The sequence below is a fragment of the Adiantum capillus-veneris genome, chromosome 2, assembly GCF_014529385.1.
Source record: "Adiantum capillus-veneris isolate H3 chromosome 2, ASM1452938v2, whole genome shotgun sequence".
Classification (NCBI taxonomy): Eukaryota; Viridiplantae; Streptophyta; class Polypodiopsida; order Polypodiales; family Pteridaceae; genus Adiantum; species Adiantum capillus-veneris.
The window spans coordinates 122,210,263-122,354,441 of NC_140932.1; the positions used below are offsets into that span (position 1 = coordinate 122,210,263).

The following is a 144,179-nucleotide window of genomic DNA, read 5'->3' on the forward strand; positions in this document are numbered from 1 at the left end:
TTTTGGAGCACACAGGTGGAGCTTCTTTCACAGGTTTTCACAGGATACTTTGGCAGCGATTTTGTGCTTGGATTCATGGTCTTTGCAGATGGTTTGCATATGGTGATGGCACATGGTTGATGCCCATTGTATATACATTTTGGCAAGCACTTTCAAGTGCCAGTGAGCTCTCTTGATAGCATTGTTTTTGCATTGATCAAGTTTCTGGATTGCAACTCTTTTGGTGCTTGCTTTTGTGCGGTCACTTCGTTGATGAGTGCGGATTGCCATTGTGTGTGAAAATGTGGAGCCATTTTGGCATTTCTACTCATTGGAATTGAGAAGTGTTATGGTTTATGGTAAAGATTGTACTTGAGTTTTTGCTCAATTTTCAAGGGAAACTCTGCCAGATTTTTCCCAGATTGTTGCCATGGTTTATGCGTATTTGTAGTTTACTCTCTGATGGTTTGGTGGTCGAGTTGACTCCCACTCTGGCAATTATCTGCAATTTCTTGTCTTGCGGTTTGCGTTGAGTTTTGGCTCATTTTGCAAAGAAAGCTTTGTCCGTTTTCTTACCGTTTTCTTGCCACAAAAGTTTGCAGTGCTATGCCATCAGTGGTTGATATATTCCCACTTTGATAGTGATCGAGTGTTTACTCTCATGTTTACTCTCACTTTTGACAGGTTTTGTCAGTTTGGACACGGTCTGGTGTTCTTGTACGTACTCTTGCAAGAGTGAGGATTACGTATGCTTGTGTGGCTACAGACTTTTCTAGTCACACGTTTCACAGGTTTTTGTAGTTTTTTACAGGCAGTTTCTCTTATGGGATGCGTTTTGAGCTATTTTTCTCTCTACTTGCATATATAGTTATGCGCTTTACGCTCGATCGAGCAATTTTTCCCAGGTTGTGCGCTTGCAGAGTTTGCAGATTGTGGAGCTATTTTATGCATATGTGACTATCAATTTGATACGTTTGTTCGTGCTTTTGAGCATTTTGTAGTGGTCGATTTACCTCCCACTTTTGTTGCCATTTTGGCATTCACTTATGGCAGCAGATATGTGTGACAGTAAGAGACGGCGCTCTAGTTCTTGCCAATATGTACGATGTTGGCATTGTGGTCACACAGGGCACATTAGGCGCCATTGTTTCAGACATATGAGACAATAGCGGAGATGTATGAGAGACGCAGATACGGCTTTGACACATGTTAGAGAGGTAGTTCTAGTGGCAATCTATGCCAGTGACGGTGATGTCATGCTTGCCTCCAGTGTAGCTCTTGTAGATTTTTCTATGGATATCACACTTTCTCCACGGTGGTTACTAGATAGTGATGTTGCTTCCATGTCACACCGCATCGTGACTGCTGTAGCACTTTTTCTAGTGGGAGACTTGGTCGTGTGCACTTAGCCAATGGCTTGGCATTTGACATAAAGGGTGCAGGTTTGTTTGTCTTTGCCTAGTGGTACATCATACACGCTACGGCATGTGCGCTTCATTCCTCAGCTGAGATAGAGCTTGATCTCAGTGAGACAGTTGGCATCTTTTGGTTGTTAGATAATGCTTAGAGAGCAGTTCTTCCATATGCATTGCAGTTCACTCGTGATTGCCAAAGGGGCCTACAACGGCCTGGTATATCCTATGTTTGTGTCTGACGTACGAGACAACGTAGTCTTGATTTTGTTGTTGGCATGCTTTGAGCGAGAGATGAGACGTGTCTCTTTTGCCAATGATCTCCATCATGCTCAGGAGACAGAGAATTTAGATGTGCAGAACGTGCCAGTAGACTTTGTAGAGACAGAGATAGAGCGGCAGTGCTCTAGTGAGACACAGCAGGTGTTGTCAAAGTTTGTGCAGGTAGAGGTATAGCAGGTTTTTTCCCTAGAGACACAGATAGAGCTGAGAGATATTAAGTTCTTTGATATGCTCATGTTAGAGGCTGATGAGTTGGTGCCAGGATGCACAATTTTGCCTATGGGTGAGAGGGACGTAGCTTCCCCAGTGTCGGTGTTGACACGTCCATATGTGATGGGTAGTCCTGATGATGCAGTGATTGTAGATAGCACAAAGGAGGTGAGTACAGCGAGGTTTGCTCAAATTTTTTCAGCGTTTGGGAGTCTCATGTTCGACCTATTAGTGTCGAGGCCCGATCTAGCAGGTGCAATGGGAGCATTTGCAGCATGGATAGTCAGTCGTACGGTGTTTGACACTACCATGATGCTTCATGGAGCTTTGTAGACCATACAGAGTTGTCTGCGAGATTTACATGCAGGCTCTAGCGTGGGTACACACACTAGTCTACCACCAGAGCCGATACGACTGCGTGTAGATCGACAGAGTGAGCCAATGGGCGTAGGTTGAGAGAGTCTCTCACCTGTTTTCCTATACATACTAGTAGTTTAGCTAGTAGGTCTCACTTTTATCGGCGCATCACCTTTAAGTGGGATATTGTTGAGGTAAAGGCGCTCCACCTTTTGCCCGTCCAGATGTCTAGTGTCCTCAACGGCCCACCCACGTGTGTACATACCCTTATTCTTCATTACTTATGAGAATAAGGAGCTCCTCATCATTACTTCCTGAGGTTGCTCCACTCGCATCATGTGTTCTCTCTCTCTCTCTCTCTCTCTCTCTCTCTCTCTCTCTCTCTCTCTCTCTCTCTCTCTCTCCCCCTTCTCTGTCTCCGCACACGCACCGCATACATGCACTCACAAAAACATGCACTATGTGTGCCAACCTATCCTTGTCAGCAACCTCAGTGCCATATGCATTCTCATCAAGAACCACCTGACTATGCATCACGATGTCAGCATCGTCTGGCAAAGGCATATTTGCTAAGAATGACTGGAAAATCAAAGCAAAAGAGACACGCATCGTCTCTCGCTCCAAACATGGATACGAATACACAAAGACTATACCGCCTCGTGTGTCAAAATATGCAAAGGGTATACTAGACCACTCCTAGAACCTCTAGATATCCAGTGATCCCCTATGCATATGAAATGATCGCTCTCCAAGCAGTACACAATGTCCTCTACTCTGCAATGGATCCACTGAAATGAGACTCTAGCTAAGTCCTGGTACATAACGTACATCTCTTAGCTTAAGGAATGCACCACTAGGTAAAGACATGCATACGTCTCCAGCACCCTCTATGTCATATGCTGAATCAGCAGCAGTAAACTACACACAACCAAGTCTTCCACTAGAGAAAGAGCAAAACAAATCACGATGTGGTGTCACGTGAAAAACTACATGCTCGTCTAGTAGAAAATGCATATACAATGTGCTATCCCAAGGCACAAAGTAGTCTGAAAGTAAGCTAGACTCAAAAGTGACATGCCCATCACACGCATACTCTCTAGCATCTATCCTCATAGTAGCACCATGCATCTACCTCTTCCGTTGCCTCATACGCTTGAAGCAACGGTGTCTAATATGCCCATCGTGGCCGCAGTGCCAACATGTCAGTCGCAATCGTGAGCGAGAACCTTCTCTAACCTGAAGTATCTCCATATCCATGCCAAAACTATGGCAAACAATGCTCAAGATCACAAGACTCTCCCACCCGAGAGCAAACCATTGTCTCAAGCAAAGAAAGTGAGCAAACAAACAAGCTTACTAGCCTCTCCAATAGGCATACATATCTGAAAAAATCTTGGTAAGTATCCTCTGTAACTGGAGCAAAAAACTCAACAGTAAATCGCGATGGACACAACAACAAATGCCCAAATGGCCAATCCGAGAATGTACTCGTTTAGAATCACCTCACAAAGTCATACATAGAGCCAAACCTCTCTAGCCGGAGTATCACTCAACAATGCCACAAATTACATACATATGTGAGTGAAAAACTATTGCCAAAATGTGTCAATGAATGAACAATGCGCCAGAAAACCGTCACATACACAACCATTGTAAAAGTGGGAGTCAAAACTCAATCACTATCAAGAGTAACAAGAAATATGCTTGTAGAGTAACACAAGTTCTTGTATGGCTGAAAAATATGGTTGCAAATCAGTCCCAATTTAGCTCTCAAATAGCTGAAGAAACAGGTCACAACTATGCTGCAAATTGGCTTACAATTGAGCCATACATAGGCACCTGCAAAGAGGGAACAATGGCTGAAAAATTCAGCTCACAAATGACCCTCCAACCTTCTTGTAAACCTGTCAATGTGAGAGCTAAGCTCGATCACAAACTATGGCGAGTAAACTCCAGTTATTATCCCACAAAATCATACACAAAGCAAAAGCTCAAGACACTCTCTGTGTCGAAATCGGTATGCAAGCCAAAACACTGCAGAAGATGTCCTCGATTGCAAATGGCAACACCTGTGGAAGTACTAGAGTCAACCTGTAATTGGGAGTCAAAACTGGAAGCTCCAAATGATCGAGCACTCATAGCTCAAGACCAAAAATGCAGAGCGAAACACGCTCGCGATGCACCACCCATAAGGAAAAACACTACACGCAAATCATGAGAGCTACAAGCAATCGCAATCTCGATCGCACCAACGATGTGCATGAAACTGTTGGGAAAATGTCGCTAGAGTTCCATCAGCAAAAGGGATACAAAACTAGTAACCAAATTGATTGCACGCTCAAAATCATGAGCAACCAAAGCGCATCAAACCGCACTCCAAATACATGCACCAATCTTCACACTTTGCATACATCATTGCAAGCACCTGCAAATCTAGTACACAAATACCTGCTCTACTTGTGACTGCCAAAAAACATGCTCGATGCATACATTTCCAAGCTCAAACTACAGTCACATGAATCTCTCTGAGCATCTGACCACATAGATCATACATCATATCCACCCACCTGTGAGCAAACTTGCAGCCAATACCACTCTCATATCCGAGAGCAAACCATGTGTGGAATAATCGGCACACAATAAATAGCTGCTGTTGCAAAACTTTTAGAGGTCAAAATCAGTCCAGACATCACCATTGCATCCGGAGCATGCCAAACCCTAGGTTATACCCTAACCTTGCATAAATCGCATTCCGTATGCAACAGTTACGCAAGAAACACTATTTTGGAATCCGAAAAATGACCTGCGAAAATGAAAATCTGCATTCTTCCTGCAAGTATGGCTGCAAAAAAGCATACACACTTGCAATACATCCTCCTCTCAAGCTTGGGAATGTCCCTCAAGCTTCCATGAGCGCAGATTTGGTGGTTCCTCACCAATCTCAAGCTTCCACCAAAAATGAACTCACCATAGCCAAAAGCTCATTTATCTGTAGCACTCCATCTGTCGCAAAGCCAAAGCTCTAATACCAACTGTGAAGGAATGAAAGACGTACGTGTGTAGTGAAGATGGAGAGAGAAGAGAGGGACAGAGAGAGAGCACGACACATGGATGTGGGGTGGAGCTCCCAAATCTCATTGTATGAGCACGGTGTGAGAGTGAGTGAGAGCTCCTTATTCTTTGTATGTATAAAGAATAAGGAGATAAAATGTGGGCGGCCTGACACTAGCCGGTGGACACGGACAAAGCACAGTGAGGCACACCACCTTTACCTAACAATGCTGACATGGGAAAATAAATTCACGATGATATTGTTGGTCAAGGGCTGTTGAAAAAGGACGCATTGTGGTGCTTAAAGGAGCTTTCTGTCTGGAATGTCTTCTCTTGGATATGCCTAGGAGGACTAATTTTAGCAAATGTGAATCGAGGACATCCATATAGACGCAATTACTTACACTTGAGGATCTTTGTATTGATTGTTGAGATATGCCCAAGAGCCATAGGGTGAGGAAGTTGTGGGTTATTCTCAGCATTAAAAATCCAGGGCATCTCTCCATATGCAATCACCTGGAAAGTTGTCTATTGGAATGCGCTAATTGCAGAATATGTCAACAAGGGCACTGCCACGAAGATCTAGGTTGTTTGTAGTAGATGCAAAGCGAGCGCATCTCTCCTTATGCAATCACCTACGCTTGGATCTTGGAGACATGTGGCACTGATGTGGGCAAAATAATTCAAATCATATTGTTCATCAAGGCGTATTGAAAAAAGAGGCGGTGCTTGGGAGTGTCAGGATCAACATGTATGTCAAGTGTGTTGACCTTCAAAAAGCAAAGAAATTGCTTGAGGAGCTTTCTATCTGGGAGGCCATTTCTTGGGAAATTGTGGCATTTGCCCGGCTGAGGCAGATACCATCACATATGCTTGAGGAAATCCATGTTCGGAACATCATCCCTTCAAACACATTGAATGTGGCATATGCAGAGAAGGGGCAGGGGCAAGAAGCTAGGGGTTGTTTTCAGCGGATGCAAAGTGAGTTTATTTCTCCAGATGCAAACATCTATGCTTGCAGATTCAAGGCATGGGGGACTATGCAAGATGCTGACATGGGAAAAAGAATTTACGATGATATTGTTGGTCAGGAGCTGTTGAAAAAGGACATCCTACTTGGGAATGCCTTTGTCGATATGTACCCAAAATGTGGTGCTTAAAGGAGTTTCCTATCTGGAATGTCTTCTCTTGGAGTGCATTCATTGTGGCATATGCCTAGGAGGGGTAGGGTGAGGAATCTATTGCTAATTTCAGCGAATGTGAAGCGAGGACATCCCTACAGATGCATTTACATGCACTTGAGGATCTTTTGCATTGATTGCTAAGATATGCCCAAGAGCCATAGGGTGAGTAAGTTGCAAAGCAAGGGTATATCTCCATATGCAATCATCTATGCTTCGATTTTTGAAGACATGTGGCGCTGATCTGGGTGCAAAGCGAGGGTGTCTCACTAGATGCAATCATGATCACTTGCATCTCCCAGGGTATGTGGGCAAAACGGATATTAGAAATAGCCATCCGGCTTTGGAATTCCTTTGTCGACATGTGCACAAAATGTGGTGTAATCAAGGAGATTCCTATCCAGATTGTTCTCTCTTGAAGTGCATTTATTACAAACTATGCCTCCAAGGAGCAAGGGAAGGAAGCTATGGGATGCGAAGCGAGGGCATGCCTCCAAATGCAATCACCTATGCTTAAGGAGCTCCTTGTCAAGAACGTGTCTTTGAATGCATTGATTGTGGGGTATGCCCAAGAGGGGTAAGCCTAGGAAGCTCTCGGATGTTTTGGGCATCTCTCCATATGCAATAATCTAAGCTTCCATCTTCAGGGGCTATTGAAAAAGATGTCGTGTTTGAGGATTACTCGGTATTAATTGGTTGATTGCATGCCTCATCCCCCCACCACATGTCAACAAATAATAATTCCGACCAAAGTCTCGACAGTGCTCAAAGAACACATGTTTAGGCACAGCGACAGTGTGTGTGTGTGTGTGTGGTGTGTGTGTGTGTGTGTGTGTGTGTGTGTGTGTGTGTGTGTGTGTGTGTGTGTGTGTGTGTGTGTGTGTGAGAGAGAGAGAGAGAGAGAGAGAGAGAGAGAGAGGAGAGAGAGAGCATAATGGTTTGTGTAGGGTGCAAGAGCATCAAGGGTAAGTGTAGAGCATGCAACCACTGATGGAAATGGTGAGGGCATCACAAAAGCCCGCAAAGTTAGCAACCGTGGCAAATTGACTGTAGGGAAAAGGAAAATCGAGGAGTCTTGGGGGGGTCTTGGGGGGGGGGTGGGGGGGGGGGGGGCTACAAAGTGGTCAGCCTGGCACCTATGCCCAGGCAGCCCAACCAGTGAAGTATAGCACATACCCCGCTACAAGGGAGAGAAGGTGAGAGTGGCAAGAGAGAGAGAGAGAGACTACTTCAACAGGCCCTTCGTCATATGTGCTAACTATGAAAACAATTAATCACGGTCATACAAACACAACTTAATTAAGAAAGTTTTTTTCACACCTTATGAATACCATGTGTGTCATGGGGGTAAGAGCGAGCGAGACCCGCCGCAGCTAGTAATACTAAAATACAAACCTACTATTGTTGTGAGCTTGAGCAAGGAGGTGGGGGTGGGGCGGGGAAAGGCCCCCATTACACGGGTGCTCTCGGAGAGGGGGGGAGCCCTGGCTGGACAACCCCGACCCTCTCTGCTCACTTCCCTCAGTTGGAAGCATAGCGCCAAGGGGCCCTCCAACGTTTAAGTGGGGAAGTGTTCTGCATTGTTGATTATGGTGTAGATGACGAGTTTTGGACGAAGCTCCTCTTAGAGGTTGTAGTCAAGCGGCATGGATCAAGAAAAGTCGAGAAAGTACGCAAGCTACTGTCTTTGGTTAGACCTCTACTGTCAGGGCATCGTCAAGCCTATCATGCAGGGCCTGTTACATTTGGAAGAAGGATTGCAGTGCTTGTGGAGGATCTAGCAGGTCGTGGATTCTTCTAGTCAGCAAGGTGGTGTAAGTCCTGGTTTGGCTTGGTGGTGTTGTTTTCTCTCCGGTTGTAGATGGCCTCCTAGTTGCAGGAGGGGCTCTCTAGTGGCACCGGTTTGGTTAGTGAAGGTTCTGTCAAATCTAGTTTAGTGGCTCTTGAGTCTGCTGATGATTGATTATGGAGGTCTTTACTATGCTGGTTTGCTCCATTTTGTTCCTAACCTCTTAAGGTATGGCGTGCTCTAGTGACAGAAGAGCTCTCGTGGTGACACTCTGGAGTCCCAGGTGGGTGATGGGGACTATGGCCACAACCCCTCTTCAACATGTAAGTTTTTTTCTATATTGAGGGTAGCACCCTATTCAACCATGGACTTTAGTGATGGATCGGTCAATTGGGGTGGCTCCCCTTCTTTAGCCGATGTACTTGGTCTCATTTTGGCGTGGCTGATGCTGTGGTATGGTTGTCTAGCAAGTTGACGTGTGGACACCCTAGCTCGGTTGTGAGTAGAGTCGTACCAGTAAATTTATTTTTATTTTTTTTAATACAATATTGCTCACATATTGTGAGTTTTGAAAAACAAAATATATAAATATATATATATATATATATATATATAATATATATATATATATACATACACATGATTTATAGATATGAAGATCTCCACTTAAATAATAAGATGAAAGGTATATGTCACACATTAGCATTTAAAAATTAAAAAAATAAATCTAATAAACATAAATTTAAAAAAAAATTAATGACGTGAATCTTTATGAAGTCTTCCAAATGAAAGGACTCTTTATAAATTAATATAACTTTAAAAATCATTGATTCAATACTACATGTCATGGGATGAAACTCCCTATGAATGTACTCTTTAAAGCCTCTTGGTTTCTAAAGCCTCTTTTAACGTGCCAAAAAAAAAAAACGTGAATGTAGCATTAGAAAATAGCATTCAAAAGGACATGATTTTTTTAGGTTCCAAGATGTTTAGGCGGCAGGCCCTTTCAAAGGCACATGTTCATCAATTAAAATTGAACCACCTTGACCAAACAAGGTCTTTAGCAGGCCAAAAAAACAAAAAACAATTGATCAACGATAAAATTTCAATACTTTTGGGCCTGTAAAGGCCTTAGTATTTAGTGTCCACATGGATGAAGGTCTTTCAAGTCTTGTTGTTTGACATGTGTCCTCAAAAGAGCCTTAAAAAGTCCGGAAGAAAATTGAAAAGAAAGAAATCATATCCTTTCAAATGATCTTTCCAAAAAGCAACATTTAGTTTTTAAATTTTTGTTGGAGAGGGACAAATGATTTGAAGTTAGAATATGATAATTATTTTAAAATTTTTAATTTTTTTATGTATCGTTAACCATTTTAAAATTAACTAAATTAAGCATGGCACATTGCATATAGGCAACTTACAAGGTCACCCCTTTATATAAAATATATTTTTCCAATTTCCCTAGCAAGAATCTTTTCATTCTCTACATCCTTCACTTTGCATTTTAGATGGAGTTTTTATTTTTTCCAAATTGTGGAGACCTAATCATGTTGAAATTAAGGCGTTTCGTGAAGGGTTTTGTTGGCCAAGAAGGCCATAGGAAAGCGATAGGAAAAACGTGCAATTCCTCTTTGCGCCTCTCACACTCTCATCATCCAATGGTCACCACATTCATTATGAAATTGAGTGTGTGTGTGTGTGTGTGTGTGTGTGTGTGTGTGTGTGTGCACATGCATCTCTCTCTCTCTCTCTCTCTCTCTCTCTCCATCTCTCCATTAAAGTGTTGTGGAAAAATCATTTTTTCAAACATACAAATTTCCTTTTCTTGAATTTGCCAAGGGAAAATTTTAGAGAATTAGATTTATTTTTCAGGTTTTTCCACTATGTTTCTCTATTTTAGGATGGAATTTCTCATTTTCCCCTTACTCTCAACTTGCATTTTTGAAATTGAAAATGGTATGATACTATGCTAAGACACATTTCTCAAGACACATTTCTCCCGAACAGAGACCGTTAACATGTCAAATGTATCCTAATAATCACTCAATTTATTACATCAAAAAATGTTGCCTTCTTTAGGCCACATGAAGTCTTCACCTTGTTTCTAATGTATATAGAACACTTGTCACATTTGTGCACTCAAGAGAACATAAGGTGCTTAGACATACTACACAATATCATTAAAGACAGGCATATAAGGGGAAGTGGTGCTATTCTCCTCATTTAAAATAAACATCAGAAGATACGCCGTATTACCACAGGGACTCTACTTGTTGAAAGAGAAAGTCCTAGAAAGTCCCAAGAAAAGAAACTTAGACTCATTTCTTAACGATGTAGGTCAATGTTTGATGTTTTTATTTTTTCACTCGGTCTCTCTCTCTCTCCCTTTGATCAAATTTTTTAAAAAAACTCTATAATTTTTATTTTTATTTTCTCTTGTTTTTTTTTACTTTCATATGGTTTTTATCCTCTCTCTCTCTCTCTCTCTCTCTCTCACACACACACACACACACACACACACATATTTGAATTAAACAAAATGATTGAATGGCATTAAAACAAAAATATAACAGTTTTTTAATGAAAAAAATTACCTGGTGGTCGTGTTGTTGCACCTGTCAGCTCAGACGCCTACTGTTGTTGCAATTGTCGTTCGCCTTGTGTACACACACAACCAAATTGACCACTACAATCAAAGAAGCATGCACAATTGTGGCTCCCGTTGCTGTTGATGCACGTAGTCCCTCTCTTGTTCATGTTCCAGTTCCCTTTGTTGTTGATGCTCGACCAGCTGCATTGTCTGCTCTTGGCCGTCACCATCGCTGGTGTAGATATTGAAACAACTGCAAGTGCAAGCGACACATTCTCTCTACATTTCAAATACGCATCCACAAGGATGCCTAGAGAGAACGCCAATTGTGTGTGTGTGTGTGTGTGTGTGTGTGTGTGTGTAGCTGTTTTAATATAAATACATATACACCAAAGAACATGACATTCAAAAAACAACTGGCTTTAGATGACTAGGGAACGATTTGTACAGAAACAGCTCAGTCTTTGAATTATAATTGTACAACATAATAAGAATGAGGTATCATTCCAAATGATTTTATACAAAAGTATCAAAACTATCCCAGTTGAATCATCAAGGATCTTCAAAGTCGGACTGTAGCATGCTAAACCTTTTTAAGTCAAGATAGAATTCTCACCTGCATCCATATAGTCAAGACAATAGATGTGCTAGACTCGGCTACGTATGGAAGGCTTCAAAGAACCTATCGGTTGTTATTCATGTCAAACTTAAAATTATTAGACTAGGTATTGTCCTACATATTAAAGTAATCACCAAATCTCAAGTATTTTCCATATTTTAAGTAATCCTACCAAAATTGTACCAAAGGGTTACAACCTGTTAAACCATCCTTGAGTTAAACCAAAATATGTAAGTACAACTTCAAAGTGTTTAGAGAAGCTTTGCAATGTAACTATAATCCTATTGTATGGATCAAAGTTGAGCCCCTCAACTAGTGGAACCAAATCCTACTCTATAAGTGAGAGTATTCCAAAGTCAGTTACCAGTAGTATTATAACCTTGAAACAAGAAGTAGAGACCAAAATAATTTAGGGTCAGCTAATGCAACTCCAGCAAGCTCGAAAATCAGTTTTCAAGAACCACTAAAATCCGTATTTCCAAAAAACCATAATGGAATTTCTCCAAGGCTCAGCATGCCTGATCAAAACAGTAGTATAACTTCAGCTAGATAGAGCTAAAGAAAAATGCTAGAACTACACTAGAAGGGTAACAAATCAAAAGATCAAGCCAAAAAGCTTGTAGTGGTCTAAAAAACAGGCCAGCATAACAAAATCCAGCAAAGTCAGCACACTAAAAGTGAAAGATCTTGCCAAGTCAGCATGACAGTGAACAAAGCCAAAATCATCTAGGATTATCACTCAAAATAAGCACATCCATATAGTAGATCTTGCCATACTTTCCAATAAAGAAATAAATATATCGAGTCAAAAACCAACTTATCTCCCTTATCTGGGTATATCGTCTTCCCATTTATACCCTTGTATGGATGATCACAATCACCAAAAGACCGAAAAGTGTAACCCAATCCGCTTTGTGACAAACCAAGACATAACAACTAGTAAACCAGAAACATAGCCGATGCCAGATTTTTCCTAAGTCAATTATGAAATAGGATTGGAGCCCTTAATAGCTTTCAATCCTACCGGAATATGTATGTATGCATAAGGTTACCAACAATTTAAGGCAGCTCCTCAACCAAGAAATAGATATATTATAATATGTATGTAAGAATATGGTAACCAACAGTTAAAAAGACCAGATTTAGGCCAAAAGTCAATTAGTAACCAGTAATCAGCAACAAGCATGTACACTCATCAACACCACACCAAGAATTATAAAGAATTTCCCTTGGAATCAAAGTAACAGCTGAACTATCCACCCAGAGAAGTATCAGCCAGAGCCAAAAAAAAGTCCAAGTAACATCCCTAGTCAGAATTCTATCTATTCCTTACCCACATGATTAGCAGCCCCACAATTATCAGGTGATTTAGCACCGAGCCATGTTTATAAGACCAGTATTTGGCCAATTTGAAAAAACTAAACCTATAAAGAGTCAAAGGAATATGCAATGGAGACCTTATGAGTTATATGACATCACCAAGTATTAGAGCTTTTTTTTTCAAGCCATATTTTCTATTTTAAAAAATGGTAAACCTCTTAGACAAAGGTAGTGAGCATGATTTCTCCTTAATTCATTTTTCAGTAAAAATTACACCCCAAGTACTGCAGCAGCACTCCACTCATGTGCGAATACAAGTCAGAGAAAAAAATCCCATTTTATGCCCAAGTGATCCAACAATAAGGTATTACAGAGATATCATAGTTTAGATTAGTAAACCCCCAAGCTCAGTGAGCAGGCCAGGAGTCCAACAATCCAAATACTAGCTATATTAGCCAGAGGACCAATAGTAATCAGAGATAAAAATGTCCATCTTATTTTGTGCCCAAGCCATCTTAATCATAGTTAATTAATATTTTACTCAACTAAACAATAGAGACCATGTGAGCAAAGCTCCCCCTCCTTTTTCAGACCAACATTTCCAACATATGAAAAATAAATTTAGAAATTTTCAGTAAAACCACAATCCCCTAAGTGTTGAAGATAATTGAATGCCATCAATATGAGATGTCACCATATAGTCCAATGCCTAACACAACCATAATTAGCAGTCCGATGGGCAACGCATATGTCCAAAAAAGTTGAAAATAGTGTGCCTGGAGTGACCTAAGAAGATTTCTAAAACTGAGTTTGGAGTGAAATATAAAACCTGTGGAGCAGAAGCATTCCAAATAATCACCAAAGTGCCCGAGGAAATTCATAGCCAAGCACATTTCTATTCACTCTCTCACTCTCTCTCTCTCTCTCTCCAAAAAAAAACACCAAGTCTAACCAAGGGAACACACATCCCTCACCTGTATATGTAGGGCTTGAGGGAACCCATGCAGAGTTATAGCCCAGTGCCCTGCCAGTCTATAAAGCAAGGGGCTAGATGCTGACAATGATTGATTGAAGGGCGTATTGAGGTCACATGTCCACGACAAGGCAAATCATAACCTGCAAAGAGGATCCACTTGAAGGGGCAATCAGTTCAAGTATCCACTTGCTATGTACACCCAGTAGATGGGGAAAGGGTTTTGTAGAGGAATCAAGGGAGATAGCTAGGCAGTTGATCATCGTAACGAGGGTAGGGAACCATATCTTAGGTATCCCGACCAAATCGAAAGCCCTGATTCTCGCCAAGGAATGAAGCAAAATGTGGTTAAAAAACCCTGGTGAGAGTCATATTAAGGGGTTCATCTCATTGGGTAAGCATGGTAACCAATGGGTGAGGGATTCACCAAATACAATCTTATGGTAGACAACAATAATCATCCACCATTTTATGCATAGCAAAAGTTAGGAATTATCATTAAGGGAGGTGCTAAGTAAAGACTAAGGTAATCTCCCACAAGGCACTAGTTAAATCAACAACTCAAGTTAAAACGATTGTATATATTTGGATGTAACTATACCAGCCAAATAAAGTGATCTAGAACACAATCAAAATCACCTTCAGATGAAGTGCTAAAGCAAACACAGCCCGATGAAGTTCCAGATCAAGAGTTTTTTGGGGAGCCAAAGACAAAATGCACAGCTAGAAGGTATGTTTGTGTGTGTGTGTGTGTAGTTGGATGAAGCAGTTAATGTTAGATGAAGTGACCAAGTGTGTGTGTGTGTGTGTGTGTGTGTGTGTGTGTGTGTGTGTGTGACACAGAGAGGGGGGAAGAGGGGGGGAGGCAGGAACCGGCTCTTGGACACACTGGCACACTCACACACGTAAGCGCAACCTTACACACGCACAACCACATCGTGAAGTACAGAGCGCTCTCTCTTAACCCATTGCACATTCCCTCTCTCTCTCTCTCTCTCTCTCTCTCTCTCTCGTTAATGGTGAGTAAATCACAGAAATTCACCTTCTCTCTTTGGGGTCTCTCTGTGTCTCTCTCTTTGGGATTCCCCTCCCTCCCCACAGTTCAGAGGAAAACTTATACAAAACATGGACAAACAACCGTTTTCATGGACTAAAATGTAGATTATCTTTTTTTGTAAAGCCAATGTTGGTGTATCCAACAATAACAAGAAATAGCAAGAATTTTTAGCACAATACTATCTCTTCTAAAATAATATGTCCCATGTACATTGAAGACCATGAAGCAATGAAAGCGCTTACCCATCATGAAGATTTTATGCTACACATGCAATTAAGAATGGCATTAGTCTCTCTCTCTCTCTCTCTCTCTCTCTCTCTCTCTCTCTCTCTCTCTCTCTCTCTCTCTCAAGACATCCACAATTGACCATGAAGAGAAAAAAATGATGAGTAAAAGAAAAATTTCATTACAATCAAAATCATGTATACATTTGCCTCAATGGAGAGGTAGACAGGATTAAGGCTATTGTGGAAACATCTATGATGGAATGTCATATGGTCACTACTATGGGACAAAGCCTCTTTATCCATGCAAGAATGGAAGGGGAGAAACACCCATCGATGGAGGCATGAGAAAATGTCCAGCCATATGGTGCTAAGATGCAAGTGCAAGCTCCAATGGAATGTTGGGTGGCACGGTGAATGTGGAGTGGATGGGACTGGTGGCAAGATTTCTAGTAGGAAACATGAGTGGATGGGCGTATAAGGGTAGAACCCAATGGTGGTTGTTGTGATGCAGAGCATGAAACCTCATCAATATGAGATTGCTCCCCCAAAATAGGTCAATGCATGATGTTAGCAATGCATTTCTAGAAGTATCTCTCTTCCACCTCTTCGCTAAAGTAATTATACTTAAGAGTTTGCACGCCCTCCCTATAGTGCTTGTCCCATTGAAATAATCAAGCACTATGTCTCCGTCTTGTGTGAAAGTGTCAAGCATCCACCTGCATATTTATCCACAAAATACGTGTCACAAACAAAGCATAGAGAAAATGTAACATTTTTTGTGGTCGTCCCTGTTGAGGTATCCCTTGTCCTGGTCCCCTCATAGGTGCTTTTTGCATATTATTCATCGTGTCATTCATCCTTTTGAGCATGTCTTCTATGGCTGAAAGTGGTGCTGCAACAACTATTTCCACTTGTGTTGGTTTGGTGGATGTTGTTTTCTCGCTTTGGTTATTCTTAGGAACACCTTCTTCGTTGAAAATATCACAATTTTCTCCTAAGTCCATGACATCTGACACACACTCTTCTAGGGTTGTATGCTTCTTGCTATATAGTATAGCATGAAGTTATTTGTTTAGCAGTCCCTTTAGAAACAAGCGAGTAGTTGTGTTAGCCAAAAATACTTCACAAAAAAACTCACTTTACTTGGCCACTAAATGGATCGGATTCCGTGTGTTGTCTCTGTTGTATGGTTGTGTCCTAAAAAAAAGGTGTTAACTCCTTCAGTATGCCCTCCTCTACTTCAGAACTCTATTCATTTGCAGCAATATTGTCAACTTCTTGATTGCAGTGAGGATGCACATAGCTATCACTATTGGCTCAAGTAAACATGGCCACGGTGAGATAGGACATTTGCAATAATCAATGAAATCTTTGCTTACTCAAATACATACATAGCATACAAAATAACAATTTAAAGTACAAACATAAATTTAAAATACTTGCTCTCTTGTCCATCTTGTGCATCAAAAAATAAGGATGCAACAACCACGCACATTGTGCCACAAAACTTGAACCCACATTGATTTGCATCTACTTCAGCCATGTCTAGATGCTCTTACAAAGAGTTGTACAGTGATGTATGGTAGAAGATACTCTGTGGCTAGAGTAAAGGCGGAATCTGGTAGAACCCTATATTAAACTTTCCATTTAGGGACTACCAAATGTAGTGAAAATTGTGTACAATGAGCTGGAAAATCTACCCACACCAATCACACCCCCCCAATGCAAGTACTAGGATCCATTTGTCCAGTGAAAATCAAGGAACTCAAAAATTGTTGTATAGCACTCTTTTGTTTGCAGCGTGCTATTAAAATATAAAATCTGCAACATTTGTGATGTGTTTATGTTGCTCAGATTCAAAGGTGGAATTTACCTAGCGTGTGACCTCCTAGCTCAAGTCTAATTGCATGTAGTTGATGTTGCAACATCATCCACCAAGGTGTAGTGGATCAACAATATAAAACAACCATGAAACTCTCTGCCAATCAAATTTACTAATTTGTGTAAAATGAAAAATAGACTAATCAAAAGAGATTACTAATTTGTGTAAAATGAAAAATAGAGTAATCAAAAGAGATTATACAATTTACCTATCTCAAACATCTCATCAATGTTATCATCTAACAGTGGAGTACGAATGTGTTGACCATTGTGCTCGGACTGATAGTGATTGATATGCTCTAAACGTGAGGCATGTGATTGAGATCTCTCTCGAGCACTAGCATGTGATGTCATATGGGTACCACCCTTCTCACCATGTGCCTCTACTCTCCCATCATCGTCGATGTCCTTATCTGAACATGTGTTGTGGTGGAAACTCTCTTCCTTGCCTCCTCCATGGCCCACCATTGAATCCTTTGTGACATCGGTGGCATGCATCTAAATTTTTCTCTCATTGAAGGACTTCTTGAAATGGCCACTGTGTGATAGGCTCTCAAGATCAATGCTAGACTATTCCCTAATTTCTATGCAACTTGTCTATGTGCTTTTTCCACTATAAGGGAAGAGCTCTCAAGATTTGCAACAAGTTCAAGAGTAAATTCTTGTAGTTGCCACCAATATGTATAATATTGTTGCCATAAGAAGAAATTATTGTTTGTTGGAGTGTTTCTAGCCTTCTTAAGCACTTCCTCACCTTCAGACAAGATATCTAGCAATCTACACTTTTTGCATTTCGATATTTCAATTATTAGACAAATAAAAGTCACATAATTCATACAATGTTGTGAGTTGTGAACACTTACTCCTTGTTGGATATCCATGCTCGGGCAATCTCTGCAAGCTCTGCAAGCTTTGGTAGGGTGAACCTATTCCCCTTTTCATTTCAACCCATGTAAGAAATTGCTTTGCAAAATAATTTTGCTGCATTTTCGGATTGGAAATATGTACGAGCTTGTAACCCCACTTTACAAAGAGGGCTTTGGTATCCTTGAGCTAATCTTTGGCGTGGTCAACTAGGGCCAATAGATAGTCAAATGAATCTTTCTTTGGCAAACAATCTAACCATTGCATGGTGTTTCCATTTATGTGGTAGTGATGTATGTGAACGCAATTAGAACAATTGGGGTATTTTTTCCCTAAGTAGGAGATTTTTTCCTTGTGCATTCTATACACATCCATTACTCTAGGGCTAACTTATGTCAAAAAATCTAATATCTAACTTTTATGTTACCATATACATGTGGTAGTGATGTGTGTGAACACACTTAGGACCGTCGGGGTATTTTTTCCCTCACTAAGAGGTTTTTTCCCCCGTGCATGATATATACACCCATTCATTCTAGGGCTATCTATATTTCCATTGCACACTACGTAGTATACTCTCTGTTGTGTGCCTTGAGCTTCCTTCATCTTTTTTGAGATGTGTGTGTTTTCTTGCAACCCTAATTTCAACAATTGGTATTAGAGCAGGTTGCGTCCTCCTGGGCTTAGTCGCCAGCAGCTCCAGCACACACCTGCTCACTTTCTTCGATTTTAGTGAGCTTTGGCAAGCATTTGCAGGTCGACAAAAATTTTAGGTAAGCTCGTAGAGCTTAGGCTACTTAGATTTCTAATTCGGGCTCATTTCGACCTCCGTTTCCACTATAGGCGACTAGTCCTGCACAGGCTATTTTGTCATTTTGTGCAAACTTTCTGTCAGTGCCGTTTTTTGCATAACAGGTCCCTTACAGTTTTCTACGGTTTTGTGCTATATAGAATGTGTTGTTCCCACTTCGTTCCTCCCCTTTTGGACAGTTTTCACATCAGGTGCAGCATTTACCATGGCTGACAACAACACAGACGTGTTCAAGATGTTTGTTGTTGAGGAAAGATTGGATGGGGACAATTACCCTATGTGGGCTTACATGATGCAACATGTTCTTGTGTCAAAGGGCATCTTGAATATTGTGCAGCGCATTGATGTACGTCCTGGTTCTGAGGATGTAGGCGTGTTGAGGATCTTGCAGGTCTTGCTGCAAGGATTGCTGCTATTAGAGTTGTTTTGCCTACAGCAGAACAAGCTCATTGGGATGTAAAGGATGCGTACACTCATGTGTTGATTGTGTTTTCTATAAAGCTCACCATTACTTCTCACATTCATTCAACAAAATCTGCAAAACAGGCTTGGGATATTTTGGCTAGTCTTTATGTCTTTATGCAAGCCGCAATGAGGCAAAATTTTCATTGATGCGTAAAGAGCTAGAGTCAAAAATTATGCATGAGGAAGATTAAATGGACACTTTCTTTGCTAGTGTCAAGGATATCAAAATGAGCAACTTATTTCTACAGGTGAAGTCATTTCAGACAGTTCCATTGTGGAGATTGTTCTTGATGCCTTGCCAGACTCTTACCAAACTTTTGCTAGTACTTGGAGACTTATGACCCAAGGAAATCCTGAAGTTGTCAAGTTTGATGCTTTGTGCACATTGTTGTTGCAAGAGTCACTTTCCAAAAAAAACAGGACTAGGTTGGTTCCACTGCAAATGCTAGTTCCACTACAAATGCAGCTATTGTTGAGTCTTTTGTGAAAGGAGACTGTGATGCTGATGTTGATGCAGAATGGGCTTTTGGCATAGAGTGTACCTATAATCTTTTTGTCCATGATGCATGCACGTCAGTTGCTGCAGATTAACATGTATGGTATTTTGATACTGGTGCTACAAAGCACATCACCTCACATCGAGATTTTTTCACCTCTCTTGAGTCTGTCCCTCATGGAAATTCAGTTACTTATGCCAACACTCCTCTTATCCGGTTCAAGGAGTTAGAAAGGTTGTGCTTACTGCTGCAAATGAAAGTTCTTTCACAGTTGTTGATGCACTTTAGGTACCTAGATCAAGAAGAATCTTTTGTCTTTATCTGCACTTTTTAGACTTGGTCTTGTAGTAAAATTTGTGGATGATAGATGTACAGTACATGATCTCAATTTCGGTGATGAAATTGTTGCATCTGGCATTTTATGCCGTGGGCTGTATAAGCTCACTTTGTATGACAAGTGTGGGCAGAATTTTGCAAATGCAGTTGTGAATTCAAAGACTATTTCAGATGCAAAACATTGGCATGCACGTTTTGGTCATTTGAATTTTGCTAGTTTGTTGCGTTTGCAAAAATCTGATATGGTTGCTTCTTTGCCGCCTCTTGAAGCACCTGTCAAACATGTTTGTGAAGGCTGTATTTTGGGTAAGATGCAGCGTTCTAAGTTTCCAAAGGATGTTCAGTTAGGGCCACATGCAGGTTGCAGCTTGTGCATAGTGATGTTTGTGGGCCCATGCAAACTCCGTCCTTGGGAAATTACCTTTACTTCATGACGTTGATTAATGATTACTCCAGGCATGCATGGATATTTTCGCTTAAAGTGAAGTTTGAAGTATTTATGTGCTTCAAACAATTTTTGGCTATGGCTGAAAATGTCTCAAAATGTATTATGGACACCCTCCGTTCCGATCGAGGGGGGAGAGTATATGTCTCATGAATTTAATGCATTTCTTGCTAGTTTGGGATAAAACACCAATTGTACAGTGTCTTATACGCCTCAGTAAAATGGTTTTGTTGAGAGGAAAAACATGTCACTTACGAAAATGGCACAATGTATGGTCAAAAGTCAAGCTTTACCGCATTCTTTTTGGCTTGAGGCCATCATGTGTGCCACGTATGTACTAAACAGGTGTCCTACGAAAGCTTTGCAGTCTATTACTCCATATGAAGCATGGCATGATAGAAAGCCTTCTATTGATCACATGCGTATTTTTAGATGTTTGGCATATGCTTTGGTGCTATAAACACAGCGCAGAAAATTCGATGATAAGGCCGTCAAATGTATTTTGGTTGGTTATAGTGTTGAAAGCAAAGGTTACAGGTTGTATCATCCACAAACAGTGTATTCGGGTTTCATGGGATGTTGTGTTTGTGGAAGATTCTGTTCAGTCCTTGCTGTCATATACTAGAGACAATAATGTAAGCTCACAGGACATTTATGACACTTTGTTGCTTCTTTTCAATGGTGGAAGTACGAATGTAAATTTCAATGAGGCAAATGTACAGCCTATGGGGGTTTTTGAAAATGTTACAGATCAGTCTATTATTGATGTAGATGTACATGATGTACTTGATGAGGAAAGGGATGAAAATGAGCAGGCTAGAGGTATGCCAAAATGGCTGGTGTATACATTGTGTGACAGTAAATTGGATGCACCTTGTCTAGTTGCATTCGTTCATGCTCTCGCCATGCATCTTATGCATCAGATTGTTATGCTTTGGCTGTGTCTAGCTTACATGATGTTGAGGAACCTCTATCTTATGATGAAGCATAGAATTTAGAAAATTGGATGGCTGCCATGCACTCAGAATATGATGCACTTATAGAAAATGACACATGGACTTCATGTGATTTGCCTCCTAGCAAAAAGTCCATTGGTACAAAGTGGGTTTACAAGTTGAAACGCAAGTCAGACGGTGAGATTGATCGCTATAAGGCTCGACTTGTTGCATTCGTTCGGGACGTCAGGGAAACGGGACCGCGCCGGCTCACCTGCGTTGCAAACGGGACCTGCAAGCAAGCAAACGCATACACAAAAACGCAACTTGAAAATGGGACGCAAGAGGGACACGAGAATGAGGGACGCAAACGAATGATCAATATTGCAAGAAAGTGCCAAATACAAGGGACGCGAAGAATCGCATGAAAACGGGGCTCGCAAGTTAAGGGAAGTATAAGGGTTATGCACAGCAAAAAGGCATAGATTATGAAGATACTTTGCTCCCACTTGTTGTATGACTACTGTGCATTTTCTATGTGCATTGGCAGCTCATTTTGGTGGGATGTACATCAATCAGACATTGTTACTGCTTTCTTGAATGGTGACATATTTGAGGAATTTTATGTAATGCAGCCTCGCGGTTTTGTCAAGAAAGGACAAGAGGATAAGGTGTGCAAATTTAACAAAGTTTTGTATGTGTTGAAGCAATCTCCTCGTGCTTGGTATGAGAAGGTTAATGCTCATTTTGTTAAACAAGGCTTTCGTAACAGTCCAACACAAAGCACATTGTATGTAAAATGTGAGGGTGATGTACTTCTCATTGTGGTTCTATATGTGGATGATTTGCTGATCACTAGACCAAATTAGAGACATATTGCTGAATTTAAGGCTAATTTGAATGCTACTTCAAGATGAAAGATTTGAGGATGCTGCATCATTGCTTGGGTATACAATTTAAGCAGTGTGATGGTGGTATTGCCTTGTGTCAGAAAAGTTACATAGAGACATTGCTATGTAAGTTTGGACTTGAGGATTGCAAACCTATTGCCACTCCCATAAAAACAGGTTTGAAATTGAGTCTTCGTGATGCTGGTGATCCTGTAGATGTCACTCTTTACCAAACTGTTGTTGAATGACTCATTTATGTATGCAACACGAGGCCAGATATTCAGTTTGCAGTCTCACAGGTCAACAGATTTATGCATAGCCCAAGGTCTAAGCATTGGCAAGTTTTCAAGAGGATTTTTCTCTACTTGAGTGGCACTCTCCACCTTGGCTTGTTTTATCGCAAGGGGGGATCATTGCTGCCAGACTTATATGCTTTTTTGGACTCATATTGGGCTGGTTTTTTTGACACACGAGTGTCCACAAGTGGTTTTTGTTTCATGCTTGGTAGTTCATGTATATCATGGTTGAGCAAGAAGCAACCTAATGTGGCCACTTCTAGTTGTGAAGCTGAGTACAGGGCAGTCTTCACAACTACGATTGAGCGTGTATGGTTGAGACGCCTTATGGCTGATTTGGGTGTTGGACAGGACACTGCCAACACTATCTACACTGACAGTCAAAGCGCATTGGCAGTTGCAAGGAACCCAGTTTTTCATGCTCGCACAAAGCACATTGAGATGCATTACCACTATGTCAAGGAGAGGCTCTCAGCAAGAGAGATCAGCTTGGCTTATGTGCCAACACAGGACAACCTTGCACATCTTTTCACAAAGGCATTGTCTCGTGAGAAGTTCAAAGCTTTCCGCAAAGCTTTGGGCTTACTCCCCTTTATGGACTGATCATGCCATCAGAGCATGGCACTTCCCTTTACTCATGTGCCTCACCGCATCACTCCAGGGGGGATTTGATACTATATACATGTAGTAGTGATGTGTGTGGACACAGTTAGGACCGTCGGGGCATTTTTTCCCTCACTAGGAGGTTTTTTCCCCGTGCATGATATATACGCGCATTCATTCTAGGGCTATCTATCTTTCCATTGGTGTTCAAGTCAAACATGATGACTATAAAGAAGGGGCGAGCCCTAAAGGTAGGGGATGAAAGATAACACACTCCCACACTCTCAAGAGCCACCCTTTCCACAAGAGTCATAAAGAACACATGTCAAGCCCCTAGCCATGTTTCCCTCATAGTGTGCCTGAATCCTATTGGTGGATGGCCATTAGGGAGGTCCAATGAGAATTTAGATTCAATTAACTAGTTAATTGAGCTCTCTCTCTCTCTCTCTCTCTCTCTCTCAAAAGGGAAAAGGAGGACGCTTGTCCAAATGCTACCTCTATTGCTAGTTGTGACCAAAGCTTATGATTGGCTAGGCAAAAATTCCAAAGGATCGTAATGATGATTAAGAAATACTAATCCTCTAATGAAAATGCTAAATACTAACACACAAATGCATAAGAAGAAACCTAGCTAGCACATCATGGCTCTTAAATCACTTGATGGGAATGAGATCATGCTAGCTAAGGTGGGTGATAGACAAACATTGTGCACACAAGTAAGTGTGTGTAGGCTAAATTGCTACTCAAGCGAATTAGGTTCCAACATAAATTAACTTGAACTCATAAACACGATCTTGAGTAGTTGGCTAACCCATCACAAGCTCACCATAAACAAGAGACATGTAATGTAAACTTGGAATGATTGTTCATTCATGAAAGAAGCTTTAATAGCTCTACAGCCTCACACATTCACATGTCGGATAATTCCACTCGCACTCTAGTGACTCTAGGACAAAGCCCATACCTTACACACCTCACAAGCAAAAGTAATGTGGCAGGTAAAGTAGAGCAAGATGCTATAATCCAAGCATTAGACAATGTGTCTAATACCAAGATAGTAGACTCTGGGGCTTCATTCCATGGGACACCTCACAAGCAGCATTTTCAAGATTACACCAAAGATAATTATGGATGTGTATACTTGGGAGACGATGAAAATTGTGAAATTATCGACAAAGATATAATTTGTGTCAAAACTACAAATGGAAATGAATGGAAGCTTCAAGATGTTAAGCATGCTCTCTCTCTTTGCAAAAAATTGATCCCTGTAGGACAATTGGACGATGAAGGTCACAACATTACATTCGAAAACAAACAATGGAAGATCTCGAAAGGATTTTTGGTGGTTGCCAAAGGATAAAAGGTTGGTACACTTTACTTGTGTATTGTCAGTGCGCATTCTTCAACTTATGCAACAGTTACAAAAGTTGACGGTGTGGTGTGGCACTATCGGCTCGGGCATATGAGTGCTAAAAAAATATAAATCCTTCAATCGAAGAAGCTGCTACCACGTTTGAAAGAAGTGAACTTAGAGTTTCGTGAAGATTGTGTTTACGATAAATAAAAGAGGATAAAATTCTTAAAACTAGAAAATGAAAGAAAAAATAAAAAATTGGTTCATTCTGATGTTTGGGGCCCTGCAAGTACACGATCTCTTAGTGGCTCGATGTACTATGTAACATTCATAGACGATACAAGTAGAAAAACATGGGTTTATGAAGTGAAGAATAAATCCAATGTGTTTTTCATATTTCAAAAGCGAAAAGTTTTTGTGGAGAATGAAGCAAGCGCCAAGCTTAAATGTCTCAGATCCAACAATGGAGGCAAATATTGGAGCCAAGCAATTTGAAAGTTTTTGTGCTAGCAATGGAATCTGGAGGCAAAAGACAACCTCAAGGACACCTCAACAAAATGGCATTTCAGAAAGAATAAACAGAACAATAATGGAGCGAGCACAAAGCATGTGGCTATATACAGGCCTGCCGCTAGGCGAAAGCAGTAAGTACGTATGTGTACTTGATCAACCGGTCACCCTCAACGGCACCGGATAGAGGAGTTCTAGAAGAGACATGGACAGGTAAACCAATGAATTATGTATTTCTCAAAGTGTTGAATGTGAAACTTTTATGTACATAGATAGAAGCTTAAGGTCAAAGCTAGATGCAAAGTCCAAAAAGTGTTTCTTTATTGGCTATGGAGAATTTGACTTTGGAGAGTAAAGATGTAATTTTCAACGAACAAAATAGGTACAAAGATTACTTGGAAAGAAAACAAAAGAAAGGTACGGATGATGAGTACACGAAGCTTGAGGACGGCGAAGAATCAAGGAGTGCAAGTGTGACAACTTGCAACAACATCCACGAGATGAGGAGTCTCAACCTATATCCGAATATCTACGAGAGCAAGTAGACCTCCAAAAAGGTTCGTTTCTTACTTCAACCATCTCTTGGTCTCAGAGTTTGGAGAGTTGAAATCATACAAAGAAGTTATGCAACATGAATCAAGAAGAGTCGATGAAGAGCATACAAATAGAGATGGACTCATTACATCGCAACCAAAAATGAAAATTGGTTGAATCGCCTAAAAGTAAGCGGGCACTGCAAAACAAATGAGTGTACAAGCTGAAGGAGGAAGAAGGCGGAAAGAAAACATATAAGTACAAGCTTGTGATAAAGGGTTCACTCATAAGAAAGGTATTGATTTCAATGAAATATTTTCTCCTATTTTTAAAATTTTATCAATTAGACTTGTCTTAAGCGTTTGGTTGCTCATGACTTAAGTCTTGAGCAAATGAAAGTAAACACGACATTCCCTCATTGTGACAGGAGGAGATTTACATGCTTCAGCCGAAGGGGTATAAAGAGAAGGGTAACGAGAAAATGGTTAGCAAATTAAAGAAAAGCTTGTATGGTTTAAAGCAAGCATAAAGACAATGGCACTTAAAGTTCGATCCATGGATAATGGATCACGAATTCAGAAGATGCAACTCAAACCACTGCATCTACACAAAGAATTTGAAAGATGGAAAGTTCATCATCCTAATATTATATGTTAATGACATACTGATTGCAAGTGCTAACATGCAGGATATCAAAGACCTAAAAGAATCATCGTCTAATATTTTTCAATGAAAAATTTAGCTGTTACAAAACGGATACGTGGTATGAAGATATCAAGGGACGGGATGAAGAAGACACGAAAGTTATCTCAGCAGGATTACATTAAAAAGGTACTAAAAAGGTTTGCAATGCAAGATACAAAACCGGTTTCTACACCTTTGGCTAGCCACTTCAAACTAACCAAGGATATGTGTCCAAAGACGCAAGAGGAGATATGCTATATGTCTAAAGTTCCATATGATGTAATGGTAGGTCTTCTAATATATACTATGGTTTGGACAAGACAAGATATTGCACATGCAGTGGGAGTTGTGAGTAGGTTCATGAATAATCTAGGCAAAGAGCATTGGCAAGTTGTGAAGTGGATAGTAATGTATCTAAAGGCGACAACCACAAATGCTTTGAATTTTCAAAGCACTGACATTTTCTTACAAGGGTATGCTCATGCAGATATGGCAAGTGACAAAGATACTCGAACGAGCACTACTTGCTATGTCTTCGGTTAGAGGCACAGTAGTGAGTTGAGCTTCAAAGCTACAGAAAGTGGTCTCACTTTCTACCACGGAAGCGGAATATGTAACTCTCACAGAGGCAAGCAAAGAGATTCTCTGGCTTCACAGATTCTTGGAGGAACTTAGATACAAACGGAATATGTAACTCTCACAGAGGCAAGCAAAGAGATTCTCTGGCTTCACAGATTCTTGGAGGAACTTAGATACAAACAAAACAATTATGTTTTGTACAGCGACAATCAAAGCACCTAAAGAATTCAGTTTTTCACTCACGAAAAAAACACATTAACGTGAAATATCACTTCATACGTACTCTTTTGGAAGAGGGACAGCTAAAGTTAAAAAATGTGCACACAAGCAAGAATCCTGAGGAAGGTGGTTAATAAGGAGAAGTTAAACTTTTGCTCATCTTCAATCGGCATACAAAGATAAGAAGCCAAGATGGAAGCAGTCACAAGTTTGTGGTGGAGGTCAGTCTCCAAGTGAGTTATTGTTAAGTATAGAGAATAATTCACCCTTTGTAATTTTTAGTTTCAAAAATGCACATTTCTAAGGCCTCCGCTATGAAGAGAAGCCATCGTGCATAAGAAAAATCACTCGTCAAAAAAAATAAAAATTCACACATAGTCGAGAGCTTTGCTCGAGATTGGATTCGCCGGAATATTATGATCAAACGACGGTCGAAAAGGTGATCAAAAAATGGTCGTTCGGTTAGCCGATGGCCGATAACCAATGGCCGGTGGCCGAATTCAATGGACGATAGTAGAGTTTCAGGCGAACTTGGCTAGGCTACACATGGACGCATGGACAAATTTCAAGTGGACTCGTCTACATAAGAATGGCCACACATGGACGCATAGGAGAGTTAGAGATGAACTTGTCTACACGAGGACAACTACACACAAAGGTACCTCTCATGAGAGAGGACAACACTTTTGGCCTATAAAAAGAAGCCTCTTTTATACACAAAATGGATAGTGGTGGTGCATTGTAAAGGGTGTGTGAGTTAGTGAAGTGTGAAGTAGTGGTGAGAGTGAAGCAAGATAGGAGTTCCATAAAAGGTTGATAATCCTTTTGTAGTCTACTTCAAGATTGAAGTGCAAAGCCATTAAGTGGTTGCTTTCTCATAGACATAGCCCACATTGGTTGAACCACGTACATCTCTCTCTCTCTCTCTCTCTCTCTCTCTCTCTCACAAAGATTATTTCTCTCCATTAAATAAAGCACTCTAATCTCTAGCTAGCTATGTCTCCAATTCCTAACAAGATTAACATCATGCCACATATTTCCTAATGAAGTGTAAAATGTTTTTGCCTCAAATGAGCATGGTTATAAGAAAGAAATTAACACTTAGTGAAAGTGAGATTGACCGCAAGATTAGTGAATCATGCATGAATGACACCTCTCTCTCTCTCTCTCTCTCTCTCTCTCTCTCTCTCTCTCACACACACACACACACACACACACACACACACGCACGCACGCACACATGCTTACAAAGCACTAATACAATTCTATGGAATACCCCAAGAAAGGAAGCACATCACCGTGAGGAAAAAGTACCCAACTACCCAAAGTACAACAAGGCAAAAGTTTGATACAAGCAAGCATAAAGCTTAACGTTGGAAAGGTGGATACAAGTGAATGGCAATGCCAAAAAGGACAATAATAGCAAAACAATGAAAAATGAACTCTCTTAAAGAGAGCAAAATGTACATTGGGACCCCAAAAACCAAACAGAGCAAGAGCTATATATAGCCTCTAAACGACGGGCACCAAGAACCACCTTGGATGACAACACAACCTCCACAAGCAAATCTAGAGTAGACAACAATAGAATGTGCATCTCTTTCACCGCCAAGGAGGGACAATTTCTAATAGACGACAACAAGATGCACGTAGAGAAGACACCAAAGTTCCCAAACCTTGAGTAGCCCCTAGGGATAAGGACGAAGTAGACAATGTTGACAAGCGTGTCAGAACACATAGAAGAAGTGTGCTGAAATAGATTAGCTCATATATATGCGAAAAGGAGAGACTACCAACCTTACATGAAGAAATTACTTTCCCAAATCTGGATGAGGAATAATTAAATCTCTCAAGTTTTACCCAATAATGTTATAAATTTCATATTTGGATAGATACTCCCGCCTCAAATGTTCCATTTTCCTTCTCAAGTTCATCCTTCTCATTGGGAGGAGTTGTTGCTATCTATATTGACAAAAGGCATGTTGTGGGTCTGTTGGAGAGGATGTGCCTCAGAGTATATTTGATGGAAATTCATCGACTTAAGAGCCTTCTTAGGGGCAAGGGACCAGCACACAAAGCTGTAGCACCCGTCATGTGACCGGTTTCATTTCCTCTTGTGAAAATTGGCAATCAACATGGGTTTCATCTTGGCTCTAAATTACGACAAGATCATTGTACATGCCCTACATATGACAATGTGACCAAGATATATTGCCAGGGAAAATGTGGGACGCTTCATTCTTTACAATGGAGGAGATTGATGGTATACTACACACCCACTCCATCCTTCAGTGCGGACAAGATTGTTGCAATACTAAAGAGACCTGTGCAAAAATTCATTGGATGACCTCCCCCAAGGCCCGTTTAGTTCACTCTCCTCCCACTATCATATCACTTGTTTTAGTCTCTTTTGTGTTCTCAGACAGTTGTATCTTTCATGTCATGATTGTCACTATTGATCTCATAAGTCATTCTGGTCTTTTGTAGATGGTAAAAGACCAATTTCTTTCATTTCATCTCTCTCTCTCTCTCTCTCTCTCTCTCTCTCTCTCTCTCTCTCTCTCCTCGTCGGATATCCCCACAACATTAAAATCTCTTCTCTCTTCTTCTCTCTCTACAACCTTACCCACAAAAACAAAACGAAGCAATTTGGCTGCCACATAAGTGGCCAAAAGACCTGTTCTACTCATGATATGTAGAATCAATGACATCTTTACAACCAATGCATGTCCTGAAATGAACTACCAATGATTGAAGAATCAATCTGTCACAAAAAAAAAATTCTCTTCTTCAGCCTTCTGAAATAAAATCCAACAAAAAATGTGAATTACTGTTGATGTTTCGTCACACCTTCTGGCGAGACGGTATGCATAGGTACTGTGTTGCAATCGATAGCAGGACAAACTTCTTTTTCGGGATCTGGAAATGTCAAAAGGACCTGTTAACAAGAACCACGAAAAAAAACGTCAAAAGCAGTGCTAACTCTTTCTCAAAACGCAGTTTTAAGACTTCCTATGTTCCTCATAATGAAGGCAAAAAAACAGTTTCATTGCCATCCAAGAAGGTGAAGGTTAAGCTTACATGTCAGCCAACATTCATCCAAAACACATGCTGACTCATACACCTAGTGCCTAGAAATGGGCATTTATTGGAAGAGACCACGAATGGTGCTACTTGAAATCAAATAGCATAGGTTAGCTGATTTGGCAGACTGCTTGGCATAACGTATTTGAGTAGGTAAGAGCTACAGATGAATTTTATAGAGAGCCTACTTAAATGTGTTAGGGCTCCACTGTAGATGCTCCTAGTCTAAAATAAAACCAAAAAACGGAAATCAAAATTGTACGCTCTCTCTCTCTCTCTCTCTCTCTCTCTCTCTCTCTCTCTCTCTCTCTCAGGATGAGGACTGGGAGAGCATATGATCATGATGGCTTAGTGGCTGAGCATTTTATACATGCCAAGGATCTGTTCGCAGAGCTTCTAGCAGTGATGTTCAACCATGCCATGTGTGAAGGCCTGCCTGATACTTGGAGTTTATCTACTATTGTACCTATCTTCAAGTCAGGAGACCCTATGGAGCTTGGGAATTATCGCACTATCATGATTGTTTTTTGTTTTGTTTTGTTTTGTTTTAGGAGTCGGGTTGGGCACTCCCAGCCATCCCCCTCATACACCAAAAAAGTGCACACGAAGAACGACCAGGACTATGCACCCAGGCTCCTAGGGCAGACGCTTTTGTCACTAGTTTCCTTTGGACTACGTGAGGCTTTGCTTCCCTAGCGAGGTAGACCCCCCCACGGGGGCAAGACACTTGGGCGCTCTTGTAGCTCATTTGGCTTTGCTTGGGGAGAATGACGCCATTTCCCTCGGAAGGGGTCGGACTATAGAATAAAAGCATAGGAAGGAGGGCATTATCCCTCCATCCGCCTATGCAGAGCACCCAAGTACCGGGGTACAACGTCACCGACTGGACACTCATTGGCACGGTTGTACGCATCCATTCTGGAGCAGCAGCTGTGTAGATGGGCACAAAGGGAGGGTATACGCGCAGGTGGGCAAGTAGGGTTCAAGAGAGGTTTTCTGACACTCAGACCACATTCTGACACTCAGAGCCATTATTGAGGAGGGCAAATCACATGGGAGACAGATCTATTGTAGCTTTGTGGACTTCCACAAAGTGTTTGCACAGTGCCCAGAGCTAGATTGCTGCGCAAACTACAGGAGATGGGAGTACCCGCAGAGCTGATTTGGGAAATCATGGCATTATACAAGTCAGTAGTGGGGCATGTACACACTCCAGAGGGGTTATCTACATTAGTTCACTCCACTATCAAGGTGAGGCAGGGCTGCCCACCCTCTCCTACTCTATTTGGTATGTATGTAGATGGGGTTTCTAACTATATTGAGAGAGATGGTGATAGAGGTGCACAGCTAGCAGGGACATGGATTCCACTAATGTTATATGCTGATGATATTGTGTTGATTTGCGACTCTCCAAAGGGGATGCAGCATCACTTGGATGCTTTGAAAAGGTTTGCCCACGACAATGGTTTGTCTGTCAACCTTGGTAAAACCAAGGTTATGGTGTTTAACACCACCCACGAGTGGATCAGGAGATCAGCACCCGCATTCACATGTGGCCATGAGACATGGACTATATAGATGCTTACACCTACCTTGGGGTGGTCTTTAGTGGACCAGCATTTTCATTGAGGAGAGTAGCAGAGACTAGACTAACCAGAGCCTATGCAGCATTGGGTGGATTGGAGAGGATGTGTTCATACATTCAGTTTCAGAAGCCTCGGACAAAGCTCTGACTTTTTGACATTCTACTAGCTTCTGCATTGCTCTATGGAGTTTAGATATGGGGGCCTTCGTTGGACCATCATAGGAGGTCGGACCGCACTGATGGATGGGGAGGCATGGAGAAGCCTATGGTCTCTATGATCTCGCGGCTTATTGGAGCCAAGGCTTCAATACGTCACATGACATTATTGGAGCAAAGCTAGCTGCCCCCCCACTAGTGGTTGAGGCGCTCACTAGATCAGTCTCCTTTATACACTGCTTATGGGACCTCCCTAGAGATAGATATGCCCACCTAGCACTTGAGTCCTCTCGACAGTTAGCTATGCAGGGAGATCCAGCATGCTGGTATGGTGAGATGACATCATGGTTTCAGGTACATGGGTTCAGCATGGACAGATTACCCCCCTTCCACCAGTACTCATTGGATGCACCCTCCTTGACTCTTACACAGTCCGAGATGACCAGGCTCATCCACCAGGACCTTACTCAGCTAGATACCACAAGGACTTGGATACAGCCGGCACAGGAGCTAGGCACAAAGATGGCTTTCTATAGAGGGCATCTTCTCCAACTTACTAAGGATGGTTTTGTGACCAAGCCCAGATACATGGACACCCACTTATCTTATGGGATACGATGTGCTATTGGCCAGATACGCACAGCTTCACACCTGCTTTCGGTCAAGATTGGTAGATACAGCGGAGTACTAGTAGAGGCCAGGACATGTCCCCTATGTCACAAGGAGCCTGAGACAGACTTGCACTACACATGCCACTACCTAGTTTACTATGAGATACGAGGCCCCTTTCACTGCCTATTCAGAGAGGGCTTTGGACCACCCTCTATACAGTCATGGGGTATGAAGACCAAAGATGTCTAGGACTGTTTTTGCTCGAGCTGCACAGACACAAAGAGAGCAAGATGAGGGGAGAGGCTAGCCACTCTCAGAGACGGATCACAGACTTCTTTAGAGCAGACATTGTTGCTAAATTAGCTTTACCTGACAGAAAAATAATTCTAAATGAATTATTGGATTTATAAGTGAGAGGGTTTTCTCACTTGGAACACCAAGAAAATCATTTTAAATGAATTATTGGAATTCTAAGTGAGAGGGTTTTTCTCACTAGAGACATCCAAGTACAGCTATTTCTAGTGCATCATTCAGAGTAATGACGGGAGCACTGTGAACGGAAATATCTGTAAGGCCACCAGGGACGGGTATTTCTGATGCGTCACATCGGATGGGTGACAGGGAGCATTGGGAAGAAGTATTCGACCATCTGGGAACGGACATCTCTGATGCGTCATAGGATGGGTGACATAGAGCATCGCGAAGGAGATTGTACCGTAAGTTCGGTAGGAGAGGACTAGGTGAGGGTATTCCTGATGCATCACAAGGTGGATGACCGGGGCGTCAGGAAGGGAATATTCCATAGTCGAGAGGAAATTCCGAACTGTGTTAGATTTGTGCACAAGGATGAGCAAGCACTTGAATGAAGATGGGTTCAAAGGAAACTTTGAGAAAATACAGTTGGTTTCTGAGAAAGCAGGTTGCTTTTTCGCGAAAGGAGATGCTTTCCCGCGAGGAAGTCTATGTCTGCATTGCGTCTATGCATGTGGTTGCATCCAGGGCGTCACAAGCTTGGGCACCCCAAGCAGATAATCAAACACAACACACGAGAGAATCATTCAAATACTTCAAAACTTTATCACAGTTTCACAAATTGAGTCGACACGGCCCGACGTAGTTCCGTACCACTAGAGGTATTGGCCCCAAAGACTAGCACCCCTTTCGGTATTTATTTTTATATTAATGCTCCATCAAAGTTACAATTGCCCGCAGGTCCTCCACTCTCAGACTCTGCGTCCAGATACCCTGAATAGTGAGGCCCTTGGGGCTTATTTATTGATAAAAGGGATGCCAAAATCAAAGCCCCAAAAGCAGTAAACTCAAAATCAAGGAGTCAATTGGCTCCAAAATATTCCCCAAAAAGGCATCAGCGCAGTTTTCGAAGTTCCGTACAGTTCTCCCATGTCAACAGACTGTCAACGTAATTTACGGACGTCCATACTGCCACGTCAGCAGTCAGCACAAAAACCAAATTTTTGCCGCGTCAGTTGTCCGTACGCTCTGCCCTGTCCGTGGGTGGTCATGCCGCTCATCATTTTGTGACATACCCCCCTCTTGAAAGAACTGTAATCGCCCTCGATTACGCCTGCAAAACAAACAGAGGCCATAAACCAATTCAGTAGACACTGGCTCTTAAGTACCGACGTACTAGACAACACAAATCCAACACTTGTACAAAGACGACAGTCACATTACATCAGATCACATTTAGATAACATTCACATTCACATCACATAGGATCTAGGACCGTGATTCTTGGCGAGGTATTTAGCAATCGCATCTAGATCCGCACTGAACCTCACTGATGTCGTTTAAACTAATCCCATATCATGCTCACGTCCATAGATTCTAAGACCAACATGCTGCATTCATTTGGTCAATCGTTCCACTCAAGCACTGCCGTGTGCAAGTAATCATTTTCGGGGATCCCATGTCGAAGTACTTCTCTCATAAAGCCATTCAGCAGAATACTGTAAGCACATCAGTATCCTTGAAACCCAAAGGGAAATCAGTAACTCTATTCCGTCCAAGAAATCTGTGACAAAGGAGCGGAGTGACTGCCCTCTTGTGCAGTCCCGCCTGCACCAGATTCAACCCGCTCATCTGTGAGAACTCTTGGAATAGGCACAGCTAGACCAAAAGCGTCGAGGTAAAGTTCCAAATCTGAGAAGTATCTGCTAGGTCCTCCTCCTCCATCCATTTCGTATGCTGGTTCTTAACTAAGAACCACCTTTCACTTTACCTTTCTCTTTCTTGTCTTGGAAAGCCAGTATCTGTTTCCAGAAAGAATATCTTCTCGCTCTCTTTCATTTCAGGAGCTATCACTGCTCCAAAGCATCATCATCATCTGATTCATAATCGTGTTATATGCTTACAAATAAAAGGTTCTTCCATACAACTTTGGTTTCATCCAAAATCTTCTTCCAAAAAGTTTATTTCATAAATTCATACAGCAAAACAATGCTAATTCATCCATAACGTTCTATCTAAAATCTGTTCTGGAACGAGTATCTCCTCGTCCCGTTGTATTCCTATTCTGTCAATCATCCTTATCCTTATGCCTTGTTGGGGCACCGTGCAACGATATATCCTTGTTGTCCACATTCAAAACACTTTCCTGCTTTGAAATATTCATCTTTCTGATCTTTTGCAGTCGAGATCGTGTATCTTTCTGTTCTTTTGTTAGTCGAGTTCATCTATCTATCTGTCGTTTGTTTCTGTTTTGACTTGTCAAAGGTTATCTGGTGGGTAAGTCAAGTTACGCAAATGCATAGCAAATTCCCGCTTAGCATGTCCCATTAATTGTTGAATGGACTCTGACTTCTTCTCAAGGTAGTAGTTTCGAATTTCTTTAGGGAGTCCACAAACAAAACCTCTCAATCTGCTCCTTAAAACTGATCTTCTTGAAAGAAGAGGTCGGAAGGAAATCTTTCACAATAATCATCCAAAGTTTCACCCCTGATCATCCGAAGGTGGTTCCAATCGGTTCTCACGTCTCGTTCGTACTCTTGAGTGAGCCATGAAGAAATACAAGTTTCTTGAATTTCAATCACTCTGACGGTGCTTCTTTTCTTAACAAACGAGTGGACCACCATGTCCGTGCATTGCCTTTCAAAAAGGATATTGCCCGTCTAATCTTTGAGTGCTCTGTAAAGCGGCCTCCGGAAAATGCTATATCAAACTGTTGGATAGAGGCTAGAGCCTTAGGAGCATCTCAAAACCCTGAAAGGTTTCAAACTTTACCGCTTGTTCACCCTCTTTAAATTCCTTGACCTTTTTGCCCTTGTCGTCGAGAAAATTATATTGATTAACTCTGTAAAAGTGCTCCTTTTTTTTAATAAAATGTACAGTCCGTTTGTCATTTCTTGCCCTTTATGTCCTCATCACTCGAGTCAGAAAAGGATGAGCTATCCGAGCTGTCAGAAGAAGATGAGGACAAACTGGAAAATGCTTCGAACATACACGCTTCTTCTGTTTTCTTGCTTTCTCAAAAGAGGATTTTCGGCCCAAGTAACCAGGGAAGTCAATTCCCTTGTTACGTTTGTTAAGTTGCTCCTCCTTTGACCCAAATAGTTTGTTGGCTCGTTTTTCGACAATGTCCTGGAGTTCATCTTTAGTAAACATCCGTGAGACAGGAGGTTTCTTGATTGTCAGTTTTATTGGTGACTCAATGGCTTTCTGCCGATGAGTATCCACTTCATCCATCGAGTGCCAGGTCAAAAATTTGGCTTATTGTGGATCCTTGGCAAACTGGAGCATCTGCTTTGCGCACTCATCAACCTGTTGTTGACGTTGCATCTCCATGAGTTGATACAGCGTAGGCCGAGGTGGCCCGTACTCGTTCTCTGCTAATCCACTTGAATTTTCTATACTGCCTCCCGTTTTCGAGGTGGCAAGAGGAGTCGTCTGATTCTTGCCTGAATCCATGTGTGTCGCGAGAAGATGGATCAGATTTCCCCGTAGAAGAGAAATCGGTCGTGCTCTGATACCACTGTCACAAGCTTGGGCACCCCAAGCAGATAATCAAACACGACACACGAGAGAATCACTTCAAATACTTCAAAACTTTATCACAGTTTCACAATTTGAGTCGACACGGTCCAGCGTAGTTCCATGCTCAGAAGTATTGACCCCAAAGACTAGCGCCTCTTTCGGTATTTATTTTTATATTAATGCTCGATCAAAGTTACAACTGCCTGCAGGTCCTCTACTCTCAGACTTTGCGTCCAGATGCCCTAAAGAGTGAGGCCCTTGGGCTTATTTATTGATACAAGGGATGACAAAAGCAAAGATGCCCTTAAGACCGAGGCCCTTGGGCTTATTTATTGATACAAGGGATGGCAAAAGGAGAGATGCCCTGAAGAGTGAGGCCCTTGGGCTTATTTATTGATACAAGGGATACCAAAAGTAGAGCCCCAAAAGCAGTAAACTCAAAAGCAAGGAGTCCTAAAACCAATTGGCTCCAAAATTTTCCCCCAAAAAGCATCAGCACAGTTTTTGGAATTCCGTACAGTTCTGCCAAGTCAACAGGATGTCAGTGCAATTTGCGGATGTTCGTACTACCACGTCAGCAAACAGTGTGAATCCGGATTTCTGCCATGTGAGCAAATCTGCCACATCATCTGTCTGTATGGTCTGCCTTGTCTGCAGGTGGTTATGCCACATCATCATTTTGTGACACAAGGACACCTAGGAAGTGCTCTGTATGCATGGTTTTCAACTTATAAAGTTTGATTGAGTTTTTGGGCAGGTTCATACCTTTTTTTAAAATAGGCCGGCTGCCCACTTATTACCACCCTTAAAATAAAAGAAGAGCAAATCAAAAGAAAAAAGAAATTTACGAGAAGGAACCCGAGAGCACACCTTTTCTGTGTGCAAGATTGGAAGAGAGGATTCTCTGCAGCGAGAACTTTTCCAGGATATTGCTTTACGAGAACCAAGCTGCGTTTCGAGTGTCGAGATTGTGAAGGTAATGATTGTCATGTTATGACCTCTAAGTATTTGATTGCAAGTATACGTCCTCTTCGTGAGTGAGTAGGAACAGAGGAAGGCACGAGCCTCTGAAGGAGAAAAGCGCTCTGATGAACTAGAGCCAGATCAGCCCAAGGGTTTCTTTCGTACCCAAGATTGGGAAGTAGATTCATGAATCTGACACTGATACACTCTTGAGTTGGGATCAAGAACTTGAGACTCCCAAGGAAGGTCTTCGTGTCCGAGAAAGCAGAGTTAATCTACAGAAAGAGGACTTTGGGAGCAAAGTCGGAAAAGGGTTGCAGGGATGCCATGCCCTCAGTCTGGAAGGTGAGATCCAAAGGTAAGAGCTTAGATTCTCGAGGATTTAGAATAAGGAACGGAAATTCCTAGGAATAGGACTTTTCCCTGAGGATGGAAGTTCCGGGAACCATCAAGTCTTATTCTAGAATGGACATGGTAATACGTTCGGTTCAAGTGCTTGTATAGACTTCTTCTCACTAATAAAGATACTATTATGGGGAGCCCCCCCCCCCCCCCCGACCAGCCCATCTTCTGGTCCCCAATACTGTGTCGATCTTCTCACTCTCTATTTCTCTCTATATCCTCTCGCTTCGGTATTAAGTGATAAATTCTATTTATCTAGGTATATTTTATATTGTTATGCGCTCTCGTTTGTGACAATGGTATCAGAGCATGATTTCTTCTCTTTACAATGTAATTGATAGCCAAGGTGGATTGTTAGCAGCACCAACACTTGGATTGATTGTTAAATAGGAGTTTAAGATCCCTTCACAGATTAACCGGGCCGTTAACGACACCGTGGTTTAATAAGATGAGATTGGTCTAAATAATCTTCTTACTTCCCTTCTTTAATGTTCCCAAATCAAGGTCAAGTGAGACCAAGTTTCTTCTTTCTTGCTTCAAGAGAAAGAGATAGACCATCCTTGCTTGAGAGAGAGAGAGAGAGAGAGAGTTGCTGCTTAGCACCTCTCCGACTCCTTGCTTCCTTCTTCTCAAGCTACCTCTCTTCCTCTCCTTTGTTTTCATGCTACAATCACACTTTTCCTCTTGCCCTCCCGCTGATGCCTCTTAAAGCTCTCCTCCTCTCTCTTCTATTTTAACCCTTCTTTGCTTGTCACGGCGACGTGACAAGCAGCTTGATGATGTGACAGGCTGAGGTTGCAGGTGACCATATCAAGCGGGACAAGGACCAAACTAGGGCACCTTGCCATGCTCATCAACTTTTTCTTCATTCGTGATCTCGTATGAGGCCCAAGCTGGCCGGCGGGAGTGTTTTTCTCTTCCTCTAAGCCTCCTCTCGCTGCCTGCCGCTATGTCTCCATTGTCTTCCCCCCCCCCCCCCCCCCCCCCCCCGCTTTTTACATGTATTGCCCCCTTTTAGCCTATTGGGTGGCCACACACCCTTGGACGGCCAACTCCCCCTTGGGGACATACGATTTGCACTTTGGGCTTATGGACGGCCTTGCCTTTGGGCGGGCTTATGAGCACACCATATTTGGAATATATGGTATCGCCCTCACACCACATTTTGTATGCACACATCGACCAAGGCACTACTCCGTAAAAGAAGGCATCACATTTGGCATTCACATCACCCAAAGCATGGCTAAGCATAGCATTTGGTATACATTCCGGCCAAAGCATTCAATGGCACAACATTTCTCGTTAAATGACAATATCATCGTGAATTCTACTGCCCATATCAGCATCTCGGATAATGCCACATTCTTTTAAGATGCATGTATAGGTGATTCTCTTTGGCCGAAGGTCTTCCCATTGCATTCGGTTAAAACTTTCCTGAGATTCTTGCCACAACCATATCGGCATCTCTTGCTATCAATATTTTCCAAATTGCACACTCACCGAGCAGACTAGACTGGTACGGAACCCAGACTACTGTCTGGGGAGCGTTTGGTTGTACATTCCTCTGAGCTCATGGCTCGGACCTTTTTAGGTTATTTGCAGGGGGGAGTGACGAGGTAGTCGTTGAGTAGCTTCATACCGCAGACCGTTTATCTCGGGGGAGTGCTTAGCTTAGCGGTGCTGTTTGTTGTGTCTTGTAACATGCATATGTAAGCATTTGTGTTGCATTGTGATGTGCCAACTACTGAAGATTCCTAACTGGATGAGATTGCCGGGGTATGTAATTTTAGTGCATCAAGACACCCGTGGAAGATTAGTGCGGTTTGGGTGTGATGGCTACGCCAGCATATCAAGAGTTCCGAACTGGACGAAAGGAGAAGCCAACTCCTTAACAAAAAAAAAAGAGCAAATTGATCATCCCTCGGAATGTCCCTCGGAAAATTTTTGAGCTAACTTTAGTTGTTTTGCTTGATATGCTGTAATCGCGGACGATTACTTTCTTTCAAGAAGGAGGGATGTCACAAACTGCTGACGTATCAAGTCAGCAAAGAACAGAGCAAAGCTTCAGATCCCGGCCGAGGGGCCTAAACCCTAAGAAGAACAAGTAACATAAGAAGTAGTCCTACCAACTTATGGGGACCCCGTCCAATGGGGCCCCAGTGAAAAAGGAATTAAAAATAAAGCAGGACCTACGTGCACACACACGCGCACCTGATGACGTGGCAACAGTATGGACGCTTCAAAAATCACGTTGATAGTGCTGACGGGACAGGCCGTACGGATTTCCACGTTTTGCGTTGACATGATGACGTGGCAAGCTGTACGAATTTCGTAAATTACCCTGGCAACTTTTGGGCATTGCTTTTGGACCAGAAGCTTTTGAATTTGAAGGCTTTTCATGTAAACTGCTTTTGGGGCCTAGGGCCTTTAAATATGAGGCCATGGGCCCATTCTCTGGCATGCTTCCTGGAGAAGGTGCAAAATCTGGAGTACCGGCTTGTACTGTGTTGATGCAATATAAAGAAATACCGAAAGGGGCGCCAAGGTTTGGGGCCAATACTCTCTGAGGTGGAATTCCGCCACTTCGTGTTGCATGTCGTCTCTCTCTCTTAGTTAGTTGTTATTGAAGTGCTAAAAGTTTGTTCAGTCTGTTCTTTTCTATTGGCACGTGGTACCCGTCTTGTGACAATAAGACTTGGGATTCTTTGAGAAGGCGACAAGAGCATGATGCTTAAGAACCTAGAGAATCTGTCACAAACTGCTGACGTGTCAAAGCCCTGAAGAATGGGGCCAACTTACAGATGCCGGCCAAGGGGCCTAAACCCTAAGAAGAACAAGTAACAGAAGAAGAAGTCCTACCGACTAATGGGGACCCCGTTCGATGGGGCCCCAAGTGACACAAAGGATTCAAATAAAGTTGGACCCTCACACACACACACACACAAAGACTTGCGCAAACTGATGACGTGGCAGATTTTCAAAAATTACACTGACAGTGCTGACGTGGCAGGCTGTATGGATTTTCGCGTTTTGCGTTGACCGCTGACGTAGCAGTTGTACGGAATTCCATGATTTACGTTGGCAGCTCTTTGGCATTGCTTTTGGACCAAAAGCTTTTGAGTTTGAAGGCTTTTCATGTAAACTGCTTTTCATAGGCCAATGGCCTTCAAATATGTGCTAAGGGCTCATTCTTTGGCATGCTTCCTGGAGAAGGTGTAGAGTCTAGAGTACCTGCTTGCAATGTGTTGATGCAATATAAAGAAATACCGAAAGGGGCGCCAAGGTTTGGGGCCAATACTCTTTGGGATGGAATTCTGCCACTCCGTGTCGCGTGTCGTCTCTTTCTCTCTCAGTTCAACTGTTATTAAAGTGCTAAAAGTCTGTTCAGTCTGCTCTTTTCTATTGGCACGTGGTGCCCGTCTTGTGACAGAATCCGAGGATCGGAATGCTCAAGATACTTTAGAACCCAGAAAACATCAATTCGAAACCATAGCCAAGAAATCCTGTCATTCAGGAAGGATATGAAGAAGGTCTCTAGACCTCATAACATTTCAAACAAGTTTGATACTTTTGACGGAAGGGAAGATGCCCCAAAAGTTAACACTTTCATTTGACAATTTGAAGTTGCTATTTTGAACCACAATTTGTCAAAAGTGTCAAAGGTGATGCATGAGATGAAGCATCCCAAGGGGACTGCGAGTGCTTGGTTTTATACCAAAGCTCTGCAAGGAATTCAAAACAAGACTTGGATTCAATTCAAGGCTGAATTTTTCGACAAATTTTTTTTTCCTCTACGCTTTTGAGGAAGGCATCAAAGAAGATTGGGATCAGTTTGCCCAATAGGATTACGAGTGAGTAATCCGTGTCCGATTACGTGAACAGGTATTGGTTCACTCTTTCAAAGGTGGCTCCACTCTTGAACCCTCTCAGAGGAAGAAAAGCAGAAGAAATTCAATGAAGGAGTTTTGCTCAAACTTCGTAGACACATCCGCAATATACTTTGCAGCGGATGGTAGAGTCAGCAATACAATCTAGAAGTGTACACCTCAGTGTACATAGAATCTAATCCCCATAGTGGGATGGAAACCCTTAAACACAGAAACGACGAGTTTTTGTTACCTCTTCTCGAAGGATACATTGTTATCCGGAGAAACATTTGGAGTGCAGGAATTCAATCTAACTCCTAAGATTTTGAACAGACAACCCTCAAACTTTAAGTGAGAGGGCAAATCTTTGATCTAAGTTAAATCTTTGAGGAAATTATAAAGTGCGATTTCTTTTTCGCACAAGGAATGCATATGTCTTACCAAGACTGATCACTCTCGAGGTTTACGAGAGTAGAGTTGAGTTGGAACATTGTTTTATGTGATGAACTGCTTTGCTTAACCATCCGGAAGGTCAATGATTGATCTGTTATCCAGTAATTCTCCAACAAATTACCTGCTACTGTGGGTAAGACATTACGACGAAACAATTTTGGGATTTCAAGCAAAGAAAGAACTTTCAGTAAGCTTGAATACCCTATGAGCTGACATCCTCTACGGTTAAGGGAAGATATGGTAGTGCTTTTCCCACAAGTAAATGAAGGCTCTCTTTATGAGGAAAGGAGTAAGAGCCAGCTACAGCCTATGCTCGTGGAATTCCAGATTCGAACTCCCAATTTATTTGATGAGCGGGTTTGCCTGGAACCAAGTCGACAAGTTGAAAAATCATCTGGTTGAGCGTGTTTGCTCTGAGAATCTTACGAAGTGAAGTAAATCTCCCGAGTTTACAAAAGCTCTGACATGGCATGAGTATTATTTACACTTTTGGGTACATGGATAACACATGAAGATGCAAACCTTGTTGTCAAGGTGAGTCGAAAAAAAAATTCTGCTAACCACAATGAGATGAATCAACTTTCTTTTCAGGAAGTGAATGGGCAATTGAGATACCTTTGATATTCCGACACAAGAATCTCTCTGTGAGATGTGTTCGGTCCCTCTATATTTCTCTATTGAGAAGGGATTTTTTGATGGCCATTAATCATCATGTACGCTACGTGGATTGGCCACTAAAGTAGCAAGTTATGATTGCAATATACGCTTCTCCATAAGCAAGTAAAGTAATGAACTTTTATGTTCCAAGACGGAAAGAACTACCTTCATCACATATAAGAGAACATCCTTGAGAATCCAATTGGGTTCGCTCTATTGTGAACCGAGTTTGAACATATTTTCTGATAATGCTATGGCTAGAACCTTATCTTCCTAAGATTTTGCAAGCCATTATTGATGCTTGCAAGGTGAACATTTTTTATAACCTTCACAAGGAGGCGACGCCAATGGGTGTCAGGAAAACACTGCCGGTGGTAATAACCTGCACGAAGAAAAGACGGAAAGAAGTGACGCCGTGCACAAGGGATCTTCGGATCAGAAGAGTCGGCCTACCTTGAGCAAAGGCCCAGAACAAGAACTTTCTATCAATGAACTGGTAGACTCTATTTGTGAAAGGAAGCCATCCTCACATGAGATTAATGCTCTATGATTTGGACATACCCTATGTGGGAGGATACAAGAGTTTTATATACGCACGACTAATAGCGTAGGATTACGTGCAAGGATAGATACCTAAATTGATTTCTAGGAGGATTATTCTTCTCGAGATTGAGAAGGTGGAATTGAGTTAACAGATTCTCGGATAAGGAAACTTCCGATCTATTGGAAAGACGTGAATGATGAGTTCCTACGTGACTCGTAAGATTGATGTGATTGGTGAAGGATATCCTCGAGGTACTAGAGGAAGGACATGAACCGGTAAGATGAGTACTGAAATATTGAATTTTTGTTTAATTTAACTTTTAAGTCCTCTTTTGAGGAAGGACCAGCTCAACTCACCATTGAGCACGATTTGGAATCTTTCCGGTTTCTCCCCGGCAGTTCAGTTGTACCTCTACAGTTGAGCACAACTGTTTATAAGTGAGAGGGATGTTGCTAAATTGACTTTACCTGACAAAAAAATAATTATAAATGAATTATTGGATTTATAAGTGAGAGGGTTTTCTCGCTTGGAACACAAGGAAAAATAATTCCAAATGAATTATTGGAATTTTAAGTGAGAGGATTTTTCTCACTGGAGACATCCAAGTACATATATTTCTAGTGCATCATTCAGAGTAATGACGGGAGCACTGTGAACTGTGAACAGGAATATCCGTAAGGCCACTAGAAACGGGTATTTCTGATGGGTCACACCGGATGGGTGACAGGGAGCATCAGGAAGAAGTATTCGACCATCCAGGAACGGACATCTCTGATGCGTCATAGGATGGGTCACATAGAGCATCGCGAAGGAGATGGTACCGTAAGTTCGGTAGGAAAGGACTAGGTGAGGGTATTCCTGATGCGTCACAAGTGTGGGTGACAGGGGCATCGAAAAGGGAAGATTCCATGGTCGAGAGAAACTTCCAAACTGCGTTAGATTTGTGCACAAGGATGAGCAAGCACTTGAATGAAAATGGGTTCAGAGGAAACTTTGAGAAAATATAGTTGCTTTTTGAGAAAGCACGTTGCTTTTCGCGAAAGGAGATGCTTTCCAGCAAGGAAGTCTATGTCGGCATTGCGTATGTGCATGTGGTTGCATCCAGAGACACCTGGGAAGTGTTGTGTATGCATTGTTTTCAAATTATAAGGTTTGATTGAGTTTTTGGGCAAGTTCATACCTTTTTTTTAAATATGCCGGCCGCCCACCTTAAAATAAAAGAAGAGCAAGTCAAAAGAAAAAAGAAATCCCAACGTTGCCTTCAAAAGAACGTACGATCTCTCCATCTCCCCTACTCGTTGATGGCGCAAGCGATCCCTCTCTATCCAGCTTTGGCGCCCCTCCTCCTCCCCTATTCCCACTGGCAAGACCGCCCTATTTTTTGTTTTGTTTTCGGAGTCGGGTAGGGCACGCCCAGCCGCTCCCCTCATACACCAAAAAAGTATACAAGAAGAACAACCAGGACTATGCACCCAAAAACCGAAGGCAGATGCTTTTGTCACTAGTTTCCTCTGGACTACAAGAGTTCAAAATTATCTACACTCTAAGGGCCATGACTAATCCCTTGAGAGACCCACTCGCCGCTTGGATTTGGGTGTGACAACGACCAAGTACCTCTGTTCAGAGGCCCAGATACTGCGGGACTTGCTTCGGTCTTCCCTTTGGAGTTGCCTCCTCTAGGTAACTTATCGCTCATCTCACTAAACTGCCTTTGAAACCCGACTGTTTTCCCCTAGGAAATGCCATACCCGCTTGGAAGGGCGTCGGCTCACAGGTGGCGTCCGCTGAGGTTGGTGATGTCTCCCTTTTGCACCTCCCAACCCCTTTTTAGGTGAAGTTGACCCCCCAAGGGGGGGGGGGGGGGGGGGGGATGGCACTTGGGTGTTCTTGTAGCTCATCTGGCTTCGCTTGGGGAGAATTACGTCATTTCCCCCGGAAGGGATCGGATTCAAAATAACAGCATAGGAAGGGGAGCATTATCTCCCCATCCGCCTATGAAGAGCACCCAAATACTGGGGTACAACTTCACTGAGGAACTTCGCCACAGGCACGTGCCCTGCGATTCCGTCCCTCAAGTGCGGATCACCGCGTACCCAGAAGGGCAGCCGCTTCCCGCGAGCCTCCCCACCAAGGAGGATAACGGTCCTTTCTTCAGGGTCCAACGAAGGGTCGATTGCGTTGAAGGTGCTAGGAGCTACAAAAACAGACTCTCTCAGAGAGAGGAAGGCCAGCGCTTGCAAGGAGAAGAAGCTGCTACAGATTTCAGACGTGAAGATGAAGCCGCCGATGATTGCCCATGGCTGCCCCAATTGTACCGGTAGGCAAGTTCCAACGCAAAGAAGTGCCTACAAAGAGTGTTTTCACCGCGACATGCTGCTGTTTTTCTTTGTTTTCAGCCCATCAACGTCGTAGACGGGGCTGATTTACAAGAAGGAACCCGAGAGCACACCTCTTCTATGTGCAGGATTGGAAGAGAGGATTTTCTGCAACGAGAACTTTTCCGGGGAATTGCTTTTTGAGAACCGAGCTGTGTTTCGAGCATCAAGATTGTGAAGGTGACAATTTTCATGTTATGATCTCTAAGTATTTGATTGAAGGTATACTTCCTCTTCGTGAGTGAGTAGGAACAGAGGAATGCACGAGCCTGTGAAGGAGAAAAGCGCTCTGAAGAACTAGAGCCAGATCAGCCCAAGGGTTTCATACCCGAGATTGGGAAGTAGATTCACGAATCTGAGAGTGATACACTCTTGAGTTGGGATCAGGAGCTTGAGACTCCCAAGGAAGGACTTGAAAGCAGAGTTGATCTGCAAGAAGAGGACTTTGGGAGCAGAGTCAAAAAACGAAAAAGGGTTGCAGGGATGCCATGCCCTCAGTCTAGAAGGTGAGATCCAGAACTTAGATTCTCGAGGATTTAGAATAAGGAACGGAAATTCCTAGGAATAGGGCTTTGCTCTAAGGATAGAAGCTAAGGCTTCCACGAAATATCAAGTCTTATTCTAGAACGAACGTAGTAATATGTTCGGTTCAAGTGCTTGTATAGACTTCTCCTCAGTAATAAAGATACTATTACGGGGGGGGGGGACCAGCCCATCTTCTGGTCCCCAATACTATGTCGATCTTCTCACTTCTCTCTATATCCTCTCGCTTCAGTATTAAGTGATAAATTCTATTTATCCGAGTATAATTTATATTGTTATGCGCTCTCGTTTGTAACAAACATTGGGCAACCAAAGGAGCAGCTACCACAGCAAAGCTCACATTCTCCTTACACCAAAGGCACGCTGATCGATCGAGCGACCGAGCTAGGGAGATCCAGATGCCCACGATTGCGGAGGACTACACAGCATCGACGGAGGCTGCGTCAGAGGATTTGGGTCACTTTGGCCCAACATGCATGACGCTCAATCAGACTATTAGCCAGCGACAGATGATGGATCTCCTGTGATTCGGCTCTTTTGAGGATTGTACACCTTGCTCATCTTGTGCCAACCTTTGTATCAACCTTTGAAGTTTGTATCATCTCTTACCCATTATATCCCCACACGCACACCCACATTGTGTTGTATTAGCGCTCATTCACTACTTTAACCCCCCCTACTCATATCCTACATAGTTCCAGCTAGCTACTTGATTCACATCTAGCAGTATAGGATTCTACAATACCCCTTTTTTATTTTTTGGTACTCAAGACATTGTATCAAATTCACCGCGTTGTAACTTTTTGGTCTCATAGGTCATTTTGGCCTTTTGAAGACGTTAATATAACTCTCTCTCTCTCTCTCTCTCTCTCTCTCTCTCTCTCTCTCTCTCTCTCTCTCTCTCTCTCTCTCTCTCTCTCTCTCTCTCTCTCTCTCTCTATACTCTATCTATCTATATATATATATATATATATATATATATATATATATATATATAAAAACAAAAAGAGGCTGATTTCTACTACTTAGAAACCCCTCAGAACGCCCAAATGTTGCCAATTATGAGGGAAACTAGCTAGATGGGCCAAAATTAAAAAATTGGATGAACTGCCGAAAAATCTTTCCTAAAGAGGGTAAAAAGTGCCCTTGCCATTGAAGGAAAAGAAAAGATGCCAGCTGTCTCTGAGAGATTGGCACTTCCCACCAAAAGTACCCTCAACAACTGTACTCCAAAATCCCAAGATAAACGGGAAGCCACAAGCAGTATCAGCGACAATGGAAATAGCACAACGCACAGCAGATTACAAAGTTCTGATTTTGCAAAAATCTGCACTTCTGGTCGGAAACCTGCATGTAAGGATGAAATTGACCATCAGTAGTGGAAACAGAGGTTGAAAAGAGCCGGAATCAAAATTCTGACAACCTTGTAAACGCTCACGAAAAATACCTCAATTGGAGAATGAGCCGGAAGCATGTTGGTGACACTATCCTAGATGTCCAAGCCTACTTTGATACCAATTGTAGGAAATACGGTTGCAAGAATGCAAGTGAAGATGGAGAAGATGAAGGAGAAGCTCAAAAGCACACAACACAGGAAGTAGTATTACTCTGTGTGCCAATACAAAGATAAAGCTTGTCCTAGAGTGAGGAGCATATTTACAAGCCAAGGAAAAAAACCTCCTAAAGAGAGAAAAAACTGCCCTGGCAGTCCTGAGTGTGTTTACACACATCACTACCATTATATGGTGACAGGGCGCCACTTCCAAATCTCCGTTAACAATGTGCTTCTATTTCGCGAGACTTTTCAGATTTTTTTGATGTACTTACACTTTCTGTAATTATGTCAACTTTCAGCAGGAACTCAGTTCAACAGGCACCTTCTCAGCACGACCCCAGCATGCCTAGCGTTTTTGCATCCTGCAAGAAGGTCTAGCGTTTTGCACCCAGATCAGCCAGCGTTTTTGCATCTGCAGCAGCCTGGCGACAGCAGAAGACAGATCAGCCCTAGCGTTAGCAGTTTGCACCAGCACATCAGCAGCGTTTTTGCAGATCAAGACAAATCAGCCCTTCAGTTTTTGCATCAGCTTGATCCCTCAGTGTTTTTGCAGATCTTCGCGACTGAGTCAACCCTAGACTCAGCGTTTTCAGCTTTCAGCAGTCATTTTCCGCAGTAGAACCCCCAAACCTCACAGATCTCACCTGCTCGCAGCAGATCCTCGCCGCACGGTTAGATCCAACGCAGTTTGCAGTTTCAGCCCGGAAAACGCAGAATTCAGCATCTCCATTTTCAGCGCATCGTCGTCGTACCGTCGTCATCGACATAGAATCAGAATTCAACAGATAAAGATTTGCAGATTTCAGCCCGTCTCGTCGTCGTCCTCATTGTCGTCGACATCGTCAGCAAGTCCAAGCATTGTAGAGATTTGTGCAATCATAAGTAAACCGCTCTCGCCATAGAGAGTGGGGCCCTTGGAGGAGGGTTTGACAAATTCCCGGTGTCGTATTCTCTTCTCTCTCTATCTCTCAATCTCAATACCTTCATTCACAGTGTTCATCACTTTGTTTATGTCCATTGCACTCTCTCACTAAAGGAACGGAACGCTCTCCCTTCCATAAGTAAAAAGAACCTTGAGCACAGTTCAGAGCCCTCATCTTGAGCAAAGTTCAACAATCACTTCCGCTGCACCTTACATTGGTATCAGAGCTTTGGCAGTGTTCCACAAGACTTTTTTTGCTTGTTGCGGTCGCACGTAACCCAAGTCCTCTTGGGCGTGTCGATTCCTAATCGTGTTTTTGAACAGTGACAGGAAACCCAAGAAAGAAGGGCTTGTCCAGCCTCCCCTTGTGCCTCTTTTCACTCATTGAGAGCGAACTGTGCACTTAGCGGCCGGCCAATCGACGTGAGGTGGGAAAAAGCAACCTTGGTGTGAGCGCAAGGCCGCCAAGGGGTGCGCCCACGGAAAAGAGCAGAACTCGGGTGAAGAGAAGATCCTTCTCTAACACAAATTGCACGCGAAAGAAGAACCTCAAGAACCTCAAGACCCTCAAGAATCTCAAGACCCCTAAGAACCTCAAGACACCCAAGAACCCAAGACCCACAAGACCCCAAGTTTCTCGTGAACTTAAGAACCCAAGACTTCACTGGATGGTCATCACTCCAAGCGGAATGGATACTTCGCTTGGAGGTGATGAGCATGGGAGTGGCGAGGAAGAGTTTTCCTCATCAGAAGGTTTTTCCGACCCTTCCCCATCTATGACAAGGATTGCACTAACTCCTACGGAGGCTTTCGACAAGAGGATGATGGACAGGTAGTTAGAACGCAAAGCACGAAATGCAGAAAGAATGGAAGCCATAGATTGTGAATCTGCAGAAAGAAGGGCAACCATAGATCGTGAATACAAAGCAAGAATGGAAGCCATAGAGCGTGAGCACGAGCAAGCACGCCTGGAAAGACAAGCAGAATTTGATCAAGAGAACAAAGCAAGAAAAGAAAAGAGCGGCCAACACATGAAAGAGTTCTTGCGACTCTTTTCTAGTGTGCAGGCACAGATTTCAAAAGATCGGGAGAAGGAGACTCTCTGAGTCTCGTCTTTTCCATAGCAAGACACACATGATTTGGCTGACAATGACAAGCATGATGATTTGCATGATGATCAAGATGTGATTTCTCACAAGCATGATGATTTGCATGATGATCAAGATGTGATTTCTCACGAGCATGATGATTTGCATGATCAAAATGTGATTTCTCACAAGCATGATGATTTGCAAGATAAAGACGATGTGATTGTTCACAATGATGATGTGTTAGTTGATACTTTTTTGTAAGGTGCAACGGAATGAATGTTGTATTTTCTCAAGATTAGTGATCTTTATTGCTCAACGTTCCTTTTAGTTCTTAGGGAAAGAGAGAGCTTTCCATCTTATGGAGAGTGCTATGATCACGAACAAAGCGAATGGATATTGTGCGTGCAAGTGAATGAGACTGAGAGAAGGAGAGAGAAGAGATACGACACCCGAGAGGTTGTAAAACCCTCCTCCGAAGGCCCCACTCTCGTCGGCGAGAGTGGTCTACTTTGATTGCACAAAGGTGTACAATGCGTATGCAATGGACTGATGCAATGGGACTATGCCGATGTGACGACAACGGCGATGACGACGACGACTCGATGGCTGAATCTGTGATCTTCTTTGGCTGAGTTTGTGGATTGTTTTCGGGGCTGAAACTGGCTGTTCTATTGTTGTCTTGATGGCTGAAAAATGATCGGCTATGTCGGGGGTCATGCTGAGGATGAAAACGCTGATGTTGCTGGCTGGAATTGCTGCGTTTTCTGCTGATGATGGAGGCTGAAAAAACGCTGGTTACTGCAGGTGTTTTTCCATGCTAAAAATGGTAGCAATAGGCAGCAAATACTGGCGTTAGCAATTGCTGAATTTGCTGAAGAAAACGCTGAACAGCAGCAATCCAAAAACGCTGGCTTTTGGGGCTGCCGCTGATGGTCAAAAACGCTAAGGCTGAGGGTGGTTGGTCGCGGGAAAAATGCTAAGGATGGGCTGATCTACTGAGGGGCGATCCTACTAGGGATGGGAGAATCTGGGTCTGTGGCGATGTAGTCCTGCTAGAAAACGCCCAAGGTGTCATGAAGGGGGGGTACTGCTGAGAAGTTGCCTGTTGAGCGGGAAGCTCCTGCTGCCTCTTCTGCCAGAAAGTGCTAACTTGGGTTTGCTTATATATTAACTTAGCAAAATTGCCCTACCTACTTTTGTTGGAAAGTCACTTAAAAATAATAAGTGAAAATAACCAAAAATAGGAAAATAGGCTAAATGCACTAGAAAATTCCCCTAACTGATGCTAATGGATTCTGATGGGAATTCCGATAATCATGCTATGCGCAACCGGAGGATATGCATCTATGCTAAGTGACTGGGCATGCACGGTCTACGAATAGACTCACAAAAGTGCCAGATCACTGCTAATCTAGACTTGACTGAACTGACTGAACCCTGCTGTGGTGTAGCTTGTCCACGGACACATAGGGTTGGGATGTGTCACGTGACATTTTTCTAGTGAAGCTAACCTCATTGCAGATTTGATCAACCACGAAGAACCGATCTTGGCTCTCGAGTTGAGGTCCAAAGACCCCCCTCAGGAAGAACCCCCTTAGGAAGAACCCCCTCAGAAAGAACCCTCTCAGGAAGAACTAATCTTGGCTCTCGAGCCTAGGTCCAAATAACCCTCACAGGAAGTACTATGTGTTCGCATGATTAGTCAACACGCATTGTACGAGTGTTTCATTCGTGATCGTTTCTTGTATTTTAGTCATCGTCTTTATGTAATCCCTTTTCCTAAGCATAACATATTGTACGTTGAGCATGTTTCACTCATGAATGAACACGGATGTATGCGGATTGTTCATGAAAAGCTGCATTCAAAGAAGTCACATTCCATGTCTCTTCCTTGGCACGACACAGTTGTAGAAAGAGCACAAGAAAGTATGAGCACCAAGCATGGGCATTTCCGTTGTGAATTGCCACAGTTAATTGATTTAGATCAAAAAGACAAGATTCGATCTCATTGTTTGCGTGTGTGTGGTGAATGGTTTGGCACTCAGTCTATTTGCTCATCTTCATAGCATACACAGTCTTTACAGAAGGCTAGATTTTTTCCAGTCACTTTACATGGAATGGGTATGTTCATGTTTTTGTGTTGGAAGTGGTACTGTATCACTCAAGGAAAGAACTTCCAGGATCGACGAAGAGTCAAGGGCCGAGGAAGAGTCCCTTCCAAGATTCCGGATGCTATTGGCGATCTCCCTCGACGCCATACAGTTTGGTACCAGTACCTCACTTTGAGCAAACCTCCATGGCAAAAAATTTCTGAAACCACTTCCAACATAAAAACATGAACATACCTATTCCATGTAAAGTGACTGGAAAAAATCTCGTCTTCCTAAAAGACCGTGCATGCAATGTAGATGAACAAATAGACGAAGTTCAAGCATTCAAGGAGCTACAGATGATTTTGTGTCGCTTTAGGCGCGGCCCAAAGAAGAAGGCATTGCAGACATATATGAAGTTCAAGTATCGCACGACCCACACATCAGAGTGGGCCGGCGAAGAGTCCTTTCTAGGATTCCGGATGTTATTGGCGATCTCCCTCGACGCCATACATTTTGGTACCAGTACCTCACTTTGAAAAGGAGGGGATGTCACGTGACACATCCAACCCTATGTGTCCGTGGACAAGCTACAGCATGACCAGGGTTCAGTTCAGTCAAGTCAGTCTAGAATAGAAAGTGATCTGGCACTTTTGTGAGTCTGTTCGCAGACCGTGCATGACCAGTCACTTAGATTAGATGCATATCCTCTTGTTGCACACAGCATGACCATCAAATTACAGTCAGAACCCATCAGTAGCATTTTTACAGTGCATAGACCTATTTTTCCTATTTTTTACATTTTTCACTTATTATTTTTAAGTGACTTTGTTGGAAAGTAGGTAGGGCAATTTTGCTAAGTTTGTATATAAGCAAACCTAGCGCTAACACTTTCTGGCAGAAGAGGCAGCAGGAGCACCTTGCTCAACAGGCAACTTCTCAACAAGACCAACCCCCGCGACAACTCTAGCGTTTTCAGCATTACAGAAGGCCTAGCGTTTTTGCATCAGATCAGCCAGCGTTTTTGCACTTGCAGATTCACGGCGACAATGGACACCAAATCAGCCCTAGCGTAAGCAGATTCCCCCCACAACAGCAGATCAGCCCTAGCGTTAGCAGATTTCCACCGCAGAACCCCAAATCAGCCTAGCGTTTTTGGATCAGCCAGAGACCTAGCGTTTATGCAAATCTTCGCGACAGAAGCAGCAGTAGCACCAGCGTTTTCAGTTTTCAGCAGTCAGACTCTGCAGTAGAACCCCCGAGCCTCGCAGATCTCACCTTTCCGCAGCAGATACTCGCCGCACGGTCAGATCCCGCAAGGTTTGCAGATTCAGCCCGGAAAACGCAAATTTCAGCATCTGCATTTTCAGCGCGTCGTCATTGCATCGTCGTCATCGCCGTTGTCACCGATAGAGAGTCAGAATTCAGCAGATAAACCACCTGTGCAACACAAACAGAATCATACCAAGAACGAGCTGACATTTAAACTACAGCAGCAGTTATTTCATGCTTACTTTAGATACCTTTCTCTAAGTTGTAGCATAAACCTTACAAGCTCTGCTGCAAGTGGGCAAACTTTAAGCAATACTAGACCATAGCACCTCATCTCTCCAAACATTACTCACTCAAAAACTCAGCTCACTAAAAAAAATGGAAGACAAGAATTCAAAACTGAAAAAGCTTGTACGCTAGAAATCCTGAAAAATTGATATGTTTCAAATCATACGCAGTCATTGCGAGTGTACATTAATAAAGTTGTTCAGAACCTAGGCCTGCATCCCATATGAAAGGCTACTAAGTAGACCCTTTGCTAAGCATCCACTTACAATTAACAACGTCATATTTCTACCTTCCTGGGTACAAATAACAATAAGGCTGAAATTTTTCAACAAACACTAATGTGCCAACCCATGAATTCTTGAGCACCAACTAAGTGAATTCTTTATCACCAAATGACACTGTAGAGACCATTTAATTCTCTCTGGTAAAATGAAGCCTATGGAGATATCGGCACTATTTGCCATCCAAGAATTGATCAAACTCAGCCGACAAGACATTCATGATCTACCTGAAAAATGTAAAGAGATGCAAAAGCATCTGTTGCTGCGTATTGAAGTTGCGCCTCTGACAATTTTTTCACCTCCCAGTCACCCATGCGGATGCTTCTATTCTTGTCAACCTGCAAGAGGCTTGCATCATTTTCAGTTACAAAAACTGCTGTATGAATGTTCTCCATGTCTTTTCATTGCAACACACATAACATCTCCTTGCGATTTATATTCAAGCATGCTACAAACAAGCAGTTTATAACTGACAAAAACCTACGGCCCCTCAGAGCAGATGATCTTCATTCAAGAAGATGCTATCAGAAAAATTCCAGCAAGGAGACACATGATTCAACTACCAACATCTATCTTTCAAACCTCAAAACATAGCTAAACCCCCATGCTTGCTTTGGGCCATTTGCTTATGCATGGGGTAAAACTTTTGGGTTATTGTCCCATGAGACATGGGTCTTGCTATCAAGGAGTAAGACTGTCAGTATCTAAAAGTATCTGAACTTATGACTTGCAACAATGGACAGATGACGTTTACAAAAGAAAACCTATGAACAAAAACGAGCACCCATCAAGAGATGAGCATATGATTGCCCCAACTGCCTAAAACACTCTAAACAACCAATCTACTTGACTGCCCCTAATCACACCTAAAGCAATATCTCCGTCAGACTAACAATCAATTGCAGCTTAACAAACCTTGGAATTCCAACATGATTTCAAGACTTACAAACCACTGCATTTGGGATAAGCATGCTAGGCTGAGATAAGTATAATTTCTTGTATTGATTAGCTTTAATCATCAAACACGGTAAGAAATGACCTCATCCGACATCGTCTGACCCTTTTGAGATTGAAGAGTGCAACATTCAATAGAATTTCCTGTGATTGATTGTAGTTAATTAAGGAAGAATTATGATAGCCCAAAAGTAATCATGGCATGTTTTGACTCTCAATAGAAGTGGCAGCAAAAGGCATGTTGATCCTTGTTTTATGGTTGTGTATGGTTGCCATCAGCCAATGATGTGGCAGATTGATGACGTAGAAATCCAGGTGCACATGGGGTGTCATCACGAAGAGCTCATCAAGTGCTTTCCAAAAAGCAAATTGAAAATGATAAGCAGGCTTCCGAAAGAGGGTTCGCAAATCAGCCAGAGATAATGCTTTTTGGCCAGAAAAGCTTCAGCTTCATGCATAGAGGGGGCTGACTTGGAAGCCGAGCTTTTGGAGAAAATTTTTCTTTTGAACCAGTGCAAGTGAAAGATGATTCATGCTATGAGCTACCTGATTGTGGGGTTCACAGATTGGATGTGTGCTAAGAGGTGAGCCGCTTTGATCTTGGCTAGGGGGATGACTTGGCAGATAGTCCTCCATGTACAAGATTGTCTCTGAGACCTTAGATTAGAGGAGTTTTTTCTAGTAAAGCTCCAACCAGATATTCTGTCACAAAGTAATTATTGGCCACATTGTAGTAGAATTGGAACAAAACCGTATAGCCCATCTCTGTGTTAGAATTTTGGAGGTCATGTCCTGGGTTTCTTGTGTCACGTGCACATCTAACCCTATGTGCATGTGGACAAGCTAACTCCTACTTCTAGGGTTTAGGACAGCCTATGAACTGTTTTGGCACCCTTGTGAGCATGTACGTAAAACGTGCATGTCCAGGCACTTTAGAGTAGCTACATACCCTCTAATTGCACATGAGCACAGCCAGTGTCTACTAGGTGTAGACACTAGGGAGTGTTGGTGCTGCTGATGGGAAAACGTTGGTCAAGCTGATCCTGTGGGCTGGCTGCCCCCGAGGTGCTGTACTGACTTCTGATGATCTAAGGTGACCCCAAGGGTCTCCTGTATATGTCACAAATTGCTGACGTGTCAAGCCTTGAAGAATGGAGCCAACTTGCACATGCCGGCCGAGGGGCCTAAACCCTAAGAAGAACAAGCAACAGAAGAAGAAGTCCTACCAACTTATGGGACCCCGTCCGATCGGGCCCCAAGTGACATAAAGAATTAAAATAAAGCAAGACCCGCAACTGATGACGTGGTAGATTTTCGGAAATTACGCTGACAGAGCTGACGTGGCAGGCTGTACGGATTTCCACGTTTTTGCGCTGAATGCTGACATGGCAGTTTTACGGAATTCCGTGATTTACGTTGGCAGCTTTTTGGCATTGCTTTTGGACCAGAAGCTTTTGAGTTTGAAGGCTTTTCATGTAAACTGCTTTTCATAGGCCAAGGGCCTTTAAATATGTGCTAAGGGCTCATTCTTTGGCATGCTTCTTGGAGAAGGTGCAAAGTCTGGAGTATCGGCTTGTACTATGTTGATGCAATATAAAGAAATATCGGAAGGGGCGCCAAGGTTTGGGGCCAATACTCTCTGGGGTGGAATTCCGCCAATCCGTGTCTCTCTCTCTCTCAATTCAATTGTTACTGAAGTTGTTCAATCTGTTCTTTTCTATTGGCACGTGGTGCCTGTCTTGTGACGGTGGTATCAGAGCATCAGGCGTATGCTTTTCTGAAAGCATACCGGTCCTACCAAAGAGCAGACAGAGCAAGATCGCATTTCCAAAGTTCATTGGAAATTTTAGCTTCGTGCTCCGACCCCGGAGCTATTAGTCACTCCCACCCTTACTTACTTCATCGCGCATCGGGCGCGCTCCCGTCTTCATCGCACTGTCTTATAGGGCATAAGTCATAAAGAACCCAAGACATGGAATTCATGGATTCAGCAAAATATTTGTAGTTTCTGCTCAACGAGCTTCATGACATAAAGCATACCGGTCCTACCAAAGAGCAGACAGAGCAAGATCGCATTTCCAAAGTTCTATGGAAATTTTAGCTTCGTGCTCCGACCCCGGAGCTATTAGTCACTCCCACCCTTACTTCATCACGCATCGGGCGCGCTCTCGTCTTCATCGCTCTGTCTTACAGGGCATAAGCCATAAAGAATCCAAGACGTGGAATTCATGGATTCAGCAGAATATTTGCAGTTTCTACTCAACGAGCTTCATGACATTCTTTCGCGGCATCCTCAGCAGAATCTTCCGATGCTGCAAAGTTTTCAACAATTTTTGAACTACATGTTACCCCCTCTAATGCCCTAGATGGTACCTCCTCCTCCGACACCAGAAAGTACGACAACCTCCAATTAGCAACCTTCTCAGCCGTCTGTTCCAATCGGGGGAGTCTTCAGGAATATGGTGAAGCAATCTGACCCTGATCCAATGCAACCGCCTTTGCCACTGCCATTGCCCCCACCTCTACCACCACAGCCACCAGGCTACAATGGTTGGAGCCCATATGGATACCCTTATTATCCATACCTGGGATATGCGCCTAGCCAACCCAAAGATTTCAAAGATGACGGCACGACAATCAAATTTTTCACTTTTCCCAGGTTGAAAGATCGCAAGAAAGCATTACGTTCCTACAGCAATTCAACAGCATCTATGCTTTGGGGACTATACAGAAGAATCCAAGATTTCTCGAGCAGCGGGATTTCTTAAAGATAATGCTATGCAATGGTGGAGTTCAATCGCGACACAACCGCATGCTCCAAGGACCTCGCAAGCTTTCAAGACAGTTTTTGCACGTAGTTACATGACTTCGATGTTTGAAGTCCGGATTTTGGCAAAGTGAGGCAACTTGAAAATGCTTGCCACCAAAACCATGGACGACTATAACCAAAGGTTTCTCGACGTGTACCTTCCGGTGTCCTTTAAGTTCATTTCCTTGGAGCACCAGTGCGAGCGCTACACCATTGGACTACCATCACCATTGCAGGAATATTGTCTCTCCAAGCAAGTCTCTACCATGCAACAGCTTATGGACCATGCCGGGGTCGGCTACAAGCTCATGAAAGAAAAGTTGGAGTTTACCACAGAAGAACCTCCGGCCACTAACCACAACTCCCGGCAACAACGAACAAATTCTCAAGAATCCCGTGAAAACCAACCTCAATGGCCTCGTCTGACACAACGTCAACGAAACGCCTTGTTACAAGAAGGCCGATGCTTCGAATGTTTCCAAACAGGGCATACGTTCAAACAATGTCCTGAGCGAGCCTCGACGTCCTCAGTACAACCTTCTGCTCCCATGTTAAACAAATCCCCGGGGCCACCTCCGGCCAAGAGGGCTAGACCTGCTATTGGACTAGTACCTGATATTTATGGTATACACCTCGAGAGTTTTAATGAATTATGCAGAGCTTATGGAAAAGTCAACGGCTTGAACGCCCTTACTTTCTTTGGCCCCGGAGCTATGGAGAACTTCATCCATCGAGAATTCTTGAAGCAGATGCACTTTGATTATGATGCAGAGGGTGGAGAAATCGAAGTTGAGCTAGCCACGGGGCAAACTCAGAAAGTGGTACCGCTCATTGGTGCACTTCCAATGACTATACAAGATTATCATGGAAAAGCCGATTTCCACATTATGAAGTTGGGCAAATGCGACGTTCTCTTGGGCATGCCCTAGCACGACAAGAATGATGCAACTCTCCAGGTCCGGAACCGAACCATCACCGTGATGCAGAAGGGCAAGCCAGTTGTCCGAAGAAAGCCCTGAACGACCTCTCTAGTTGTTCTCTAGTTAGATACTTTTGAACCATAGTAACAAGGAATGGTTGTTTTTAGGTCCCCGTTCCCATCTCACTTTCCGTTCCGAATCCTCGTTCCGTGTTTCAAACATGAGTATCCGAAACAGGGAATGGCATTTCATGCATGTTGCCGTTCCCCGTTCCCCGTGTCGATTTCCCATTCTAGGTAATTGTGTTTTGAATATTGTTTGAGAAAGTATTGTTTGAAATGGATGCTATCAGTTTTAAACCTGTCTTGGTGCCGATTTGAATTGTTTGACTCTTGTTTTAAATACTGGTTTCAACGATTGGTGATTTTACTCCCGGGTGGAGAAGTGAGAAATACTGTTTTGGTACTATTTGAACCTCGGAACGACGCAGGCTAATGCCTGGGGAGCGTTTCGTTGTATGTTTGAAAACCTCGGAATGACGCAGGCCGATGTCTGGGGAGCATTCCACTGTATGCTAGAAAACCTTCGAACGACGCAGGCCGATGCCTGGGGAGCGTTTGGTTGTATACTTGAGCCTCCAAGCGACGCAGACTCCGGTATGGGGAGCGTTTGGTTGTACAGTCCGTTGAGCTCATGGCCCAGACCTTTTTAGGTTATTTGCGGGAGGAGTGACGAGGTAGTCGTTGAGTAGCTTCATACCGCAAACCGTTTGTCTCAGGGAAGTGCTCGGCGGCGCTGTTTGTTGTGTCTTGAACATGCATATGTGAGCATTTGTGTTGCATTGTGATGTGCCAACCACTGAATATTCCTAATTGGATGAGATTGCTTGAGTATGTAATTTTAGCAAATCGAGACACCCGTGGAAGATCAGTGCGTCTGGGTGTGATGGCTAATTTTACTACACCAGCATATCAAGAGTTTCGAACTGGACAAAAGGAGAAGCCAACTCCTTGATCAAAAGAGCCGAAAGGAGAAGCCAACTCCTTGATCAAAAGCGTCGAAAGGAGAAGCCAACTCCTTAACAAAAAAAATAGCAAACTGATTGTCCCTCCGAATGTCCTTCGGAAAATTTTTGAGCTAACTTGAGTTGTTTTGCAGATATGTTGTAATCGCGGACAATTACTTTCTTTCAAGAAGAGGGGATGTCACAAATCGCTGACGTGTCAAGCCCTGAAGAATGGAGCCAACTTGCAAATGCCGGCCGAGGGGCCTAAACCCTAAGAAGAACAAGCAACAGAAGGAGAAGTCCTACCAACTTATGGGACCCCGTCCGATGGGGCCCCAAGTGACATAAAGAATTAAAATAAAGCAGGATCCGCAACTAATGGCGTGGCAGGTTTCTGAAAATTACGCTGACAGTGATGACGTGGCAGGCTGTACGGATTTCCGTGTTTTACGTTGATTGCTGACGTGGCAGCTGTACGGAATTCTGTGGTGCAACGGAAGTGAATGTTGAACTTTGCTCAAGATGAGTGCTCCGAACTGTGGTCAAGGTTCCTATTACTTACGGAAGGGAGAGCCTTCCGTTCCTTTAGTGAGAGTGCAATGGACACAAACAAAGTGATGAACACTGTGAATGAAGGTGCTGAGACTGAGAGATAGAGAGAGAAGAATACGACACCAGAATGTTGTCAAACCCTCCTCCGAAGGCCCCACTCTCTATGGCGAGAGCGGTCTACTATTGATTCCACAAATCTCTACAATGCTTTGGACTTGCCGACGATGTCGACGACGATGAGGACGACGACAAGACAGGCTGAAATCTGAAAATGCTAAGGGCTGAAATCTGCAAATCTTATCTGTTGATTCTGACTCTATGTCGGTGACGATGTCAATGGCGATGCGACGACGACGCGCTGAAAATGCAGATGCTGAAATCTGCGTTTTCCGGGCTGAAACTGCAAACTACGCTGGATCTGACCGTGCGGCTAGGATTTGCTGCGGGAAGGTGAGATCTGCGAGGTTTGGGACTTCTACTGCAATGTCTGACTGCTGAAAACTGGAAACGTTGGTGCTTACTTAGGTTCCGTCGCGATGAATCTGCAAAACGCCGAGGCTGATCTGCAACCAAAAACGCTAGGGCTGGTTCTGTCTTGCTGGAGAAATCTGCTAACGCTAGGACTGATCTGCTGTGTTGCTGTGGAATCTGCTAACGCTAGGGCTAATCTGCTATCTTGCTATCGCTGGGGCTGATCTATCATGCAAAACCGCTGGGCTTTCAGATGGGCTGAAAACGCTAGGTCTGTTGTGGGAAGGTGGTCTTGCTGAGAAGGTGCCTGTTGAACACGAAGGTCTTGCTGCCTTTCTGCCAAAAAGTGATGGCGCTAGGTTTGCTTATATACTTGGCTACTATATTTGCCCTACCTAGTTCCCAACAAAAGTCACTTAAACATAATAAGAAAAATAGGGAAAATAGGTCTATGTACTGTAAAAATGCTCTTGATGGGTTTTGATGGAAATCTAATGATCATGTTGTGTGCAACCATAGGATATGCATCTAATCTAAGTGCCTCGACATGCACGGTCTGCGAACACTCACAAAAGTGCCAATACACTTCTTAAGCTAGGCTGACTGAACTGAACTGAACCCATGTCATGAAGTAGCTTGTCCACATACACATAGGGTTAGATGTGCACGTGACATTACGCTGGCAGTTTTTTGGCATTGCTTTTGGACTGGGAGCTTTTGAGTTTGAAGGCTTTTCATGTAAACTACTTTTCATAGGCCAAGGGCCTTTAAATATGTGCTAAGGGCTCATTCTTTGGCATGGAGAAGGTGCAGAGTCTGGAGCACCATCTTGTACTGTGTTGATGCAATATAAAGAAATACCGAAAGGGGCGCCAAGGTTTGGGGCCAATACTCTCTAGGGTGGAATTCCGCCACTCCGGGTCTCTCTCTCTCAATTCAGTTGTTATTGAATTGCTAAAAGTCTTTTCAATCTGTTCTTTTCTATTGGCACGTGGTGCCCGTCTTGTGACAGTATAGGTCTTTAATGCTGGGTAAAGCAGTTCTACAAGAGGAACCCCACAACTTGCTATATTATGGCTAAAAGGTAAATTATTTATGAGTTAATACACTCACTTATAAGAAGTGCTTCATATTCAATTGACTACCTAGGCTTGGTACTATTCTATTGTATGGGAGTCTTTTCAGCCATCAACCCTCATTATTCTTCTTTCTGCTCCTCTGTCAATTGGGGACATGTATCTTTCTTTCCTCTTCTTCTGTCATCACTTGTTGAAGGCTGATCTGTTGGATAAGTCAAGTTACCTGAATGCATAGCAAATCCTTGCTTAGCATGGCCCATCAACTGCTGTATGGACTCAGATTTCTGTAGCAAGCAGTAATCTCGTATCTCTTTGGGCAGTCCACAACAAAATCGCTCAATTTGCTGCTTAAAACTGATCTTTTTAAAAGATGAGGCAGGTAGAAAAACATCCCAAAATCTCTCGCAATAAGTATCCAAAGTATCTCCCTTGGTCATCCGAAGATGATTCCAAGCGGTAATTGCATCACGTTCGTACTCCAACATGAGCCACAAGGAAATAAAAAGTCTCTTGAACTTTAGCCACTTGGTTGGTGCTTCTTTTCGTAACAAAAGTGTGGACCACCATGTGCGTGCATTTCCTTTCAAATAGGATGTTGCCCTCCTGATCTTGGAGTGCTTTGAGTAACGGCCTCCAGAAAAAGCTATGTCAAACTGCTAAATAAAAGCGAGGACCTTGTCAAACTGCTGAATAAAAGCGAGGGCCTTGTGAGCATCTCGAAGGCCTGAAAAGGTATCAAAATTTTAGTGCTTATCCACCCTCCTTGAATTCTTTGATCATCTTGCTCTTATTCTCAAGAAAGTCATATTGATTGGCTCTATAAAAGTGCGTTCTCTTAGAATAAAACATCTGATATCACAGTCTTAACTCTCGGAAGAGGATGAATCCTCCTCAGAATTGTCAAAAAATTTCCGAGATCTACTGCTTTTCTTGGCCTTCTTGTTCTTTCCATGTCTTTGGTTCTGTCCCTACCACATGGCATGTCAACGAAAAACGCAGGGGTCCGTACTTCTCCCACGTCAGCATGCCAGTGTAATTTGCGGAGATCTGTACTATTGTCCATGTCATCAACTGGTCCGGGTGGTCATGCCACGTCATCAGTTTGTGGCATGATCTCCACCATCCGATCGCCAGGATGAAATAGGAGTGAACTAGGATGAACTAGGGGTGAACTAAACTCGGAGCGAACTCGGGCATGAACAACGGTATTGGTATGTCTGGCGTGCCGTATGGTCACCAACACCCTCTAGTGTGGCAGTAGGGCTTTCGTGTGGCAAACAAGAGGTCCCCCCCGGTGCCCCGCAAGGCCGATGAACTAGGGGTGAGCTCGGGGTAGGCTAAACTCGCAGTGAACTCAGGGTGCCGTTTCTGCCCCTAGTTCACCCTAGTTCACTCCTAATTCATGCTAGTTCACTCCTAGTTCACCATGGCGATCAGAGGGCGGAGATCAAAGCTGCACGCCCTCCCTCAATTTAAGCCCTTCAATCCCCCCCAGGGCCCCAATGTAATAGCGTTGGACACTCCAAGCCAAGGATCTACTGCAATACACGTGAGAAAACTGAAAGAACTGAACAAAACTCAGAGAGACTACACGGCACAACGGAGTTCCGCGCCCAAAGAGACTCGCCCCAAAGACTGGCGCCCCTTCTCGGTATTTCTTTATTATTATGCTTCACAAAGTACAATGTCTGAGGATCCTCTTCTCCCAACAGTGCTCCCAGGCTAATCTATTGGAAAAGAGGCCCTCGCAATTCTTATAAAGGCCCTTGGCCCAAAAGCAATATATGAAAAGCTACAAGTCCAAAAGCATCTGGCTCCAAAGGCTACCGCTACCAGCAGCCATCGCATTTTGTGGTAATCCATACAGCCTACCACGTCATCAACATAAAACGCAGGCGTCCGTAAAGCTACCACGTCATCAGAACAATTTGCGGACGTCTGTACAGTTGCCAAGTCCGCATGCTTTTACGCAAGCTTGAGTGTGTGTGTGTGTGTGGCCTTGCCCTGTTTTTATGTCTAGTGTCCCCTAGGCCCCGTCGGACACTGTCCCCATAAGCTAGTGGAAACTGACTTTAAAGATAGCCCACTCCACAAGCCTTGTAAATTTGGTAAACTTTATCTGCCTATTTCACTAGGGTTTGGACCCCTCTTTGTCCAGAGTTCATCTTTTAGGTCATGCCACATCATCACTATGTGACATACCCACCTCTTGAAAGAATTACGTCTGCAAAAATAAACATAGAACAAAAACTAGTTCAGTAAACACTGACTGTAAGTACTGACGCACTAAACCACATTAATCCAGCACTTGCACAAGACAATAGTCGTTGAACATTCACATCACTATCCTCGTCGAGATCTTAGATGAGAATCATGATCATTGTAACTATTTAGCAATCACACCCAAACCACACTGATCTTTGACAGGTGTCTTGATTGACTAAACCTCGTTACTATCATTCTTAGATGAGAATCATGATCATTGTAACTTATTTAGCAATCACACCCAAACCGCATTGATCTCTAACAAGTGTCTTGACTGACTAAACCTCGCTACTATCATATCCACATCACCCCTCAGATGAAAGCTCTAAAATCCAAGCAGTATCTGCTAGGTCCTCCTCCTCCATCCATTTTGCATCCAAAGCCGGATAGTTCTTGAACTTGACTAAATACCGGCGTGTCAACTTACCTTTCACTTTCCTTTTCTTGTGAGCCAGTATCTGTTCTGGAATGAGAATCTCCTTTGTCTCTTCCACTTCAGGTTGCTCCTTTGGCTCCCTGTCCACTGGCACTTCACCTTTGAAAGGTCTCAATAGACTCACATGAAAAGCATTGTGAATCTTCCAGTATTAAGTAACTTCAGTCTGAAGGATACATCATTTATCTTCTCCTAGATTTGGAAAGGGCCATATTATCGCACACTCAACTTTGGAAAAAGTCGCTCCTTACCCTTTCGTTTCTGTAGGCGTGCCTTCTCAAACCGTAAAAGCACCCAATCATCTTCCTTCATCTGTAAGGCACGGCGATGCTTGTCTACAGCCTTCTTATGTCGTGCTTGAGACTTCTAAAGAGCCTCGCACACCTTAGCAAAAGCAGTGTCCAAATCCTGAATGTACTTAACTGCTTCAAAAATCTTATCCTTGGTGCTTAGAATGGGTGGAAGCTTCTTAGCACCCTCGATGATCTCAAATGACGCCTTCCTCATAGACGAATGAACTGTGTTGTTGTAGGCAAACTCCACCAAGGGCAAATACTTCTCCCACTGAGCCTTCTGATCAGAGATGTATGACTTTAATAAGTCCAAAATCACTAAATTCACTATCTCCGATTGCCCGCCTGTCTGTGGGTGGAAAGACGACGAGAACTATAGCCAATATTCTCCCAGATTGTCCTCCAAAATAAACTGGTAAAACGGGGATCTCTATCTGAAACTATAGACTCGAGCATACCATGTAATTGAAAAATCTGTGAGACAAACAGCTTAGCCAAATAATCAAGCTTAACGATCGGAACCAAATGAGCCTGTTTGGTAAGCAAAGTCTATGATCTTTGTACCTCTTGTTTGCAAGTTTGCCCCGCAAGTCTTGAGCACATTGTCTCTCTCTAGAGTTTTTCTTTCTTCCTCTTCTCTCTAAAGGCCTCCAACGCTTGGGCGTACCTTCACATGAGTTGAGAATGGTCATGGGCCGCCACTACCGAATCTCATTTGGATTTCCCCCCTCCTTGGGGATGAGGTAGATCAAACCCTCGCTCATGCTATCACGCATCTCCCCAATGCACAAAATGTGTTGGTATGCACTACATAGGTCCTGTCCAAGCACCTCCCAATACTCCAAGAAAAAGTTGGGAGTCCAACGATCCCCTCCTAGGCAACTACCACGAGGGAGTGCTGAGAGAACCTCCTGAATCTCCTATGACAAGAGAGGGCTCTCAAGCATCTGTCGCATCTCCTCAGTGATGAGGCAAGGCATCTATTGGAACCGGCCCGTAGGGCGGTAGACTTTAGCTTTCACCCGATTCTTTAACACTTGACTATACGACACAAAGCAATGACTTAAAAGGAACCTGTAACTAGGAATGGGATTACACTTAAAAACAAAAGCACGGCCAGAAGCTAGAATGCTCCCAACCAGACAGCGACACCTGTAGGCCCCAAAGGTTGGCGCCCCTTTCGGTATTTCTTTATTCTTCAACAGAGGGAATAAAACCTGTGATTTCCTACAAGCTGTCCCGCACAATCCGGGCTGAAATCCATCTGTTATGGCCCAATTTCAGCAACGTAACTATACTAGGACGCTTCACAGTCAGTATCCCCACACAATAGATGACTTTCCCGACGCATACGAACACTTTGTAAAACCTGGCGAGAATCAGCAGCACGATGAATTCTCTGTTTTCTGTCCCGAAAATGCGCCAGATCACCTCTACAGCGGTCCCTTCACGTCTCCGAACCTCTTGGGGGTATTAGAGACCCTTTAGGGCCGAAACCCTAAACCTGCAAAAATACACAGCAAGCTGTAATTCCCCGTTTCGGGCTCCGTTTTGCGTGCCAGTCGCATCCGTAGCAAGTCCTCGAGCTCCCGCACCTATAGAGCTACTTGCCCTTTGAATCGGACGAGATTTCTCATGTGAAACCTCTCCGAATTCACCTGTACCTGCGGGGGATTAGCCACTAGCTAATCCAGTACCTGTGCAAGAGGCTCTTGCCTCGGTAATCACACATGAACCCACACAATTGTACATTGGTCAAATGAGAAGCCCACTTGAGGGGCATAACATAACTGCTCGTAGGGGAGAGAGAGTGAAACCGGCCCGTAGGGCGGTAGGCGTTGGCTTTCACCCGAAATTCTTTACTTTAGACACACACACAGAGCACTTTGCAAAGAGAACCTGCGACCGGAATTAACACTTGAATACACACACGGCTCGGAGCTAGAATGCCCCGAGCAAACACCGACAACCTGTAGGCCCCAAAATTGGCGCCCCTTTCGGTATTTCTTTATTCTTTAGGAGGGTAAATTACAAGGTAAGGTCCTGGGAATCCTTCACGTGTATCCACCTAGATACCATTTGCTTTGGCCAAATTTCGGCAGCATAACAGCTCCAAAACTTGCGCGAAACCAATTCCCCTGCTAGAACTCACTTGCACTAGCATATACCCTCTGATTCCTGTCCAAAAACAGTAAATTCAGCACGCTGCATTTACTGGTTTTTGCCCTGTTTTCAGCCCCAAACAGTCCCCTAACTATCCTCTGCCAGTGGGGCACGATTCCCAATGGTCCTGGCGTCCGTATGGCTGAAAAAGAGTGAAATTACAGCGCATACACAACGCTGATTTTGCACCTGTACGGTGAGGTTATGACCCTCACCAGTGCCTGCTTTGGAGCAACAGTTAGCTACCCCTGTTCCTGCTCAAGGAGGCTCTTGCCTCAGCACAAAAGCATGAACCCACACAACTGTACATCAGTCAAATGAGTAGCCCTCTTGTGGGGCATCACATAACTGCACGTAGGGGAGAGAGAGAGCAGTGTTCAGTGTGCAGGGCATCACTCCTAGCACCACACTGTACATGAGAGGGAAAGGAAGCACTCCATAGCTCTTAACCTGTGACAAAAACTGAAATGAGGCCTCCCCCAGCTTAAAAATCAGCGCCCATTTTTCTGCAAGAGGAAACTGCACGAAATTTCGACACTTCGCGCATTTTCAAGCATTTTCCCGTTTCGGGTTCGCCGCTTAAAAATATCCCAACCGACGCGTCAGTTGACTTCGCGGCAGAGTTATAAAATGTTCCCCTAGTCATACCGGAGGTAATGACGCGAACACATTTCACGACCCAAAATAGCAGTTCCCTAAATTTTAGGAGATGCTTCCGTTGGGCTCCCACTGGTCTTCTGACCATCTATCCTCATTGGGACCACATCCAAAAGTGCAATGTGGCCCAACTGTCGGATACTTTTGTTGGTAGTCCCACCTTGACTTTACGCCTTAATTGAGTTCACTTCCTAGTATCCACCAACTTGCTAAGTGTGACGGGGGGACCTATATGATCTTGCTCTGAGCCTAGACATCCTCTTACCATACGAATTCCAGTGCCGACCACTTCCCGTCTGCGGGTGAATCTACCGTTCACATTGGCCATACAATGTCCGACCGTTTGCTACTTCAAAAAGAGGGTCTCAAAACAAATAAAATAAACCCCATTGGAAAGAAACCAACAACCAAGGTTAGCAGTTGCCACATCTCTGTGACATGGTTAATAACTGCAACGTCCTCGTGACATACCCCCCTCTTGAAATCGCAAACGCCCTCGATTGCATACCATAAATACACGCCAGTGATGATCTTGTGCTATTAACACTCTTTTATCATTGCATGTATCCGCAAGAAAGGTCGTAACATACATAGATACAAATGACTTAATGAGGCCTTCATACTTTTGCCATTTCCATCTATGGCACTGAACTCATATGTACATTTGATGTACTAGCTCTATCATTACCCCTCCTTTGCACACGTTGGGTTGGGGCATAAGTAGGCTGTAACCCAAAGGCTTCAAGGTAAAGCTGCAATACATTTGGTGACTCTGACAGTTCATGCTCTTCCATCCACTTTGCATCCATAGGCGGATAGTTCTTGAACTTCACCAAATAGCGTCTTGCAACTTGTCCTTTAACTTTTCTGTCCTTATGTGCCAAAACTTGCTCAGGTACCAGGATCTCATCAAGTTCCTCAACTTCTGGCTGATCCTCAACTGGCATATCTTCCGGCACATCACCCACGAAGGGTCTTAGAAGACTCACGTGAAACGCATTATGAATCTTCCATGCATCAGGCAATTTCAGCCTGTAAGCCACATCGCTGATCTTGTCAAGCACTTGGAAAGGCCTGTAGTAACGCATGCTGAGATTAGGAAACAGCCGTTCCTTGCCCTTCATCTTCTTTAATCTTGCCTTTTCGAACCTTAAAAGAACCCAATCACCAAGTGATAGTAACAATTCACGACGGTGACGATCAGCAGCCTTTTTCTGCTTTGCCTGAGTCTTCTCCAAGGCAACTTTAATCTTCTTATACATCTCATCCATGTTCTCAACATATCGATCTGCCTCAAAGATCTTGTCCTTTGTATGCAAAATGGGAGGAACCCTTTTGCCGCCTTCAACAATCTCAAAAGGTGCTTTGCCAGTAGACGAATGCACCGTATTATTGTACGCATACTCAAGCATAGGCAAATACTGTTCCCACTTGCCCTTATTATCTGACACATAGCATTTCAGCAGATCTAAGACAGTAGAATTAGCCTCTTCTGACTGTCCATCAGTTTGTGGATGAAACGAAGACGAGAACTTGAGCGTAGTACCCATGTTCTCAAACAATCCTCTCCAGAACAAACTGGTCATGCGAGGATCACAATCACTGATAATCGATTGTGGCATACCATGGTACTTAAACACATTGTACATGAACAAGCGTGCCATCTGATCAGATTTTATCTTCTTCCTGACAGGGATAAAATGGGCCTGCTTGTTGAACCTGCAGATAATGGTCCATATACCATCACTCCCTATTGGCGTCCTTGGAAGATCAAAGATAAAGTCCATAGCAATGCTTTCCCATGGCTTATCCGGAATCGGCAGTGGTTGTAACAACCCTGGTGCCTTTTGCCTGTCAAACTTGACCTTTTGGCAAACTATGCATGCTCGCACAAAGGCATCCACATCTCTCCTCAAGGTAGGCCAATAGAAGAACGTCTCTACCGCTTTAACTGTTGCATCAATGCCACGATGCCCTGCATACGGTGGGACATGACTCTCTTCCATGACCTTATGTCGCAGTGGCCTAGTGACACAAAGTCTGCCATGCATCATCATAAAACCATCTCTGAGGAGGTAGTGCTCGTGATGTTGCCCCTCTTGTAACTGTTCAAAGATCCTTGCAAAATCTTCATCAGCAGTATACTGTTCCTTCATGTCATCTAACTCATGATGATAAGGAATTGACACAGCTGAAATTTGTGGCTTTCTTGATAACGCATCAGCCACAACATTCTTCTTGCCTTCCACATGCATAATCTGGAAGTGGAACATGGAAAGAATGTTTGCCCATCGCATATGCTTTTCGGATAACTTTGACTGTGTCAAGAAGTATCGCAAGGTCTGATGATCTGTTTGGACAACAAAATCAGCACCTAAGAGGTAGTGCTTCCAGCTAGAAAGCGCATGAATCATGGCCAAGAGCTCTTTCTCATAGACTTGCATAGTCCTCTCTGGCCCTTGCAAAATTCGGCTTTCATAAGCTACTACCCGTCCGTCTTGCATTAGCACTGCTCCGATGCTACTACCACACGCGTCACACTGGACCACAAATGACTTCCTAAGATCTGGCAAAACAATAACTGGATCTGAAGTCAACTTTTCCTTTAAGAGACTAAAAGCTGAAATCTCTTTTTGGGTCCATCTGAAAGTGACCTCTTTCTTTTGCAATGCGTGAAAGGGCGATGCTATCTCTGCAAAATTTCTGATAAACCTTCTATAGTAGGAACACAATCCCAAGAAGCTTCTGACATCGTGCACAGTCTTCAAGTCTGACCATGTCTTGATAGCTTCGACCTTTGCGGGATCCATTCTAACACCATCCTTTGAGACTATGTGGCCCAGAAAGTGGATCTCTTCGAGGAAGAATTCACTTTTCTTAGGATTGACAAGTAACCTGTGACTGCGCAGCTCTTCGAACACAATGGTCAAGTGACGCCTATGCTCCTCTTCATTCTTCAAATACACTATCATGTCATCGAAGAACGTTCCAACAAACTGTTGATGCGAGCGGAAAATCCGGTCCATCATTCTGTTGAACGTAGCAGGAGCATTTGTTAGCCCAAACGGCATCACTAGAAACTCATAAAGACCAAATGTCGTTCTAAACGCAGTCTTGTGCACATCCTCTGGCCTTATACGAATCTGATGGTACCCACTCTTAAGGTCTATCTTGCTGAAAATTGCAGCACCCTCTAAACGATCGAGAATATCATCAATGCGAGGAATAGGGAACCTATTCTTGATGGTATTCTTATTCAACGCACGGTAATCAATACACATGCACCATGAGCCATCCTTCTTCTGCACTAGGAGCACTGGGGAGCAAAAGCGTGAAGAACTAGGCTGAATCAGCCCCTTCTCTAATAACTCCTCAACCTGGCCCATAATCTCTTTCTGTTGCGCCGCACTAACCCTGTAGGGAGGTCTATTTGGTGGGCTACACCCTGGCACCAAATCTATCCAATGGTCCTCAGGTCTCTCTGGCGGCAATTGCGACGGTAATGAATCAGAAAAACAGTCACTAAACTTTTGCAAAAATGCTGACCTTTCTTTATCTAACACAGATAAATTTGACTGATCACTATCTGAGACATCACGTGCAAAAATCAAGTACACAGAAAGATGATTCTTTATTACAGAAGTGATAGCAGAAGCAGATACAATAGGGACTACTCTCCTTTAAGCTTTACATCCAAGATGTGAGTTTTGCCCCTATGTTGTACAGTGATCTTTTTGTTGTAGGCATCCAAGACTCCATGCACTCGGAACATCCACGGGATCCCCAACAAGGCGTCACAACCTTCCAGTGGCATGATGTAAAACTCTTCAGTGTCCACATACGACTGAATATGCAGACGTAATTTTCCAATGATGGGAGTAACACACTCTGAGTGGCCACGACATGTCAACCCTGCCTCTGCTGTGTACCCCATCTCTTCAGCTTTGATGCCGAGCTTCATAGCTAACTCTGGTGAGATAAAGTTGGCTTTGGCACCTGGATCAAAAAAGATGAGTGACGTCTGATCCCTAACTTTACCCCATGCCTTGCATAACTCACTGGCATCTGTGCTGGCCCTGTCACCCACCATGTCTGGCACTAAACCTGTCGTGGGTTTTGGCTTCTTGCCTTTCTGGTCTTCTTTATCCTCTGAGTCAGCTGGCCTTTTCCTTTGTGGACAATTGATAGAAAAGTGACCAGGCTGCTCGCATATAAAGCATTTGTTCTCAGCCATTAGGACCTTCTTTTCCTCGAGCGACTTGCGCACAAAAGGCTTCCTTTTTTGTTTCTTTGCCTGCGCTCCAGAAGTCCCAGCTGAATTCTTGTCTTTGGTGGCCTTTTCTGACCCCTGTGACACATCAGGAGCAGTCTTCACAAAGGGCTTCTTCGCTGAATTTTTCTTTTGCTACCCTCCTTTGTCACTGCTCGGAAATCCACTGTCCTCTCCTTTCAACAAGGCAAGACCAGTGTTCGCAACTTCCATAAGCTGAGTAAGGGTAGCCACTCTGTTCTTTGTATAGTAATCGCGAAGCCCTTTAGGCAGCCCACAACAGTACTTCTCTATCTGCTCTGTCAATGGCACAAATCTGTAGGAGGTCACTGAGAGTAATGCTTTACAAAACCTCCTATTGTACTCCAGCAAGCTCTTGCACGAAGCTGAAGTAAGCTGGTGCCAATGTGTCAGGACATCGGCTTCAAATTCATTTGATAGCCAAGCAGATGCAAACATTTGCTTGAAGTAAACCCAAGTGGCGGGTGCCTGTCCTTGCATTAACAATGTCGTCCACCATGTAAGCGCATTGTCCTTTAAGAAAGTGGCAGCTTTCCTGACCTTCGAGGCCTCTGTAAAATTCCCTCCCGCATAAGCTGTATCAAACTGCTAGAGGAAAGTGAGTGCCTTTGTCTTGTCCTCGAAACCACTGAAGGTACTGAACTTTACTGCTGCACCACCTTCTTTGTAAGCCTTCGGCTTCTCTAGTGCCCCCAAGTTGCCATATGGAATGGTCTGCAACATGGGCACTGTACTAGGCATGAGCGGCACATGTTGGCCATTCACATTTTGCGTCAGAGGTGCGATATCTGGCTGCTGTCCAGAAAAACCAGCCATGCCAAAATGACCCTGTGGCACCCCAAATTGGCCGTGGTTGCTCTGAAAACCCTGTTGCATGCCGATACTACCATACATGGGGTTTGGCATGATGCCTTGCATACCCCCGAACACTGTTCCTAGCATGTACGGCTGACTTCCAGGCGCATAACCAGCCATACTTCGGAACATTGATCCACCCCCGAAATACCCAGGATGTACCGTGGGTGGTGGAAAAACTGAGTGGATGTACCGTGGGTGGTGGAAAAACTGAGTGCATAGCCTGGTATCCAGCTCCCTGTCCATTCAAGACAGCATGCTGGCTCTGAAAGGTGGCGGGCTGAACTGGCATAACCTGTGGAATAGGCGTTCTAGCCACCTGTTCAAGCATGGGAGGAACCTGCTTTGGAGCCCCTGACTCCGCAACATGCGAGTGTTCCCTTTCCTCCTGCGTCACATGAAGTACCTGGGCTTGAGCATCAACAAGCTCCGTACGCGGCGTAGGTTGCCTATTTTGTTGTTGCTGTAACCGGCCCGTAGGGCGGTAGGCGTTGGCTTTCACCCGAAATTCTTTACTTAAAACACACACACAGAGCACTTTGCAAAGGAGACCTGTAACGGGAATTAACACTTAATCACACACACGGCTCAGAAGCTAGAATGCTCCGAGCAGACGCCGACAACCTGTAGGCCCCAAAATTGGCACCCCTTTCGGTATTTCTTTATTCTTTAGGAGGGTAAACTACAAGGTAAGGTCCTGGGAATCCTTCACGTGTATCCACCTAGATACCATTTGATTTGGCCAAATTTCGGCAGCATAACAGCCCCAAAACTTGCGCGAAACCAATTCCCCTGCTGGAACTCGCTTGCACTGTCGTATACCCTCTGATTTCTGTCCAAAAACAGTAAATTCAGCACGCTGTATTTACTTGTTTTTTCCCTGTTTTCAGCCCCAAACAGTCCCCTAACTGTCCTCTGCCAGTGGGGCACGATTCCCAATGGTCTTGGCGTCCGTACGGCTGAAAAACAGTGAATTTACAGCGCATACACAACGCTGATTTTGCACCTGTACGGTGAGGTTATGACCCTCACCAGTGCCTGCTTTGGAGCAGCAGTTAGCTACCCCTGTTCCTGCTCAAGGAGCCTCTTGCCTCAGCACAAAAGCATGAACCCACACAACTGTACATCAGTCAAATGAGTAGCCCTCTTGTGGGGCATCACATAACTGGACGTAGGGGAGAGAGAGAGCAGTGTGTAGTGTACAGGGCATCACTCCTAGCACCACACTGTACATGAGAGGGAAAGGAAGCACTCCATAGCTCTTAACCTGTGACAAAAACTAAAATGAGGCCTCTCCCAGCATAAAAATCAGCGCCCATTTTTCTGCAAGAGGAAAGTTCACGAAAATGTGACACTTGGCGCATTTTCAAGCATTTTCCCGTTTCGGGTTCGCCGCTTAAAAATATCCCAACCGACGCGTCAGTTGACTTCGCGGCAGAGTTATAAAATGTTCCCCTAGTCATACCAGAGTTAATGACGCGAACACATTTCACGGCCCAAAATAGCAGTTCCCTAAATTTTAGGAGATGCTTCCGTTGGGCTCCCACTGGTCTTCTGACCATCTATCCTCATTGGGACCGCATCCAAAAATGCAATGTGGCCCAACTCTCGGATACTTTTTGTTGGTAGTCCCACCTTGACTTTACGCCTTAATTGAGTTCACTTCCTAGTATCCACAAACTTGCTAAGTGCGACGGGGGAACCTATATGATCTTGCTCTGAGCCTAGACATCCTCTTACCATACGAATTCCAGTGCCGACCACTTCCCGTCTGCGGGTGAATCTACCCTTCACATTGGCCATACAATGTCCGACCGTTTGCTACTTCAAAAAGAGGGTCTCAAAACAAATAAAATAAACCCCATTGGAAAGAAACCAACAACCAAGGTTAGCAGTTGCAACATCTCTGTGACATGGTTAATAACTGCCACGTCCTCCTGACAGAGAGGGCAGTGCGTAGCGTGCAGGGCATCACTCCTAGCACCGCACTCTACATAAGAGGGAAAGGAAGCACTCCATAGCTCTTGCACCTGTTGCAATCCACTTGCTGGCTGAAAATGGCGCCCCTTTTCTCTTGTAGGCTCGCCCCAGAGTGGCAGAATTGCTCAAGCCTCGCAGAGTGACACCTCGTCCAGTTTCCGACTTTGGCGAACTTGGCTAAAAATATCTCAACTGGTGCGTCAATTGACTTGGCATCAAAGCAATAAAATGTTCCTCTTTTCATTTCAAAGCTAATGACGCGAACACTTTTTCTGTCCAAAAAAGCAGTTCCCTAAATTTTAGGAGATGCTTCCATGGCACTCACACGGGTCGTCTGACCATCAATCACCATTGGAACCACATCGAAGAATGCAATGTCGGCCAGCTATCAGGTGATTTGCACTCGTAGCCCCAACGTGGCTAACCTTAATCCATTTGTCCAACTTTAGTGCTCACTGGCCGTTAGGCCTAGACTCTCACTGTCCGCATCACACCATGCAACTCGGGCATTGGCATTTCCAGAGGGGTGCCTTAAAACAAGTCAAATAAAATTTCCCCCAAAAAGAAATCAGCAAGTAAAGTTAGTTTCCACAAACTCGTCCGCTCTTGAAATCGCGAACGTCCTCGTTTGCACGAATATCAATCCATTAGTGTGTACAGCACTCCAAGGACACTGCATCACGACTGTCTACCTTTTCGTGTGTACACACCTGGTCAACATGGTACGAGACATACATGCTCATAGTTAACACTCTTATGTATTCAGAACTTGTTAACTCATGTATGGTCTACCTGTGAGACTGTTCCATTGACATAGTGGATAGCTTTCACACTGTGCCATTGGCTTTAATAGAGTCCGTACACTTCGAATCCTTTCAAGCATAATAAACCAGCAGTTTAAAAATGTGTCAACATGTACTCATTAGAAGCAATTAATGTACTCTTGACAACTGACAAGACATACTTACATCTATAGCACCGAACAAACTTTTGGATAAAACTTTTATTCCCCAAGGGAAATTGCCAAGCAGGGTACACTTCTATTGCACTAAATCCATAGGTACATGAGAAGTGCTAGCTCCTGGATCACCCCCCTCTAGTGCAGGTGTCTTTCCTTTTGACCTTTGCTCTTCTTGAGTTGGAGAATACATAGGTGGTAAACCAAAGGCTTCAAGGTATAGCTGCAATACATTTGGTGACTCTAACTGTTCGCTCTCTTCCATCCACTTTGCATCCATAGGTGGATAGTTCTTGAACTTCACCAAATATTGCCTTGTAAGCTTGCCTTTGACTTTTCTTTCCTTGTGTGCCATGATCTGTTCTGGGACCTAAATTTCATCTAGCTCTTCAACTTCTAGCTGCTCTTCAACTGGCATATCCTCTGGCACAGCACCAATAAATGGTCTGAGAAGACTCACGTAAAAAGCATTGTGAATCTTCAAGTTCTCAGGCAATTTCAGCCTATAACTGACGTCATTGATCTTCTTTGTTACTTGAAAAGGCCCATAGTAACGCATACTAAGCTTTGTAAAGAGACTTTCTTTACCTTTTCGCTTCTTTAAGCATGCGTTTTCAAACCGCAACAGTACCCAATCACCAAGTGAAAACAACAATTCACGAAGGTGGAGATCAGCAGCTTTCTTTTGCTTTGCCTGAGTCCTTTCAAGGGCATGCTTTATCTTCTGGTACATTTCATCCATATTCTATACATATAGATTTGCCTAAAAGATCTTTTCCTTGGTATGCAAAATGGGAGGAACTTTCACATGACCTTCGACAATTTCAAAGGGTGCTTTGCCTGTTGAAGAATGCACTGTAATATTTTACGCATACTCAACCAACGGCAAATATTGCTCCCACTTCGCCTTGTGCTCTGACACACAGCACTTAAGCAGATCCAAGACAAAAGAATTTGCCTCTTCTGACTTCCCTTCTATCTGTGGATGAAACGACAATGAGAACTAGTGCCCGTATTCTCAAATATGCCTCTCCAGAATAGACTTGTTATCCATGGATCACGCTCACTGACAATCAATTGTGGCAAACCATGGTACTTAAAGACATTGCACATAAAGAGACGTGCTATCTGATCTAGTTTTATCTTCTTCCTAGCAGGAATGAAATGAGCTTGCTTGCTAAATCTGCAAATAATGGTCCAGATTCCATCATTCTTTGTCTGTGTTCTTGGAAGATCAAAGATAAAATCCATAGCTATGCTTTCCCATGGTTTATCTGGAATCTGCAATGGCTGTAACAGACCTCGTGCTTTTTGCCTGTCAAACTTGACCTTTTGGCAAATCACGCATGCTCGCATAAAGGCATCCACATCTCTCCTCAAGGTAGGCCAATAAAAGAATGTCTCAACCGCTTTCACTGTAGCATCTATACCACGATACCCTGCATACGGTGGGACATGACTCTCGACCATGACCTCATGTCGCAATGGCCTAGTGACACAGAGTCTGCCATGCATCATCATAAAACCATCTCTGAGGAGGTAGTGCTCATGACGTTGTCCTTCCTGTAACTGTTCGAAGATCCTTGCAAAATCTTCGTCACTCGCATACTGTTCCTTCATGTCATCAAGCTCATGATGATAAGGAATTGACACAGCTGAAATTTGTGGCTTTCTTGATAATGCATCAGCCACAACATTCTTCTTGCCTTCCACATGCACAATCTGGAAGTGAAACATGGAAAGAATGTTTGCCCATCGCGTATGCTTTTCCAATAGCTTTGACTATGTCAGAAAGTATCGCAAGGTCTGATGATCCGTTTGGACAACAAAATCAGCACCTAGCAGGTAGTGTTTCCAACTTAAGAGCGCATGAATCACAACCAGTAACTCTTTTTCATAGACCTGCATGGTCATCTCTGGCCCTTGCAAGATTCTGCTCTCATAGGCTACTACCCTGCCATCTTGCATTAGCACTGCACCAATGCTACTGCCACAAGCATCACACTGGACCACAAATGACTTCCTGAGATCTGGCAAAACAATGACTGGATCTGAAGTCATCTTTTCCTTTAAGAGGTTAAAAGCTGAGATCTCTTTTTGGGTCCATCTGAAAGTGACCTCTTTCTTTTGCAAAGCATGTAAAGGTGAAGCAATCTCTGCAAAGTTGCGAATGAATCTTCTGTAGTAAGAACATAGCCCTAAGAAGCTACGGACATCGTGCATAGTCCTTAAAGCTGGCCATGTCTTGATTGCTTCCACCTTCGCAGGATCCATTCGGACACCATCCTTTGACACAATGTGTCCGAGAAAGTGGATCTCTTCCAAGAAGAACTCGCTTTTCTTGCCATTGATGAGCAATATGTTCCTGCGCAACTCTTCGAACACAATGGTCAAGTGATGCCTATGCTCCTCTTCACTCTTCGAGTAGACTATCATGTCATCAAAGAATGTACCAACAAAGTTTTGATATGGACGGAAGATCCTATCCATCATCCTATTGAACGTAGCAGGAGCATTCGTAAGACCAAATGGCATCACTAAGAACTCGTAGAGACCAAATGTCGTTATAAACGCAGTCTTGTGCACATCCTCAGGCCTAATTCGAACCTTATGGTACCCACGTTTAAGGTCGATCCTGCTGAAAATCACCGCACCCTCTAGGCAGTCAAGAATATCATCAATCCTTGGAATAGGAAACCTATTCTTGATGGTTTTCTTATTCAACGGACGGTAGTCAATACACATGCGCCACGAGCCATCCTTTTTCTGTACTAAGAGCATTGGAGAGCAATAAGGTGACGAGCTAGGCTGAATCAGCCCTTTCTCTAAGAGCTCCTCCACTTGGCTCATAATCTCTTTCCGCTGCGCCTCACTAACCCTATATGGTGGCCTATTTGGTGGGCTACAACCTGGCACCAAATCAATCGCATGAACATCGAGCCTCTCCGACAGTGGTTGAGATTGTAATGAATCAGAAAAACAGCCATTAAACTTTTGCAAAAATGCTAACCTATCTTTATCTAGCACAGATAAATTTGACTAGCAATTGTCTGAAACATCACGTGCAAAAACCAAGTACACAAAAAGATGATTCTTTATTACAGAAGTGATAGCAGAAGCAGATACAATAGGGACTGACTCTTCTTTTAGCTTTAATCCAAGATGTGAGTTTTGCCCCTATGCTGTACAGTGATCTTTTTGTTGTAGGCATCCAAGACTTCATGCACTCGGAACATCCACGGGATCCCCAACAAAATATCACATGATACATCCTTCCAGCGGCATGATGTAGAACTCTTTTGTGTCCACATACGACTGAATAGGCAGACACAGCTTTCCAATAATGGGAGTGACACACTCTGAGTGGCCAGGACATGCCAATCCTGCCTCTGTGGTGTACCCCATCTCTTTAGCTCTGATGCCCAGCTTCATAGCTAATTCTGGCGTGATAAAGTTTGCTTTGGCACCTGGATCAAAGAAGATTAGTGCCATCTGGTCTCTAACTTTACCCCACGCTCTGCATAACTCACTGGCATCTATACTAGGCCTATCGCCCAACAAGTCTGGCACTAAACCTGCCGAGGGCATAGGCTTCTTTCCTTTCCTGTCCTCTGTCGTTTGAGTCAGCTGGCCTTTTCTTTTGTGGAGGCTGGTTGCAAATGACCAAACTGATCGCATATAAAGCACTTGTTTTCAGCCATCAAGACCTTCTTTTCCTCGGGTGTCTTACACATAAAAGGCTTACTTTTCTGCTTCTTTGCATGCGCTTCAGAAGTCTCGGCTGAACCCTTGCCTTTATTGAACTTCACTGGCCCCTAGGACGCTTCAGGAGCCGCTTTCGTAAAGGGTTGCTTTGCTGAATTTTTATTTTGCTGGCCTCCTTTCTCGTTGCCCGGAAATCCACTGTCTTCTCCTTTCAACAAGGCAAGACAAGTGTTTGCAACTTCCATAAGCTGAGTGAGAGTAGCCACTCTATTCTTAGTACAGTAATCACGAAGCCCTTTAGGCAGCCCACAACAGTACTTCTCTATCTGCCCTATCAATGGCACAAATCTGTAGGAGGTCACTGAGAGTAACGCTTTACAAAACCTCCTATTGTACTCCAGCAAGCTCTCGCATGTAGCCGAAGTAAGGTGGTGCCAATCTGTTATGACGTCGGCTTCAAATTCATTTGACAGCCAAGCAGATGCAAACATTTGCTTGAAGTAAACCCAAGTGGCGGGTGCCTGTCCTTGCATTAACAATGTCGTCCACCATGTAAGCGCATTGTCCTTTAAGAAAGTGGCAGCTTTCCTGACCTTGGAGGCCTCTGTAAAGTTCCCTCCTGCATAAGCTGTATCAAACTGCTGGAGGAAAGTGAGAGCCTTTGCTTTATCCTCGAAGCCACTAAAGGTGCTGAACTTCACAGCTGCTGTAAGGTGCAGCGGAATGAATGTTGTTCTTTCTCAAGATGAGTGTTCCATAATGTGCTCAATGTTCCTTTTTGTCCTTATGGAAGGGAGAGCCTTCCGCTCTTAATGAGAGAGTGCAATGATCATAACAAAGTGAATGGACATTGTGCGTGCAAGTGTATGAGACTGAGAGATAGAGAGAGAAGAGAAATACGACACCAGAGACGTTGTAAAACCCTCCTCCAAAGGACCCACTCTCGTCGGCGAGAGTGGTCTACTATTGATTGCACAAACTGGTAGAAAGTGTATGCATGTGACTGATGTAAGTCTAGGCTAGATCGATGACGACGACGGAAACGGCTAGACCGATCTAAGGGCTGAATTCTGTTGCTTTGGTACTGTTGTCCAAAAACACTAATGGCTGAAATCTGTCGTTGATTCGCTGCTGTCCCAAAAACGCTGATGGCTGAAATTATCTGGCACCAAAAACGCTGATATGGGCTGGTCCTTGCGGGCTGAAATCTGCTGGTCTTTAGGGGTCCAAAGGCTGAAAACCTGCTGGTGCTTATCTGCTGAAAAACACCAACAAAAAGGGGGGCGATTTGGGGATCTTGGAAATGCTAGGGCTGCAATCCGTCTTGGAGGAAAAACGCTAGCAAAATGGGTGAAGCTATGGCGATGATCTCTTGCTGAAAACGCTACTGGCTGATGTCTTCAAGTGCTAGATCCTTGTTGATGAAAAAAGCTAGGGGGATGAATGTCTTGCTTGGAGGAAAAACGCCACCAAGGGAGGTTCTTGCTGAGAAGTTGCCTGTTGGGCGATGGTGCTCCTGCTGCCTCTTCTGCCAGAAAGTGCTAGCCTATGTTTGCTTATATACAAACTTACTCAATTTGCCCTACCTACTTTCCAACAAAAGTCACTTAAAAATAATAAGTAAAAAATGTCAAAAATAGGGAAAATAGGCTAAATGCACTGGAAAATTCCCCGAAGGATTCTGATGGATTTTGATGGGAATGCTTATGATCATGCTGTGTGCAACCAAAGGATATGCATCTACATTAAGTGACTGGACATGCACGGTCTGCGAACAGACTCACAAAAGTGCCAAATCACTTCTAAATCTAGACTGACTGGACTGACTGATCATGCTGTGGCTTGTCCACGGACACATAGGGTTGGATGTGTCACGTGACATCCCCTCCTTTTCAAAGTGAGGTATTGGTACCGAACTGTATGGCATCGAGGAAGATCGCCAATAGCATCCGGAATCCTGGAAGGGACTCTTTGCCGCCCCACTCTGATGTGTGGGTCGTGCGGTACTTGAACTTAATAAAGGTCTGCAACGCTTCCTTCTTTGGGCCGCGCCGAAAGCAACAAAGTCTTCTGTGGCTCCTTCAATGCTTCAACTTCGTCGAGAGTCATGCTTCTTTCTTCTTCAAGAATCTCCATGGCTGAAAATTCCTGAAACCATTTCCAACACAAAACCATGAACATACCTATTTCATGGAAAGTGAGTGGAAAAAATTTTGTCTTCCTCGAAGACTGTGCATGCAATGTAGATAAACAAATAGACGGAGTGCCAAAGCGTTCACCACACACACACAAACAATGAGATCGAATCTTTCTCTTCTGATCTAGAGCAATCAATTGTGGCAATTCACAACGGAAATACCCATGCTTGGTGCTCATACTGTCATGTGCTCTTTCTACGAATGTGTCATGCCAAGGAAGAGACATGGAATGTGACTTCCTTACATACAAACTTTTCAGCTTTTCATGAACAATCCACATACATTCGTGCTCATTCATGAGTGAAACGTGCTCAACGTACAATATGTCATGCCTAGGAAAAGGGATCACATAAAGACGCTGACGAAAATACAGGAAACGATCACGAATGAAACACTCGTACAATGCGTGTTGACAAATCATTCGAACACATAGTACTTCCTGTAAGGGTTCTTTGGACCTAGGCTCGAGAGCCAAGATCGATCCTTCCTGTTTGATCAAATCTACAACGAGGTTAGCTTCGCTAAAAAAAGCATCAACTAACTCATCATCCTTGTGAACAATCACGTCATCTTCATGCAAATCATCATGCTTGTGAGAAATCACATCTTGATCATGCAAATCATCATGCTCATCAGTATCATCCAAATCATCGTGCTTATCATTGTCATTCAAATCATCATGCTTATCATGGTCATTCAAATCATCATGCAAATCCTGTGTGTCATGCTTGGGAGAAGAAGAGACTGAGAGAGTCTGCTTTTCCCGAATCTCCTGCATCAGTGCCTGAACTTGAGAAAAGAGTCGCAACATCTCTTTCATGTGTCGGTCGTTCATTGCTTGTCTTGCTTTGTTCTCGCGATCAAATGTTGCTTATCTTTCGTTGTTCTCGCGATCCAATTTGGCTTGACTTTCTTTGGCTTCCAAGTCGTACTTACGCTCTATGGCTGCCACACTTTCTTCGTAGTCACGATCTATGGCTGCCATGCTTTCTTCGTAGGCCTTTCTTTCTACTTCTCTTTCTTCGCGTTCTAACTTTCTTTCCATAAACAACTGCTTCAATGCCTCCATAGGAGTTAGTGCAATCCTTGGCGTAGATAGGAAAGGGTTTTTCCGACCCTCCCTCTTCCCTATCCACGCCAAGGATTGCACTAACTCCTATGGAGACGTTGAAGTAGTTGTTTATGGAAAGAAAGTTAGAACGCGAAGAAAGAGAAGCAGAAAGAAAGGCCTACAAAGAAAGCATGGCAGCCATAGATCGTGACTACGAGGAAAGCGTGGCAGCCATAGAGCATAAGTACGACTTGGAAGCCAAAGAAAGTCAAGCCAAATTGGATCGCGAGAACAAAGAAAGTCAAGCCAAATTGGATCGCGAGAACAACGAAAGACCAGCAACATTTGATCGCGAGAACAAAGCAAGACAAGCAATGAACGACCGACACATGATAGAGATGTTGCGACTCTTTTCTCAAGTTCAGGCACTGATGCAAGAGATTCGGGAAAAGCAGACTCTCTCAGTCTCTTCTTCTCCCAAGCATGACACACAGGATTTGCATGATGATTTGAATGACCATGATAAGCATGATGATTTGAAAGACAATGATAAGCACGATGATTTGGATGATACTGATGAGCATGATGATTTGCATGATCAAGATGTGATTTCTCACAAGCATGATGATTTGCATGAAGATGACGTGATTGTTCACAAGGATGATGAGTTAGTTGATGCTTTTTTTAGCGAAGCTAACCTCGTTGTAGATTTGATCAAACAGGAAGGATCGATCTTGGCTCTCGAGCCTAGGTCCAAAGAACCCTTACAAGAAGTACTATGTGTTCGAATGATTTGTCAACACGCATTGTACGAGTGTTTCATTCGTGATCGTTTCCTGGAATGAATGTTGAACTTTGCTCAAGATGAGTGCTCCGAACTGTGCTCAAGGTTCCTTTTTACTTACGGAAGGGAGAGCCTTCCGTTCCTTTAGTGAGAGAGTGCAATGAACACAAACAAAGTGAATGGACACTGTGCGTACAAGTGTATGAGACTAAGAGATAGAGAGAGAAGAGAAATACGACACCAGAGAAGTTGTAAAACCCTCCTCCGAAGGCCCCACTCTCGTTGGCGAGTGGTCTACGATTGATTGCACAAACTGGTACAAAGTGGATGCATGTGTCTGATGCAAGTCTAGGCTAGATCGATGACGACGACGGAATGGCGAGACCGATCTAAGGGTTGAAAACTGAGGCCTTTGTATTGCTGTCTCAAGACGCAAATGGCTGAAATCTGACGCTTCCTATCTGCTGTCCAAAAACGCTGATAGGCTGAATTCTGTTGCGGCTGAAAACGCAAGAGAAAACGCTGCCTTTGCTGGTCTTTATGGCTGAAAATCTGCTACTGTTGTGGGGCTGAAATGGCTGTGGAAAGAGGCTGAAAATAACCTGCTGAAATTGCCCAAGGGGCTGAGATCTGTGGCGTTTTATGCTTGGATGAAAAACGCTGGCCTTAATGAAGCTTGGCGATGGAGGTTCTGCTGAAAACGCTAGGTCTTGTGACTACACGGCGGCGATGACTTGCTAAAAACGCCAAGTAGAGGGAGGCTAGGGCGATGAGGATGAAAAACGCTAGGGAGCTTGCTGGAGGGAAAACGCCCAAGGTGGAGAGTCTTGCTGAGAGAGAGGGAAACCTGTCGCCGAAGGCCTATGTTCTCCTTGCTGATCTGCCAAATAGTGCTAACCTTGGTTTGCTTATATATTATCTTACCCAATTTTCCCTACTCGGTTCCCAACAAAAATCACTTAAAATAATAAGTGAAAATTGTCAAAAATAGGGAAAATAGGTAAAATACACTGGAAAATTCCCTTGAAGGATTCTGATGGATTCTGATGGGAATTTATGATCATGTTGTGTGCAACCAGAGGATATGCATCTACACTAAGTACTTGGGCATGCACGGTCTGCGAACAGACTCACAAAAGTGCCAGAACACTTCTAATTTAGACTGACTGGACTGACAGAACCCTTGTTATGAAGTAGCTTGTCCACGGACACATAGGGTTGGATGTGTCACGTGACATCTCCTCCTTTTGAAAGTGAGGTACTGGTACCGAGCTGCATGGCTTCCTTGTAGTCTGCCAACAACTCTAGATAATCCTGAAAAACTCTTCGTCGACCCACACCGCTTCGTGGGTCCCTCGATCCTTGAACTTCAAAAAGTATTGTCTCACTTGCTTCTTCGAACCATGTCGAATCCGATGCAACAATACTTGCTCTGGCTCCATGACATCAACCTCATTGATGATCTCCGGTTCTTCTTCTTCCAAAATGTCCTTTGTAGGTGTTCCCTAAAATACTTTCAACCAAGAAACATGGAAAACGTTGTGCATTGACCATGAGTTAGGCAACTGCAATTTCATTGAAACCTCATTTATCTTTTTAATGACTGGAAATGGACCATACATACGAAAAGACAACTTTGGACACTTCTTTCCAACTTGCTTAAGACGTTGCTTCAGGATTCTTAAATACACCCAATCTCCTTCCTTGATCGAAACGTCCTGACGATGCTTGTTAGCCCGTCGTGAATAAGATTCCTGAGCCTTGCTTAGCCGAAGCTTCACACTCTCAGAAATCTCATCCAATGACTGACTTTCAGCAGAGTGGGCCAAATGCACTGGAAAATTCCCCTGAAGGATTCTGATGGATTCTGATGGGAATGCTTATGATCATGCTGTGTGCAACCAGAGGATATGCATCTACACTAAGTGACTGGACATGCACAGTCTGCGAACAGACTCACAAAAGTGCCAGATCACTTCTAAATCTAGACTGACTAGACTGACTCAACCCTGATCATGCTGTAGCTTGTCCACGGACACATAGGGTTGAATGTGTCACGTGACAGCTGCACCATCTTCTTTGTAAGCTTCCAGCTTCTCCAGTGCCCCCAAATTGTCATACGGAATAGTCTGCAACATGGGCACTGTAGTAGGCATGATCGACACATCTTGGCCATTCACATTTTGCGTCAGAGGTGTGATATCTCGCTGCTGTCCAGAAAAACCAGCCATGCCAAAATGACCCTGTGGCACCCCAAACTGGCCCTAGTTGCACTGAAAACCCTGATGCATGCCGATACTACCATACATGGGGTTTGGCATGATGCCTTGCATACCCCCAAACAGTGTTCCTAGCATGTACGGCTGACTTGCAGGCGCATAACCAACCATACTTTGGAACATTGATCCACCCCCGAAATACCCAGCATGTACCGTGGGTGGTGGAAAAACTGGGTGCATTGCCTTGTAAGCAGTTCCCCGTCCGTTCAAGACAGCATGCGGGCTCTAAAAGGTGGTGGGCTGAACTGGCGTAACCTGTGGAACAGCCACCTGTTCAAGCACGGGAGGAACCTGTTTTGGAGCCCCAGACTCCGCAACATGCGAGTGTTCCCTATCCTGTTGAGTCGCATGGGGGACCTGGGCTTGAGCCTCAACAAGCTCTGTACGCTGAGGGCGCGTAGACAATGGCAGTCGTGAACTCTCGCCACCTGCTGTAAAGGAATAGCCTGTCTACCCTGCGAAGAGGAACCCTCTTCTCTAGCATCGTCTGTCCTGTCAACCATAGTGTAATTCCAAGTTCCTGTGCTTTGTGTCTTCGCCGCAAACCAACCAAGGCTCACTTCTTGAGGAAAAAGTGATCTTGTCCCGGCAAAACAACCATGAAACCGGCCCGTATGGCGGTAGACTTTAGCTTTCACCCGATTCTTTAACACTTGACTATACGACACAAAGCAATGACTTAAAAGGAACCTGGTAACTGGGAATGGGATTACACTTCAAAACAAAAGCACGGCAGAAGCTAGAATGCTCCCAAGCAGACAGCGACACCTGTAGGCCCCAAAGATTGGCGCCCCTTTCGGTATTTCTTTATTCTTTAACAGAGGGAATAAAACCTATGATTTCCTACAAGCTGTCCCACACAATCCGGACTAAAATCCATCCGTTCTGGCCCGATTTCGACAACATAACTATACTAGGACGCTTCACAGTCAGTATCCCCACGTAATAGATGACTTTCCCGACACATACGAACACTTTGCAAAACCTGGCGAGAATCTGCAGCACGATTAATTCTCTGTTTTCTGCCTCGAAAATGCGCCAGATCACCTCTACAGCGGTCCCTTCGCGTCCCCGAACCTCTTGGGGTATTAGGGACCGTTTAGGGCCGAAACCCTAAACCTGCAAAAATACACAACATGCTGTAATTCCCTGTTTCGGGCTCCGTTCCGCGTGCCGGTCGCATCCGTAGCAAGTCCTCGAGCTCCAGCACTTGTAGGGCTACTTGCCCTTTGAATCGGACGAGATTTCTCACGTGAAACCTCTCCGAATTCCCCTGTACCTGCGGGGGATTAGCCACTAGCTAATCCAGTACCTGTGCAAGAGGCTCTTGCCTCGGCAATCGCGCATGAACCCACACAATTGTACATTGCTCAAATGAGAAGCCCACTTGAGGGGCATAACATAACTGCTCGTAGGGGAGAGAGGGGGCAGTGCGTAGCGTGTAGGGCATCACTCGTGGCATCGCACTGTACATACGAGGGAAAGGAAGCACTCCATAGCTCTTGCACCTGTTGCAGTCCACCTGCTGGCTGAAAATGGCGCCCCTTTTCTCTTGTAGGCTCGCCCCAGAGTCGCAGAATTGCTCAAGCCTCACAGAATAACACCTCGTAGAGTTTCCGACTTTCGCCAACTTGGCTAAAAATATCTCAACCGGTGCGTCAGTTGACTTGGCAACAGAGCAATAAAATGTTCCCCTTGTCATTCCAAAGCTAATGACGCGAACACTTTTTCTGGTCCAAAATAGCAGTTCCCTAAATTTTAGGAGATGCTTCCATGGCACTCACACGGGTCGTCTGACCATCAATCACCACTGGAACCACATCGAAGAATGCAATGTCAGCCAGCTATCAGGTGATTTACACTCGTAGCCCCACCGTGGCTAACCTTAATCCATTTGTCCACCTTTAGTGCTCACTGGCCGTCCGGCCTAGACTCTCACTGTCCGCCTCACACCATGCAACTCGGGCATTGGCATTTCCAGAGGGGTGCCTTAAAACAAGTCAAATAAAATTTCCCCCAAAAAAAAAAATCAACAAGTAAAGTTAATTGCCACAGACTCGTGACATCTACAACCACACCTGCTCTCTACATGCATCCCTACGCTCTGACTGCGGCTCAGCTAAGGGCAACTCTCGGTAAAAGTCAGTAGCTACTACCCGTATGTCCTCAGGCTCTGTGGAAACCGTCCCAACTTGTTTCCTCAACTAGCAAACACTGGAATGCGCATGGCGAGGACCCACCATCTCAAAAAACTCTCCAGTGACTCTGTTGCCCACCTCGATCCACAGAGATCATGCAAAGACTACCTAGGTGCCGCTCCTGCATCCTCTGTAAGGAGGCAATGCTCCGATGTAGTCACTTCTCCTCTCAGACTGCAGCCAGTCATGTTGTCGACTCCTTGAGAAAGAAATAACTAAGCCCCAAGGCCATTGGCCACTCTAGCAGCAACGTCCCCTGTGTATCCAGACCCTCACTCCATAGCGTAACAATCTGCTCTCTAAGCTATATATCTAGCTTGCTGCATCTGGTCCTCCATCCAAGGACTACCTAGGTGCCCCTCTTGCATCCTCTATAAGGAGGCAATGCCCCAATGTAGTTGCTTCTCCTCTTGAGCCGCAACCAGTCGTGTTGTCAACTCCTGGAGAAAGAAGCGACTAAGCCTCGAGGCCATTGGCCACTCTAACAGCAACGGCCCCCTGTATCCAGACTCTCAATCCACAACATAACAATCTGCTCTCTGAGCTATATATCTAGCAAAATCCTCTCAAGGATGCGTAACATAACACTGCCACGCCTCTACCTGTCGGCCATAGTAAGGATCACTTGCGCGTGATTTGAGAAATTAGTCCCTTCCATAATGTATTTTTGGCATATTGAACCACCCAAGTCACATAAGTGATCACTAGCATCGAAGTGATCTATCTTGGATAGATTCACTCCACCTTTTGTGCCATCAGATCGGGAAAAAAAGAGGCTATCTAAGGGCCGTGCAAAGCAAGAATGTTGCCATATATCCGAGATCCTCAAAGTCATATATAGCCGTTCCCAAGCAACAAACTCAGTCCCCCTTAAAGTAGCATGACTGCCCCGAATCCTGTCTAAGTGGTCCTCGAGTATGCTGAAATCCCCACCAATGCACTACTACTCTGCATGAGGTAGGGACCCCACCAAATGTGACAAAAACTCAGCCCATGCATTCGCATGGTTGGACGCATAAATATTCAGAAAACCCACAAGGGAGCCATGTATCTGCATAGTGACCCACTGGGCCCTGCTTGGCACACTGATGTCTTTGCCCACAATGGTCTGTTGCTGATGATGTCGACGACGATGAGGACGACGACGAGACGAGCTGAAATCTGAAAACGCTAATGGCTGAAATCTGCAAATCTTGTATCTGCTGAATTTTGACTCTATGTCGGTGACAATGTCAATGGCGACGATGCAACGACGACACGCTGAAAACGCAGATGCTGAAATCTGCATTTCCCAGGCTGAATCTGCAAGCTACGCGGGATTTGACCGTGCGGCGAGGATCTGCTGCGGGAAGGTGAGATCTGCGAGGTTCGGGGGTCCTACTGCGATGTCTGACTGCTGAAAACTGAAAATGTTGGTGCTACTATGGATCTTGTCGCAATGGAACTGCAAAACGTAAGGGGCTGATCTGCAATTCAAAAACGCAAGCCTGCTGCTAGCAAAAACACTGGTTTGCTTGCTTTTAAAAATGCTGATTTTGTTGGCTTGAATCGCTGGTCTTGCTTGCTGAAAACGCTGAGGTTTAGGGTTGAAAACGCCAGAGCTTCAAGGCTGAAAACGCTGAGGTTTAGGGCTGAAAACGCCAGGGCTTCAAGGGGGTTCTTTGGGGGTGGTTCTTGCTTGAGAGAGAGAGAGAGAGAGAGAGATGCCTGTTGCAAGCGACTTGCCTGTGCACTTCTTCCTCTTCTGCCAGATTTCACTAGCGCTAGGTTTTCTTTTATATTGCCTTGGCTCATTTGCCCTAACCAATTCCCAACAAAAGTCACTTTAAAATAATAAGTGAAAAATGGCTAAAATAGGGAAAATAGGTTTAATGCACTGGAAAATGCTCCTGATGGATTCTCATGGTAATGTTGATGATCGTGTTGTGTGCAACCAAAGGATATGCATCTATCTCAAGTGTCTGGACATGCACGGTCTACGAACAGACTTACAAAAGTGCCAAAACACTTCCTAATCTAATTAAACTGAACCCATGTCATAAAGTAGCTTGTCCACGTACACATAGGGTTAGATGTGCACGTGACATCCCCTCCTTTTCAAAGTAAGGTACTGGTACCGAACTGTATGGCATCAAGGGAGATCGCCAACAAGGTCTAGAATCCTGGAAAGGACTCTTCATCGGCCCACTATGATGCGTGGGTCCTGCGATACTTGAACTTCATAAAGATCTGCAACACTTGCTTCTTTGGCCTCGCCAAAAGCGACACAAAGTCATTTGTGGCTCCTTCAATCATAGTAACAGGGAATGGCCATTTTCAGGTCCCCGTTCCCCGTTCCCATCCCAATTTCCCGTTCCGAATCCCCGTTCCATGTTTCAAACGTGAGTACCCAAAACAAGGAATGGCATTTCATGCATGTTGCCGTTCCCCGTTCCAAATTCCCGTTCCTGGTAACTATGCCTTCAATGCTTCAACTTCGTCTAGAGTCATGCGTCTACCTTCTTCAAGAATCTCAAAGGATGAAAATTCCTGAAACTGCTTCCAACACAAAACCATGAACATACCCATGCCATGTAAAGTGATTGGAAAAATTCTAGTCTGCTTGAAAAATTGTGCATGCAATGTAGATGAACATAGTGACGGAGTGCCAAACCGTTCATCAAACACACGCAAACAATGGGGTCGAATCTTGACTTTTAGATCCAAATCAATCAACTGTGGCAAATCACAATGGGAATGCCGATGCTTGATGCTCAATCTTTCTTGTGCTCTTTCGGAAACTGTGTCATGCCAAGGAAGAGACATGGAATGTGAATTCCTTGGGTGCAAACATTTCATCTTTTCATGAGTAATCCGCATACATCCGTGCTCATTCATGAGTGAATCGTGTTCATCGTACAATATGTCATGCTTGTGAAAAGGGATCGCATAAAGACGGTGACTAAAATACAGGAAAGCATCACGAATGAAACACTCGAACAATGCATGCTAACTAATCATCCGTACACATAATCCTTCCTGTGGGGGTTCTTTGGACCTCGACTCGAGAGCCAAGATCGGTTCTTCGTGATCTATCGAATCTGCAATGAGGTTAGCTTCACTGGACAAGCCCTTCTTTCTTGGGTTTCCTGTCACTCTTCAAAAACATGATTGGGAATCGACACGCCCAAGAGGTCTTGGGTTAAGTGCGATCGCAACAAGCAAAAAAAAATCATGTGCTTCTTGTGGTTCTTTCCTTGAGTGATACAGAACACTGCCAAAGCTCTGATACCAATGTAAGGTGCAACAGAAGTGAATGTTGAACTTTGCTCAAGATGAGTGCTCCGAACTGTGCTCAAGGTTCCTTTTACTTACGGAAGGGAGACCCTTCCGTTCCTTTAGTGAGAGAGTGCAATGGACACAAACAAAGTGGTAAACATTGTGAATGAAAGTGCTAAGACTGAGAGATAGAGAGAGAAGAATACGACACCAAAATGTTGTCAAACCCTCCTACGAAGGCCCCACTCTCTATGGCAAGAGCGGTCTACTATTGATTGCACAAATCTCTACAATGCTTTGGACTTGCCGACGATGTCGACGACGATGAGACGGGCTGAAATTTGAAAACGCTAATGGTTGAAATCTGCAAATCTTGTATCTACTCAATTCTGACCCTATGTCGGTGACGATGTCGATGGTGACGTTGCGACGATGACGCGCTGAAAACGCAGATGCTGAAATCTGCGTTTTCCGGGCTGAATCGGCAACCTACGCGGGATCTGACCGTGTGGCGAGGATTTGCTACCGGAAGGTGAGATCTGCGAGGTTCGAGGGTCCTACTGCGATGTCTAACTGCTGAAAACTGAAAACGCTGGTGCTACTGTGGATCCTGTCGCAATGGAACTGCAAAACGCTAGGGGCTGATATGCAATTCAAAAACGTTGACCTGCTGCTAGCAAAAACGCTGGTTTGCTTGCTTTTAAAAACGCTGATTTTGCTGGCTTGAATCGCTGGTCTTGCTTGCTGAAAACGCTGAGGTTTAGGGCTGAAAACGCTAGAGCTTCAAGGCTGAAAACGCTGAGGTTTAGGGCTGAAAACGACAGGGCTTCAAGGGGGTTCTTTGGGGGTGGTTCTTGCTTGAGAGAGAGAGAGAGAGAGAGAGAGAGAGAGAGATGCATGTTGCAAGCCTCTTCTGCCAGATTTCACTTAGCGCTAGGTTTTCTTTTATATTGCCTTGGCTTATTTGCCCTACCCAGTTCCCAACAAAAGTCACTTAAAAATAATAAGTGAAAAATGGCTAAAATAGGGAAAATAGGTTTAATGCACTGAAAATGCTCCTGATGGATTTTGATGGTAATGCCGATGATCATGCTGTATGCAACCAGAGGATATGCATCTACTCTAAGTGTCTGGACATGCACGGTCTGCGAACAGACTCACAAAAGTGCCAGAACACTTCCTAATCTAACTGAACTGAACCCATGTCATGAAGTAGCTTGTCCACGTACACATGGGGTTAGATGTGCAGGTTACATGCGCAATAGTCATACATACACCTCCTTGAATGCCATCAAGCCCATATGCAGCTGACCGAAAGGTCTCATAGCAACCACGCAAGATCTGTCCACAACGTCTATCACAAACTAGTGACGTGGTAGGCCCCCGAAACAAACACACAGACTGAAGGGACCCCGTGACGTGGCAGATTGTACGAACCCCCGCAAATTCCACTAACCGTTAACGTGGTAGATCTTTGCAAAATGCGTTGGGCTGCAGATGTGGCAGTGTGTACAGAATTCCGCAAATCACGCTGGCTGATTTTGGCAGCTTTTGAGTTGAGAAGCTTTTGGGGGAAACAGTTGCTTCGATTTTGAGAAGCTTTTGAGTTTCAAAAGCTTTTGAGTTAAAACTTTTGGGGCTCTGCTTTTGGGCATCCCTTGTAACAATAAATTAGTCTTTTGGGCCTCATTACTCAAAGCATCTAAACGCAGAGTCTGAGTGTGAGTTCCTAGGGACTCGCTTGTACTTTGTACACAGATTAATATAAAAAGAAATATCGAAAGGGGCGCCAGTCTTTGGGGCCAATACCTCTTGGCACTGAACTACGCCGGGCCGTGTCGACTTTATTGTGAATTGTGAATAAGTTTGAAGCGAATCTCTGCTGTGTCGCGGTGAATCTTGACTTAGGGTGTCCAAGTTTGTTACAGCGTCTAATACAGCTCACACAAATGATGCTCCTGGAGCGTAAGCATATCAATCGCTCCACCCACAAGCCTTCTTTGGAGCTACTGTCTGAGTCAACCTCTCTGACGTAGAAACTGGGGTCCACCTATCCCCTGCACACACCATGAGACTATCCTCATGGGATCAGTGAGAGAAAGCCGATGCTGCCATCGCAGCGAATCTTACAATCTTTGAGGCAAGCTTGGATGGGGAGTAATCCGCATCCAAGCGACCTCGAGAAAGCCGTGCCTGGAGACTCTATCCGACCCGTACCCAAGCAGGGCGTGCAGTCCTTAGAGCTACATCCTCTGTCCAAGAGTCATGAACATATACATAGCAGGGTGCACTCTTAAGTGTCTACAAAAAAAGTGTTCCGCAATGTGTCTATATCCTGTTGTATTTGGTGGTGTCACAAAGAACTTGGCCAACAGCCACACAGTCTGTATCAAGTTTGTCACCCCCAAGTCTCTCTGGTGATGAGAGAACTAGAATGCTTGAAAATGGAGGCGGTCCACCACTATATGCATAGTCCACTCAATCTGATCCCTGCCACACAACCAGAAGGAGAAACCGACCGATGTGTCCAAGGCCTCTGCCCCTCTGGCTGCTAGAAACAATGCATGGACTCTTAAGGCAAGCCGCCTCAAGGTAAGGAGAAGAGTCGCTGAGAAAACATGTAAAGTCATAGTCGAAGAAGTCCCAACAACGACGGATGTCAAAACTTGTCAATCCACGAGGGACTGCCGCAAAAGGCGACACCTGCACCAACAGGGGTGTCCGTAGGTAGGGCTACTCCTCTCGCACCTAGCGGCTCATGGCAAATGCATTGCCAAGAGACCTCCGAAGAGTGACCTAACCCTTGTGTTGGCGGCAGGGTATGGAACGGAACAGACAACCGAGCGGGGGGACTAGCCGGAGGGATGGGAGAGGCAGAGTGGGCGGGCAAAGGAGGTGAAGGTGGAGGTGGAGAAGTGGGGACGGTAGGTGGAGAGGGAGAGGGAGGGGCTATCAATGGCGAAGCTGAGGTGGAGGGGGTATCAGCCAGCTCATCTTGGTGTAGAGGGTCAAAACGGTTCCCTATGGGAACATTCTGCTGCTCGCCTTGTGCAAGTCGACCGCCGGGGGAGCCATACTGGAGTTTCTATCCCTAGTGACAACCACCACCAACCTGCTATCAGCTCTCCTCTGCCTAGGCACCTACCCGCCTGTGCTCCCTGCGTCCCTGCCTGCTGAGCTTCGCCAGCCTTAGTAGGCTAGGTTTGTGTCGTGGGTCCAGACCTCCTCCGTGGACGGGCCTTCGCAAGATGGCCCATTTGTCTACAAATGAAGCACTAATTGGGAGTCCCCGAATGCTCCATGCTCTAACGGAGCCAACCACCACTTACATGAGATAGTAGAACAACCTTTGGGAAGGTGTAGGTGTCTCGAACTAGAACACATACAATAGGTATGCCTACTGCCCTGGCAGTAACGGAAGTTGTCGTGCACAGTGTCGCCCAACACGGTCCTAATTTCGTAACCTATCTTGGAGAGTAGTGGGAGGTACTCTCTCCTCGGGCTAGGGAAGCAGACCAAAATGGACAGGTCTACCTCCTCGACAAGAACATCGGTAGCCAGATCGAAGCCATGATACCGCTGTCGAAAATCAGCTCCGACTGCTCGGATGGCCAGGGGGCTCATCGCAATGACCTTGGACGCCATCTCGGAAGTCTCAAACTCGATCTCGTAGTAGCCACGCCCGAGAAGCTGAACGTCGATGATCTTTCCCACCTCTACTAAAAGGCAGGCACGGAGGAGGTTGCGCACCTCTCCTCTACTAGGTCAGGTGCAGATTATCTTGCAAATAACAAAGGTGGCCTGAAGGCGCTCCACCTCTACTTCTAAGCTCTTTTGCTCTATCAGCGAAAGAGCAAGAACAAATGGTGGGTACCACAGTGTCAGGCGAGGGGGCTTCAATCAAGTCGCAAAGCAGATCTCCCATCTGTGTCTGCTGCTGTGACAGTGTACGAGGACGGAATGAGTGTGAAGGAGGTGGGTCGGAAGCGAAGAAATGCACACCAACTCCTCCAAAGTAGAGGAAGAGAGAGCAGCGCACGGGGGGGGGGGGGGGCCGGGGGGCGCGTGCAATACGAGGCAGCGAGCTCGCTCTATGACGTATGCTGTCCTATACACTTAGTTTACAACCACCTATCTTACGTTTGCCTTGGGCAAGTTCAAGCTCGCCAATTCCCTGATACTTATGACACGTAATGATCTAGACAAACCATGAACATGTCACGAATTAATAATGAGCTGACCCCAAAAGAGTCATAGGTTCAGCACCTCAAACTGCTTGTTCCTACAATTTCAACAAGGACAATACACATGGATAGTGAAGTTGACATTAATCATGACCACCAAAGTAGATCAGAGCATGTGCAGAAGGCATTTGAAATTCACAATATTGACCTGCTTGCCAAGAAGCTTCTCAGCAAGGGACGCCAAACTCCAGCTCTTAGCACAAGCTGCACTGGCCAACTTCAAATTCGCCAGGCCACTAAGATCCTTGACCCCCTTAACCTTGACATTGTAATCTGTAAAAAGCCTGGCTGCATCCCCATATGCACCCACTCCAACCTGAAACAGGAGCACGTATTAAAATAATGTCTTCATACATGTCCAATGTGAGAGAATATCTACTGTTGCAAATTGACCTTAGCAACCGACGGATCTTCGAGGATAGTTCTCAAGGGAGGAGGAATTCCAGTGTATATGATATGAAAAACATTGCATTGGTCAGCATTTATGCATAGCTGCAAGACAGCTACTTTCCGCGGTTGAGCTCCTGTTTCACAGAAGTTAAAATCTAAATAAAGCAAAGGTAAATGATGTAATAAGCTGAACTTCCTTAAAATAGTCATCTTCTCAATTAAAAGATTAACAAAAGCTTAAAAATCTTCATAATGGTGACATTTTGCAATCAACTTCACACACAGCCTCAAGAGTAGGATTGTCAAGGTCCATATAAATTGAAACTTAAAGCTTGAATCGTGCCCTCCTTGACCAGGGGTTTGAAATGAACTAAAAAAACCCTTTTAAAATGCTTGCATACCTCGTTTGAAAACAACTTTCCACTCTGCATCAAATCCAAGAGGAACCAACTTGCCAACAGCTTTCTTGGCCTCCAACAGCCTCAAAAGCTCGTAGGCAGCCCTTTCTGCATCTGGGCTTGTGACACTGTGAATAATCCGACCCTTAAACTGTAAATATGGAAGTTTCTGTTTCGGCACCACTGCAACAGATTATGCTAAGATTATTCATACAACAAGTCATGACCAAAGAAGTCCACCAGCACTTGCAAATGACTTGAAAGGGAACGTGTGCAATACATACATCATACTTTAATCCAAGTGCACCCAGATACAAAAGGTCATGACCAAAGAAGTCCACTAACACTTGCAAATGACTTGAAAGGGGACATGTGCAACACACTTTAATCAGAGAGCAGATACATGCTTTCAAATTGATACATTTGAAGTACCTATACGAGCTGGAGGTTCAAATCCCCAAGCAAGCCTACTGTTGTCAATACATACGTCTCCGAGGATATCAGCAGGTTGAGCCTCCTCATCGACAAAACTAATGGTTTGGATGGTCTTTGTACGCCCTAAAGGCCTTACGCTTTTATGTTTACGACTGCTTGCATACAACTGCCATGAGGGGAGACGGCGAGAACAGCGTGGTTTTGAGTGGGTTTCTTCAACTGAAAAGTTGATGGCTTTATCTGCCTCATAGACATGTCCTGCATTAGATGAGTAAGTAGCCCTGGATAATTCGTCCAAATTATCTGAATGGAGGGTTGCTCCGTTCGCAGCTCCATCACATCTGTCTCCATGAGCATTGCCCCTGAAACCTCCCTGGTAAGCCCTGCCACCCTCTTCTGCTGCATCCCCTTCATTGTCTGATCTACTTAAGAGCCCACAAGGAGGCTCACCTTCAGAATGCTTGTGGAGTATATCGCAATCATTGCGAGCATACCCATTTTCAAGATACTCTGCACACCTCTCCCACCCTTCTGTTGCTGCGTGCAGCAAATCACAAGAGGTCTGCCAATAGTCTGCTACTCCATTTGAGGTTCTCAATTCCGAACAAGGGCGATTTGCGAGCTTAATGGGTGCTGAAACTGTGCTTTCGCAGGGGGGGTCAGAGCCCGTGTCTCCACGAGAAGTGTACGATGAGCTTGCCGAGGGGAAGGGTATGGAAAACTTGAACTTCTTGCAAGACGAGGACGAGCGCTCTGCAGCTGCAATGGCTACATCCAAAGCATCGAATTCATCGGCATCAATAAGCTGAAATGGGACATGGGAAGAGTCCATCCACCTTGCAAAAGCGGGCAATGCGCAAATGCAAGTGACCTGACACGCCAGGGTGGCGGGAGTCGGGACGTTGGCAGCTCGTTCCACAACGGAACGGGAATCCGCCGTTCGTGGGTGCATCTGCGCCCTTACTTGACACATGAGAAATATTAGAGGTAAATTGCCTGTATTAGAAGGTTTAGGTTTTCTCACCCTCAAATTTCAAATTTAGAGGTAAATCTCAAAATTTGTAGGTGGGATTACACTAAACCTGGGTTTCTTTTCAAGCATTGGCCTTCTACTTGAAAACCATCTATATTATACAGCTCGTCAAAAGGGCGCTTTGTGAATCAATGATCCTAAGTATTTGCATTCTCCCCATGCTCGATATTGTGAACCCTCTCTTTGCTTATAAGATTGCCAATCAATCATTGTATGCATTGCACTTGGCAACAATACTAATTCTCTCTCAGTTTCTCTCTTTTTGAGTGTTTTTTTAGTGATGGGATATGTATCAATTGGTGAGAGTAATTAGGTTTTTTAATTCAGCTAACTTCAAGTCAATTTGTTGTATTTCTGTTGCATGCATTGCAAAATTAAAATCTCCATATCAATTACCCAAGTGTGTGTTACAATAGCCCTCCGCTCAAGGTTCCAACAAAGCCCTTACTCACTTAATTTGACCAAAAGTAGCCTCAATAATTTCATTTATGTGTGTGTGTGTATTTGTGTGTGCACGAGCAAGGAGCCGCCACCTAAATAAAAACAAGGCTCCTTCAACCCCTTTTGGCCTCTAGTGGACCATCCAACAGGGTTTAATGGGCAAAGTTGAAGTCTTTGACTTAACCAAATTAAGTGGTGAGGGCAAGCCCGACGTAAAGAGCCAGCTGCCTACTCACACCAACTTCTAGCGGCTCATCCTTGGCTTTGTCCATCTCAACCGGACCCAAAAGGAAAACAATCCATTATCAAAGGTTACACTTATTTATCAAACGCTGTCAAAAAACTTTAGTTCACATGCACATCACTATGCTTCTATTTATAACAACCAAATCTTAGCATGGATTGTTTCCACATACCTTGCTGTGTATGTCAATTGGGCAGCACACATAGCATTTTTGAGAGCTTTGTATGCAAACACTGTTAGATTTGGAGCATTTATGATCATCACAACACAATGTGGATGAGAGGCATTTGTTGAGCATTTGAGAACACATTTGTGCCAAATATAAGAGGATTAGACATTGCCACCTTAAGGCTGATAAGACCTTCCTCAAAGGCGATTATGATTTGTACACATGATATGTATGCTATGCTTATCAAGGCATCCATCACTTATGATAAGCCTCATATGACTAGGACAACAAAAACAATGACAAGAAAACAAGAAAAGGCAACTAAACAACACGAAGATAAAGCAAACATTGAAGAACAATCAATCACCTATAACAAACAACAAAAAGACCTATTCTAGCAAGAGCAAAAAATGATGATAGTTTGAAGACCTATGTGAAGGAGAAATTTCTTCAATCTACAACCAAAAATAAACCCTTATACATGTGAAGCGCTCTTTTATGACCAACCCTCTATGTGCAAGGGAGGAGCACATCCCTCATATCTACTTGTGTGTAGGGCAAGATTGTGAGTCCCTTCATCTACTCATGTTCAAGTAGATGCTTGTAATTAGGTATCTACATCCTTTATGTTAGGGGAGGAGTGTGGGCCTCACCCTCTGTGTGTTTTGGGGGGAGGATTGTGTGAGCACTAGATGCAACAAAACCCACAAGGGGAGTATTGTTGGGATGCGGGAATTGTTGTATCTTGTGTGTGAACCCCCTCTCCATGTCATGTACCTATGTGGAAGCTATGTAGACATAACCCGTGTGATATGTGTAATGTGAAATGTGTTGTGGAAAGCCTAGTCAACAATAAGAGGTGGAATGCTTAGAATGTGCCACCTTATGTGATGTGCAGTTTGTGACACCTATCATACTCTCTCTAGCTCAATAGGCATGTAATTAGAAGTAGTCTTAACACAAATTTCATGGTATCACAAAAGTAGTTCACAAAAATACAAGGTCCCATTGTGTCGCATAAGAGATTTCACTAAAAGTTGGGAGCATAGCTAAATTTTGGCATTGATAGGCGTTATCTCCCTTTGGAGTAGTTGAGGCATGGATAACATCAATATGTTACCTTCGTTATTACTTTTCATTTATGTGTGTAGCTACTTCATCCCTCATCAATACATGAAGAGGGCACCAAAATTAGAACTACTGTACCTTACGTAAGAATTTGTGCTTCTTGTATATCCCAGGCTTTTCAAATTCAAACATGCTTGCAAGGTTATGCTTTTTAGTTTATCCCATAGGTAAGAGTTGTGCTTCTTGTATATCCCATGCTTTTGAAAATCAAACACACTTGCAAGGTTATCCTTTATAGTTTATCCCATATAGTTTATCCCATATAGTTGAGGCATGGATAACATTAATATACAACCTTCATTATTACTTTGCATTTATGTGTCTAGCTACTTCATCCCACATCAATAAATGAAGAGGGAACCAAAATTAGAACTAATTTACCTTACGTAAGAGTTGTGCTTCTTGTACATCCCATTCTTTTCAAAATCAAACATGCTTGCAAGGTTATGCTTTATAGTTTATCTTATACTTAGTATTCTTCTTTCTTGTCGCTAGTATATTGATTTCTTGAAGTCAGAGCTTTGCTATTCAAAAAAATTGAGGCAACGCCATTGTAATCGACAAAATGGGTCAAGAGGAAAGACTACATGATGAACATTGTCACTGTAGGGAACATGAATTTGAATAAGTCATTCAAGATACACTTGATGTGATTGGTTGTACTCCAGCTAGTTCTCCAAATAAGAAAATCAACAAATTTAAAGCAAAAGGATTAGGCACATGGTTTAACGTTGAGGTTTGCAACAAAGAAGGCACATATGGATTGTGATCTAGCTTGTAAATTTTCTTTTTGTGGATCTGATGATGTAAGGACATGGGTCCTATGGGCAAGGCCACCGACACGACCGGACAGTGTGTACGCTAGGGGAGGCTACAAGATAGCACGGTTGGGTGGAGACTAGCACACGCATTACCACCGCCCTTTCACTAGTATCCGAGCTATTTTTGGGAAAGGGGAAAAGTGGGTTGCATGTGCAATGAATTCTAATGATAAACAAAGTGTTAACAAATCTAACGAGAAAAGTGCCCTCAACTTTAATTCTATAGAGTAACGTGCAACTGTTGTAAAACAAACATTACAGGAATTACAAGATTCTCCATTGGAATTGGAGTTGATCTCTTGAGACAGCTAATTCCAGTGTTGAAGGATTTCAGCTACTTAGAGTAGGAAGAGTTCAGACAACAGACTAGACAGAAATTAGTGACTAGACTGAAATATGAATACTGAAATGAGAATCAGACTTAAAGACTGGAATAAAGTTCAGATTCAGATTCAGAAGACTATTGAGAAGTCAGTATCACAGAATATATATATATATATATATATATAGATATATATATATATATATATATATATATCATTATTGAGATTACAGTGAATATGATTAGAGAGAGAGAAAGTGTAGCCGATAATACTGCCACTGATGCTCAAGTGCAATTATAGCTCCAAGCGCTAGTACAAGTGATAACAATTGCCCCCCCGATATCAAAGTAATGGGCCCTATTTATATGCTTCGGGTTTATCGTAGTAATTACTCTAGTAATTACTAAGTGATCCACTGCCCATCTTCTAAGAACACGTTCCCACATGGTGACGCGCCAGCCGTCTACATCCTTCCCTTCTTTCTTGAATTTTGGCAAGATTCTAAAATTTTTGAAAAATCCATTGTCTGGTTCTGATGTGGAACTGAAAAATCCATCGTCTGGTTCTGATGTTGACAATCCATCTTCTGGTGGATTGTCAGAGTCTGACATTGAGAAGATGGTGAAGGATGCAAAGCTCTAGAAAAGAGCACTATCTTTTCGAGAGGCAGCTGAAAAGTCCAAGATGGAGTTGTCATCTCTCCCTGCCTGCTGAGAAGAAAAGTCGCCCCTGAATTCTGAGATAGAACTACCCAGTATCCTTCCATTGGACCGTCTTCCTTTTGCCCTTGCTCTTTGACCGTGTTGGTGCCTGAGAAGTCCCAGCATCAACATTCTCCTTCTGAATCAGTCGGTAAATGGCCTCCTGCTCAAGCTGATCCCTCCGGTCTGTTGTCATCTCTACCTCATAAGGTGTGAGAGAATGATAGGTTTTGGTGTCAGGATCATAGAGTGTATGCCTGCCCTTGCTCAATTTGGTTCTGGCCAGTTTATGACAATGCGAAGCAATATGGATCCATCCTTCGGGAAGAGGCTGATTGGTTTTGACGCGAGCTTCGAAAAGAATCTCAGCCATCTCCCTGTACTGTGGTGCCAAACCCGGCTTTGCTGCAATGTCTTTCTCAGGCAGTTGGGAAGATTCGACCGTGAGCTGTAGTAGCTGATTAGTAATCTTAGTCAATCCTCTAACCAGAATCTTCCACTGGCAATCCTGTGTAGCTCTTCCTTCATTGCCTGGATGTCATTGATTTGAAGAGCATCATTGAGCAATGTCTGCCAAGTCTTCCATTCCACAGTTGATCGCTCATACCAATCCCTAAGCTCATCAGTTATTTTGAAATATGTGAGTCGATCAACTGGTTCTTGATGTTGAGGATACAACGCTGGAAAAAATCTTGGCAACTCAGTTTCTCTTGCTGGAACAACATACAAGAGAACTGGAGAATCAGGCACAAATTCCAGGAAATTCAGAACTGCCTAGTTCTCTTGTTGCATCATCTTCCTAGTAATTCTTACTAGCTGGAATAGGGTTCGGAGAGCAGTTGCCTGTGCTCCTACTGACATTCGCGTTTGGGGTCCTCTACTAGTGGTTGTCTGGTCCTCCAGGATAGCTTTCACTCTCTGGTCCAAAACACCTCTGGCAGTTTGCAGTTGTACCAGAACATCCTTAAGTTGGACCCTAACATCCTTCATGCAGCAGTAAGTTGGTTTGTTACCCAGTAGAAGTTTCAGTTCTAGAGCTAAAGAGTGACAATCTACAGTAGACTGTCTTTGCCAGTGTGGGTTTACCACTTTCTCATCAGCATTGAGTATCCATTCTGGAACTCGTTCCAACAGCTGAACTGTACTGGGATGCGCAGGTAGTCTGCAGGCTTCTCTATCATGGAAAGGAGCAGATTTCCAATGTTCCATCATTTCCCTGGCTCCCACATATAATCTTTGGAACCTTTCTAAATCAATCCATAGAGCATCATCCTCTAGATACTGTCTGGTGATGGAGGCTTGTTGATGTCTCAGCTGCTTATTCAAGGTAATGAGCTGCAATGAATGCCGATGATCATTCACTGGTCCTTCATCCTTAACCTTCATTTTCCCTTTAGCCTCTCTACTGTGATGGGACTGATTAGTTGGCTCATCTCCAGTGTTACTGGGCTGCTGTTCTTCAGCCTGTTGATGACCCGACTATTGTTCAGTTTCCTGTCTTTTCCGCTTTTCCTTAGTCTGGTCTCGTTGGTCTGGCTGTGACTGGCCTCCTTCATCTGGCCCTGTCCCACCAATACCCGGTCCTGGGGGTGGAGATGGTGGTGGGGCATCATCATCATCCTGTGTATGCCCGGCTTCTTGATCATCCTCCTCCTTATCAGCTTCATCTTCTTCTTCTTCTTCATCCTCTTCTGAGGATGTCTGCTGCTCAATATAATCCATGATGGCTTAGTTCATTAGAGCATTATTGAACTCACTCACCTTGTCCTGCAAATCACTTTGTAGACTTTCCATCAAGGACTTTAAATTTTCTAAATAAAAAACAGCATTGCCTGCGGGGTTCAAAATTTCAGACAAGCTATTGTAGATGTATCTGTCCGTCAGCGAACACTTCAGAGCTGTATGGTGTGATAACAGCTTTCTAAATTCTGTCCGCTTCGTTCTGAGCCCCATTTCAGCTTGCTCGGCAGCTCTCGATGCTTCATTCCTTTGACTCTTTATGATCATAATTTCAGACTCAGCTTTAGCTAACTTTTTGTTCAACAACTCCTGAGCTCTTTCTGATTGAGCTTCCAATACCCTGTGTTGTATGTTCTGCACTTCTTGGGCTTTCTGGAGTGTGGCGATCTGATGTTGTGCTTCTGCCAAGTCAACTTAAGCTTTTTAACTTCATCTTCTGATCCAGCAGCCTCCACCGATTGTCCCATACAGTTGACAATGGTATTCCAAGAGGACTGTATCAGTACTGAACATATTTCTTTGACCGTTGTTGGATCAGAATCAACTGGTTCATATATTGCCACAGGAGCCACATAAGGTAGAGATGCATAATCAGTTTTGGTGAGTAAGAGATGCCCTCTTAATTTTTGAGTTTGCAGTTGCTGCAGCTTATCCTTTTTAACCAGTTGCAGAGGGTTTTGAGAAATGTCAGGAACTGTTTCAGACATAGTTGAGGACGCTGGACCTTTCCCCTTATCCAGTTGATTCTTGCCTTTGTCCCTTGACTGGTCTGGTACCTTTGCCTCAGTGACTGGCTTTACCTGATCTTTCCCAGTAGCACCAACAGCAACTATATGATTGACAATTGTCTGATGAGGTACAATTGTCTCAGTGCTCGCTGCCTTTACCTGGCTTTCGATTTGCTTCAAGAATTCATTGCTTTTGGTCAGTGTAATTCTTGGTTTCTTTGAACTACTAGCTTCCTCTGCAGTAGCTTTCCTTTTCAGGTCCTTGGAAGTTGTTTGACTGTCCGTTTCCTCGTCGTATGAGGACAGTTGAATTTTCTTAGGTTCAGAAATAGGCTGCTCACTCCAAGCCAGCTTTACCTGCTCATTAACATCTGCAGTAGTAGCCCAATACAGAAATTGCCAGACATACCATGCCTTGAAAAAAGTTTGAGATTTCAACTTGGCAGTCTGTTGAAGTACATTATGCGAGAGTATTTGACACAGGTTGATATGGACTTGTGGATCCAGTATCTTGGCCAACAGCATAGCAAATAATTTTTCTGACACATAAGTAGGGCTATTCTTAAGACTGATTGCTTCGGCTACAAACCTGTAAGCAGCAGAGGCTTCCAGTCCTGCTACTGGAACTCCTTGAGCACTTGCCTTGCGCTTCTTTCGAGCTGCTTCATCCTCCTTTAGAGCAATACTTATTTGCTGCGCAGTTGCCACCGATGGTTTAGGCTCATTGGGCATCCGAAATGCAAATGCAATGGCTTATGGTGTCAGTGACACCCTCCTATTATTTATCATAGCACTGTTGTTTTCAGCATCAAAGGAATCAAGAACTTGCTTGATGATCCCTGCATCAAAAGCAATCCTTGTCGCTTGCAATACAACTCGCAGATCCCAGAGTTGTAGCAGAGTCATTGCATGATCAGTAAAGACATATGTTGGATTTTACTGTATGGAAGAACAAGAAAGCTTGCCTTTGCCTCTGCAACGATAGCCTGGGTTTCTTCAAGAGTTTCCTGCATCTTCTCTGAACGTTTCCTTCTACCCATACACTGTGAGGTCGACGACGATGAAACAGGCGAAGGCGAAGAGGACTTACTTGTGTTAAAGCCGTTGCCTGGTGTCGCTGGTAAGGTTGTCTGACAGTCAGCTGTCTCGTCAGAGGTTGAAGTTTGCGGTTGTAGTGAAGAAACCTCGGAGCTTGGCGATGGCGAATGGTTGACAGGAGGAAAACATCGCGTAGGAGATTTATGAGGAAAAATGCTAACTCTCCTGACTGTTATACGTGTTCGCGCCATAAAAGCTCCACCACTCGCCGCACCTAGACTTGTGTGCGCCGTTGCTGACGTGGCAAACATGCATTGGATAAGACTGCAACCCATCCTTGTAATAATTATCACTGGCATACCATTTGACCGTTGGCCACTTAAAATTTGAAAAATGTGTTCATACTGGTTCTGAACTGATTCCCACTCTGGCTGGACCATACTGGTATTGGTTCTTAAATCAGCCTGATCTGATTCTTCAGGTACTGGTTCTGAAGCTGGAACTGGTTGCACATGGAAAAGACCAAAAATATATGATTCTGGTATCTCTTGATCAACAACCTCCAGTTCCTTAGTGACTTCTTCTAACCCAGTTTCTCTGGTCTCTGAGTAATAAAGTTTGATCTTTGCTCCATTATATACTCCCGGCAACATCAGTCCCGATAAGTCTTTTAATCTGACTGTGCCATTGGAGAAGACCCAATCAACCTCAAAAGGTCCTGCCCAGGCAATCTTCAAATTCGGCTTCTTTGGACCCAGTCTTGACTGATATAGAAGCACTAAGTCTCCTTTCTAGAATTCTCGGACTTTAATTCGGCGATCATGCCAGTGCTTCCTTCTTTGTTGAACAATTTCCTGTTCCAATATAGCTCTTTGCCTGAGTTCATCTAACTGCATCAGTTCATCCAGTCTTTTCTTAAGATTATGGTTGAAGTCTAGTCCATACTTTACAACCATTCTCAGACTGGGAATTATAAACTCCATAGGAACCACAGCTTCAGTTCCATACACCATTCTGAATGGTGTCATTCCAGTAGAGTTACCTTATAAGCTGTCCTATAAGCCCAGAGAGCAGTCTGAAGCTTCAAATCCCACTGGTCTGGTTTCTTTTGTACCACCTTAGTGAGAATAGTCTTAATTGTCTTATTGCTACTTTCAGCATGTCCATTGCATCTGGGATAGTAAGGAGTAGATTTCCGATGCTTGACTGAAAGCATATCCAATAGGATTTCCATAGTATCATTGATGAAATGTGTCCCTTGATCGGTCACAATTTCCACTGGACATCCATATCGGCAGACAATATTCTCAAACAGAAATCTTGCAGTTGACTTGGCTGTGTTGTCAGGAAGAGCCTTGGCTTCAACCCACTTGGTAACATAACAAGTAGCCATCACGATGTACTTGTTCTTCCTGGGAGTCACCTTCTTAAAAGGTCCCATAAAATCCAATCCCCATTTCATGAATACTCCCAATGGTTGTATTGGAATTAAGGGAGTCATGTCTGCAGCTGTTGGTCGGCCCATTCTTTGGCATATATCACAAGTTTTACAAAAGCTTCTGACATCAACAATCATTGTTTGCCACCACAGACCTGCTTGCAGAATCTTCTTGTAGGTTACTTCGTTGGAAAAGTGTCCACCAGACTCTCCATTATGTGCCTCTGAGATAACTTGCATTCTTCCCTCCATTGGAACACATCTCCGAAGTATACCATCCACACCCAATCGATAAAGTACTCCCCCAATGATGGTAAATTTCAGGCTTTTTATGATCAGAGCCTTCTTCTGATTCTGTTTTCAATCTTCTGGAAAGGCACCTTGGGAAAGGAATTGATAAATATCATACCATTCAGGATCCACTGATTCTTCTGCTTCTAACTGAAATAAATAAGCATCCACTGGTTCATCTCTCAGAGGTGATTCTGAATATCCTTCTGTACTTCTGGAAAGGAAGTCAGCTCCACAGTGGTTTCGGCCATGCTTATGGAAAATTCTGAACTCAAATTCCATAAGGAACATCATCCATCTTATCAGCCTGCCTTGAATAATGACTTTGTTAATCAGAAACAGAAGAGCTTGATGATCCACATAAAAATGGAATAACTTCCCCAATAGGTAATGCCTGAACTTTGTAGCGCTAAAAACCATTCCGAGGGCTTCTCTTTCAGTAGTTGTATAGCCTTGTTCAGCCTGACTGAATCTCTGACTAGCAAAATAGACCGGATAGTCTGTCCTGCCATTTGGCTGAGCTAATATTGCCCTCGTTGCCAATCCCGAAGCATCTACGTGTACATGAAAAATAATATCCCAATTCGGCTGCCTAAGGACTGGTTTGCTGGTAATGGCTTTTTTCAAATTCTGGAAACTCTCCTCACATTCAGCAGTCCAATTGAACTTACTGGTCTTCTTTGTGAGCTCATATAGTGGTACTGCTTGAGAAGCAAATTTGTGTACAAATCTTCCATAAAAATTCACATACCCCAAGAAAGAACTCAACTCAGAAGCAGTTCTAGGAGCTTTAGCTTGCTGGACACATTGTATTTTGTCATTGGCCATTTCTATTCCATTGCGGGAAACCACATGTCCCAGTAGCTGTCCCTTCCAAACCAGAAATACTGATTTAAATGGATTCAAGCAAATCCTTTTCTCCTGACAGAGTTTAAAAACCATCTCTAGGAATAGAAGGTGTTGTTCCTCAGCTGAATAGACAGTGAAGTCATCCATGAAAATGGCGAGGAACCGATGAAGAAATTCATTAAACATCTCCATCATACACCGCTGAAAAGTAGCTGGTGCATTGCACAGGCCAAAAGGCATTACCAGATACATGAATGCTCCCCACTCAGTGATGAAAGAGGTCTTGGCCCTATCTTCTGGAGCAATCTGTAACTGGTTATAGCCGCTATAACCATCCATGAAGCTATACATCTCATATCCTGCGATCTCATCAAGCAGCATATCAGTAACAGGTAAGGGAAACGGATCCTTGATGGTATGGGCATTTAGTTTCCTATAGTCGACACAAACCCTTAATTTCCCATTCTTCTTAGGAACGACGACTATTGGAAATAACCAATCACTACTTGCTACCTCCGTAATGAACCCAGCCTTGAGAAGATTATCAATCTCCTCCTTGACCTTCTTTGCATAGTTGGGGTTCATCCAGTATCTTTGCAATCTGACTGGCCTAGCTTCTGGTTTCAATGGTATTCGGTGCTGACAGACTTCAGGATCTACTCCCTTCAAATCTGTATGTTCCCAGGCAAATACATCTTTATAGTTCTGGAACATTTTCCTTGCCTTTTCCTTCATTGCCGGTTTCAGGTGCTTGTTGACTTTGATCATTCTGGGATTTTCCTATGATCCCAGGTTCCACTCCTCCACTTCTTGATCATCTGGAAGAAACCAATTTGGTCCTCCTCCTTTTCGTTTGGTCGAATCTTCAACGTAGTCCCAAGAAGGTCCATTCATCTCTGAATCATTATTCTGATTTAGTGGATCCTCTTCAGAACATACTGATTCTTCTATTTTGCCAGTATCCATTGGTCCATCCATTCTTCCAGTTAGCTGAACGGTTCTTTCCCCTGTATTGACTTCAGTAAACTGATCAGGGAATTGTCTCTTCTGCTTGTCAGCTTGTGCTTTGTTTATTAAGACTGCATTCAAATCAATTCTGCCAAACGAAAGATGTTCATTGCTGCTAGCATTCGCTCAATTTTCTTAGCTCGGTATTTCTGACACAACTCCTTCGGCCTCAGTTCCTTTTTCCAGCTCGTGGTGTTGTTGGTTTGGATTTTGATTCTGCCCCTGGCCCCTTCTATGGTTAAGGTCTGGTTGGCATAGTCATGAACAACATGTACTATTCTTAACCATGGGCGGCCTAATAGCATTCCATATGCTCCCTGGACATCCAAAACTAGGAAACTAGTTTTGAATTTTGCCCTCCCCACTCTTATCTGCATGTTTTCAATCATGCCCGTCGCTTGTACGACTCGATGATCTACCATTCTTACTTTGAATGGTGCTGGTTTCATGTTAGTGATACCCATTCTTTGCTGAAGATGGGCTCCCATTATATTGACTCCTGCTCCTCCATCCAGTATGACGCTTGAGAGAGGTTCCCACTGCTTCCTGACCTTGTAATCTACATGAATAAGTGGAACTTCATCATCCTGGATAGCCGTCAGGTCTACTGTTCTGGCCTCTGCCTCAGTCTTCCTATGCTGCCTGATAAAGTTGGTCACCTCAGGTAAGGTCTTTCTTATATCCTCCAGCTCTATAGTTAGCTTCTGGATTCTATCACAAATTTTCACCCGAATTTCCTTTTGCTCTTGGTCAGACTGATTGTCAGAGCTTGAAGAGCTAGTGTTTTCATACTGCCATTCTTCTTTAGCAGTACTACTCTTTCCTTCCTCTTCCATCTCACCAGCTAGTCCATGTACCACAGCCAGCATGGTCTCTGTCATGGCCGGTACTGACTGATCTTTATCAGTCGATTGGGCTGGTATCTTCTGAATGACTCTAGCCTCGGAACTTTCTGGCTGCTCTGGCAGCTTCTTAGCTAAATCCTCTGTGATTTTAGCTGCTAGTTCCCGCTGCTCTTGCCACTCATCTACCACCTTTTCCTTACCCTTGGCCTTCCAAACTTCCCTTTGTTGGGCCCACTTGCTGCTGTTGGAGTTGGCTGGTACTTCTGAAATGTTTGGAATCTCTTTAATGATTACTCCTTTGCTCCTAGTAACTACTCTGACTGGGACTGGCTCTGGTGCCTTAGCCTCAGTAGCAGTTGTTACCGGTGCATCTGGACATTGGGCTACAAAATGACCATACTTCCCACAGGTGTAGCAATTCATGCTTCTGGTCTGGAAGTTGCCTCTTCCTCTTCCTCTGCCCATTCCTGGTTGGTATCTGCCTCGTCCTTGACCAGTACCACTGGTACCTGGTCCTTCTTCTTGGGCTACTTTGATTGGCTCTGCCTTCACTGGTTTAGTGTAGGCAACCACTGATAGATCCTTTCCTTTCTTAAAATGATGAATTCAGATGCCACAATTATTCCATAGGTGACCGAAGGCCTTGTAGTAGGTACATTGTGGGCATTCCGTGGAGATGTGGTCCTTGGATTTACATCTTGAACACCAAGTCTCCATCTTCCGGACCGGCTGTCTTGTGTGGCTAATCTCTGCAATTTGCCTAGCCATTTCTTCAATTCTCTTGGTCCATGATCCTTTCTTTGATTTTTCCTTTGTCCGATTATTGGAGCTGCTCTCGGAGCTGCTGGATGTTTCACTGGAGTCGGTTGCTTCAGTAGCCGAACTACTGCTACTGGTCCTTCGCTTCTTGTGGCTCTTTTCTTTCTTAGCCTGCTGTTCCAGTTTTAATGCTCGCTGGACCAGGTCGGTGAATTTCTTTGTAGGGGCTGGTACTTCTTGTTCTCTCAGCTTCTTGCTTCTGAACCCATTCAGAAACCATGCCCTTAATCTCTTCTCAGACGGTGGTTCTTGCAACTGTCTGGTCAGTTCTTTGATCTTTTCGACATAACTGCGGACTGACAAATTCCTCTGTTTGATTTGATCCAATTCACAGAGAATATCCTCATCCCCTCGATTGTCGGAATATTCCAACCTGAAGGCCTTAAGTCATTTATTATATGATCTCAGTTGGCATGCAGGGTAATGGTAATACCATTTCCTTGCTGCTTTCTTCAAGGTTTGTGGAAAGTATTTCCCCTAATCATCTTCATCAATGTTTTTTAGTTCAGCATACTGCTCAAAAGCTTGTATGTGAACATCAGGATCATCCTTTTTCCCTCCTTTGAACATGGGAAAGGAAATCTTCAGGGAAGCGGTGTAATCATTTCGGTTATTGCTGATCCCACCAGTTCTCTTCTTGGCTTCAGACTGACGCTTGGGAACCTTCTTGCAATTGTCAGTGTCAGCATCCGAGTCAATCTCTGTCTCTGTCTCAGTATCAGTATCCTCTCTGTTTTGTCTGCTAGAAGTTCGATGACTTCCCTTTCTGCCTTTGATATGCTCATCTTTCTGGCGAGACTGAGAACTCTTGGAACTCTTTGCCTTTCGTGCTTCCCGTTCTGCCCATCTGCGTCGAGAATGACTGGAGTGCTGTGAGTTCTGCGCCTCATCAGCCTGACTATGCTCCTCCTGAGCCTCAGTGTCAGTCATTTTCTCTTGCTTGGGATTAGACTTTCTTCCTGACTCCTCAGGAATGGGGTCCACACGATTGGTAGATTTCCGGCCACGATTGGATTTTGGTGCCATTTGCTGAAAACTTCAACTGAGAGAAGAGTCTTTCAGTCAACGAGCTTCAGCTCTAGCCACCGCGATCGCCAAAATGGAATTGGAGCTGATCTCTTGAGACAGCTAATTCCAGTGTTGAAGGATTTCAACTACTTAGAGTAGGAAGAGTTCAGACAGCAGACTAGACAGAAATCAGTGACTAGACTGAAATATGAATACTGAAATGAGAATCAGACTTAGAGACTGAAATAAAGTTCAGATTCAGATTCAGAAGACTGTTGAGAAGTCAGTATCACAGAATATATATATATATATATATATATATATATATATATATATATATATATATATATATCATGATTGAGATTACAGTGAATATGATTACAGAGAGAGAAAGTGTAGCCGATAATACTGCCACTGATGCTCAAGTGCAATTATAGCTCCAAGCGCTAGTACAAGTGATAACAATTGCCCCCCCAATATCAAAGTAATGGGCCCTATTTATATGCTTCAGGTTTACCATAGTAATTACTCTAGTAATTACTAAGTGATTCATTGCCCATCTTCTAAGAACACGTTCCCACATGGTGACGTGCCAGCCGTCTACATCCATCCCAGTATAACTCTAGTTTACTTTCTTTCTTTTGCACGGCAAAAGCTATTTGACTTACTCACGGAGTATAGTGATGTATTCTCAAGTGATTTACCGTCGGGTTTACCCCCTACACGTGATGTGTAGCATGGCATAGATGTCTTGCCAGGCACTAAACCGGTGAGTAAACCACCTTATCGTATGAGTGCTAAAGAAGCCAAGGAGGTTGAGAGCCAGTTGGCTGACTACCTCGCCCGTGGTTTCATTAGACCTAGCACTTCTCCTTGGGCATCACCAATTCTATTGGTAAAAAGGAAAGATGGTACTATGCGCATGTGCGTAGATTATCGCGGATTAAATGCCATAACCATCAAGAACAATTATCCTCTTCCAAGAGTGGATGAGTTGTTTGATCAACTCCATGGGACAAAATACTATACAAAGATAGATCTTCGTTCGGGATACCACCATGTGCGTATCCTTTTGCAAGATATCTCCAAAATTGCCTTTAGAACACAGTTCGGGCATTTTGAGTTTTTGGTAATGTCTTTTGGTTTAGCGAATGCTTGAGCTACATTTATGACACTCATGGATAGTGTCTTATGTCCCTATCTTGGAAAATTTGTTGTGGTTTTCCTTGATGACATTCTCATTTACAGTAAGACTAAAGATGACCACATAGAACACTTACGATTAGTGTTCGAACATCTACGAGCTAACACACTGTATGCTAAGCAAAGCAAGTGCGATTTCCTTAAAACAGAGATACATTACCTCGGTCATGAGATCTCTTATTCTGGCATCAAAATGGACACTGACAAGGTCGCTGCCAATATTCGATGGCCACATCCCAATACGGTTGAGGAGCTTCAAATGTTTTTGACCATGGCTGGATTTTATCGACAGTATATCCGTGATAATGCCAAAATCGTTGTTCCTATGACGGATCAACTTAAAAGCAAAATGTAAGACCTTTTCTTGGGAAGAAGCCAAAAAACGCAGTTTTGAACAGCTCAAGGTAGCTATAGCCACTGCTCCCATCCTAGCAATTGTTGACCCACTTAAGTTGTTTGTGGTAGAGACTGATGCTAGTGATAAAGCAATTGGTGCAGTACTTCTCCAGGAGGGAAGACCTATGCCTTTGAAAGTAAAAAGTTAGATAGAGCTCAACAGAATTATTTTATCTATGAGAGAGAGCTTGACACCATAATTCACGCTTTACGAAAGTGGCGACACTATTTATATGGTGCCAAGTTTGAAGTAGTTTTTTACCATGAGAGTATCAAATGGTTTACTACTTAAACGGACTTGAAGGGCTGTAAAGTTAGATGGGCAGAAATCCTTCAAGATTATGATTGTAAGCTACGATATCGCAAGGGGCAATATAATGTAGTAGCGGATGCACTAAGTCGGATGCCTCAGATTAATTCACTTGCTTTCGCGGAAATAAAGAGTGGATTTTTGGAGTCATTACGTGGCAAGTGTGCACAAGATCAATCATATGATAAAGTGTGAAGTGCAGTTTTAAAAAGGGATCCCTCACACTCACATATCTCTGTACAGCCAGATCAACATGTCTCTGCACGCGTAGATAAAAACTCCAACACACAGAGCTCCACCCCTACTCAGGACGAGCTTAAGCGATGGAAGAATTTTTCCATTGATGATGGCTACTTACTCCACAAGGGTAGAGGATGTGTACCAAAGGACTCAGACACTAGGCACCAAATTTTATTCGAGTGTCATGATAGTCCAAATGCTGGTCATCCAGGTATTCGTAAGACGTATACCTTAGTTCGACGGCAATTTTATTGGCCGAGCTTACATCATGATGTTCAAGAGTACGTACTAAACTTCCAACGGTGCTAAGTTAATAAGGCAGAGCACCTCAAGGTAGGTGGCCTTTTACATCCTTTAGAGATTCCACAAGGTAAGTGGGAAAGTATCTCTATGGATTTTGTAGTAGGGTTACCTACTACAAATCGTGGACACGATGCCATATGGGTAATTGTAGACCATCTCACAAAGATGGGTTGATTCATTCCCACTAAGACTACGGTTAAGACACCAGAATTAGCATGGCTATTTGTAGAGCATATATTTAAACTCTACGGTCTTCTAGCTAGTATCATTAGTAACAGAGATCGAAAGTTCGATAATCACTTCTAGAGAGCTGTGTTCCAAAAGTTGGAAACTAAACTTAATTTAAGTATGGCTGATCATCTAGAAACAGATGGTCAAACAGAAAGAGTTAATCAAGTGCTAGAGGATATGCTACGAGCGTACGATAGTACGAAGCAAACCAATTGGGAAGAATAATTACCTATATTGGAATTTGCTTATAATAGTTGAAAGCATGTGACTACATGGTTTAATCCATTTATGCTTTTGTATGGATTTCAACCTAGATCACCCATTACGGTGGGGTTGGCTAAGGAGAAGATACAACACGCAATGATTTTCTCCAAGACCATTTTGACATGTTTCGAGTTGCTCAACAGAATGTTAAGCAAGCTCAAGATCGATATAAGAAGTACGCAGATGAGCATCGTCGTCTTGCTACTTTTGAAGAAGGAGACAAGGTTTTTCTCAAAGTTCCAGAGCATTCAAAAAGTCCGAAGACGAAAAAAGTTGCTAAACTTTCACCACGCTATTGTGGATCGATTACCATCCTCAAACGTATAGGTCAAGTGGCCTATTGTTGGGAGGTGTTGTAGCACGACCTAATCGCAACCCACACAAAATTATCAAATCCGGGGATCGACAACCTGGCTAGGGCATGGAAAGCTCGAGATTGGATGAATAGAAATAGAGGATTCAAGAGATCACCTCTCCAATGCAAGTAGAGATTAGCCATGGCAAGACTAACTCTAATCATTTTTTAATCACTAATCTAACAACTCCTACACACATCAAGTCCACCGAAGTCTGAATTACCATAGACTAGAAACCCCAAGCACACTAATGATAAGCATACACTAATTACCACATGTCAATCACGGCACTTCATCAATAGCTACACACACGAGGTGAATGGTGCTAGTTTCATAAAACCTATCTACACACTAGCAAACAATAGGGCACACACACTAATTACAAGATTAAGACCCAACTTAATCAACCTAATTAGTGATGCTAAATATCACAAATTGAATGCTTAGAGAAGAATAGGAGTGATTAATAGCAAGAAATACATACCTCTCTCAAATAATGAGAGTGTAATACTACTCCATGACATAATGAAATGTAGAGAAGATAAGACTAATGAGAAAATAGTTATTAGATTAATCAAGAAGAGCTTACTCTAATTACAATGGTTAGCACTAGCTTCTCAAGCATAAACATTAAGCTCAAGGCTAAGCCATAGAGTTAACACTCAACAGAGAGGGAGCTCTCAAAAGTGGATCCTCAAGAGTGGATACTCAAGAATGAAGCCTCCTTGCATAAAGAATTTTTTTTGAAGGCTTTCACCACAATCTCTTCTACTATGGGTTTAAGCTTGAGCCCTCTAGGCTAGCATATACAACTTTGTAACTCCAAGTGAGCCCAAGACTTTACAAAGTGAGTTGAAAATATTACGCACAACCATAGATATCTCCCGTTTGATGCACAACTGATGTAGCCTGTGTTAGCCGATACTAACATTCCCCCCTTCCTAGTTTGGTGCATGTCCTCGTGTGCCGGTGAATCAAGACACGGTGACATGGTAGAAAGAAAGTCCATGGAAGAAATGTTGAGCTGCAAGACATAAGAACAAGTAATGAGCTTCAAAGGCCAACAAGGATACAAAACATAAATTAGTGAGGGAATGTATTTGATTATGCCAAATTACACTAGCGTAGGCCATCATCCCTGGCAACAACACCAAATGTTGGGAGGCGTTGTAGCATGACCTAATCGCAACCCACACAAAATTATCAAATTTGTGGATCGGCAACCCGGCTAGGGCATGGAAGCACGAGCATCGGATGAATAGAAATAGTGGATTCAAGAGATCACCTCTCCAATGTAAGTAGAGATTAGCCATGGCAAGACTAACTCTAATCATTCTCTAATCACTAATCTATCAACTCCTACACACATCAAGTCCACCGAAGTCTGACTTACCATAAACTAGAAACCCCAAGCACACACTAATTACCACATGTCAATCACGACACTTCATCAATAGCTACACACACGAGGTGAATGGTGTTAGAGTTTCATAAAACCTATCTACACACAAGCAAACAGTAGGGGACACACATTAATTACAAGATTAATTAGACCCAACTTAATCAACCTAATTAGTGATGCTAAATATCACAAATCGAATGCTCGTAGAAGATTAGGAGTGGTTAATAGCAAGAAATACATACCTCTCTCAAATCTAGAATAATGAGAGTGTAATATTACTCCATGACATAATGAAATGTAGAGAAGATAAGATTAGTGAGAAAATAGGGATTAGATTAATCAAGAAGAGCTTACTCCAATTACAATGATTAGCATTAGCATAATTACTAAGCTCAAGGTTGGGCCATAGAGTGAATACTCAAGAGAGAGAGAGAGCTGTTCAATTTTAAGCACTTTTTTATTTCTTCCAATATGAGATGCTAATGGCAATTGGACTAAAGGACTAAAGCCTAATCATAGCCCTAGGTCATGTTAAAAATGAATGGAGTATTAAGACTATCACTAAGAGTTTAGGACTAATGAGAAATGAACCTACATCAAGCCCAATTACCTATGATTAGCACACATAAAACCTAATTTTTTGATGAGTTAATATTCACAAAGAAAAGTGTTTAGGATACCTAGATTTTGAACATGAAAGAACCATAGCTTAGAAGCAAAATTTCACTTAAGCCAAGCAAGAGAATGAAGCGATAAACAAAAGAGCAAAATCATGGAAGGATTACACCTATTCATGCTCTTTTAAGCATCCTTGAGCAAGCATCCACTTGATAGAGAAGTCTCTTGATCCTTTTATTTACAATCCAAGCTGATTTCAAGCTAAGTGTAAACACAAGCTACAAAAGCGTTTTATTGAAAGCCAAAAACATACAAAAAACATTAATGAAAACCTAAAGCTAGGGTCTTGCATACCCAAATTTGCCAAAGGGAAAAAACCCAAAGGGAGAAAGTGCCTTTGGTTATGCACATGATGCTCTTTGATAGCAAATTTATGCATACATAACAACAATGAGAGATAAAATGCCTCTACATAAGCAAGTTTTTCAATTTTTACCATCTCTCTTGCATGCTTCAAAGTTGATTAGTTTATAGCTCAATTGAAGTATGAATTAAAACAAGCCAAGAGCTGAAAATAATGCAAATTTGATGAATGAAGTTGCTCTTGAAAGCCAAATTTTACAATTAATGCTTTTCAAAAAGTTGGCTAACAACTAGCTCACATGAAATTTTACATTCTTTAGAGCAATTTATGAGTAAGAGATGACTGCAACTTGATGAAATGAAGTGAATGGCTCTTAATTGCCAAATTTTGTACTTGAAAGCTCTCAAAAAAGTTGGGTACACATTAGCTCAAAATGAAAAAAATTAACTTTTGACCAAGCTATGAGCTAGCATGTATACAACTTTTAATCCAAACAATTGGAATGGCTCTAAGTAGCCAAGTTTTGCAATTTTTTGCAAGGATGACCCCATCTTGGATCAATGAAAATTCGTGTTGCCCACAACCTTTCAAAATGAAGCTCAATTGTTAGTGCTTTTAAGCATTTGAACATCCAATACAATCACTTAAAGCATGCTCAATCACAAGCCCGAAATTTTATTTCCCTCTCTTGATCATTCACAGAATCTCAACTTTAGTGCTATGCAAGGGTTTTTCATTTAGAGCAAGCACTAAAATGCACAGTCAATGTCAAGCCCAAATTTTAGGACATAGAATGTCTCGATCAAGCATTATTGCATGTGCAATGTAACTCTCAAAAGATGCCCAAACATATCACCAAGAGTTTTTTTTTCAGTTAGCGGGGTAAATACCAGGCGAATAAGGGGTTGAGAGACTGCCCAATGTCTCCCTTCGCTTGGTTATGACTTTTTTAATGAATGTCAGTTTTGCAACGGGGTCAAGACCAGGCGAATAGGGGGTTGAGAGACTGCCCAATGTCTCCCTTCGCTTGGTTATGACTTTTCTAATGAATGCCAGTTTTGCAGCGGGGTTAAGACCAGGCGAATAGGGGGTTGAGGGACTGCCCAATGTCTCCCTTCGCTTGGTTATGACTTTTTTAATGAATGCCAGTTTTGCAGCGGGGTCAAGACCAGGCAAATAGGGGGTTGAGAGACTGCCCAATGTCTCCCTTCACTTGGTTCTGACCTTCTTTGATATTGGTTTATTGGTACTGGTACTGGTTACTGGGGTCACAACAATTTGGCGTGTGTGTTTTGATGGTGGGTCTACTAAAAGCTGTAACAGTGAGGTTAAGCCACCGCTAACTTTTAAGAATACTGATTTTGTGGGCCAAACTCTACGTGACAGGAGTATATGTGCTTTATTTGCAAGCTAAAGACAAAGGCAAAAGCAAACAAAACCGCAGCAAAAAGTGAAACCTGCCAAAAGTGGGTGTGGACTTGCATTAATGGCTGCAAAAAAATTGGGCGCCTGAGTCAAGTGGTGGGCTTGGTGAGTGGGAGGGATCCTATCATCAGCAGCAAGTCAAGCTGACAAGCACCAAAAGTGACAAAGCAGAGTGTGTGTGTGTGTCTTTTTTTTCTGGGGTTTTCACATAGTGGCCAGCGAATGTAACAACGGTGGGGTGGGGCCAGTAATCGCGAGCGTGCATGTGTGTGTGTGTGTGTGTGAATGAGCTTGCGGTGAGCCTTGCAATAAGGGCCACTGATAACGGGTACAAGGTCTGCACGTGGGTATGCCATCATCAAAGGATTGTGTGCACGCTTTTATGGGTGTATTTTTAGGTGTATGCTTTAAGATGGCAGTTACACACACAATGATTTTTATGCACACACATGAATTCTTGATGAGAATTAAGCATTATTTTGATATACACAAGGTTCAGTAGTCAAAATTTTGACCATTAATTTCATTCCAAGTGAATCAAATTAGGTGCAAAGTGTAGGTCGATTAAGTTACACACCTAATTTTAGCAAATAATTAGCAACATTGAACCACATTAATCAATCAAGAATTGACATGAGCAAGTGACTGCACTTACATTGTAATCACACTCCAAGCTATTCCTTTGCTCCACGTGAAGATGCATCATTGCACACACAAGTGTGTGCACCGACAAATCGGCTCCAAAATCGACCATTTGTAGGCCAAAAATCAAACACTCAAATCATCAAATTAGGCATAAATTAGCACAATTAACTTGATTAGAGTGATGATTCCACCTTTTACAACGGGATTAATCATACGTTACACTTCCAATTGTTAGTGATTAGGTTAGCAAAGTTAGTCAAAATTAGTAGAAATTAGCATGAAATTAGTACAATTAGCATGGAAATGAAGCAAAATTAGCAAGGGTTAGTATGAAATTAGTGAAATTGGGGGTGGAATAGGGGGTTTCAGGTACTCATAACTCAACATTAGCATCAATTTCTTGCAAATCAACAAATCACACAAAAATTGAGTTACACACACTCAAAAACCAATGAAATTAGTAGGGAAATTACTCTATTCTACACATCCTAAACTCACTAGCTTAGGTTATCGATCCCTGGGAGCGGTGCCAAATGTTGGGAGGCATTGTAGTACAACCTAATTGCAACCCACACAAAATTATCAAATCCGTGGATCGGCAACCCGGCTAGGGCATGGAAGCACGAGCATCGGATGAATAGAAATAGAGGATTCAAGAGATCACCTCTCCAATGTAAGTAGAGATTAGCCATGGCAAGACCAACTCTAATCATTCTCTAATCACTAATCTAATAACTCCTACACACATTAAGTCCACCGAAGTCCGACTTACCATAGATTAGAAACCCCAAGCACACTAATGATAAGCACACACTAATTACCACATGCCAATCACGACACTTCATCAATAGCTATACACACGAGGTGAATGGTGCTAGAGTTTCATAAAACCTATCTACACACAAGCAAACAATAGGGTACACACACTAATTACAAGATTAATTAGACCCAACTTAATCAACCTAATTAGTGATGGTAAATATCACAAATTAAATGCTTAGAGAAGAATAGGAGCGGTTAATAGCAAGAAGTACATACCTCTCTCAAATCTAGAATAATGAGAGTGTAATACTACTCCATGACACAATGAAATGTAGAGAAGATAACACTATGAGAAAATAAGAAATCAAGAAGAGCTACTCTAATTACAATGGTTAGCACTAGCCTCTCAAGCATAAACATTAAGCTCAAGGATAAGCCATAGAGTTAACACTCAAGAGAGAGGAAGCTCTCAAAAGTGGATAATCAAGAGCGGATACTCAAGAATGAAGCCTCCTTGCATAAAAGCTTCCTTTTAAAGGCTTTCACCACAACCCCTTCTACTATGGGTTTAAGCTTGAGCCCTCTAGGCTAGCATATACAACTTTGGAACTCCAAGTGAGCCCAAGACTTTACAAAGTGAGTTGGAAATATTATACACAACCATAGATATCTCCCGCTTGATGCACAATCGGTGTAGCATGTGTTAGCCGCTGCTAATACCTATAAGTTAGCTCTTCCAGATCACTCACGAGCTCATCCTGTTTTTCATGTTAGCTGTTTACGAAAACAGTTAGGACATAATGATAATGTCAGTGATACAGGTGTGTTAGTTGACCTTATCGAACCGCCAAGCATTCCTCATGAGCCCGAAAAGATTTTGGATTCTCATGAGCTTTGCACCAGACATCATGTCAGACGACAGGTGTTAGTAAAATGGCTAGATAGACCTGAAGAAGGTTCTACATGGGAGAATGTCTCCGCACTTAAGAAACGTTTTCCTATGTTCGTTTTTGAGGACGAAAACGATTCTCCAAGGGGGGGGGGGGGGGGTAATGTAAGGACATGGGTCCTATGGGCAAGGCCACCGGCACGATCGGACAGTGTGTACGCTAGGGGGAGGGTATAAGATAGCACAATTGGGTGGAGACTAGCACACGCATTACCACCACCCTTTAAGATGATGTAAAGTTTCTCTTTTGCTCCATAATAGGCTCTTTTGTTGGAAAGCTTCTACAACAATTCAACTCACATGTATGTTTCTAAGAAGGCTTTGAAATGGTCCTTTATGCATCGTATATCCGCTTCCGCTTGCATTATGTAGCAAACATCACCTCCCTACCCTTAGCACCTAGCTTTTGTAGTAGTGAGAGGGAGAGAAAATCACTCTCTCTTTGCTAGGAGGCACATAAAGGACTCTTGATCCCCATATTAGTGGTCACTATCAATAACAGTGTTTCCTTATGCAAATACCATCTAAACATTTAAAGAACTAAAGCATACATGTGGGTCTTCAAGGGTTTCATGGGAAAGGAGGCACAATGTGGCCCCCTTGAGGAGAAAATGTGGCATCCTTGTAAAACCCTCTTCCCATAATCATTTCAACCTAGCCTTATATTTGTAGCTCTCAAGACATACATTTATGCTTGTGTAAGACAAAGCCCATGCTATCATACAAAGATCATTTGACTTTTCCACTAGTAGAGATAATAGTCCCCATCAATAAAATATCAACGTTGTTGTGCCACTACACAGTCACAATGAGAAACAACCAACTAATGTTTGACTTCTTACACATGTGAAAGTCAAGGTGTTTTATTTAATCAAATAGAATTTTGTAGATTTTTAGGACATTTTTGGACAATTTAAGGCTATTGTGAACACACAATAGTACGTAGTTTTACTTTATTTTCAAAAAAAGCAGTAAAAACTTCAAGATTTAGAGCTCCATGCAAAGAAAGCCTTGCTTTCGAGCTAATTTTAGTGTTCATGCAAAAAGAAACCACTTTTGCAAAACTATAAGAGGCTCATGAGTTTGAGTCTTTCACAATTGCGGTTTTGGAGAGTTTCCAACAAGTCATGTAGTTTTACCCCCCTTTCAAAGCCAAAGGTGTGGTGAGAATCTTCACTAGATCAGCACATTGGAAGTTACACTTTGGGGGCTATTTTGTATATAAAGAGACAGGAAGGAGACTCCTTGGAGGAGATGGATTGTAAACAAACTTTGGTTAATCAAAGATTGGTTTTGTGTTAAGTTGAGTCTCTAATTGTGAAGTATCCTATAGTTAGGGCATGCGCACACTATGGCTAGGGGTCGGGTACCATGGGAACCACCTCTAAGATCATGGATAAGGGCCAAGAAGGCCAAGTGTCAAATTTACAGGGTGTTTACCCATGCAAGCAGGCGGTGACTGTTACGGGTCATGAGAAGGGAGAGGTGGAGTCGTGTGTGTGTGTGTGTGTGTGTGTGTGTGTGTGTGTGTGAGAGAGAGAGAGAGAGAGAGAGAGAGAGAGAGAGAGAGAGAGAGAGAGAGAGAGAGAGAGAGCGAGAGCTGTAGTGAAGGGAGAGGTGGAGGCTTGAGCTTGTGCCATGAGAGTTGAACCTATGAGTTGAATGAGAGCTAAACCGATGAGCTGAAGTAATACTGGTATCAGAGCCACTTCTTGTATTCGCTTCTGCTTCACTATTCTATTGCCGCTTTTACTTTGCAACAACATTGAGTGTGAATGACCAAATTGATTGAGTATACTCAAAAGGGAAAGTAGTCGATGACACAATCTTTTATGCCACCTCATCCAAACATGCCCTCCACCTCTAGGGACGGTGGAAACATGTATAGTGACACTGCTATACCTTCTCTTGATACCCAGTTGAGACCTAGAGAAAACCTTCCTCAATTTAATGGTGGAGAAAATGATAGAAACAAAGATGATATCTATACTTTTTAGCAGAAATGGCAAGACCTTCATAGGCTAAAAAGGCCCCACCCGAGTACCAACCAGTTGAGGATAGTCTGTAATTCGGGCCAAAAGCATACAAATGGTGGATGAGCCTCAAGGCATTAAGAAAGATGCCAAGGGAGGGTTGGGCTCCATTTGAGAGCATTTTTGTGAAAGAATTTCTCTGTGAAAATGAACCAGAAAGAAATTGGGAGGATTGGGATAAAGCTATGCAACGGGGTACTTACATTGTAGAGTACAGAGAGATAATCCTCAGTTTTCAGGGGATAGACGGCTTTCACAAAACAAGAGGGTTCATATGGGGATTAGATAGACACTTCAAGCGAGAGGTGAAAAGAAATGCATCCAGAATATTGGAGGAAGAAATTAAGTTTGCACAAATTTATGAAGATAATACTCGCTTGACAACTTCTAATCCCACTCACATTAAGCCCAAGTCCACAGATGCAGGTGTATCATGGCCTTTTCTAAGAGGAAAAAAGCGGGGAAAAAGGAATCTTCCATTTAATAAGGAGGGTAAACCACTGTTTGAAAAGAGGGTTGCACCAGGACCTAGGATAAACCAAGAGGACTTTGCAAGGGATAAAAAAGAAAACTTGTGCTTCACTTGTTTTTCACCCAACCATTCTCAATGGAATTGTCCAAAGAACAAAATAAAGAAGGATGATGAAAGAGGTAAAAGTCTTGTTGAACAGGACACTGCCAACATCGTCTACATTGACAGTTACGAGGAACTCAGTTTTTCATGCTCGTACAAAGCACATTGAGATGCATTATAACTATGTTAGAGAGAGACTCTCATCAAGAGAGATTAGCTTGGATTATGTGCCGACACATGACAACAACCTTGCAAATCTGTTCACAAAGGCATTGCCTTATGAGAAGTTCAAAGCTTTGGGCTTGCTTCCCTTTGTGGATTGATCATGTCCTCAGGGCATGGCACTTTCCTATACACTATGTGCCAGCTTTGGTTCACCGCATCACTCCCAGGGGGATTTGTTACCATACATGTGGTAGTGATGTGTGTGAACACATTTAAGATCGTCGGGTCATTTTTTCCCTCACTAGGAGGTTTTTTCCCCCGTGCATTGATATATACCCATCATTCTAGGGCTGACCTATTTTCCATTTGTGCACTAAGAAATACACTCTCTGTTGTGTGCCTTGAGCTTCTTCATCTTATCCAAGTTGTTTGTGTTTCCGTGCAACCCTAACTCTAACTCATGCTTGTAGCTAGTGCTTGAATCACCTCTTGCAACAGGATGAAAGTGGCTCTCCTTGGTCTTCAAATCAAGCACCACCCGTCTACCATTCTCTTTGTTCGACAGAGTGAAAACTCCTCTCTCCCAATCTTGCTTAGCTTCGATTGCAAGCAACCATGGCCTCCCTAGAATGACAAAGTAAGCATTCTCACCTGCTTTCATCACAAAAATTCAACGAGGCACTCAATCCCCATTACCTTTACCTTCACATCTTGAGCCACCCCCAAACACATCGCCTTGGCATTCTTCGCCATCCTCATTTGCACATTCTACTTGACCACCCCTTTGATACATATGTCCTTCATATCAGTCTCTGTCAGGGCACATACATGTGCCCCACCATCAATGCATGCCCGTACCTGCACCTTCTTCTTGATTAAGACAACAATAGTAGTAAGCACGTCCACTAGATTCACTACCCTTAGAGCTAAATTTTGTACTGCATGCCTATCACCTTGAACCCATGGAAGCTACTGAGATTGGTAGACCATTGCATCCTCAACTCGGGATTTAATGCTAACAATTGCCCAAATGTAATGTTAGCCTTTTGATTTTGGGCATCACTCACCTAATCATACTTTGGATGACCCCACCCAAGCTGAAAATCTAATTGCTTGATCTTGCAAGACGAAGTCTTCTCTTATTAGTCTCAGCCTTCATACAACTTCTCTTTGCCTTTGCGAGCTTTGATATCTTGTTCAATCTCTGTCTCCCTTTCTCCTTGTACTCTTTTGTTAACCAGAACATCCACATCCTACTTTTCCAAACCGATAATATTAACCCTAGGGACTTCAACCATTACCTAGCGCAGCTAGCGGTACATAATTTTTAGCCATAGGTTGCTCTCTTGGCCATTGAACAGTCCCTTCCCTCTGCCTATGCCTCTGACTCTTCGTCAGCCAAACAATAGATACATACCTCCTCTTTTCTACGGTGGGTGTGCGTAATCTAGAGCAAAGTGGCCTTCTTCCCTACAATTATAACATCAGCTAGGCAATGGCCTAGCTCTGCTTGTACCTACTCTCGACTTCCCTATGTCCATCACTCGTAGGCAAAGCTCTTGCATTTGCTTAGATAAATCTTGAAGAGTACATACCCAGTGCTAAGGAGCGGTTGTCATGCCTTGATTTGCTTGATTATTTAGTTGGACTTCATCTCTCAGACTATGGAGCAGGCTAGGGGACATTGCTTCATACCCTAGTGTGCCTTGCTCAATCTTCATCTTCAATTTCCTGCTCTTTTTCCGTGCGATCACAATTGCACCATTTTAATTATTTGGACTTTCAAAGTCCACATTTTCTTGCACTTTGGGATGCAAACATGCCATGAATTTGTCCAATTAGAAATATTTCTCATTGGCCAATTGCATAGCAACCGCTAACTCTTCCCAACATCCTTCAAAATGATAAAGGACAACACCAAATTCTTCAGTTACATCTTACCTTAGAGCCTTCAAATTTGCATCCATGTTGACACGTGACACCTCCTTGCACAAATCTTGTAAGAAGCGAGCTTGCACAACCATCCATGCCTACCTTGGTTCACCTTCTAATGCGTCAAACCACCTTTGCTTTGCCACACATCAACCATAAATTTTTTTGCATTTTGCTATCTTTGTTTGGAATAAGTAGCGATAGCATTTACAACTCAAAATTGGCCATCCATTCCTCTGGATTCTCTTTTTCGGTGAAGATTGTCCCTAGCTTCATGCTACAATCACTTTTGTATAAAAAAACTGTGTCTTCAATCCAACCGATGAGCAATCAAATTGCCTCCTTAGTGGGGGCACCAAAAGATAGTAAGGGGGAAGGAGAGCATGCCTACAAACACACACAAATGCCTCTCTATAGACTAGGACACGCACACACCCCAATCCATTCAAAACACACACTCAAAATGGCACACTTCCCAAGAAACACACCCTCGATTGCATGCTCACAAACACACATACCCTTATGGAAATCAATAGCCACACACTACCCTCACTACTATAGTTCGACACACCATAACCGCACACAAAACCTCTCTCTCTCTCTCTCTCTCTCTCTCTCTCTCTCTCTCTCTCTCTCTTTGTGCACACCACAAATGGTCTGGGTGCACACCCACATGTCGATACAGGCACACCATAGAGAGCAGAAGAAGAAGAGAAGGGGTGGGGGGAGAGATATCAAAGAAAGGAATTTATGGAGCTTAGCATTTCATAAAAAACTTATACACACAAATCTCTTCTTTTCACAAGCTTCTCCCTTTATACACTAGAAAAAAGCCCCTTTAAAGGTGTTTTTTACAATTGGGGCAATCTTACTCTCACTGGACACATGTCTACTTTACTTAGATCACATTGGAGATATTTGCATGGCGATGTTATCCCTTGGGAAAAACTGGCCCCATGTTGACTTTCCTTCTTCACACTCTCTGTGACTACATGGGACCTCGCCCCTTGAGCGCCACAGGGGACTCCCTTTATGCCCACCAAATGGAAGAGGGCCCATGCCCCCCCCCCCCTCTGCATATGAATAGGCTTTAACTAGGCATCACCAATGTCAACCATGACCACCAACGAGTGCCACCACTAACCACCATCATCAGTAGCTCCAACACTGAGCATCACCACATGGCGTGCACACACACGAAAGCCACAACAGCACTGCCCCATGAGCAAGGAGGGGGAGGGAGTCATTGCTCCCCTTTGGATACCTTAAGAGTGGTCACATTCAACTATATATACACTTCTCCCCTCATCTATAGCCCCCCATGTGGGTTTTTTTCCCCGCCACATAGTAGTTACTTCATCTCCTTGGATTGAACTTGTAGATATCCTGGTCCTATTGCTTGCTCTTTCTATCATAGACTCACTTTAGTTGCACTAGCATCTTCCGAACAAGCTAAGGCTCAAGCCTTGGGAGCAAGGAGAGGGGACACACAACAGATTTGAGAGCTTGAAGGAGCTTGAGTGGATCCAGCAAGGAGTGAGAAAATCTGAGAGCTTGAAGCGCCCGGCATGTGCAGATCCCCTTGCAGCTTCAAGAGGGAATCTTGAAAGAATTAGCTCTCTACAGGGAAGTTGAAGATCTACAAAAGATGGGAAATGAGTAGAGCTTGGGAGATTGAAGGCTCCACGGAACCTAACAGAGTTTTGTAGAGCTTGAAGGAGGCACAATGGTCGGGCAACAATGGAATTGCACTCAAGCAGCCATAGTAGCACACATTTACACATCTCTTGAGTAGCGCTAGCGAGGCTTTCTTCATTTTTTGAGTATTTAAAGCAAGTGGCCTATGTTGAAAATTCATGAAGCAGAGAAAGGGGAAATAGAGGGAGAATCTGTGTGTTGCACACACACACACACACACTTGCTACAAAGAAGGTCGTCAGAGAGAGGACAAAGATTTTTTTTTTTTTGGTGAAATTAAAAAGAAAGGATTTTTTAAAAATCCCTTCAGCCCCCTCCACATAACAAAAAGGGACTCAAGGACAAGCGAGCAAAAGAGGCTCATGCGAGCGGCTAGCACATGGGGGAGTAAGCATGAGCATCCCTTGGCATGGTTCAGACATCCCTGGCAATGGCGATCACATCCTGGTACATCAGAGGCACATTTTTCTCGGTGTCGCCCTCTTCCCGGCATCGACGATGATGCTTCCCAACTTTGACATCGACTCAGCAACCTTGGCATACATGTGGACAAAGAGAGTGGATCGGCTCTTGGCTTGGCCTCGGCATCAGGGAGCACACTCTCTATGGCATCCACTTTCAATTTTTTGGTGCTCTTCTCAGCATTCAGGGTTTTGACATCAAAGATTTGGCTAGCGAATTTTGTCCAATGACATCGGCATGTACTTCTTGGCTTTGACATAACGAGAGAGAGAGAGAGAGAGAGAGAGAGAGAGAGAGAGAGAGAGAGAGAGAGAGAGAGAGAGAGAGAGAGAGAGAGAGAGAGAGAGAGAGAGAGAGAGAGAGAGAGAGAGAACATTTTTGGCTCTCCTCTAATGTAGCCTCAACGTCGGCTACCCTCCCTTCGACATAGCCCCATTTTGGAGCAATTTTACTCCGATGGACTCTTCCCTGCATCCCAACCTTGACTTAGTAGAAGACGATTGAGAGAGAGCGGCATCGAATCTCCTCTAGCCCGCATCTAAAGTGGCTCGGCTCTGATGTAGTCTCCTCGGCAACAACCTTTCCTACTTCAACCACACACACCAACACGTAGTAGCTCCGACGAACTATTTTGGAGTGGGTTTCCCACAAGCGAGTTTCAATCATGGACGACATTTATGACCACAAGTGACTCGATGTTCCATGTGTCTAATTTTGGATCAACAAGTTTTTCAACCGACACGGTAGTGTGCGAGATTCTAGGGTATTTTGGTCACACATTGTGCATTCTTTGAGTGTAGACTATGTAGCATAGGTGTTGTGCTCATGTATGACTGTGTGGTCACTCCAAAGAGTAGTTTGAGTGATTATGCTATGCATATGCATATGCATATGCATGTATGACTGTGTGGTCACTCCAGAGAGTAGTTTGAGCATGATTTGTGCGATTATGCTATGCATGCATATGCAGATATAATGTGAGCTAGGTACATCATGCAAATGGTAGATTCACATGTTTACAGGGTTTTTTCGCACAAATCGTGCTCAAACTACTCTCTGGAGTGACCACATAGTCATACATGCATATGCAGATATAATGTGAGCTAGGTACATCATGCAAATGGTAGATTCACATGTTTACAGGGTTTTTGGATAGGTACATTTGTCCATAAAGACATTCTTCAGGAGTGAGCTAGTTTGCTAATTTTTTTAGCAGCTTATGTAAACCATATGTGGATTTGTTTACTGAGGCAATGAATGTATGTTCATGTTTATGATGTGGTTTTGGTGAGATTTTTTGAGATTTTGCTCAAGATTTAGGGGAAACTCTACCAGACTTTTCTCAGATTCTTGCCATGCTTTGTGCATATATGTAGTTTAGTCTCTGATGGTTTAGTGGTTGAGCGTGACTCCCACTTTGACAATGATCAAATTTTGACTCTTACTTTGATAGGTTTTGTTAGCTTGGACACGGATTTAGTGTTCTTGTATCCACTCTCACAAGAGATATGCTCGTGTGGCTACACATTATAGGCAATCACAGGCTTTCCAGGTTCTACAAGTTTTTTGGACCGTTGTCAGATATGTGCATGCCATTTTCTTGCGGGCATTTTGAGCACTGTGTTTGCTCACTAATTGTGTATATGGTTATGCGCTTTACACTTGGTTGAGCTATTTGTCCTAGATTTGGCGGGGATTTGGCTCACTTTGTTTAGTGACATTGTTTATGCCTTCTACAAATTGTGGACTTTACACTATATACTTGTTGTAGAGTTGTTTTATGCATCTTTGCAAGCATCAATTTTGATGTGGTTGACCATGGTTATGATTGATGTAGTGGTCAAGGGATCTCTCACTTTGTTGCCATTTTGGCATGGTTATGGTTGAGATTTTTCTTAGTTTACAGGGGCAATCCTATCAGATTTCTCCTAGAATTTCCTGCCATAGTTTTGGTTTCATAGCATCGTTTTTGATGTGGTCGATCATGGTTATGATTGATATAGTGGTTGAGTGATCTCCCACTTTGTTTCCATTTTGGCATAGTTAATGGTTGCGATTTTGCTTGATTTTTTGCTTAGTCATATTTCTCATAGGATTTCTTGCCATAGTTTTGGTTTCTTGACATCCATACTTTAGATATGTGTGACAGTTCAGAGTCGACAGTGACACCTTGTGAGAGATGGCGGTCTCATAGTTGTCGATATATGCTATGTTGGCATTGTGGTCATGCATGGCACATTACGCACCACCATTTTAGATGTATGAGGCAGTAACGGAGATGTATGCATGATGCAGATGAGGTTTTGACACATGCTAGAGCACTGGATTTATATGCCGACGTGACAATGATGTCACGTTCATCTTTAGCGTTCCGCTTGCTTACATGTATTTGAGAGGTGGGATTTCTCCCCGTTGGTTGTTAGATGAGGATGTAGTTTTCCATGTCACACCACATCATGAGTGGTTTAGCACTTTTGCTAGTGGGAGCTTTGGTTGTGTGCCCTTGGCCGATGGTTCAATATTTGACATTGCAGGTGGTGTAGGAGATGTTTACTTATCATTACCTACTAGTGATGCATCTTATACGCTACGACATGTGTGTTATGTTCCTTAGCTAAGATAGATTCATAAGCAACAGAAGTTATGCCCTCTTGTTCAAGTGAAGATATTGGTCATAAGGTTAGTACTTTGTCTTCATGGAGAGATTGCATGTATTCTTTACAAAAAAAATGAGGCTTTTCTTTTCACAACATCTTCTATGTTTATTTTGATTTTCTTTTTTGTTTAAAAAACACTTATTAAGAAAATTACCCATAGATCTATTCCATTTACACATTCACTATTATCACTATTAGTTACATATTTACACCAATTGACACATAACTACTATGAAAAGGCCAACCAAGCAAAACTAGCTAGAAATTGGTTTTGAAAAGTGGCTAGTGCTTAATTTAGCCTATTTTTGGAAGTTTGAGTATGGTCGCTAATTTTGGGGAGCTTGTAAATGGTAAACAAAAGAAATTTCTATTAGAAACGTGTAGGAAAATTTTGTTTTGCATTAAAATCAATGAACTTTCTTCCTTTTCGAGATCGTCCAGTGGACTTGAAGTCCTTGGTGTAGGATAACACCTCCTACAATACCAGTTTCATTGAGCATGTAAGCCATACAATATTGTCTTGGCTTACACCTTTAAGTTCTTATGTCGATAAGATGTCACCCAAGAAAAGAAAAGTATATAGCGTAATGGTTCAGCCTGTCACAATATTGGACTATAGATGCCTAATGAAAGTAGTAATCTATTGCCTCACTTTGCACAATCATAGGTTTTTCAAATCTGAGGACGAATTTGACAATCTATTGCATCAAGTGAAAGATCTAGATGAGAAAACTTTGGAAGATCTAAATGCATCATAGCAATTCTGGCCAAGTGTCCATTTGCTATAGAGTGATGCAAGCCTCAAATTTTTCATTTATGACAATGGTCATTACTAAAGATTCTTTCAATGGATGCCATTATCTAACTCCCCATGGTGCAACAATATAAAACCTAGTCAAGGATAGGTGATCACTGTGACATATTGATAAAAATTTGTATTGGAGGTTTCAAAAAAAATTCTACCTTGCATCAATTGCATATGGTTTTTATATGCACTTATATTTCCATATGGAGAAGATGGTTGGCATTCTTCTTTGCAAAGAAAACCTAAAGAAGATTGCTCTCAAGTTTTTGTTTTTGTTTTTTGTTGCAAAACTCACAATGGTGAGTGAATTATATTAGCATAACCAAAAGCAAACTTAGTTACATGGGTTGACAGGGGAGCCACCCCACGATAAAGAAAAGGACACCAGAGAGAAACCTGAGTGACCTTGGAGCAAACCCCAACCTCCCTTCTGGTGCTCTCAAGTTCTAATAAGTGATGATAGTACCAACGATCTTTTACGAGGTGAAAGACTTGTGCAATAACATGTTGTGGGTGCATCCAAGACTATGGAATAGTCAAGGTTTTTATGGACGTGAGAGTTTTTTGGTTGTCAAACTCACAATTATGAGTGGATGTAAGTATCCGGATAACTTCTCTTTTAAAACTCTCACATTCATGGCGGTGGATGTGAGAGTTTTAAAAGAGAGGTCTTCCTCATACTTACATCAACATTTGTTGATGTTGCAAATAGATATAGGCCTCTTGAATTGTCCAAAATAGGTGGCCAAAATGGTTTTTTTTTTCATTTGTTTTGATGGGAATCATGGGAGATGTTGATGCTTGGTTTAAGTGAAACTTAGAGGAAGTTAGAAGTTGAGATCAACTTTTCCCTCAACTTTTCCTTAAAGTTGGGGTCGAATACAAATGGAAAAGGGGAAGGGGTGAGGAGACTCGAGAGCATGAGATCTCATTCACCATCAGTCAGTGCTAGATTTTTGTGTGAGAATAGGCAGAGATAGAGGCTGACGCGGGAGCAACAACGGTGGATTTTTTTTTGCGCATGCACTATCAGGGTGATGAATGTGTGTGTGTGTGTGTGTGTGTGTGTGTGTGAGAGAGAGAGAGAGAGAGAGAGAGAGAGAGAGAGAGAGAGAGAGAGAGAGAGAGAGAGAGAGAGAGAGAGAGTGTGTGTGTGTGTGTGTGAGAGAGAGAGAGAGAGAGAGAGAGAGAGAGAGAGAGAGAGAGAGAGAGAGAGAGAGAGAGAGAGAGAGAGAGAGAGAGAGAGAGAGAGAGAGAGAAGTGCCGCCATGTGTTAGGTAAACATTTTGTGACTGCTTGTATAGAGCAAGGGGAGGTTCCCATCAACATGCAGACCACGGCAAGGTAGTGAGCTAGGGTAGGGCTGACAAGGGTGAGGAGCCAACATAACATCACGTGGGAGGAGGCAAAATGTGGTAGCTCCGTGTTCGTGGAGGAGACATAGAGGGTTTGTTCAAAGGCAATGTAGGGTCAAGGCTCTCTCTCTCTCTCTCTCTCTCTCTCTCTCTCTCTCTCTCTCTCTCTCTCTCTCTCTTTATGTCTCCATAGATGTTGCCATGGTCAAGGTGATGTGTCTGAGGGTAGAACCTCCTGGAGAAGCTTGTATGTGTGTTATTGGGAAAATCTATGAGTGGGGTAGAGGCATAACAAGGCTAGAGGGTGGATGCATGAACTAGCTCTGCAAGGCCTTTTGCGTTTAAATTTGCATTTTCTCTCCATCTGTTCATCAAAATGCAAGGTAGTGCCATGTTGATCCAGCCGCTTATGCGATGATGGAGCATTGAGACGATGGTGGTAGTGCAGGGGAGGATGAGTGGCACAACCATGGGCAGCTACTGCAAGGCAGCGCACGTGAGGATGGAGGGAGTGGTAGGGTACAAGGCATATGATGGAGTGCGGTGGGTACGAGCCTAGCACGGTACCACCTCGATGCAGGGAATCGCTTTAATCAAGGTGCATGAGAGAGAAGGGGCAAGCCAGTAGTGCACATAAAATGCGAAGTGAGGGAAATGGGCCTGAACTGGGAGATTTGGATGCCACTGCCAGAGGGGGAGGAGGGGGACAAGAACAATGACAGGCTAGTTGAAGCCATGGTTGGTCTGTAGTTTTGAGAATAGAGAGAAAAATTTGGACGCTGTATGTATATTGGACTCCCATGGGCTTGGTGTGTGGAAGGGCAAAATCTTGAGACTTTGCATTCTAGAGAGTGAGAGAGTGAATCCCCCTTAGAGCTAAACAAACACAAAAAGGAAAAGGGAAGGGTGCGGGGTAAGAAAGGAAGAGGGGGGGGGGGGGGGGGGGGGGGGGGGGGGGCACATGATTTTTATATATTTTTCAATCCATATACATCATCATAGGCTTGTAGCCTAGTGGTTCAACTTGAGCCTTACTCCTTCAGCGTGATGGGTTCAAATGAGTTAATGAAAATTGAAATTAAAAGTGGTAAAAGCTTACAACTAAAAGTGACCACGATAGGTTGCTTCTTGCTCAACCATGATAGGCATGAAGTGCCGAGCATGAAACAAAAAACACTTGTGCACATTTGTGTGTCATAACAACCAGCCCAATTTGAGCCCAAAAAAGCATGTAAATCTGGTGGCAATGATCCCCCTTGGGATAAAACAACCCAAGATATAAAGTGCTACTCAAGTAGTGAAAAATCCTCCTAACAGCCTGCCAATGCTTAGACCCTAGGCTATGCATAAATCTGCTAACTTGTGAGACTGCTATCCAGTCTTGTATAGCATACATAAATAAGGCATCCAATAGTAGTTTGATAAAGAGTGACATTGGTAGGATCACCAACATCAATTATTTCCATTGGAGTAGCAATAATTTTACATTCCTCAAAGCCAAAATTACATAGTAATACCTCTATGTAGCTTGTTTGACACATACCTACATCACCCTGCTTAAACTGTATGCTCAAGTAATGATGCAAAAGCCTTAAGTATTTCATCTTGAACGTAGCCTTCAAATCAGCCTTGAATTCAGCAATGTGGGTCTCATTCAGACCAATAATCAACAAATCATCTACATATAGGACTACGATGAGAAATACATCACCCTCATGCTTGTTGACAGACAAAGTGCTTTCTGTTGGACTGTTACAAAAGCCTTGTTTAACCAAATGAGTGTGATCTTTCTCATACCAAGCACGAGGAGACTGCTTCAACCCAAACAAAGAATTCTCACTTTTCTACACTTTATTTTCTTGTCCTTTCTTGACAAAATTGTGAGGTTGCGTTACATAAACTTCCTCAAATATATCACCATTCAAGAAAGCAATAACAATGTCCATTGATGTACATCCCATCCAAATGAGATACCAATGTACATAGAAAACAAAGCTCTCTTACATATGCACACTTTATTTTCTTGTCCTTAGGCTGCATTTCATAAACTTCCTCAAATATATCACCATTCAAGAAAGCAGTAACAATGTCTGTTTGATGTACATCCCATCCAAAATGAGCTGCCAATGCACATAGAAAACAAATGATAGTGGTACAAAAAGTGGGATAGAATTAATGCCTTTCTGTTGTGCATAACCTTTTGCAACAAGTCTTGCCTTGCAGTGATCAATCTCACCATCCAGCTTGCGTTTCAACTTATAAACCTAATTTGTACCAATTTCCTTTTTGCCAGGAGGCAAATCATATAAAGTCCATGTGTCATTTCTATAAGTGCATCATATTTTGATTGCATCGTAGCCATCCAATTTTTTGAATTTTGTGCTTCATCAAAAGAAAGAGGTTCCTTCTCATTACATAAACTAGAAACGGCCAGCATAACAATTGGATGCATAAGATGCATGGAGAGAACCTGAATGAGTATGACTAGATATACGTGCATCCAATTCATTGTCATGCAAAGTATGCACCAGCCATTTTGGCATACCTCTAGCCTCCTCATTCTCAACCCTTTCCACATCAAGTACATCATATATATATGAATTAGTAATAGGCTGATCCATAACATTTTCAAAATCCCCCATAGGTTGCACACGTGCCTTATTGGAATTTACATTCAAGTAACCACCATTAAAAAGAGGCAAGAAGGTGTCATAAATGTCAAGTGAGCTTACATTAATGTCTCTGGTACATGCTGACAAAGGCTGAACATAATCTTCCACAAACACAACATCTCATAAAAGTAAGATATGTTTTGTTTGTGGATGGTATAACCTGTAACCTTTTCTTTCAGTACTATAACCCAAAAAATGCATTTAACAGCCTTATCATGCAATTTTTTGCGCTGCATTTTTGGCACTAAAGCATAAGCTAAACAACCAAAAGCGTGCATGTGATCACAATAGATGGCTTCTTATCCTGCCATGCATCATAAGGAGTCATAGACTACAAGGCTTTGGTAGTACACATGTTAAGTACATAAGTAGCACACATGATAGCCTCAAGCCAAAACGAATGTGGCAAAGCTTGATTCTTGACCATACATCATGCCATCTCCATAAGCAACCCATTTTCCCTTTTAGCAACACCATTTTGCTGAGGTGTATACAATAGTGTACATTGGTGTTTTATCCCAAGATTAACTAGAAATGCATTAAACTCATGAGACATATACTCCCCCCCTCAATCTGAATGGAGGGAGTCCATAGTACATTTAGAGACATTTTCAACCATAGCCATAAATTGGTTGAAGCACATGAACACTTTGGACTTAGCTTTAAGTGAATACACCTATGCAGCCTAAAGTAATCATCAATGAAAGTCACAAAGTATAGGTAATTGCTGAAGTATGAAGTTTGCAAGACCCACAAACATCACTATGCACAAGTTGCAACCTACATGTAGCCCTTACTTAACCATCCTTTGGAAACTTTGAATGTTGCATCTTACCCAAAATACAGCCTTCACAAACATGCTTAGAAGGTGCTTCAAGAGGTGGCAAAGAAATAGCCTTTGAATCCACAACTATGTTTACAAAATTCTGCCCACACTTGTCATACAAAGTGAGCTCATACAGTCCATGACAGAATCCCAAATGCAGCAATTTCATCACTAAAACTGAGATCATGAAATGTACATCCGTCATCCACAAATTTAACAACAAGAGCAAGTCTAGTTAGTACAGATATAGACAAAATGTTCTTTTTTATATGTGGTATATAAAGTGCATCAACAAGTGTGAAATAAATTCCATTCGTAGCAGTTAGCGCAATCTTTTCAACTCCCTTGACCGAATAAGAGGCATTGTTGGCACAAGTGACTATATTCCCATGAGGTACAAACTTGAGAGAGGTAAACAAGTCATGATGTGAAGTAATGTGCTTTATAGCACCACTATCAAAGTACCACACATGTGAATATGCATCAAATGTCATGTATGCATCATGGGTAGAAGGATCATAAGTGCACTCTACACTAAATGGCCACTTTGCATCTACATCATCATCACAATCTCCTTTCCCAAAAGATTCTACAATAGCTATACTTGTAGTGAAACCAGCCTTTCTTCTTGGCCTCTTTTGCCTTTAATTTAGAATACTTCTTTATCAAGTGATCATTAGCCTTGCAACAATGGCAACACATCTTCTTTTTGGCTTTTTCACTAGAATTCCCAGACAAGGTGCTTCTAGTGGAAGCATTAGAAATAGGTGATTTGCTGTATTGCTATTACCACCTTTTCTATAAGCAACAATAAAAGCCAATTCAATTGCATGCTCTTTAGCCATGTTCTTTCTTGAAAGTAACTCTTTTAATTGCAATGTGCATAATGCAAAAAAATTGATAGCTTGAGGATTTCCTTGGGTCATAAGTCTCCCAGTACTAGCAAAAGTCTAGTAAGAATCTGGAAATGCATCAAGAACAATCTGCACAAGTGAGCTATTAGAAATGATTTGCATGCAAAAAGGAGTTGCTCATCAATATCCTTGATACCAGAAAGAAAAGTGTCCATGTCATCTTTCTCTTGCATAATCCTTGACTCAATCTCTTTATGCAGCAATGCAAGTTTAGCCTCATTGCGGCTTTCATAAAGACCACCTAGAATATCCCAAGTCTGATTTGCTTATTTTGCTAAGCAAACATGAGGAGTAATAGTGTGCTTCACAGATAATGCAATCAATGCATAAGCATGCGCATCTCTAACATCCCAACAAGACTGCTTAGTTGTAGTCAAAACAACTCTAGCAGCAACAGACCTACCAGAACCTACACCATCCTCAATAGAGCCTGTATCCACAGATGGCGAGACATACATCAATGCCCTGCATAACATTCCAAACACCCCTTGACACAAGAACATGTCTCATCATGTAAGCCCACAGTGGATAGTTATCCCCATCCAAGTTATCCTCAGCAACAAACATCTTGAAAACATTTGTGTAGTTGTCAGCCTTGGCAAGTGACAAAACCCAATGTGAAAACTTCCTTAAAAGAGGAAAAACAAAGTAGGATAAACACATGATATGTAGCACAACCCAAAGACAACTATAAGGGACTTGTTCTATAGAAAATTGCACTGACAAAAAATTTGCACAAAAAGGATGAAATTGTCGCAGTAGTCTGTAGTGGAAACGGAGGCGGATATGAGCCCGAATCAATAGTTTGAGCAAACCAAGATCCAACTTGTAGAAGATGAAGAAGCTCAAGGCACACACGAGAGAGTGTATTTCTTAGTGCACAAATAGGAAGATAGGTTAGCCCTAGAATGATGGGTGTAATGCACGGGGAGAAAAATCTCCTAGTGAGGGATGTTGGAATTAGGGTTGCAGAGAAACGCACACAGCTTGGAGAAGATGAAGGAAGCTCAAGGCACACAAAATGAGAGTGTGTTACTTAGTGTGCAATGGAAAAATAGATAGCCCTAGAGTGATGGGCGTATATACAATGCACTGGGAAAAAAACCTCCTAAAGAGGGGAAAAATGCTATGGCGGTCCTAGTGTGCTCACACACATCACTACCACACATACATGGTAACAAATCCCCCGTGGAGTGATGCAGTGAACGAGAGCTGGCACATGAGTAAAGGGAAGTTCCATGCCCTGAGGACATGATCAGTCCACAAAGGGGAGTAAGCCCAAAGCTTTGCGAAAAGCTTCGAGCTTCTCACGAGACAATGCCTTTGTGAAAAGATCTGCAAGGTTGTCCTGTGTTGGCACATAAGCCAAGCTGATCTCTCCTGCTGAGAGCCTCTCCCTGACATAGTGGTAATGCACCTCAATGTGCTTTGACGAGCATGAAAAACTTGGTTCCTCACAACTACCAATGCGCTCTGACTGTCAGTGTAGATAGTGTTGACAGTGTCCTGTCCAACACCCAAATTAGCCATAAGGCGTCTGAGCCATACACACTCAACCGTACCTGTGAAGATTGCCCTGTACTCAGCCTCACAATTCAAAGTGGCCACAGTAGGTTGCTTCTTGCTCAACCATGATATACATGAACTACAAAGCATGAAACAAAAACCACTTGTGGACACTCGCATCTCAAAACAACCAGCCCAATCTAAATCCAAAAAAGCATGTAAGTCTGGCAACAATGATCCCCCCTTGGGATAAAACAAGGCAAGATGTAAAGTGCCACTAAGTTAGCGGAAAATTCTCTTGACAGCCTACCAATGCTTATACCCTGGGCTATGTATAAATCTGCTTAGCCCTTGGGACCCTGGGCTATGCATAAATCTGCTGCCCTGTGAGACTGCAAACTGAACATACAGCGTCGTGTTGCATACATAAATGAGGTAGCCAACAACAATTGGTAAAGAGTGACATCAGCAGGATCGCCAGCATCATGTAGACTTAACTTCAAACACGTTTCCATGGGAGTGGCAATAGGTTTGGAATCCTCAAGTCCAAACTTACATAGCAATGTCTCTATGTAACTTTTCTGACACAAGGCAATACCACCATCACATTGCTCAAACTGTATACCCAAATAATGACGCAACAGCCCCAAATCTTTCATCTTAAAATTAGCATTCAAATCAGCCTTAAATTCAGCAATATGTGCCTCATTGGGACCAATGATCAACAAATCATCCACATAAAGAACAACAATGAGAAGTACATCACCCTCATGCTTTACATACAATGTGCTTTCTATTGGATTGTTACTTTGAAAGCCTCGTTTGACCAAATGAGTGCCATCTTTCTCATACCAAGCATGAGGAGATTGCTTCAACCCATACAAAGCCTTCTTATATTTGCACACTTTGTCCTCTTGTCCTTTCTGGACCAAACCGCAAGGCTGCGTTACATAAGCTTCCTCAAATATGCCACCATTCAAGAAAGCAGTAATAATGTCTGATTGATGTACATTCCATCCAAAATGAGTTGCCAATGCACATAGAAAACGCACAGTAGTCATATGACAAGTGGGAGAAAAAGTCTCTTCATAATCTATGCCTTTTTGCTGTGCATAACCCTTTGCAACAAGTCGAGTCTTATGGCGATCGATCTCACCATCCGGCTTGCATTTCAACTTGTAAACCCACTTTGTAACAATGGCCTTTTTGCCAGGAGGCAAATCACATAAAGTCCACGTGTCATTTTCTATAAGTGCATCATATTTTGATTGCATGGCAGCCATCCAATTTTTTGAATTATGTGCTTCATCAAAAGATAGAGGTTCCTCAACATCATGTACGCTAGACACAGCCAAAGCATAACAATCTGATGTATAAGATGCATGGCGAGAGCCTGAACGAGTACGACTAGACAAAGGTGCATCCAATTTACTGTCACGCAATGTATGCACCAGCCATCTTGGCATACCTCTAGCCTGCTCATTTTCAACCCTTTCCTCATCAAGTACATCATGTACATCTGCATCAGTAATAGGCTGATCGGTAACATTTTTGGAAACCCCCATAGGTTGTACATTTGCCTCATTGGAATTTACATTTGAACTTCCACCATTGAAAAGAGGCAACAAAGTGTCATAAATGTCCTGTGAACTTACATTACTGTCTCTAGTACATGACAGCAAGGGCTGAACAAAATCTTCCACAAACACTACATCCCGTGAAACCAGAATACGCTTTATTTGCGGATGATACAACCTGTAACTTTTGCTTTCAGCACTATAACCAACAAAAATACATTTGACAGCCTTATCATCCAATTTTGTGTGTTGTGTTTGTGGCACCAAAGCATATGCCAAACAGCCAAAAACATGCATGTTCTCAATAGAAGGCTTTCTATCATGCCATGCTTCATATGGAGTAATAGACAACAAAGCTTTTGTAGGACACCTGTTGAGTACATAAGTGGCACACATAATGGCCTCAAGCCAAAACGAATGCAGCAAATCTTGACTTTTGACCATACATCGTGCCATTTCCATAAGTGACCTATTTTTCCTCTCAGCTACACCATTTTGTTGAGGTGTATAAGGCATTGGTGTTTTAACCCACGCCTAGCCAGAAATGCATTAAATTCATGAGACATATACTCCCCCCCTCGATCGGAACGGAGGGTGTCCATAGTACATTTTGATACATTTTCAACCATAGCTAGAAATTGTTTGAAGCACATGAAAACTTCGGACTTTGCTTTAAGCGGAAGTACCCATGCATGCCTGGAATAATCATCAATGAAAGTCACGAAGTACATGTAATCGCCCAAGGACGGAGTTTGCATGGGCCCACAAACATCACTATGCACAAGCTGCAACCTGCATGTGGCCCTAACTAAACCAACTTAGAATGCTGCATTTTACCCAAAATACAGCCTTCACAAAAATGTTTGATAGGTGCTTCAAGAGGCGGCAAAGAAGCAACCATATCAGATTTATGCAAACACAACAAACTGGCAAAATTCAGATGCCTAAAACGTGCATGCCACAGTTTTGCATTTGAAACAGCCCTTGAATCTGCAACTGCATTCGCAAAATTTTGTCCACACTTGTCATACAAAGTGAGCTTGTACAGCCCACGGCACAAAAGTCCAGATGCAACAATTTCATCACCAAAGCTGAGATTATGAACTGTACATCTGTCATCCACAAATTTGACTACAAGTCCAAGTCTAGCTAGTGCGGATACAGACCAAAGATTCTTCTTGATCCCAGGTACATAAAGTGCATCAACAAGTGTGAAAGAACTGCCATTTGCAGCAGTAAGCACAATATTTCCAACTTTCTGAACAGGATAAGAGGCATTGTTGGCACGAGTGACTGAATTCCCATGAGGGACAGACTCGAGAGAGGTGAACAATTCACGATGTGAGGTAATGTGCTTTGTAGCACCACTGTCAAAATACCACACATGTGAATCTGCAGCAACCGACATGCATGCATCATGGACAACAGGATTGTAAGTGCACTTTGCACTAAAAGCCCATTCTGCATCAACATCAGCATCACAGTCTCCTTTTAAAGAAGACTCAACAATGGCTACATTTGTAGTGGAACCAGCATTTGCAGTGGAACCACCCTCTTTCTTCTTAGCCTCTTTGGCCTTCAACTTAGGACACTGCTTGACCAAGTGATCAATAACTTTACAATAATGGCAACGCATCTTTTTTTTGCCCTTATCACCAGAATTTCCAGACGAATTGCTGCCAGCAGAAGCATTAGGAACATAATTTTTGCCACTCGCAGCGGAACCATAAGAAGTGGCTGCATTGTTGTTACCACCCTTTCTTTGAGAAGCAGTAAAAGTCTGTTCAACTGCACCCTGCCTAGTCCTTTTTTTTTTGGAAAGTGACTCTTGCAACAACAATGTGCATAATGCATCAAACTTGACAACTTCAGGATTTCCTTGGGTTATGAGTCTCCAAGTACTAGCAAAAGTCTGGTAAGAACCTGGTAAAGCATCAAGAACAGTCTGCACAAGGGAACTATCTGAAATGACTTCACTTGCAGAAATAATTTGCTCATTGATATCCTTGACACTAGCAAGGAAAGTGTCCATATCATCTTGCTTATGCATAATCTTTGATTCCATCTCTTTACGTAGCAAAGCAATTTTAGCCTCATCGCGTCTTGCACAAAGACCTGCTAGAATATCCCAAGCTTGTTTTGTAGATTTTGCTGAACGAATGTGAGGAGTAATGGTGCGGTTCACAGACAATGCAATCAACACATGAGCCTGTGCATCCTTTACATCCCAATGAGCTTGTTCTATTGTAGGCAAAACAACTCTACTAACAGCAATTCTTGCAGCAAGACGTGCAACATCCTCAACATCGCCTACATCCTCAGAACCATGACGTACATCAATGCCCTGCACAATATTCCAGACACCCTTTCACAGAAGAATATGTTGCATCATGTAAGCCCACATAGGGTAATTGTCCCCATCCAATATGTCCTCAACAGCAACCATCTTGAACATATCTGTGTTGTTGTCAGCCATGGTAAATGCTGCACCTGATGTGAAAACTGCCCGAAAAGAGGAGAAATGAAGCGGAAACAACACGTGGTATATAGCACAAACCGTAGAAGACTGTAAGGCACGTGTTATGCAGAATATGACAGTGACAAAAATTCTACACAAAATGACAAAATTGCTTGTGCAGACCTACCTGTAGTGGAAACAGAGGCCGAAACGAGCCCGAATCAGAAATTTGAGTAGACTGAACTCTACGAACTAACCCAAAATATTTGTTGACTTGCAAACGATCGCCAAACCTCACTAAAATCAGAGAAAGTGAGCAGGCGTGTGTTGGAGCTGCTGGAGACTAAGCCTGGGAGGACGCAACCTGCTCTGCTACCAATTGATGGAATTAGGGTTGCAGAGAAACGCACACAGCTTGGAGAAGACGAAGGAAGCTCAAGGCACACAAAATGAGAGTGTGTTACTTAGTGTGCAATGGAAAATAGATAGCCCTAGAGTGATGGGCGTATATACAATGCACGGGGGAAAAAACCTCCTAACGAGGGAAAAAATGCCCCGGCGGTCCTAGTGTGTTCACACGCAGCACTACCACATGTATATGGTAACAAGGGAAAGATGCCTTGGCGGTCCTAACTATGTTAACACACATCACTACCACATATATGGTAATAAGAGTCAACATATGGTGAGGACTCTACTAGTACAGAGGAGGAAGAAAGCACCAAAGAGAAGTTTGAAATGGACTTGTTTGAAGTCACCAAAGACTCCCCCAGTTCTAAGGAAGGTATGCAATCCATAGTTGTGGTGAAGATTTGACCAAGCAAGAAAAGAAGGACTATGTGAAGCTGTGTGCATCATATTCGAGCCTATTTGCTATAGAGTACAAAGACCTCCAGGGGATTTTCTCAAACAAGGATACAAGCCAAGGGCACAAAAGCTAAGAATGCTGGGGGAGATCCAAAAGGAGGCTTTGTGACAGGAAATCAACAAGATACTTGAAGTAGGTATCATTTATCTAGTGCAAGAGTATGAGTGAGTTTCTCCTATTATCATTACACCAAAAAATAATGGAAGGTGGAGAGTGTGTGTAGATTACAAACCACTGAATGTTGCTACGAAGCGGAACCATTACCCCTTGCCATTTTAGGATGAGACTTTAAACCAGGTAGTATGGCATGGGGGGTATTTGATTATGGATGGCTTCTTAGGGTATCTCTATATTGGTATTGCTTTGGAGGACCAGTTGAAGACTAGTTTCATTTTTCCATGGGGTTGCTTTGCTTACTCAGGATGCCCTTTGGTTTGGTGAATGCCTATGAAACTTTCTAGGATTGGATGAACAAGGTGTTTATGCCATATTTGGGTAAGTTTATCATAGTTTTTATGGATGATATTGGTTGCTATAGTTCAAGGGCTGATCATTTAGCAAAGTTGAAGCTATGCTTTCAATGGCTAGACAATTAAGGTGGGAAATTGGATCCCAAAAAGTGAAAGTTGGCTCAACCGTAGGCTCATCTATTGGGTCATGTGGTTTCACAAAATGGTATAGAGGCTGATCCTGAGAAGGTGACGGCCTTAGTTCTAATGAAACCTCCAACCAATTCAGCATGTTTGGCTTTGGTTGTGCACAAGTGGAAGTATTTATCTAGGTTCTTTTGGATGATTTTGCAATATGTGTATCCTCTTTAGAAAATGAGTCAACAGGTCCACGGCTTCCAACGGACTGAGGATGCACACATAGTTTTTGATAGGGTGAAGGAAATTCTTTGCCAATTGCCAACGGTTTTTCCTCCTAGCAATGAGGATGCTTTCTATGTTTCTAGGACAATAGGCACTATTGTTATAGGTGCTGTTTTGATGCGGAAGGTGGGGAGATGCAAGCCTATCTATTTTGATAGACCAGTGATTAGGCTAGGAGAAAGGGCTTATAGTGAGGCTAAACAGTGGGTGATGACTCTGGAGAAGATGGATCATGAAGTGGGTGCCAGAGTTGCAGGAGTTCATGTTTGAGTTCAAGGTTGATCACACAAATTGGTCCCATCCTGCGGATATTTTGGTTAACAAAAAAGTTGTCTTACCATTATATCCAAGGGTGGTGAGAGAAGAAGTTGAGGAAGAGTCGGGCTTGGAAGGCTTTTGTTA

The 144,179-nt window shown here is 43.2% G+C and overlaps 1 protein-coding gene across 4 annotated transcripts; it reads right to left on the reverse strand.

Moving 5' to 3' along the window:
• Positions 1-28,687: 28,687 nt before the first annotated feature.
• Positions 28,688-97,286, reverse strand: LOC147463511 (uncharacterized). Of its 4 annotated transcripts, XM_086489435.1 has the most exons (7): positions 96,309-97,284; positions 95,880-96,059; positions 95,482-95,612; positions 95,237-95,404; positions 53,910-54,020; positions 29,801-29,888; positions 28,688-29,714 (listed from the first exon to the last, which is right to left on the reverse strand). In XM_086489435.1, exons 1-7 carry the CDS (start codon positions 97,282-97,284, stop codon positions 29,710-29,712), a joined length of 1,659 nt encoding a protein of 552 aa, XP_086345561.1. In that variant the 3' UTR covers positions 28,688-29,709. The 4 variants fall into 4 exon arrangements, with proteins under 4 accessions (XP_086345561.1, XP_086345577.1, XP_086345555.1 ...); XM_086489451.1 differs by lacking the exon at positions 53,910-54,020 and having other exon boundaries at positions 96,309-97,285; XM_086489429.1 differs by lacking the exon at positions 28,688-29,714 and having other exon boundaries at positions 29,718-29,888.
• Positions 97,287-144,179: the final 46,893 nt, after the last annotated feature.

Coding starts and splice junctions, on each gene's coding strand:
- LOC147463511 (XM_086489429.1), bottom strand. CDS start 97,284: ATGTGTCAAGTAAGGGCGCAGATGCACCCACGAACGGCGGATTCCCGT. Junction 95,613..95,879: donor GAAAGTTGTTTTCAAACGAG/GTATGCAAGCAT, acceptor TCTGTGAAACAG/GAGCTCAACCGCGGAAAGTA. Junction 29,889..53,909: donor CATCTCTTTACATTTTTCAG/GTAGATCATGAA, acceptor TCTTGTTAACAG/GTCCTTTTGACATTTCCAGA.